Here is a 144,179-nt window from a genome sequence, read left to right as displayed (position 1 = left end):
GCTGTATATTAACTAACTGGAATTTAAATAAAAACTTTAAAGTTGTTTTAAAAATAATTTTTAAAAAGAGTATTTAGAGTATTTAAAAAACAACAAAAAATAGGGTTACCTACTGCCTAAGACTCTATCCATTTTAGCGCTGAAATTCTCACATCCTGGAAAACCCCCTCAAAACCTAAGAAACCGAGACAATAGATCACCTTATAAAATGAAGTAAGCACTGTCTCTGTCTCCAAAGATCTCATATCTAATGAGAACATTATAAATTAGTTGGGGGGAGGTGGTACACTAGTTGTTTGTTTTGTTTTGTTTTGTTTTGTTTTGTTTTGTTTTTTCACATGTGAGCATCCCAAATCTTTAACCCATAGTAGACAGTGTTAATAGGTCACAGCCTTCTTTCCTAAGCTTGGACATAGCCTCAGAATCCTTCCCAACACAGAGCTTTTCCAGACTGTAACTATTAATGAACTGAAGTTGGCAACAGAATTGAAACCCATTTGCTATCCTTGCAGTATTCCCTTATGCCAAATAATTTTTCAGGCATTTTCACTCAACAGACAAGCTTAAAAAGGAAGTTTCAATTTCCAAACAATACTCTACACTTGACTGGAAAAAACAAGCACATTAAGAGTTGCTATGCACTGTTTTGCATTTCTTCTACAAACTCCTCTCAATATTGTGCAAAGCAACCCAAAACTAGTACAGTCATTTGTTGTCAATCTTGAAATCTCAACACTTTTTGGCGATAACCTTCAAACTCCAAGATATTTCTAGATGATATATAAATACAGCAGTATTTTTTTCCAGTGAAAGGGATGCTAGAATTTAAGAGCACGTGGTTCATGAAACAAATTTACAAAATAAGTAACCCCCTCCAGCATCTGTGTACTTTTAAGAATAAAACTATATACAGACCCATAAAAACATTGTTTCTATACCTCTTCTTCCTTCTCCTCATCTTTCAGGAAAATGACTGGGCAAATAACATCTACTCCAACTTATTAAATACACTTGTACTTAATAATAAACGTGAAAGCTTGCCTTCTGACACATGTAGTGCTCCAGACTGGAATCCACCTCTGTAATATCTGTCAACATTTAACATAAGAGAGCACTAAAAAAGATTTTAGAGTCATACTGGGTTGAGCTCAAGGCCTGTCCCTGCCAATTTCTAGATAAGTGATATTACTATTTCTAGTACTTGGTTTCATCATCTAAAAAACCATTAAGCATAGTCTCTGACCCATTGGGTTACTGTACTATTCAATGATACAATGTGCATAAAGTACAACATATGGTAAATAATAGCATTCATTTATTCTATTCTGTTATTATTATTGCAGTTAATTTCTTTTTCTGTTGCTTTTCAGTAACAATTAAAATCAAAACTACATTACTTACATTACTAGGCCATCAAACAATATTTTGGAATTTTAACTCCTTTTTATTTATTTATATTATAATTAAGTTATATAATACATCTAGGACCAGTGTTTATATGCCACACAAATATAAATCATTATGTATTTTTTAAAGATTTTATATGTTTATTTGAGAGACAGTGCAGAAGCAGAAGGAGAGACAAGGACAAGCAGACCCTGCGCTGAGATCATGATCCAAGCTGAAATCAAGAGTAGGACAATTAACCGACTGAGCCATCCAGGCACCCCTAAATCATTATATTTTAATAAATATTTCTAAATGTCCATTCAACAGTCAGACCATGCATATGGCACTGAAACACTCTTGAGAGGATGCATAACAATTCCCATAACTGGACCAACTTAGAAATAAATTCAAATTTTAATAAAAAGTAATATTCTATTCCAAATATCACCAAAGTTTTATGTATCATATATATCATATACATTATATATATTATTCTCTATAAATTCCAAAGTTTTATCTAATTTCTTAGCAATACTTAAGAGGTTGGGTGATAGCATTTACTTTCTACTTTTAAAACTTTTTGTTAAACAAGCAACAAATGATTTCTTTTAAAAGAAAAAGAAAGAAACACTAAAAGATTGGAATTTTTCCCTCTTCATTCTTTACTTTTGTCCAGGACATAGAAGATTTTCCATAAATGCTGTTGCCAACTGGCTGAAAAGCAAATATCATTGTATGAAAACTGTACCACTTATGTATATTTGGTAAATGATAAAATTTCTAAGTTACTCAATTCATTAAATCACCATTCAGGAGTGTGATGGCAATACATATTATAAATATTGTAGTACCTGAACTTAGTTTTCATTGATTTTACAGAGTATTTGAATTTCATGACTAATATACATATACTTTTAAACTGAGTTTATATTCCCAATATGCTGCTTGGCCTAATTAAGAATCTTGAAATGTGAACTATAGAGAGGTTCTAAAAATAAGAGTTAGTCACAAGCCTTTATTATTAATTTAAATATGATCTCAAGTAGCACAGACATGAAGGCTACAAGGATAATGTACAAACAAACAGACAAGCTTAGTCAATCTGATCATGTAGGCATTAAAATTTCCTTCTGACTTGCCCTCCAGTTGAAAAGATCAAAGTGAAGCTTGGAATTATCATTGCATTGGTTTCAGTCATCCCAGTTTCACAGCGCCCAGTCATTCTGTGTGTGCTCTATTCAGTGCAGCTGTTGTTGTGGCTCTTGATATGTTAGACTCACTAATAAGTTATTTTCCAGTCTTTTGGCAAGAATGGAGCTATAAGAGAAATGGCTTGTCTTGATGTGTTCCAGCTGGAAGTAAATATGTTCTCCCATTGAAAAACCTGGAGGTTTCCAAATTTTGCCTGGGCACAGGATTAGGACTTGCTAAGGAATCCAGTGGTTATGTGTGATTAAGTAAATAGAGGGACATAGTGACCTAAGCCCCAGGAAGACACTAAGAATTCTTAATTTCAATCCCAGATTTCCTTGCTAACATGTTTTACAACCTTGAAAACTCCACTTAGCCTTTGGCTATGCCTCTGTAACTATAACCTTAATTACTTAATATTTATTGAATACTCATAAAGAACTGGTTTCTGTTAAGAGAACAGGGGGCAGGGGGACAACTAGCTCTGTTACTCCAGGGTTTATTTTATAAGGACCACATTAGCAGTATTTCACAACCTACCACTTTGAAAACGCATTCTGCACCAGATTAGATAATGATCACTCAATATTTAGAGAATACAGTCCCCCTACCTAAGATGGTTGAATTCTGATTTTTTTTTTTTTTTTTACTTTACAAAGGTGTAAAAGCAATACGCATTCAGCAGAAACCATACTTTGAATTTTGAATTTTGGTTTTTTTCCCAGGCTAGCAATATGCAGTATTATACTCTCTTACAATGCTGGACTATGGCAGAAAGCTGCAGCTCCTGGTAAGCCACATGATCGCAAGTATAAACAACCACTATCCAACCCTTCTGTATTCACACAACCATTCTGTTTTTCATTTTCAGTACAGTATTCAATAAATTACATTTATTATTCAATACTTTATTGATCTTCAATACTTTGTTGATATTCAGTACTTCATTGAAAGTATTCCCAAAAAAAAGAAAAAAAAAGAAAGTATTCAATACTTTCAATACTTTATTGTGTTCAATATTGTATTATAAAACAGGCTTTGTGTTAGATGATTTTGCCCAGCTGTAGGCTAAATGTTCTGAGCATGTTTAAGGTAAGTTGGGCTAAGCTATGATGTTTGGTAGGTTAAATGTATTAAAAACATTTTTTAAGTACAATATTTTCAACTTCTAATGGGTTTATCAAAATGTAACCCCATTGTAAGTCAAAGAAGATCGGTATTCATTAGCTATTTTCAACTAGATGAAAGACAGCAGGTGGAATTAGCTTACATTCTTGACCCTGTGCACAGTTCCATGCCCTTGATTTAAAACAAAGAAAAGCTTTCATTCTGATAGTAGAATCTAGGCTACGAAGATGATCCAAGGAAACAGTTGCAAAATGAGGGAGTGTGGTTTTATTTCTTTGGGCTTTGACTTAGTTGGGATTTGAAGTTCTTCTGGTTGTTTCCTTAAAGAAAAGTAAGTTTGTGCTAAAGCCAAACTTGTAATGGTCTGGAGAAGGTGCCCTTGTGTTAGAATGCACACCTCATTTCCCTAAATCCATGTCACCAACACACTTTGTCCTAATCTAACAAACTGCACAGATAACAGGAGTTACTAAAAACTATTTGGAATTGCCACCGGGAATGGTCACTAATGGTCATTTGCTATCTTCAGTGTGATGCCACGGTGCCACAGCTTATTCATGGAAGTGTATGACTGTTTGGTTTTCCCTGAAATGAAGAACTGCTTTTGACAGTAAATCATACAGACCAGGATCTTTAGAATAGTTATGCTAGAGTAGGTTTTTTTTTTTTCCTTTCTATTTTGTTTGAAATCCTGTTTTAAAATGAAGTACCAAGATTATTTATCCTAGCCTCAGAAACCTTGGAGAATGTCACACTTGAAGGAGGTGGCAGAAGTTGGAAATCACATAACCAGCTAGGAGAATCATTTTTAACCTACTTTTTTTGTTCAACATGTAAGTACAATATGCAAGAAGATATTTTTTCTCTCATTTTCTGTGCATGCTTTACATTTTTAAAAGAAATCTGCCATGTAAAGATGGAAGTGATAAAGGTAGGAAATAGTTAAAATGTCTAAAGCCATCTACCTACTTTTGCTTTCAAAATTATCAATTTAGGCCCTACTGCTATAAGATTATTTGTATAAGAGCTATCCTAAAGTTTACGTTAGTGTTATCTGTGAAAAAATATTAGTAATAACAGACCCCAAATTCAGTAAATTTATCCCATGTTATTAGAGAAGAAGTTCTACACAGATATATTTACTCTCTTGAGTCCAAACTTTTACTGAACATTATTTCGCATTTTCATGATGACTCTGTGTGAGCACTGTAAAAATAATGAATTATTGCGTTAGGTTTTAGTATAGTTGTAACCTCTTGACTATTAGATGTGCAGGCCATTTGCCCCTACACTAAATTGTCCCAGGCTGCTTCATAATGGGCGATTCTGTAGCATCAGACTTCTCTACCTTTCACTGTGAGCTATCATTTTACAATTTTTGTATTCTCACAGCCCTACCTCAAAACCACCTTCGCTTTGAAGGTAGAGATGGGGAAATAAGCAAATTTCTTATAAGTCTGGGCTACCATCTGGCTCGATTTCCATTAGAAGAAGTTTTACCAGAAAGTGTACTACATTATGAAACCACATAACAGAAAATAATTAGATGGTGTGCAAATTGTTTTCGCTGATGATGTATACCAGCTGTTATTTCCTATCTGATCTTTGTACAAATGGTTTCCCTACAGATTTAATACAATGATCTTATCTTTAACAGACGTCTTTACTTTATTCTACTTCTATAGTTTACCGGTAAGATTTTATTTATTTATTTATTTATTTTTAAGATTTTTATTTATTTATTTGACAGACAGAGATCACAAGTAGGCAGAGAAGCAGGCAGAGAGAGAGGAGGAAGCAGGCTCCGTGCTGAGCAGAGAGCCCCATGCGGGGCTTGATCCCAAGATCCTGGGATCATGACCTGAGCCAAAGGCAGAGGCTTTAACCCACTAAGCCACCCAGGTGCCCTATTACCGTAAGATTTTAATTTTTTTTAAAAAAGATTTTATTTATTTAATTGACACAGAGAAAGATCACAAGTAGGCAGCGAGGCAGGGGTGAGGGGGTGGGAGGAAGCAGGTTTCCTGCTGAGCAGAGAACCCAATGCAATGCGGGGCTCGATCCCAGGACCCTGAGATCATGACCTGAGCCAAAGGCAGAGGCTTAACCCACTGAGCCACCCAGGCACCCCACCAGTAAGATTTTAAATCCTAATCCTATACCCTCAAAATTCTGGCCACTATCCTGTGGACATCTGGTAGAGATATGGGTTGGATTTTCTATTCTAGTCCTACAGGTCTTAGATGAAATTATAATAGTTTCACTGGGTAGAAGCCTAGTTCATTTTGAACACCAGTTATAACTAGTAGCTATAGTTTCTAATGTTAAAACTGGTCCTTTGTAAACATCATTAGAGAAAAATCTCATGATTTATCTTTAAAACCCTGCCATGGCAGAAAATTCAATTCCTAGCCTCTCATTTAGTCAAATGAGCCAAGACAGGCTTCCCCTGATGAACATTACCACTACCTCAGTACACTGTATAACAGAGCAAAGGAAATTCCAAACTGCTATTCATCACCCATGTGAGAGAAATACTTTATGACCTTTAAAGTGGGCCTTTGTACATTAGTACAGCTCTCTGACAATGTTCAACACATTTACTCATGGTGGATTTGACTTCTAGCTCAATGAGATCTAAAGGAAGTTAACTAAAAACACAGAAGGGCAATTTTTATCACTTATTTCTTTGGCAGTCTAGAGAATTGCTTAGAATCCAAGTTCTATGGCCTGAAGTATTCAAACTGCCGCTGACACACATAGTAAGTTCAGAGACTGCCAGAGACTGCATAGACCTCTCAATTTCCCCCTGGGAGAATCAAATCTGTTTGTCCTACAACTGTGCAGAGATCTATTTTAATAGCAGCACTATTCTTTAAAATTAGTATCTGTTTCATGACTAATTTTACAGGATTATGGGTGACCATTAAATCAATACACTCGTTTGCAGCATGTGGTATTCACTTCACTTTCGAAAGCTAAAGTTCTTTAAAACAGTATCATTTTTCTCTTACAGAATAACTGGTCAGTTAGCATTGTTAGAATCACTCTCAAACGATTATATTTTGTAATGTGTTTTCACAGTGAGCAAAGGCAGAAGTGGAGAAATGAGCCAAAACTCTCCATCCATATAAAAGATAAAGAAACCTAATTGAAGAGGTCATGTATCCAGAAGCCAGGGGGCTTCTTCTTCAGGGGGCTTAGATCAGAGCCTACCCTTTGGCCAACTAAAGAGTGGTCTCTGTCTTCACCTGGGGTCAGTGTATGTGAGGGGTCAAACCTGAATCTGAAAAGTAGAATAATTATCCACTCAGTACCAGACTTCACATGGTGAAATGTCCCGCTAAATTATGGCTGGGTAAACTGGAACCATATCCAGGTGCCCGCAGTGCACCTTGCTTGATACCTTCCTATCCACTTGCCTCTCTCTGAAGCTCTGGGCGGACAATGGAATGGACTAGCTCGGCTCCATCTCTTCACTTACCTGTCAGTTACTCTGTCTCTAAAGAATGGAAAATGTTGCTTTCAACTCTAACACTCACTCCATACTTCCCTGTCCTTTTTCTCCCAATGTAATTTGAGCTGAAATACAAACAGAGTTGCTCACTCTTTTTTTGTCCCTGTTGCATAAAAACTGAAAGGGGGAAACAAAGGCTCACGTGAACTTTGGAGATTAATACTTCTGATCCCAGCTGTCAGATTTATTTCTTCTTTGTAGCTAAATCAGGTCATTATGCTACAAATCTTTATTCTAGATGAAACATTTAAATCTCCACAGAATTTGAGGAGTGGGGGGGGGTGTGCATAATAAGCCATACTGAGTAATTGGCTGTAGTGTTATCTGGGTATTTGTGCAGAGGCTGCTATCAAATCCTGATAAACTTTTACAGACCCCTTTCACTTTCCAAAGTCCCTGGGAATCCCAGCAACCAACCACATTGTCCCGGCATTCAGACTTTTGTGCTCAAGTATAAACTCTCTTCAATCTAAGACGTCATGTTTCTACAGAGCTACTTTAGGCAATCAAAGAAATTAAAAGATCTTTTGGGTTGCTTTGTAATAATAATAGTAATAAAAAGAAGTTTCTATAACTCAAGCCTTTGTCCTTGACGAGTTCTGAATTATTTCTTCAGAATTTAAAAAAAAAAAAAAAAAAAAGCAGACATAATGGAAGGCTTAGAGATTCCATTCAGCTGCTTTAAAATCAAAACCAAAGAACAGCAGTGGCAGCAGAAGTCTGAAAAGGCATTAAGTCATCAAAGTTGCCATTCAACGGAACAGCTTTGAAACAGATGTCTCTCCCATCATCTTTATCCAAAGAACCAGGGAGGGGACACCCAATGTACTAATAAGGATAATAAGGTAACCAGCCTTAAGTCAGTGTCCCTTTCATACAGGTATTCTTTAGGCAAATTTGTTACATGGTCTCAAAGCACCCATTATAGTTTTTGCGTTATGTAGCGATCTCTTATTTTCTCAATATTTTAAAGGGTAAAAGGATGATGGTGAGCACTGAGCCCTAAGTCAGGATACTTACATTGCATTTTAAAAAAATGGGAAAGTAAAAACTTATCTGTAGTCCTGCTTAGGCTGAGTAGAATCCACTTCAGTTCAGGAGCCCCAAGCACAGATCAGGATTTCTACAGAGACTTTCCTGCTCCCATCTCAGGAGACAGTGTTCCCTGTGATTCTATATGGACAGCACCCTGAAGCTATGCAATGCAAAGGCCCTGGATTTAGGGCCTTTTGAATATGTCCATTTGCCACATTTTTACTCATGTTTCCTTCCCAAATTCTAGAGAGGTTTTATTTTCAATTGTTTCAAGAACAGTACACTCCTCTGAAGGAGGAAAGGTGGAGCCTGTCAAGGAGCAGAGGGAAATGTTCTTGGGTCAAAGTACTTATGTCAAAAGTCCTATGAAATCTGTTGGGATCCTGCCATAAATGTTTGAAATCCTGACTGAGAGAAAGGCTAGAAACTAGGGCTGCCCCTGCTCATAACCTCAAGGCCCCATCTGACAAAATTATCTTTGACCTGGTCTTGCCATAATGTCTGAAATTGCTCCCTCCGAAGACCTCTTTCCTGTTAAGTGCATCTCTTCCAGAAGGTCCCTATTTAAATGCTAATGTTTTACTCACCCAATATCAGTCATTACTTCATCACATTAGCCTCAATCACCCGGGGAAAATGGAACTCAGTCAGGTAAACACTAATGAAAGACAAGGTGAAAGGGATGTTCCAGAACATATGTGGGGAGCAAAGATGTGAGTGGTGGTAGTTAAACAGAGTATACTGGGGTCATCAGCTAGAGTGACAGGCAATAAAACAATACTCCCTTTCAGATGTGGGGTAAATAATAAGTTTCCAAAACAGGATGCTAAAAGAAGATTAGGGATACTTTAAACAAGATTTATCTCCTTCATAGTTTTATCTAAATTTGGTCCTAGTTGAGTGTAAGTAAATCCAATAAACAAGACAGAAAATACTACATAATCTTACCTAAAGAGACAGTCAAACTGTCCATATGTCCCAGAAGAAACAACTCAACTGGGAACTGTAACACACATTGGCCCTTGCCATTTTAAGATGATCCACTGCAAACTAGGCCAACTCTGTTTGACAGAATGACAGCTATTCCCACAGTGGCATTGTGATGTTATTTGAAAATCAGATTATTTATTTTTTAAAGGCAACATCCATTGTTAGGCTTGTTTTTCTTTCAGTTAATCTAAATGGGAACATCCTTATCTACAAGGACACAGATACCTTTTTGTGGAGCTTCCTGCAATATACAAATGTGTTGCATGGTAATGATCTTTCTGGTTAAATTAAGATGTTCTGTACTACAAAAGCCTCTATGTACAAACAGCATGGGTTGGATGTAGGAAAGAACTATTTATCGGGTGCCTAAAAGTATGAGACAAATAGCACAAGATGGCATAATATTTGTGCAAGCCTATTTTGTGAAACATATTTGAAATCCAACTTGTTTTATTAATTTTTTTAAATGATGCTTATTCTTAACATGCTCAAATGTCTCCCAGAGGGAAAAGTGGTCTACAAAAAAGCTTTTGATCTTCATTTATTTTCAAGCATCTGCAAATTAAAAGGCCTGTTGGGGAGATATTTCACTCATTTGTTCGCTGAGAGGCACTTTTGTTTTCAAAGGGAAGAAAGTGTTCATTTAAATTTGGAGGAATCTCCTTAAGTTTAGGAAATCGCAATGTCTCCATGTAAGTAAGAATATGTGACTTCCCAGGTATTTTTCAGGGGCTCTCTACTGGAAGAGAAATTTCAGAATACTCTATTAATGGGACAGGAATATATGTCCTTCTAAGTATATTTGTATTGGGGCACCTGGATGGCTCAGTGGTTTAAGTCTCTGCCTTTGGCTCAGGTCATGATCTCAGGGTCCTGGAATCAAGCCCCACATCGGGCTCTCTGCTCAGCAGGGAGCCTGCTCCCCGCCCACCCCACCCTGCCCACCTCTGCCTACTTGTAATTTCTCTCTCTGTCAAATAAATAAATAAAATCTTTAAATTTAAAAAAAAAAGTATATCTGTATTAAAGAAAACATCCTTACACTTACAGCATTACCTTCTGAAGGTGAGGGAATTCGTTCCCAGGCAGAAAGATGACCTGGTGAGATAAAATTGTATAGTGTTGGTGAAGACAAAGGCTGTTGGTCAGTCTGACATGGACTTGACTTCTAGTTCTAACACTTCATTAAGTTGGCGCTGGAGAAGTCATGTAATCCCTCAAAGCCTCAGCTACATTATCTGCAAAATGGACAAAATAATAGTCCCTCCTTCATAAGACTATTGTTAAACATTAAAATAAGATAATGCCTACAAATAATAATAAGCAGAATGTACAGTGTCTGGCATGAAACAAGTATCCAATAAATAACAACAATCTGTCACATCATTACTCATTCTTGAAACTTTAATCTTAGGCCATGTCTATAACAAGTTCATGTTTGTGTAGTGAAGAAGGTTTAAGGTAGAGAATCATTTACTTAGCAAAAACACCAGCATTCTCAGATGATAGAGTATACTTTTATAGGTAAGTTCTTGTAGCCAAACATAAAATATTTTAGTTGGTCAATGCCCTAAACTCTGGAAAAGAGTTGGGAATATGTACCCTTCCACATCAGATCTAGAAAAGAGTCATCAAGTCTTTTTACTAATAGTTGCTCTAGAGCCTCTGAACTACCTGTGAAATGAAGTCATTTTGTCACCAAGAGTGACAGAGACAATTTTAAAAGGTTACTGACATGTGTGCCTAGCACACTGGGAACATCTCAACAAATATGGAAATCACTGATTCAGTCATTCCTCTTCCTACCAGAAGAGACATAATTTCAACACAGTTTGTTGAGAATCAACAAAGATATGATACAAAAAATCTTCAGTGTTCTTATTAGTCATTCACAAAGTAACTCAATGAACAATGCCAAACATACAGAAATCCACTAGTGTGTCTTGTTCAGATCTTAAGGATTTTCAGGCATACCAAAATCATAAAGAAAGATCATAAATTCCATCCTCTATAATTGTACATATAAAAAAACAGGTTGCTGAGACGTTAAGTACTCCACCCAAGGTCAGAAGGTTCACTGTGGGAAAAGAAATATGAGAAGGTATGGCTCGTGATAGTCCATCCTGGCCTCTTTTCACGACTCCTTTATGGCTTAGAAGGAAGATAAGAAGTTTGCGTATCTCCTAACTCCAAAGTACATGAGTCAAAGGGAAGATTTTTGCAGGGAATTACAAATCGGACCACTCAAGTGAAACCAGTTATTTTATCTAATGTTTATTAAAACAAATCAGGGGTGTTTAGGTGGCTCAGTTGGTTAAACATCTGTCTTCAGCTCAGGTCATGATCCTAGGGTCCTGGGATAGAGCCCCACATTGGGCTCACTGCTTAGTGGGGAGTTTGCTTCTCCCTCTTCTTTTGTCCCTCCCTCCTACTTGTGTTCTCTCTCTCTCAAATTAAAAAAAAAAAAAAATCAAGTCATGCTACCCTATTAACTTTGCTTAGAATTCTCAATATACTATGAGCTAATAATAGCATAAAGACTAGGAAACTATTTAAGCAATGAGTCAAGCCAGACTATGCAGCATCAGTGACTACTGCATGACAGTGATTAATAAAGGTAGGGGCACCTGAGTTGAATTCCTCTGATGCACTCAATCTAGGCATGAACTGGAACACTACAATGTTAATAGTCCTGTTGAAGATGTAAAAGTTTTCCCTTAATAAATTGATAGGTCAAGAATGAGTTTGATTTTAAACTATAAAGCTCTTATAACTTTTTGTTTAAAAAATGATTTATTTAAGGTTTTCTACAGTTAGCCTTGCTCCTCCCTCAACCACTTTTGTGAAGTCTACACACACACTCCCATTTCCCCATTCCACCTCATTTCTGCCAGGAATTGTATACTGCACTAATCACAGTAACCATTCTGCAGCAAGGATGGTTGTTTGTTTGTTTACAATTCTGATTTATAGTACAGACGGGAGAAGTCAAAAGCCTCTCTGGGTAAAGTGAAGAACTACTCAGCTACTTCTCAGAGCTGGAAAGATGTGTCTGTAAAAAGCTAAAAAGAATTGAAACATCAAGCGAGAATTTCCCTATTCTCATTCAGTCTGAAACCAATATAGCATTGGAAAACTTGCTTCATTCTTCCTTACCCCCATACCTGCAAAGCTCACATAGCACCCTATAATTCAAACAGAGAATGAGATGGCCTGGGGGCATTGTGTGAAGGAGTTAGGAGCCAGGCAAGGCAGACTGAATTCAAGCTTCCCTGGTACAGATGACAACCGTTAGCTTCCACTATTTCTGACTTCTCTATGCTTGCTATCTAATTATGTCACATCTTGAAAATGCAGCAAGAGAAAATTCCATTTCAGCTCTAATAATAGAAATGGGTAGTATTTACCACTTTAACAGATTGTGCTGTGTTGTGAACGAAGGCTGACTCTTCAGTCACATTATATAGATGAAGTTGCTTTGGCAATAGTGGAGCATATGGGAATTAGAAAACTAAGTAGACTATGGGAGTGATGTGATTTTAAGAAAGTAATTTAATCTAAATCATAGTGTTAAATGGAAATCTTATCCATAAAAAAATGTATGTTAGAAAAGCAGCTAAATGTCTAAGTAGGGGGAAAAAGGCAATTTAAAAATGTTATTTTAAAGTATATTAGTGGCACTGAATCCTATTCTACTGAAAAATCAGATCATTCTTCCAAACAAAAGTTTAGACTATAAACTTAGTAATAGCAATATGCAACATAAGTAGAAAATAGAAGGAAAGGCTAAGATGTCCTTGAGCCACAGATGAAAACAAAATGACTGAACAAACCATCTATATAAATCATAACCAATATCTGAGAGAACAAGGAACTTTTTTTTTTTTTTAAGAACAAGGAACTCTTGATGAAGATTCAAATCATGATGTCTGAAGAAAACCAGTGCATATTCACTATATGGGGTTTCTCCTTATTTTAATTCCCCAGTCCTGCATTTTCAGATTTCCACCAGGTTCAGCTATGACCATTACTGGAAAACCCCATCACTGTTCTATTAGGAAGCTACATGTGGATTCGCACCTGGAGAAAATGAGGAATACTTTCAGCATGTTAAAAACTATCCACTTGCCCCTGGGTTACAAGTAAAGACAGGCAAACAAAATAACAAAATAACAAAATCAACTAGAGCAAAGTATAACAGTCTTTGCTGAGGGGAGTGGGAGTGGGAATGAGACTAAGTGTCTTAAGGTACAGCCAATTTGCACCAAATAAACTTCTTGTGATACCAATAGACCTTAAGAACTGAGAGACTATTCCCTGAGAGGAAAAGAAATACATTAAGTTCTGTGTTAATTAATACCCTACAAACTATGGAAAGAACCAAGATGCCCTTCAACGGACGAATGGATAAGGAAGATGTGGTCCATATACACTATGGAGTATTATGCCTCCATCAGAAAGGATGAATACCCAACTTTTGTAGCAACATGGACGGGACTGGAAGAGATTATGCTGAGTGAAATAAGTCAAGCAGAGACAGTCAATTATCATATGGTTTCACTTATTTGTGGAGCATAAGGGGTGTTACAGAGGAGAAGGGAGTTGGGGTAAATTGGAAGGGGAGGTGAATCACGAAATACTATGGACTCTGAAAAACAATCTGAGGGGTTTGAAGTGGCGGGGGGGTGGGAAGTTGGGGTACCAGGTGGTGGGTATTATAGAGGGCACGGATTGCATGGAGCACTGGGTGTGGTGAAAAAAATAATGAATACTGTTTTTCTGAAAATAAATAAATTGAAAAAATTAAAATATATATATATTATATATTTAAAAAATTAATACCCTACAAACTATTATGGTGCCATTATATACCCTAACAGCTGGGTGGGGGCTAGCTAGGTCGCCCTTGCTTTCCCTGGATCTCTGGGGTATAACACAGGCAATACCTTATATACAGTACTTCATTTTATCAAACTTTGGAGATAGTGTGCTTTTTACAAATTGAAGGTTTGTGGCAAACCTGTAAGAGTATTTTCTCACTTTGTGTATAAATGTCACATTTTGGTAATGCTTACAATATTTCAAACTTTTTCCCTATTATATTTGTAACAGTAATCTGTGGTTAGTGATCTTCAGTGTTAGTGGGTAAAATGCTGTCAAACAGCATCACGTGCTACAGAGAAGTGATTCATGAAATAAGAGTGAGTCAGTGTGGCAAACTTTACTGTTGTCTTATCTTAGGAAATTGCCACAGCCACCTCAACCTTCAGCAACCACTACCCTAACTAGCTAGACCTTCCACCAGCAAAAAGACAGTGGCTGACTCACTGGAAATTCAGATGATGGTTGTTAGCATTTTTTAGCAACCAAGTGTCTTTTAATTAAAGTATGTACATATCTTAGACATTATACAAGTTCATACTATAACTTCATATTATAATAGACTATGATATAGTGTAAATATAACTTTTATGTGCACCGGGAAGTCAACAAATTCACTTGACATGTTTCACTGCCATATTCACTTCAATGCAGTGCTCTGGAACCAAACTCATATATCTCCAAGTTTCATCTGTACAGTGGAGCAATAAAACTGTGCATCATATGAAATCTCGGGAGTATTGCCCCCAGGATACCCAGAGGCATTTCAGGAGAAAATGTATAAATGTCTAAATCAAAATTTATGACTGTATACATAATTTTTTAAATTATATCATCTTAAACAATTTTTATAGTAGCAGAGCTCATACACAATGTTACATTAGTTTTGGGTGTACAATATAGTGATTTAACAACTCTATGCTGTGCTACGCTCACAAGTACCATCTGTTACCATACAACGCTATCATAACCATTGACTATATCCCCTATGCTATACCTTTCATCCTCATGACTTATTCATTCCATACCTGGAAGCCCGTATCTCCCACCCATTTCACCTATTTTGCCCATCCCACCAACTACCACCTCCTACCCCCTGACAACCACCAGCTTGTTCCTGTATTTATGGGTCTGTTTTGGATTTTTGATTATCTATTTGTTCATTCGTTTTGTTAGTTTCCACATATAAGTAAAATCTTATGGTATTTGTCTTTTTCTGACTTATTTCATTTAGCATAATACCCTCTCGGTCCATCCACATTGTTATAAATGGCAAATGGCAAGAGCTCATTCTTTTTAGTGGCTGAGTAATATTCCAGTGTGTGGTTGTGTGTATGTGTGTATGGATATATATATATAAACATACATACATATTCTTTATTCATCCATCTATTGATAGATGTTTAAGTTGCTTCTAATGTTGGCCATTGCAAATAAGGCTGTAATAAACATATGGAGGCTTATATCTTTTTAAATTAGTGTCTTCATTTTCTTTGTGCAAATCTCAGTGGTAGAATTATTGTATCATATGTTTTTTCTATTTTTAATTTTTTAAGGAACCTCTGTACTCTTTTCCACTGTGGCTGTACCAATATATATTTCTCCCCGAAGTGCACAAGGATTCTTTTTCTCCAAAGCCTTGCCAACACTTGTTACTTCTTGTCTTTTCAATGGTAGTTATTACAAAAGATATAAGGTGATATCTCCTTGTGGTCTTAATCTGCATTTCCCTGATAATTAGTGATTTTCAGCATTTTTTTTCTATGCCTGTTGGCCATCTGTATGTCTTCTTTGAAGAAAATGTTTATCAGATAACCTGCCTATTTTTAATCAGATTATTTGCTTTGGTGTCAAGTTGTATAAGTTCTTTATAGATTTGAATATTAACTCCTTGTCATATATATCATTTATAAATATCTTCTCCCATTTGGTAGGTTGCCTTTTCATTTTGTTGATGGTTTCCTTCACTGTGCAAAAGCTTTCTATTTTGGTGTAGTTCTGATAGTTTATTTTTGAGACATAGCTAGAAAAATGTTGCTAAGACCAATGTCCAAAAATCACCTGCCTATGTTTTCTTCTATGAGTTTTGTGGTTTCAGGTCTCACATGTAGATCTTTAATCCATTTCGAGTTTATTTTTGTGCATGGTGTAAGAAAGCAGTCCAGTGTCATCCTTGTGCATGTTGTTGTCTGGTTTTCCCTGCACCGTTTATTAAAGAGACTCTCTTTTCCCTGTTGTATACTCTTGCCTCCTTTGTTATAGATTAATTGACCATATAGCATGGGTTTATTTCTAGGCTCTTTATTCTGTTTCATTGATCTACATGAGCATTTTTGTGCCAATAACATAGTTTTGTTTACTATAGTTCTGCAATAAATCTTGAAATCTGTGATTGTGAAATTCCAGCTTTGTTCTTCTTTCTCAAGTTTGCTTTGGCTATTCACATTCCTTTATTGTTCCATACAAATTTTAGGATTGTTTGTTCCAGTTCTGTAAAAAACAAAAACAAACAAACAAACAAAAAACCTATTGTATTTTGACAGAGATTGCATTGTAGCTTTAGATTGCTTTGAGTAGTATAAGGGTTTTTTTATTATTTTTTATTTAAATTCAACTTTGTTAATGTATAGTATATTATTAGTTTCAGGGGTCGAATTTAGTGATTCATTAGTTGCGTGTAATACCAAGTACTTATTATATCAAGTGTCCTCCCTAATGCCCATCACTCAGTTACCCCACCCCCACCCACCTCCCTTTCATCCACCCTCAATTTGTTCTCTATAGTTAAGAGTCTTTTATGGTTTGCCTCCCTTTCTGTTTTCATCTTCTTTTTTCTTTCCCTTCCCCTATGTTCATCTGTTTTGTTTCCTAAACTCCACATATGAGTGAAATCATATGGTATTTGTCTTTCTCTGACTGACTTATTTTGCTTGGCGACATCCCCTCTAATTCCATCCATGTCGTTACAAACGGCAAGATTTCATTCTTTTTGTTGCCTGAGTAACAAAACTAAACCTTCCAATCCATGAGCATGATATATCTTTCCATTTGTGTCATCTTTAGTTTCTTTCATCAAAGTTTTATGGTTTTAAGAGTACAGGTCTTTTGTCTCCTTGGTTAAATTCATTCCTAGGTTTTAATTTTTTTTTCAGTGTAATTATAAATGGAATTGTTTTTCTTAATTTCTCTTTCTGCTACTTCATTATTACTGTATAGAAACACAACAGATTTCTGTATACTAATTTTGCATCTTGCAACTTTACTGAATTTATTTGTTACTTCTAATAGTTTTTTTGGCGGAGTCTTTAGCTTTTCTATACACAGTATGAGATCACCTGCAAATAACAACAGTTTTACTTCCTCCTTCCTAATTTAAATACACCTTACACATTTTTCTTTCCTGACAGTGCTATAGCTAGGATTTCCAGTACTATGTTGAATAAAAGTGGTATGAGTGGATATCCTTATCTCGTTAAAGCTCTCAGTTTTTCACCATTGAGTATGATGTTAGCTGTGGGTTTGTTATTGATGGTCTTTCTTATGTAGAAAGAGAACACAGAAGAGAAGAGAACATAGGCAGCAACATCTGTGACCTGAGCCACAGCAACTTACTGCTAGACACATCTCCAAAGGCAAGAGAAACAAAGGCAAAATTTAACTATTGGGACTTCATCAAGGTAAAAACTTTTGCACAGCAAAGGAAACAGCTGACAAAAGCCAAAAGACAACTGACAGAATGGGAGAAGGTATTTGCAAAAGTCTTATCAGAAAAAGGGCTAGTATCCAAAATCTATAAAGAACTTACTAAACCCAACACCCAAAGAACAAATAATCCAATCAAGACCTGGGCAGAAGACATATACAGACATTTCTCAAAAAAAGACATAGAAATGGCTAACAGACACATTTAAAAAAATGCTCAACTTCATTCATCATCAGGGAAATATAAATCAAAACAACAATGAAATGTCACTTCACATCTACCAGAATGGATAAAATGAACAAGTCAGGAAACAACAGATGCTGGCAAGGATGCAGAGAAAGGGGGGGAACCCTCTTATACTGTTGGTGGGAATGCAAGCTAGTACAGCCACTCTGAAAAACAGTATGGACGTTCCTCAAAAAGTTCAAAATAGAACTACCCAGTGATCCAGCAATTGCACTCCTATGTATTTATCCAAAGGATACAAAAATACTGTTTCAAAGGGGCACATGCACCCCAATGTTTATAGCAGCATTATTAGTAATAGCCAAATTATGAAATTATGGAAAGAACCCATATGTTCATCAACTGATGAGTGGATAAGGAAGATGTGGTATATATTGTATATATAGGAAGGGAAAATAAAGTAAGATAAAAACTGAGAGGGAGACAAACCATAAAAGACTCTTAATTATAGAGAACAAACTGAGGGTGGATTGGGGGGAGAAGGGTAGGGAGATGCGTTAAAAGGGTGATGGGCATTAAGGAGGGCACTCATTGTGATGAGCACTAGGTGTTACATGTAAGTGATTCATCATACATGTAACCTAAAACCAATACTACTCTATATGTTAACTAACTTGAATCTAAATAAAATCTTAGAAGAAATATGTATATGTATATGTATATGTATAAAGTCTATTTTGTTTCACAAAACTGTACAGTGTTGCTACCTTGGCTTTTTTTTTTTTTCCTCCTCTGTTTGCATAGAATATCTTTTTCCATCTCTTCAGTTTCTGTCGTCACATGTCTTGAGGTCTAAAGTGAATCTCTTGTAGGCAGCATATAGATGGATCTTTTGTCTATCCATTCCATCACCCTATTTCTTAGACTGGAGCATTTAGATCATTTGCATTTAAAGTAATTATTGATAGGTATATTCTTATTGCTATTTTGTTAATTTTTTTCCAATTCTTTTCATAGGTATCTGTTCTTTTCTTTCCCTGTTCTCTTTCCTTGTGATTGATGAGTTTTAGTGCTTTACTTGGCTTTTTTCTCTTTATTTATTGTGTATCTGTTATAGGTTTTCAGTTTGCAATTACCATGAAGCTTATATGTAACAACTTAATCATATAGCAGTCTATGATAAGTTAATGGTTACTCAAGTTCAAACACATTCTAAAAGAATTTCATTTTTACTCCCCCTTTCATGTTTATATTGTCATATTTTACATCTTTTTATATTGTGAGTTCCCTTAACTAATTTTTTAGATATAATCAATTTTATTACCTTTGTCCTTTAACCTTCATACTAGCACTATAAGCAATTGTACTACCACCTTTATTGTATGTTTGATTTTACTTGTGAAATATTTTATTTTATAAATTTTCTTGCTTTAATTATGGCCTTTTCTTTTCCACTTAATGAAATCCCTGTACCATTAGTGGTGGCAAACTCCTTTAACTTTTGTTTGTCTGAGAAATGCTTTCTCTCTCCTTTAATTCTGAATGATAACCTTGCTAGATATATTATTCATGGTTGCAGGTTTTTTTCCCTTTCAGCCCCTTGAATATATCATGTCATCCCCTCTGACCTGTAAGGATGCTGCTGAAAAATCAGCTGATAGCCTCATGGGATTTCCTCGCCCATAATTAGTTATTTCTTTCTTGCTGCTTTAAAAATTCTCCCTTTTTAATCTTTGACATTTTAATTACTATGAGTAGGCCTCCTTGGCTTCATCCTGTTTGGAACTCTCTGTTCTTCCCAAGCCTGGATGTCTGTTTTCTTTAGCAGGTTAGGAAAGTTTTCAGCTACTATCTCCTTAAATAAGTTTTCTGCTCCTTTCTCTCTCTTTTCCTTTCCAGGCCCTTATAATATCAATGTTTATTTGCTTGATATTGTCCAAGAGATCCCTTAAACTATCCTCATTATTTTCTACCCTTTTTTCTTTTTGCTGTTCAACTTGGGTGCTTTTCATTACAGTATCTTCCAGATAGCTTCCAGATTGATCTGTTGTTCTGCATCGTCTAATCTACTGTTGATTCACTCTAGTATATTTTTCATTTCAGTTATTGTATCCTTCAACGCTGGTTGATTCTTTTTACATTTTCTATCTCTTCGTTGAAGTTCTCACTGAGTTCATCCATTCTGCTCTTCAGTCCAGTCAGCATCTTTATCACCATCACTTTAAACTCTTTATCAGGTAGAATGGTTATCTCTGTTTCATTTAGTTCTTTTTCCAAGGTTTTGTCTTATTCTTTTGTTTGGAACATATTCCTCTGTCTCATTTTTCTTGACCTTCTGGGTTTTTTTGTTTGTTTTTTGTTTTTTGTTTTTTCTGTGAATCGGGTAGATCAGCTATTTCTCTTAAACTTGAAGGAATGATCTCATGTATGGACATCCCTTGTCTAGACTGTGTGCCTGTTACTTGGCTGACTGGCCGGAGCTGTGGCTGGCATTGGCAGGGGATTCCAGAGCACTCCATGTTGGAGCTTCCCTGCTGAGATGGCCAGAACTAAAGTGGGCATGGACCAGGGTGGTCTAGGGCTCTCTACACAGAAGGCACCCACCCTAGCAAGACAGCTGAAGCTGAAGTGGGTGAAAGTCAGGATATCTCAGGGTGCTCCACACAGGGGCACTCTGGCAGGCAGCTAGAGTCAAGGCAAGTGGGCACAAGGGTAATGGAAAGCTCCATGCAGGGATGCCTGTTGAGTCATTTGGAGCCACAGTGGTATAGGCCTGGAGTGCTCCAGGGTGCTTTGCACCTGCGTCACCTTGACATGTTGGCTAGACCTGTAGTGGGTGCTCATCAGGAGTGTTCCAGTGTATTCTGAACTGAAGCCACCTTGATGGGATGGCTTGTGCTGGTGTGGGCTAAGGTCTTGGAGCTCAGTGAGGCAATAGGATAACTAGTGTTCCCAGAACTGCTCCCATCCACACTATTAAGGTGGAAGGGGAACATAAACCAACACACTCACCATCCCCACCAATCTGGAGAGAGTTTGAGCAGTTCCCCTGCCATTCGGCAGAGTTCTAAGGCTGAAGCCTTCACATTCATTCTAGTTGCTCTCTTAAACTGTGCAGTTTGTTTTTGTTTTTGTTTTTGTTTTTGTTTTTGTTTTACTGTGCCCCAAGGATGACAAGTCTTCTCACAGTCCCACAGTAACATCCCTTCCCATTGCAGTGTGCAACATTTGATGTAGGGGTTCCCTTTTTTACCCTGTTTCTGTCTCTCTTCCCATTCTCTATGTGGCCTCCCTCTCTTCCATTGTGCAGAAGCTGTTCAGTCATCCCTCAGTTCCTTTTCAGGAGGAATTGTTCCATAGATACGGATTTGGTATATCAGTAGAAGAGATGAGTTCAGGGTCTTCCCACATGGCCATCTTGGATACTCTCCTCTCCTGCATATTTTCAATGCACCATTCTTGGAATTTAAAATGTCAAATTGTCTAGATATCACATACTTCCAAATATGTCTTCAATAGACAAAGACTATGCTATTTATAACCGAAGAACACCATGAAAAATCTCACTTTCCTAAGTATAAAGTGTAGAAGCTAGGATGAGAGAATTTCCCTTGATTTATAAGCTTTAATAAGGCACTCCAAACCAAGAATTTAGAAGTACATCATTTTTTTTTTATTCTTTTAGGGGATAAAAAAGAAAAATATTTAAAGAACATGGAATTTTGCCCTATTGTGAATATCAGATCTTTTCTAGGAACAAACAATTTTCCAGGAGTAGAAGATATTTCAAAGGCTTTAGTTGAATGTCTAAAAGGAATAGGGAAGAAGTAAAACTCTGTAACGAAAAAGAGATGTGGTTAAAAAAAAAAAAAAAAAGAAAGGTGCAGAGAAATTAAACTCTCTGTCTCGTCATTTTGCCCATAATTTTGGTTTGATGTAGCAGCCATGAGAATTCATGATGCAGACATCCTATTAGTGAAATTGATCCAGGACCTCAGCTGCCATTCTATGAAATCCTTCTGAGCCTTTACCCCATGGCTGTACCTCCCACATGTGCAGCAGGGCTACTCAGGCAGATGAGTTCCTGGTTCCTGGGAGGTATAAGACTCTGATCAACCAACTTGGGCTCAAGGCCTTGATGAACCTTCCTCACACTGCACAGCAGGCTAGGATGTTTCTGCCAACATTTTCGCTCTCTTTCACTCAAAGTCGTTTGCCTTGTGATCTAATGATTCTCTTGGCCTTTTCCAAACCCCTCTCTTATTTTCTTTCATAGCTATCTCCCCTAATAAAATTCTTGGATATTAAATTCCATCTTGCTCTCTGCCAGAAAAAAAGGGCACAATGACCTAAAAGGCTGAAAGGATTTCTATGCTTCCTACAAGTCCTATTTTACCTCATATACATATCTTCCAGAGGGTCTCTCCATTTTTCTCCCGAAAAACTGCATGGACTTTTAAAAATTTATCTTGGTGAATTTCACCACTTTGTGAACTACTCATACCTACTTGGAAGACAATTTTTGAGAACACTTTGAAAAAATGTTTTAACCAAAATGAGACAGTTCATGCAGAGAGATAGTTTATGTAGTCAAATAAATACTCATCAAATGTTGGAAGCCAGATCTTGCTTTATGTTTCCTTATTTTTAATATTTTAAAGCATATAAACCAAGTGAAACTCTCTCTTTCATCCTAGCTTCCACACTTTACCCTTAGGAAAATGAGGTTTTTCATGGTGTTCTGTAGGTTATAAATAGCATAGTCCTTGTCTACTTAAGGCATATTTGGCAGTATGTGATATCTAGACAATTTGGCATTTAAATTTCAACTATGGTGCATTTAAAATATGCAAGATGACATAAGCTATAAGCTGGGCTTCTAAACTCTGGCTTTTTTATGACTGATATTTAAAATAATGTATCAAGAGGTTAATACCCCATTGAAATTTTCTCTGTCTCTTTTACACACAATTGGTTTGACTGTTATGACTGTCAAAATAAATTAGAAAAGAATTGAGCCAATGGTGCCTTTAGACACAGCTTTAAATATCTCTACAATAGATGAAAAATGAAAAGGTTAAACTAGAAAACTTCTAAGGTTTCTTCCAGCTTTAATAACATAGGATTCTATAATTCTGTGGCTTAATGCAGTCAGGTATCCTTAGAGTTCTCCCTCCCTGACCATAAGTTCCTTTTACATTATGTTCCTTTAAATATGTTTCGAGAATTTCCTTCTCTAAACATTTTCAGCAACCATGACAATTCCAAGTCTAATATGTGGGCATTGCTGGGCCACTTCTGTGACTAGCATCAATCAGATGATCAAGAACCGTAACACCATCTCTGAGAAGGCACAGATCTCTCCTGCCTTTATTCTCCTTTTTGTTGTTGCTTTAGGGGAATAATGATGGAAAAATTACTCTAAAAACATTTCAGCATACTCTAAAAGCCATCTAACACAGCCTTCCTTAAGGATCATACTTTCTACAACCAAAAGTTCCTTGAAGAAAGTGTCTTCTGAAGGGTTCTAAACCATTGAACAGAGCCAATTAGCCATGCTTAGCCATCGAAATCCCTCAAAGCCATAAATGTACAACTAAATTCAAACTTGAGCTTGAATGATAAGAGAGTAAAGAACCATGGTTTGGGCAGGAGAAGCCAATTCCCTCTCTTTTCTAACCAAAAATAAAGGAGAAACAATTAGATATTTGCTGTTATTACTCAAAGAAACTATCCATAATATCATTACTCTTCTTATCCAATGTGCCTGCATTTCATATTTTAGTATCATTTAAATTAAACCTATCTATTTATATGCATAGGTACAGGAACACATGCATATGCATATATATAAGCTTTGACACATCTACTAACTGTTGTTCTTCCTGTCCTGTATTTAAGTCACATAACCAAAAAATAAAAGTTTAGAAAACTCTTACCATGAGAATTTTATAAACCTAGTCCTTACATATGAAATGTGGTTTCTACATTGTAAATACCTATAAATACAGAAAAATATTTTTTCTTCTTTTCAAAGTTTTCAAGTTCTGTTCAAGTTTATTGTTTTTTCAACTCTATACACATAGTTGTTTTATAAAAGTTGAATTAAACCACTGCTTACTATTCTCTAAATAAAAATTTCAACTTAAAAATTAATTCAATTATATTTGATAGTAAGATGTTAAAAACCCAAATGTTCTATAATATGTAAAAATTTTTGCATTTTTCCAATATACAGAGCAGTAAGAGATTTTAGTTTTGTCTAGTCCCAGAAATTCAGCTAGATAGGTATCAAACTATTCTGAATACCTGCAAACTCAACTAAGATCTAGGAAAAGAGCTGCAATTCTACAAATAGAAAAGCAACTACTTTCTGCAAGGTAGGAGGTACAGAGAAATGAATCCAAGGTGATATGTGGGAAAATAAACCAAGAGGGTGAGGGAGCCTCCCTAAGCTGGTTACCTGAAAGTGATACAGCAGCAGAGAACAAAATCATAACTTTTAGAGGCCTATTCTGGTGAGGGTTGTCCCTACCTGAAAGCCAGTCAGGTGGTGAGGTGGGGTGGAATCCTAGGTGGGGACAGTGAGGCCTTAGGATCCCTGAGGTCACAGAAAGAACAAGGGTGCCTGAGTGTGACAGAGTTCCCAGGCATCAGATCCAGGAAGCTGCTTACAATTCAGGGAGCCCAGAAGTGGGCTTTCAGCTACCTGTTGCCATAAACAGTAAACTGAAGCCTTGTTTAGCAACTGCTGCCTAAAGCAAGTGCCCAGCAAGCTGCAGGACCATGGGGAGACTTCCCCTTTCCTCCCCCTGGAGGAGCAGTATGGGTGTGCATTGCAGGAGTCTGGAGACTTGAAGCTGAGAGGCATGTCTGAGAAAGAAAAGCTCAGTCACAGGCTGGGTGAGCACAGTGTGGAGGAAGACCAGGGAGACTGGTGATTGACTGCTATTCCCTGAGGAGAGGGGGATGGGGGGATATGAGCTTTAGACTCCAGGGCTGGGACTGGGAGGATGCCATTTTCATTCTTATCCTCTAAAGCCTTCAGATGGGGCACCTGGGTGGCTCAGTGGGTTAAGCCTCTGCCTTCAGCTCAGGCCATGATCTCAGTGTCCTGGGATTGAGCCCCCCATTGGGCTCTTTGCCTGGCAGGGATCCTCCTTCCCCTTCCCCTGCCTCTCTGCCTACTTGTGATCTCTATCTCTCTGTCAAATAAATAAATAGAATTTTTTAAAAAATCATAAAAAATAAAGACTTCAGGAAATAAAAGCCACTTAAAGCAATCCAGCCTCCAATCTCTCAGTTTAGTCTGGTGCCTCTTAAGGGCAGTGCAGTTCCATCCAGGACAAAGACACCTGTGAATTGGTGTAATAGGCCCGTCCCCCAGAAGAGCAACAAGAACATCCAGCGAAGACGAAGTTTACTGATCACACAGAACTACAGAACTCCAGCACTACAGGAAAATAGCATATAGAATTCATGGGTTTTTTTCTCATAATTCTCTAGTCTTTCAATTTTAATTTTTTTCTCTTTCCTTTTCAACCAGTTTATTTTCTCAACTTTTTAAGTCTTTTTTAATTTTCATTTTTGCAGTTATATTCTATCCTTTCATTATAGTTAATTTTATATGTAGATATTTTAGATAGAGATATTTTATTATATTTATTTTTATTTTTATTTCTACATATATATATTTGGGGTTTTCTGGTTTTGGGTCTCTTCTGATTTGTTTAATGTATATTTCTCTGGGGTCATTGTTTCCATTTTAGTATTTTGTTCTCTCATTCATCTCTTCTTCTCTGGACAGAATGATAAGATGGAAAAATTATATATATATATATACTATATATATAAAGTTTTTCTTTCTTTACAATTTTTGAATGCAGTTTCTTCTAACAAACAGACAAAAATACACCCAGAATGTAGTGTATTGCTCTGTTCACTTCACCTGTCTGATCACATTCTCTATTTTTTTAGTCTTTTTTAATTTTCATTTTTACAGTTACATCCTATCCTTTCATCATATTTAATTTTATTTTTGTATACATAGAAGCTTTTCCTTCTTTACAATTTTAGGATATAGTTTCTTCTAACAGACCAAAATATAGCCAGGATATAGCATATTGCTCTGTTCTGTTCACCTATTTATACTTTTTTTTTTTGGTCTTTTAATTTTTATTTTGAAATTTACATTCTATCCTTTCATTGTATTTAATTTTATTTTAGTACATATATAAGTTTTTCTACCTTTACAATTTTGAGATCTAGTTTTCTAACAAATGGACCAAAATGCACATGGGATCCACTATATTGGTGTTCTGTTCACCTGTCTGATTATATTCTCTCTTTTTTAATTCTCTCTTTTTTTGTTCTGTTTTTAGTCTTTTCTGATTTGCTCAGTATATATTTCTCTGGGGTCTTTGTTGCTATTTTAGTATTTTTTTCTTTCATTCATCTATTCTTCTCTGGACAGAATGACAAGATGGAAAAACGAATCTCAAAAAGAGAACAAGAGGCAGTACTGAGAGCCAGGGACCTAATCAGTAAGGGCATATGGAAGAGGTCAGAACTAGAGCTCAGAAAAATGATTATAAACATACTATCTGGGCTTGAAAAGAACATAGAAGACACTAGAGAATCCCTTTCTCGAGAAATAAAAGAATAAAAGAACTAAAATCTAATCAGGTCAAAATCAGAAAAGCTATTAATGAGATGCAATAAAAAATAGAGTCTCAAACTGCTAGGAGAAATGAGGCAGAAGAGTATCTGTGATACAGAAGACAAAATGCTGGAGAATAAAGAAGCTGAGAAAAATAGAAATAAACAACTACTGAATCACAAGGGGAGAATTAGAGAGATAACTAATACCATAAACCAAAACAATATTAGAATAACTGGGATCCCAAAAGAAGAGGAAAGAGACAGAACAAGGGTGGGAGGCAAAAAGGCATATTGGAGCATATTATAGCTGAGAACTTCCAAAATCTGGGGAAGGAAACAGCCATTCAAGTCCAGGAGACACAGAGAACACCCCTCAAAATCAATAAAAATTGGTCAACCCCTTGATATATAATAGTGAAGCCTACAAATCTCAGAGACCCAGAGAAAATTCTGAAAGCAGTTCAAGACAAGAGTTGTGTAACAAACAAGGGTAGAAACATTGGACTGGCAGAAGACCTATCCACAGAGACCTGGTTAGCCAGAAAGGACTAGCATGATATATTCAGGGTGCTACATGAGAAAAATATGCAGCAAAGAATACTTTATCCAGCAAGGCTGTCATTCAAAATAGGAGAGAGAAAAAGCTGCCAGGACAAACAGAAACTATAAGAATATGTGATCACTAAACCAGCCCTGCAAGAAATACTAAAGGGGATCCTTTAAGTGAAGAGAGAGCCCAGAAATACATAGACCTGAAAGGAACAGAGAGAGTATACAGAAACAGTCACAGCAAAGGAAACAGTCAACAAAACCAAAAGACAACTGACAGTATGGGAGAAGATATTCACAAATGACATATCAGATAAAGGGCTAGTATCCAAAATCTATAAAGTAATTATTAAATTCAACACCCAAAGAACAACTAATCCAATCAAGACCTTGACAGAAGACATGAATAGACATTTCTCCAAAGAAGACATCTAAATGGCCAGCACAAAAAAATTGCTCAACATCACTTGGCGTCATGAAATACAAATCAAAAACCACAATGAGATATCACCTCACACCAGTCAAACAGCTAAAATGAACAAATCAGGAAATGACAGCTGTTGGCGAGAATACAGAAAAGGGGAACACTCTTACACTGTTGGTGGGAATACAAGCTGATGCAGCCATTCTGGAAAACAGTGTGGAGGTTCCTCAGATAGTTGAAAATAGAGCTACCCTATGGCCCAGCACTACTGAGTATTTACCCCAAAGATACAAATGGATCTGAAGGGGTACTTACACCCCAATGTTTATAGCAACAATGTCCACAGTAGCAAACTATGGAAGGAGTGACGATGTCCATTGACAGATGAATGGATAAGAAGATGTGGTACCTAGATCTAGATCTGGATCTAGATACATACAATGGAATACTACTCAGCCATCAAAAAAACCTGAAATCTTGCTATTTGCAACAATGTGGATGGAATAGAGGATATTCGGCTAAGTGAAATAAGTCAATCAGAGAAAGACAATTATCATATGATCTCACTCATATGTGGAATTTAAGAAACAAAACAGAAGATCATAGAGGAAGTAAGGGAAAAATACAAGATAAAGGAGGAAGATGAGGAAGATATATAGGGGGTCAAAATTAGGAATAGGTAAATACCTTAACATTTGTACTATTTCCTTCGTTTAAATAAGTATGTTAGTTTTAACTATGAAGTATTTCAAATATACAGAAAAGTACAGATAATAATACAGTTGACCCTTGAAATTTGGTTAAGAGTACCAACCCCTGCACAAAAATCCATGTATAGATTTTGACTCCTGCAAAACCTAACTACTTTAACCTACTCTTGACCAGAAGCCTTACTGATAACATAAATAGTTGATTTTTACATATTTTACATGTTATATATTTTATATACTGTATTCTTACAATAAAGTAAGCTAGAGAAAAGAAAATGTTACTAAGAAAATCATAAGGAAGAGAAAATACACACAGTGCTATATTTATTGGGAAAAAAAAAAAACGGGATGCCTGGGTGGTTCCGTTCGTTAAGTGATTGCCTTCAGCTCAGGTAGTGATCCCAGGGTCCTGGGATGAAGATCCCTATGGGGCTCCCAGCTCAATGACTAGTCTGCTCTCCCTCTCTTTCCTGCTCCAGCCCTTTCTCATTATCTCTGTCTCTGTCTCTCCAATAAATAAAATCTTAAAAAGAAAAAAATCTTCATAAAGGTGGACCCACACAGTTTAAAACTGTGCTGTTCAAAGGTATAACAAAACATCAAGTACCCTTCCCCTCAATTTAATAAATGTTGATATTTGGCAATATTTGAACTTTTATATTTTTTTTAAATTTATTTGACAGAGAGAGAGAGCACAAGTATAAGCAGGGGGAGTAACAGAAGGAAAGGAAGAAGCAGGCTCCCCACCAAGGAGAGACCCTGATGCAGGGTCAATCCTAGGACCCCAGGATCATGACCTGAGCCAAGGCAGACCCTTAACCAACTGAGCTACACAGGCACCCCAATATTTAGCAATATTTGCCTCAGACATGTATAAAATAATGTAGTAGATACAAATAAAGATACAAATAAGGTGTTAGAGATACCATTCCTCACCTCACTAGGAGAATCACAGATGCTGACATGTACCCTCCCAGTCCATTTTCTTTAATTTTCAGTGTTCTATTAAACTGTTTTATTCATTTCTTTATTCTTGAACAATTACGTTGTTTCCAATTTCTGCTAATACAAGGCTGCACGGACAGTTTTGAGTACGCCTTTCCATTTGAGAGTTCAACCACAATATGTAACCTAAAAGTAGAATCACTATCTTGTAGGTATACACACTTTTTTTAAACTATGTTAGTCACGTGTATACACACTTTCAAGTCCATAGACCTTATTAAAGTACTCTTCAAAGTAGATACACCAGACATGGTCGCTGCAATGCTTTGAGCTCCATAGAGTCAGCATCGGGGCAAGCGAGACTCAGACAGGCATGGGGCAACTCTGTGCTTCACGGAGGAAAATAATTAAACATGGGCAGAGAAAATCTGAAGAAGCCAAGAGGTAAAATGTCCTCATGTGCATCCTTTGTGCAAACTTGCTGAGAACACAAAGAAGCACCCAGAGGCTTCAGTCAACTTCTCAGAATTTTCTAAGAAGTGCTCAGAAAGGTGGAAGACCATGTCTGCTAAGAAAAATGAAAATTGGAAGACATGGCAAGGTGGACAAGAAAAGAAAGAGGAAAAGAAAACTTATATCCCCGCTAAGGGGGAAACAAACAGATGTTCAGGGATCCCAGTGCACTGGAGGCCTCCTCTGGCCTCTTCCTTGTTTTGTGCTGAGCTTCACCCAAAAATCAGAGAACATCCTGGCCTATCCGTTGGTGACATTGCAAAGAAATTGGGAGAGTGAAGTAACACTGCTGTATATGGCAAACAGCCTTATGAAAAGAAGGCTGCCAAGCTAAAGAAAAAAATATGTATAGGATATTGTTGCATATCCAGCTAAAGGAAAGTCTGATGTGGCAAAAAAGGGAGTTGTCAAGGCTGAAAAAAGCAAGAAAAAGAAGAGGAGGAAGACAAGGAAGATGAAGATGAAGAAGATGATGATGAATTAGTTGGTTCTAGCAGTTTTCTTCTTCTCTATAAAGCTTTTAAACTTGTTACACAGCTCACTCCTTTTAAAGAAAAAAAATCGAAATGTAAAAACAACATAAAACAAAAACAAAGCAGCTGTACCAATGTATCCTAAGACCAGCAGTTTTTGAAAGTTCTTATGTTCTGATATTAGTAAAATATCATATGACCAGTTTTTAAGGTTTAGTAATCTACTTTCATGAAATGTTGTCCCATTTCCTTTTAACTTTAATACATGTTTTGCTTCCCAATTCTTTATTGGTGGCTTGGATTGAAAATATTTTCACTGAGTAAGGGGCTTATCTATTTTATTTTATGGCTTTTTTGTACAGATCTTCTTTATTTTAAATAGCTAAAGTTATCAACATTTTTAAGCTTTGTGCTTCTTGAGTCTTGTGGAAGAGCTCTTTTCCGAACTTCCAACATCATAGTTATTCTTGTTACTTTTTTTTCACACGTTTCAATTTGTCCTTGTTTTTAATATATTTAGGATTTATTTTGTGTATGGTGGGAGGTAAGCTTACAAATTTATTTTTCCCATGTGCTTCATCAATTGTCCCATATGCTTCATCAGTTGTCTCACCATATCTATTATTTTATCTTTCACCATTGACTTGAAAGCCACTTCTTCCATGTGTTAATTTTTCATATACATACATGGCTATTTCTAGGCTCCCTATTCTGTTTACACTGATATATTTGTATATCCTTCTGCCAGTACAACATGTTTTAATTACTGTATCATTTATAACAACTCTTAATAAATGATAGAGTTAGTTCATTCTCTTTAATCTTCTTCCAATGTTTTCTTTTAGGTTTTTTTTTTTTTTGTCCCTTTAATTCATCCATAGAAATGTTTGAAACAGCTTTGCAAGTTCTGAGAAAATTTAAGATTTAGGTTGAACTAGGTTTTGTTTTGCTAGACTATTTTGGGGAGAAGCAAAATTTTAAAATATTGAGACTTCCTGACCAAAAAAATGGTATTATTCTCCATTTATTTAGATCTTCATATATATTCTTCAAGTATGTTTTTTAAATTTTTCTACAAAGTCATTTTATGTTAAATTTAATTTCACATATTTTATAGTTTTGTGGCTAAAAGAATACAGTGTTTTATTATTTATTTATTTATTTATTTATTTGACTTTCGGTAGGCTCCATGCCCAGCATAGAGTCCAGTGCAGAACTTGAACTTCAGTCCTCTGATCAACACCTGAGTTGAAATCAAGAGTCGGATGCTTAACTGACTAAAACACCCAGGAACCCCATAGGATGTTTTAAAATTACATTTCTAAACCAGTTTTCTCTGATGTATTCAAATGCTATTAATTCTTATATACAGATTTGTAGACAATATCCTTGATGGACTCTCTGATTACTTCTAATTTGTAAGTAGACTCTCTTAAATTTCATATGTATATAATCATACCATCTGTGACAATGGCACTTTGGTTTCTTATTTTTCCTTTCCCCATATCTCTTATTTATCTTCCATGTCATATTAAGCTTGTGAGGACCTCCTCAGCTGGTCTCTATTCAAATATTGTCTCTTCTCTTCTCCCATTCTTTCTATTTTCTTTCTGGAAATATATAAAATCTCTATATTTATAGATGACATACTTCTAGATCTATAGAAATATATGTAGATGACATAGAAAAAAAGAAAAATAATTCCTATTAGATGTATGTTGGATCATATAATTCAGTTGCAGCTATTCTATTGTACTTTCTTTTTAATATTTCATTTCCTATCTCTATGTTAACCTAGACAATGCCACAGGGCTACCTTTAAAGTCTTTGATTAACTCTTAATAAGAACCAAACCAGATATTTGATCCAACCATTCAAGTCTTAATTAATTATTACATTTTTATAATTTTGAAACATATTTTTTAATCTGCATGTCATATTCTTTTTTCATAGAGCCCTACTATTTCTTTATGGTTTTTATTACTTCTTTTAATACTTTGTTCATTTAAATCACTTTCAGATTATTTATTTATCTCATATTCTTGGGATGCTTATTTTATCCTTATTTTTCTCTGTTAATTTATCATTCAGGGTCTACTCTGGAAACAGAAACCATATCAGTAATTTGAATGGAGACAATTTTATATAAATAATTATTAATTAGTAAAGGCAGCTAACAACAAAACAGGATAAAAGAAGATTGTAAAGAATACACAAATAGCAAAAATAGAGAAGAGCTATTACCTCTAGAGTTGAGGGAGGTACTTAAGGTAGAAGCAAGTTTGGGAAAGGACCTCAACTATTCTTACCTCACCCCATCAAAGCTGAGATTTATACCTCGGCCTTGGAGAGGGTGTAATTAGAGCCTGCTGGGTAGTAGGGATTTCTGGGATAACATTGGTCAGAGCTCTTTCCCAGGAAGCTGCCACTGAGATGCCAGGAACATTTGCTGAGATACCATAGGCCAGAGCTGTTCCAATGAAAACTGCCTGCTAGGGTATGGGCAAATCTAAGATGGTATGTAGAAAACTGTACTTCAAGGTGCCAGAGAAACTCGGTGGAGGGTAAACTCTATTGAGTCTTCCACATAACATTGATAGCTGGGCCTTAGGAGATGAAAAAAAAAGAGTTCAAAACTGGGAAGAAAAGCCTCATCCCCTCCACTATGCCTTGCAGGACCCCTCCAGCACCCTCTTGAATCACCTGGCAAAGGGTCCAGTTCCATTATTAAAAAATCAAGACAGGAGGTAGACTTGGATCTGAGAACCACTAAGTTCACAACTGGTTATCTTGGTCAAGTTCATTAACTCTCAGTTTAATATAAACCCCAAAATAGTTCCATGAAATCAGTAGTATCCCCATTGTATATGAAAGAAAACTGAGGTTTACAGAAGTGATGTACTTGTCTACAGTCATCTATCTAGTAAGGTAGTCAAAATAAGACTTCACTCTGATAACGTGATTCCAGAACCCTCTCTTAACCCACTGCACTCTGCCTTCAAATTCACCTGAGTCATGCCAATTAGGAAACTGTTAACAGGTGTCCTGGCCTGGGCTGAAAAGGCAGCCATAAGAATGAGTAGGAGACCTTTCAGAATAAGATCTGACATTTCATAGACCAACTAAATATAATAGTTACTCCAGGATTCCAGCGTAACCTCAACTTCCAATGTTCTACCCTGTGATCCATAAGGGCATTTGCATTTTACAAACATAAGTTCAGAAAACAAGGGCTTTGTAAATCTAAGGTATACATAAAAGTCAAAAAATAAATCCTAAGAGTAGCATAAAACAAACTCTAGTATTCATCTAATATGATTTTATATAAGATTTATAGCTAATAGTTAGGTTTATATGTAACAATTACACAAATACACACACACACACACACACACACACGTATATACCCTCCAGCACAATATTCTTAGGTCTCAGTTTGTTTTTACATATGCTATAAATATTCTTAAATTGACTGAAAAAGAGAACATGTGCACAATTTTATATAAATGTGAACTCCTGTTCAAGTTGTTGTTTGCTTAGCTTTTCTCAGCCTTCTTTGGCTTTTAGTGTCAAAAGATCAATATACAATAATAAAAGCATTTGAGAGGATGTCTAATTGGAGTTTATTTATCCTCTAGATATCCTCTCAATCACTTTTAATATTGTATATTGATCTTTTGATAGTAAAAGAAAAAACGAACTCAAGACCATCCCCTTTTCCAAAGTATCCACATACTAATCCCTAGAATTTGTGAATAAATTATGTTACATGGCAAGGGGGAATTAAGGTTCCAGATAGAATTAAGATTAGTAATCATCTATCTTGAGATGGGGAGATTATTCTGGATTATTCAAGTGAGCTCATTGTATTACCTCTAAAAAGGAACACAGCCTTGCATACAGCTTGATTTTAGCCTGTGACTCATTTTAAATTTCTGACCTCCATATCTGTAAATAATAAATTTGTGTTATTATAACTACTAACTTTGTTGTCATCCTTTACAGCACCTATAGAAAACTAATACATCCTTTCCCATCATCTGAATCACTGAAATTTTAGATTTAAAATCCTGAAATCCCTTTTCAAATAATAATCACAGGGATGAATTAATTGATCTTATTTATTGGGTCACACATCCAGAGTCTGTTCACATTGTAAGGTCTCCTCTTTGAATTTTCTCTTGTTTGTATGCAAATTAGTCCCCATGTCTAAGCCCTGCAGGTTCACATTCAGAATTGCTATTTTAAGATAATAATGTCATATTCACTCATTCAATTATTCAGTCAATAAGCATTTATACCTCTAGCTGGATCTCAGACACTAATACATTACTCATGCCCAATAGATGTTTCAACTTAGTATGTCCAAAATCAAATTCCTGATTTTCCTACCCAATCTATAATTTCCACCATCTTCTTCACTTCAGTAAATGCAAAATCCATTCTTCTACTTGCTCAAGCCAAAATGCTTGGAGTCATCCTTGACTCCTCTCTTTCCCTCACACTGCCCAACCAATCTATCAGCATATCCTGCCGGCCGTACATTCAAAATGTGCTCACTACTCACCACCTTCATGATCACCATCCATTCAAGCTACTATTCTCTCTTGCCTTAGAGCTTCTAACCATCCCTTCAGTCTATTCTCCAATAGCAGCCAGACCCATCACACTGAAAACATAAGTCTGACCCCTTCACTCCTCTGCTCAACAATTCCCATCTCTCCTATCTCACTTGGAGTAACAGAAGCCCTGCTACCTCCTCTGCTGTCCACTATCATGTCTATGATGCTTTACAGTACTCACTCAGCTCTAGGAATACAAGTCTTCCTGGAACAAGTCACACTGCTGCTTCAGGGACACTGTTTGCTGCTCCCTCCCCATGCCTCATTCCCCCAGTGAGGCCTTTCTTGCCCACTTTTTAAAAAAAGCATCCCATTCTCCTCTCAACCCTTGTCCTACTTGATACGTAACTTAACCTATTTCATTTTTCTCCATAGTACCCATCACTATCTGACAAATTATATATTTACTTGATTTGTTGATTGTCCAATTCCCCTCAACCCCACTAAAATATAAGCTCCATGAAATCAGAAAATATTTTTTCACTGCTTTACCCTCAGCACCTAGAATTGTACCTAGCACATAATAGGCACATACACAAATATTTTTGAATAAATAAATGAATCAATCAACCAATATTGAGCTTCTGCTATATAAATAACTGTTTCAGGCCCTAAGGATATGAAGATGACTGAAACACAATATTTGAAATTGAGGAATTCAGTCTAGAGCAGCACTGTTCAACAGAACTTTCTGTGATGATACAATGTTCAATATGGCAGCCACTAGCAAATGTGTCTACTGAGCACTCGAAATGTGGTTACTGTGACTGAGGAAATGAATTTTTATTGTATTTTATTTTAATTACTTTAAATTTAAACTGTCACATGTGGCTAGTGGCTACCATATTTGACAATACAGATGTAGAAGAGATAGAGAATTTACTTATAATACTGGTAAGAACGCAGTGGAACTAGTGTCACAGTAGAGACATGTAATAAAATGCTGTCTGAACCCAGAGAAGAGAGCCACTAATTCTGCCTGAGTTTAATTTCCTCCAATAGACACTCTAAGAGCACTTGCTGTTTTTCTCTCACACCATTTTGCATTGTTGTAATTACTATTTATTTACAGTGATTTACTTGATTTCAATCTTCCTTATTAAGGTATAAGAGCTAGGGCTGTGACTCTCTTTAGCTACTGACAGAATTCTTTGCACACAGTAGGTAAACAATAAACATTGGTTTGACTGACTGACAAGTGAGATAGTTATGGGAGCCTCCTTGAGGAGGTGACATTTGAGTTGGATCCTAAAGGATGAGTAGGGGTTTGCTAGGCTAGTACCAAGATAAGGTAGAAGGGTTGGTAGACAGAGAAAACAACAGGTACAAAGGCCAATAAGCATGGGAATTTCAGCACTTTCATTAGTGCCATAGGGAGTTCAATGTGGTTGTAATACATATTTAGATAGATGTACTCACTTCTTACTGCTTGACAGTTCAAGTTAACAATTTTGTGAGTAAGAAAATCCTAAATCCAGTATGAAATTAAGAGTTGGACAATTGTTTAGAGAACTGTTATAAAGTAGACTTAGAGGGGCGCCTGGGTGGCTCGGTTGATTGGGCAACTGCTTTTGGCTCAGGTCATGATCCCGGAGTCCCTAAATAGAGTCCCACATTGGGCTCCCTGCTTGGTGGGGAGTCTGCTTCTCCCTCTGACCCTTCACACTCTCGTGCTCGCTCTCTCTCTCATTCTCTCACTCTCTCTCTCAAATACATAAAATCTTTAAAAAAAAAATAATAACAAAGTAGACTTAGACTTTTTCAAATCTTTAGCCCATAATAGTCCTATAAGAAGTATAGACTAAAATTTTTCTTTTTCATGGTTTAGAATATTATGATATTTCAGTTTATAGGGGCCTTAGAGATTATTTAACAGAAGACTTCTTTGGTCAGATGAGGAAATTAAGACTCAGAACACAGTAAATTAATACAGAGGTGGGACCATAATCCAGATGTTTTAGCTTCCATTCTGGAGTCATTACCAACACATGGCAAATACACAACCACTTTTCATCCCCTCACTCTGACACAAAGCAAGATACTGGTCCCACAATATGTCCATTAATAACATCTGATCAACTTTTAAAACATACAAGGAAAAGACTCCGTCATAAGTTCTCTATGAGAACTATCAAGGCTGCCCAATAGAAACAACCATTTTAAGTCTCAATAAATAGTAACAAACTTCAAAAGAGTTATTTTACTAGTGAAGTGTGAAATGAGTTACTATTTTTGCAAGCACAACAGGGTGAAAGTTCTGTGTAATATGTTAAAATGAAAATTGTACTACAAGTCTGGTATCCCATCCTGATTTAACCATTCTCTAACTGGGTTACCTACAGCAAATGGTTTAACTTCTCTGAGCCCCCATTTCTTAATTTCTCAAATGTGGGTGTTTGATTTCCAAGGTCCTGTCCAACTTTATGGTTTTCATGTGATTTTGCTGAGTTGGAAGAAAGAAAAAAGCAGCAGAACAAATTCTCACTTGGACGAGGTTTACTATGCTGTTTCTCTGCAGTCAAACCAACAATCTTTTTTTTTTTTTAATTTTTTATTTTTTATAAACATATATTTTTATCCCCAGGGGTACAGGTCTGTGAATCACCAGGTTTACACACTTCACAGCACTCACCAAAGCACATACCCTCCCCAATGTCCATAATCCCACCCCCTTCTCCCAAACCCCCTCCCCCCCGGCAACCCTCAGTTTGTTTTGTGAGATTAAGAGTCACTTATGGTTTGTCTCCCTCCCAATCCCATCTTGTTTCATTTATTCTTCTTCTACCCACTTAAGCCTCCATGTTGCATCACCACTTCCTCATATCAGGGAGATCATATGATAGTTGTCTTTCTCTGCTTGACTTATTTCGCTAAGCATGATACGCTCTAGTTCCATCCATGTTGTTGCAAATGGCAAGATTTCATTTCTTTTGATGGCTGCATAGTATTCCATTGTGTATATATACCACATCTTCTTGATCCATTCATCAAACCAACAATCTTAACAAAATATGACATCGTTGATATCTTTGTCGATCTCTATATCTATCAGACTATGTATGTCACATGCCCCAAAACAAGCACCAGTATTACATCCTTTTCAGTATTCTGCACTTGATGTGTGATCCAGAAATTTTGTTGACTTTGATGTCTCAGCATCTTACCCATTTGGTACCAGTATTCCAAGGTTCAAGATTCATTCTGAGCATTTCCCAGGGGTCTTACTTTGCAAGCTATGTGTCTTCATTACCAAGCTACTACCAATTTTTTACATTAAAAATATATTGACTTCCCCACATACAGGTTGAATAGAGGATATGTTTATCTGTCTTTGTGTTATCTTCCTTTACAATCTCTGAAGGTCCTGGAAAACAACAAGGCCTAATTCATAACAAACAAGAAAAAAATAGAAATAGTTTATTGCTATGGAGGCAGTTTTGCCTTATTACATGATATGCATATATGTGGGTCACCTTCGTTTCCACCACTGAAATATAAAACTTATGTATTTTTCACTAAGTTCCACCTTTCATGAACAAATGCAGGAAAAAATTCTCCTTTGACTATTTCTTTTAACACATATGATGTTGATCCCTACTTTCTTGAGCTCTCTTAGATACATACCTAAGAATTCACAATTTGTCTCTTAGAATATGAGAATAATCTGCAAGCACAATTAAGAACAGATGGTTAAAAACTTTAAGGTAGTATTTGCATAAAAAGATCATCTTACTCTGACACTGTAGAGTTTTATATTACTTTTAAGTGTTTTCCCTGAAAAGAGTACCTCCTTCCTTAACCAAAAGATAACAAAAAATTTGGCATATTTTTTTACTGAAAAGGAAACCATTCCTAGCAAAGGCACTATGGGAAAGAAAATAACACATAAAGGAATATGATACACTGTAAATAAAGATGTCATTTCTGCTCAAATGTACGAGAAACTTACACTAAATCTAATAGACTTTAGCCACTTCATTTTGTCAGTACCCAGAACAAACGTGAAGTAATTCAAAAGCCTCTGTACCAATATCATGTGCTTATTTAAATAAATAAATAAATAGATAGATAGATACAAACACTCCAAAGCGAGTTCATTGACTTACTCTCTTCTATAAATCATGGTAAATCAAGTTTGCTAGCTTAGTTGTCTTATGTTCCACTGCACTTCTGTCCTGTTCTGATTTACAGATAGAATGTTGGCATTAGCAAGTTTGTGAACAAGGTGATGGAAACAGTTAGGGAGAAAACTAATTAAAGCAGACATAAACTCTAAAGGAGGAGTCAAAGTTCAACCAGAAAAATCTAAAAATCTGGTCATTACAGAACTGACTGATAAAAAACAAATTCAAAAAATACAAATGGCCCATTCAGTAGAGCAGCCTGGATGATCCTGTTTTGTTTCACATAGAAATGGACCAACCAGACCACAGTTGATTGGACTATTGCTGATCATGTGAGATAAATGCAACCAAAAGTCAGCTAGCAGGGAGCTTCAAGATGACCAGGTATGAAAAGATTTGCCAGAAACAAAGAAAGGTCCAATAAGATTCTTAACATAAACAAAGTTCTAAACAGATTTTATTTCCAATAATTTGATTTGAATAAATGAAGAAAATTGGGCTATTAGCTATAAGAAATAAAGCTTTAAAGTGTTCTAAGATCAATGAACAGCTAAAAGCAAACTAGGGTCATAAAGAAATCAAAGATATTAGGAAGCACAAACCAAGAGTGAGCAAAAGCTGGACGTTGATAAAATGGGTGAAACAGTGAAGCAGTCATTTATTAGATGAGACAAAATGAGACATAAATTAAATAAGAGAAGATAAATGGAGAATCTAGAATCCCTAGAACTACGTTGGATCTTCCACTGATCCTGTGCTATTTTCATATTCTTGCATTTCTGTGACACTCTTTCTCTTATTTATTCTTCATAAAGTCCCTAATCACTTAAAATAGCCTGGAAATCAGAAATGCCTAATATGACCTTTGCCCATAAACTCTAGGGGTTTTATTTTCTCACTGATCTGTTAAAAAAATTCTTTACATATCAAATCTATAAATCTAAAATATGTGTTTATCATTTGGCTTTTAACAAAATAGTAGACAGCAGCCAGTTTTTGAGCAGCTACCATGCTCCATGCACTGTAAAAATCACTTTACAGGAATTATCTCGAGTCCTCAAAATAACCATATGATGAAAAAAGCTTAACACTAGGAGTTTGACAAACTTGTTTAAAGTCATTGAGCTAATAGAAGGAAAGAGTTGGAATAAAATTAGGTAAGCATCACCATTCTTTATTATAATAATTATTATTTTTATTATTATTAATTTTTATAAAATACACATAACATAAAATTTACCATCTTAACCATTTTTAAGGGTACAATTTGGTGACATTAAGTATAGTCATACTGTTGTGCAACCATCAGCACCATCTACCTCCAGAACTCTTTCATCTTACAAAACTGAAACTTTGTCTTTTAAACAGTAATTCCCCCATTTCCCACATTCCCACACACACCCTGGCAACCATTCTATTTTCTGTCCCTATGAATTTGACTACTCTGGCTATCTCATATTATATACAGAATTATGCTTTCAGAACTGGTTTATTTCACCTACATACATAGTGTCCTCAGTGTTCATCCATATTATAGCATGTGTCAGAATTTCCTTCCATTTTAAGGATAAATCATATTCCAAAATATATACCATACTTTATCCATTCATCTGTCAATGGATACTTGGGTTGCTTCTTAACCCTTGGATATTGTGAGTAATGCTACTATGTATACATATATCTCTATAAATCCTTGCTTTCGATTCTTTTGGATATATGCCAGAACAATTGCAGGATCATATGGTAATTCTATTTTTAACTTGGGGCTGGGTGGGGGGGGCGATTGCCATACTGTTTTGCATAGCAGCTGCAACATCCACAAAGGCTCTAATTTCTTCATACATTCACCAACGTTTGTTATATTCTGTTCTATTATTTTTATAGTAACCATCTATTCTTCTTTTCATTTCTGTGTTTGGAGTATGTTTAAAATTCAGAAGTTTTAAAATTTTTATGTAGATAAATTATCAATCTTAAGGTTTAAATATCTTGCTTCAAAACTTTTCCCCATTTCAAGATTATATAAATACTAATTTCTACTACATTTTCTGTGACTTCCTTAATCCATCTGGGATTAATCATGTGAAGTAGAAGCTAAACAATTATTCTTTGGTCTTAATGATTAGATAATTGTCCCAACGTCATTTTTAATAATCTATTTTCTCAACTGGTTTGAAATTCTATATTTATTATGCATTAATTAATTATATGTAAAAATAAATTTCTAAACTACTTATTTGTTTCAATACCATAAAAACATTGTTGACTATTATAGCTTTATGATGCATTAAAGTACCTGGTAGCACCAGTCTCATTTCATTACTCTTGTTTATCTAAAATATTCTAGGCTATGCTCACATGAGAGGTTTATACAGGTGTAAAACAGTACCACCTAACTTAATTTCATATCAAAGATATCACCACATTAGAGAATAATACAATATAATTAATGTGCACAATGATGACTCCAAAAATTATCACAAAAACGAAGTGTGCTTAACAGCATTGCCAGAAATAAAGCTAAAAAGAATATGATGAATTTTAGTGAGGTTTATGTAAAATAATAGCATTATAAAATAAAATTTCAGATCTTCCATATCTAAGAAACAGAGAGAATACTAATATTATACATGTGCAATTAAAAAAATAATCCTGAAGCACAGGGATGCATAGGTGGATATTAAGCCAAACTGCAGTTAGCACTTAGGGGTCATTAGTGCATCTTTTCCCAAGACATGAGATCTTTGAATCCTCCAAGGACTGTTGTACTTCCTTTCTCATCAAATCATGTAGAGTCATTATTTTCGTCCAGCTATGGCTTCTCTCCACTCTCATTCATATGATCGCTAAATAGTTCTTCCAGGTTGATAGCTATGATGCCCTTCCTGATCTCAAAGAACATGCCCCTCACCCATTTATAGCCTCTCTTTCCTGAATCACTTCCTTAAGATGACTAACCTCTCACAGACTTTGCATTATAATATCCAACAGGACATTCTTCCCTTGACCCTTTGCCACAGGTCTAGCATTATCATTTATACATCATTTGTCAAACATACTGAGTCAAAAAATGTTTTCCAAAATACAGATGGCATTAATAGAGGCCACAGAGGAAACTACACAAATTGTAGACACATTTATCTCAAGAAAGCATGGTAGAAGGCTCATTAACCAAGAAGATTTGCAGTATAAGGCACTAACATCTATTTGCGATGTATTCAGCAAAGAATCCAACACAGCAGGTTTCATTGACACAGAAGCTAAAGAAGCACCTTGAGCACAGAAATATATATTTTAACAGCATGTTGTGGCCCGGAAAGGGCAAGACTGAAAGCAGGGTGATGGCAACACTTCAAAAAGTAATGGAAACCTGAATCAAGTCAATGGCAGCAGGAATGTAGAGAAAGGCATGATGACTGGCTGAATATGAAGAGTAAGGCAGCAGTTTTCATCAATAACTCCTAAGATTATCCTTCAGTTTCTTCCACATATTAGTTTAGTAAATCTTTATTAAATGAATGAGTGAGTGGTTTGTTTAGAATCATATTCAGTGCTATTCAAAGGGGGTGTGTCTACAGATAAGATGTCAAATTATAGTTTGTTGCTGGTCCATAACAAGATAGGGAGTTCACGCCAGAAGGTAAGATAATTAGGTCATAAATTATAGTCTTTAATTCAGCAGATATTTTTATTGTTTCTATGAAGGATACAGTACATTGATTCACATTCTGTCATAACCTCTTAATTTCATTAGGAACTAGCACTTTAAAAAGTATTATGATTCTAGATCCTAAATAACAGGCAACTAAATGTGAATCATCTGGGAATCCAGAGGTGGTAATACCTTCTGATGATGTCTGTGGGATCAGTGCTAAACAAAGAAGCTCTTAATGCCACGGAGGGGTCTAGAACAGACCTGGAGATTACTGTGATTTTTCTGAGGAATGATTATTTGACTGATATGTGGGCATACTTGCAAAAGAGTTCTTGCCTTGAGCTCAGGGAAATGGCTATGCCAATATGTCTGTGACCTATGACTGGATTAATAACTATATTAATTGCCAAAAAAAGGTAAATTGGACCACATAATCTAATGATTATTTAAAATATCTCACTTCCTGAGCTGCAAGTATCAAAAAATTATATATAAAAAATTGGTTTGGTCATCTGCAGAACTTTTCTTGGTGGTTTGTGAATAGGAAATGGACTTCAGAAATTCATCATTCAATGAGTATGCTTCCAGCAGCATGTATAAAAAGTCCTAAACCAAACTGGCTCCCCCAAAGAGGGAACTTTCTTGCTCACATAAACGAAAGTCTGGAGGTGGGCTAGCCTTGGGCCTTGACTTAATACAATGACTCTAGCCACATACCCCTGCATTGCTCTAGGTTCTTCTCTCCTCCATGGGGACTTTACCCTAATATTGGCAGAAAAGTAATTACAACCATTCTGACCTTACACCCTTATTCTTTCCATGGTTCCCTCTGAAATGAGGGCAAGTCTTTTCCAGAAGTGTCCCTCCCTCAAATCTCCTTTCATGTCCCATTTGCCCAAATTGGAGTATGCACAAATTCTTGGACCAATCCCTCTAGCTGAGGGAATGACACGCATATTTAAGTCTGGCATCTAAAACAGACACTAGCTTGGGAGTAAGGCTTTACTGTGATTTTCTTAGACTAATTAGGGCTCATCCTTCTAGTTGAGGTCAGTGCCCCAAACCTCCTGCTTGCTGTGAAATGGATGACTCAACCCCTACATCCAATACAAGGTCCAACACAAACCTCATTAAGGAATAGAAAAACTACAGTGTAAACTAATAAAGACAAACAGTAATTTAGAATGTTATAACATGAAGAATGTCACAAGGGATGTTTTTGATAATAGATATTTCCAAAAGAAAAATAGTGCCTAAAAAGAACTGGGAGACTGTCAGTGTGTCTGAGTCTAAGTGACCAAAGAAAATTATGTTGTGATTCTAGAAGATGGATTCCAGTAATTTAGGCAGGAAATAACCGTAGGGCAAAGAAGGATTAACTCCAAGTTATATTAGCCTGAGGAGACTTCCCTTGGGCAAAACCTAATCTCTTTGCTGTAAATTCTATGCTCACCAAGCAACCTTCTGAATTATTATTTGTCCTTCTGAGTGGTTGACCCCCACAGAAACGGAGTACCTGCTGAAGAAATGCTCCTGATTTTAAAATGTTTTATTTCCCATGGTAAGTGGGCACTGTGGCTTATAAATCATTCTCTTTTGTATTTTGTTAGAGAGTTCTATCCTGCAAAGCTTGATCATACCATCAAAATAATAAAAGTGAGATCTCAGAAAGGAAAAGCTGAGGCTTAGACCCAGGACTATAATGTCTCCATCAAGGTATAATTCTGACAAGGCCTGGCCTGAATCTGCCACTAACATCTCCCTTACGTGGGAACTATAAAATATCTGAGCAGCGCAACATAAAATCCACCAAGCAGTCCACTGTTCTTTAATTGAACAGAGGGCTCTGAGAGAAGGACTTAAGTGTAGGGGTTATGAGTCAAGTCTTTAGAATAAATAAGATTTGGGGATACATTTTGGCTCCTCCTACCAACTGTGTGAACTTGAGCAAGTCATTTAACCTCCAAGACCCAGTAGCCCCAGTTATGAAGTGGTGAATATTTCAAAGTTGTTATAATGATTAAAGGAGATAAAGTTCACAGAGGGCCTAATGCAAAATTAATAGGTTTTTCTGTTGCTGCTTTCTTAGTATTGTGGCCCTTGTGTCAATATTATGTCCTCTGGGTTTGACTAAAAGGTATATGTTAACCTTGCTCAATACAGTGCTCTACAGTAAGAGTTCAGAGAATGTGGTGGAGTGAGTCAACTGGAGAAAATGGGAGACAAGTGTAATCTGAGACACCAATGTAATTTGTAACATCACATCTTGATCCAGATTAAATCAGTGTGAAGCCCCAGCATGGGTAAAGTCTGATTGTTGTCTGCTTCCTAATCAACTGGTATTAAAGTATCTATCTTATTTAGTTCTGAATTGTTTTTAAAAAGAAATTAGAAAACACCACAGAACATTAATTTACAAAAAGAAAAGGTCTGGAGCCTGTGTTATATGAGGAATAAAGAAATTGAGTATATTTAATCTTGAAATAAGAAACCAGGAGAGAAAAAGTGAGAAATGTCAGCCTTCCTCAAATATTTAAAGGATTGTCATGTAGAACAGGGAATAGAGAAAGTCTGTGTACTTTTTACTTGTCTGTCTTCCCCGTTAGACTAACAAATTTGAGAGAAGAGAATGCATTTCATCCATCACTGTATTCCCAGAAATTGGCTTGGTTCTGGCAACACAAGTACTCAAGAAGTACTTGTTGATTGAATAAAAGATGGATGGAGGGATGATGAGATGCATGGGTGATGGGATGGAGAGAGGGGCAGATGGAAAGGTATTGTTTAAAACATTATGTTGATGTCAGAATGAACATCAGAGATGAGAAAGCCAAAGTTCTAAAATAGTAAAAGGTTTTCTTAAGGTCACTCAGCGAATTTCTGTGAATGGTGACTACACCACAGCACCCTTGATATCTAGTTCTGTATTCTTCCTACTACTACTTTTTCTGTCAACTTCCTTTCATTCAAATCTGGTAGAACTGAAAGTATCATGATGAAAATATAATCCTAATGTAGGACTCTCTTGTAGGCTGAGTTACATACCCCCAAATTCATATGTGTATACCCTAACCCCCACTACCTCAGAATGCAACTGCATTTTGAGATAGGACTTTAAAGAGGTAATTAATGTAAAAGGAGGTCACAGGGCTGGTTTCAATCCAATATGACTTATGTCCTCATATGAGAAAATTACGAGACAGATACATACAGAGGTAAGGCCATGTGGAGACAAGAGGGAGTGGGTAAAAGGTGTGAAGGTGTTCAAAGATACAAACTTCCACTTATAAGATAAAATAAGTTCTGGAGATATAATGTATGTCCAGCATGGTGACCACAGTTAATAAATTGTATATTTGTAAACTGTTAAGAGAATAATTTTTAAAGTCCTCATTATAAGAAAAAAACTGTAACCTTGTGAAGTGATGGAGGTTGACTAAACTTATTGTGGTGATCATTTATCAATATACACAGGTATCTAATCACTATGTTATATAGAGATTAAACTATATGTGATATATATAGTGATAAAACTAATACAATGAGTCATGTCAATCATATCTCAATAAAACCAGAAGAAAAAGAAATAATTTTGTCACATACATATCTGTAATTATCTCTTCCTGCATGTCACCATCTTTCTAAATGCATACACATAAGAAGCAATCACCAAGCAGTCATGATAAATCTCTTAAAAATAAATAAATAGGGGCGCCTGGGTGGCTCAGTGGGTTAAGCCTCTGCCTTTAGCTCAGGTCATGATCTCAGGGTCCTAGGATCGAGCCCCACATCGGGCTCTCTGCTCAGCAGGGGGCCTGCTTCCTCTTCTCTCTCTGCCTGCCTCTCTGCCTACTTGTAATTTCTGTCTGTTGGGTAAATAAATAAAATCTTTTAATAAATAAATAAATAGATGGTTGATGATTCTACTCCATTCTAGAGCCATCTGACTCTAAGGATGATATATTTTTTTAAATGTGTACAAGCTTTTTTAGGCCTTCAGTAAAGTTACTGCAATTTTTGGCCTCCTAATAAAAATTGAAATTCGAATTACAAGACAAAAATGAGAACTCTATAAATTCATCTTCAGCATCTATACCAATTTGATTCATAGATTTTTTTAAAAATGAGAGAGGTCCACAGAAGAAACAACCATGCTGACACATTTATCTTGGATTTCTAGACTCCAGAACTGTGAAGAAATAAGTTATGGCAACCATAGAAAACTCAGAGCCCTTTCCTCATATAATGCATGTTCAATCTATTTAATTCAGCAGTTTTGTATTATAGCACTAAAGAAGTTTCTTTGATTTGCATATAGAGGCCTCTAGCGACTGCTGCCATGGACATTATAGACACTTTGGTATGTCCTCATTACAACACTGCATCTCCGTCACTTCAGTCTCAAAATAATCCCTATAACATTAAGATACTTAGGACATAGAGGCTTAGACTGATTCAGTGACCTATTCATAGACACTAAACTAGTATGTAGTATAATAGCCAAACTATGGAAAGAGCCCAGATGTCCATCGACAGATAAATGGATAAAGAAGATGTGGTATATATATATATACAATGGAATATTAGCCATCAAAAAGAATGAAATGTTGCAATTTGCAACAACATGGATGGAACTAGAGGATATTATGCTAAGCAAAATAAGTCAGAGAAAGACAAATATCATGTGATTTCATATGCAGAATTTAAGAAACAAAACAGAGGATCTTAGAGGAAGAGAAGGAAAAATAAAACAAGATAAAAACAGAGGGGAAGGCAAACATAAGAAACTCTTAACTATAGGCAACAAACTGAGGATTGCTGGAGGGAAGGGGGGATGGGGTAATAGGGTGATGGACATTAAGGAGGGCACTTGATGTAATGAGCACTGGGTGTTATATGCAACTGATGAATCACTAAATTCTACCCCTGAAACTAATAATATATTATATATTACCTAAATTGCATTAAAATAAAAAATAAGAAACTATTATGTGTAAAGGCACAGAATTCAAAGGCACGTCTTCTGAACCCCTCATTCTAAGAATAGTGGCAAATGTTTATCAAACGCATGCTATGTTCCAACTTTATGTTATGTACTTTACATCCATTATCTTATTTACTCCCTATAACAAACACATGGGCTAAGTGCTACCATCAGTCTGTGTTTTGTAGATATGGGAACAGAGAATTCTACAGGCTAAGTAAGTTTCCTATGATCATATATATATAACTGGTAAGATCATGCTTTGACCCCAAGCCACCTCTCTTCAGAGCTTGCATATTTAACCACTGTACCTTACCACCTCTAATTCATAACAGTCTTCTCTTCCTGGACCTCCTTCACATGTCAGCCTGGCATAATGCTTGCTTTCTCCAGCAAATGCTCCAGCTGTTGCTAAAATATCCATCCTCCATGCCCCCCACTTTGCAGAGCAGGTGCACGGAGCCCACCTCTGGAGTAAGGAACTCTCTGCCTTCTAAATGCAGTGGGTGACCTGGGGCTTGACATTTGATGTCATGACTGACAGTCTCCAATTAAACCATTTTAGAGCAGGAGGGGTTTGATGCTACTGTATTTTTTCAGTCTGAGCATTTGGTGGCTTTCCTCCTTGATTTGGGATCACAGCCAATGTAAAAACTGAAATCCTTTCTGACAACGTTTGCTGAATTGCCACAGTGTATTAGTCCAGATCCCCGTGGACTGCCTTTCTCTTTGTGCCAGCCTGTCACTGTAGAAGCAGCAAGGAGAGTGACCTAGTGCTTTTAGTCTAGACATACAGTCATCGGAGGCCCTCAGGTCTCTGGGCAAATTTACAAGCTTTTGAGACAAGGGCTTGTCTGATAACAAAACCAACACCTGATAAATGACACCCTAAAGATAGAGATCTCTGCAAAGCAATGTAGAACTGACAGTCTTCTTAGCATGTCATACTATTTCACCCCATTTGCTTTTGTTTGGTTTGATGATGTCAACCTTGTATCCAGAGCCCTCTTTCCAAATGATGTAGATTGTCCTCTTTGGTTCCAGAAGTGCCCTCACAGGCCCTCCCTCCAAACAGATAAAAGGTGTGCTCCCTCCATTCTTCCACTGCCTTTTGGAGTTACAGCTGATCTATCAGCAATCCCTGGAAGGTTGGTAGGAAAATCCTGCAGCTCTCGCCACCAAGACCCACCATACTCAGAGCAAACATGCCTAGGAAGAGGCCTGCAAAAGGAAATGACAGACAAATATGGATCTTTGTTTATGAGATCTCTATGTCCAGATTTCCATTCAGGGCTGAAGAGGGCTGCTACAAACAGGAAAGGGACAGAGTAGGGCATGAACACTAAGCTTAGTAAATGGCTTTAATAAATACCTCCCAAAATAAGCAAGCTGAAGCTAAGTTAAGGTCAAGAATACTTTTCTCTGTTTCTCTGTCTCTGTCTCGGCATCTCTCACATGTGCATGCACGTGTGCGCGCGCACGCGCACACACACACACGCCCCTGAAACTACCCATTTTATTTATGGAGTTCCTAGAATGCCGGATGATGTGGCAAGGTGTGAATTCCTTATAAAATGCAAACAGCCTGGGCAAGAAACCGTTGCAGACCATTCCAACCAGTCACTCTGGCTGCACTGCAAGCCCGGGCTCGAGAACTAAAAATCTATCTCAGATAATTGACATTTATTTGATTGAAACAGCAGGGTGCCCTCCATCACCATGGGAGGAGACCATATGGAAGAACAGTGCGAGTGGAGATAATGTTTGTCTACTGAGTGTGCCAATGTGTTTAGAGATTATTCACAGGGCTCTGGGGATTCCAGTATGATAATGTTTCAGCCAAATTAGAATCAGATTAATTGCTCTAATCTAATGGAAAGACAATGTTTATCAAATTATTGCTCTTTTCACCACATGATATTGCAGTGTCATTATTCTTTGGATTTAAGAAAGGAAATGAAAAGACTCTTGTAACACATCTGTTCAAGAGTTATATGATAGTGCTTCTCCCACTACACACAGGACTGAAATGCAGTTGGCAATTCTGTGAAGTAACCAATAAATTAAAGTAAAAGATCTGTAGTGGATAAATCTGCTGGAGTCCTATGATATCAGTTCATATTTTCATAAGACAATCTAAAGTCAATTAGCTTTTTCCAGATTTGAGAGATTTTGTTCTTCATATTATGTAGGGAGTGTTTTCCTCTATAAATGGGGAAGTACTTTTTTGAAAAACCCTAAGTGGTACTTACAACAAAATTCTAACACTCCTTTCCAAAATACCAAAATCAGTCCAATTTCTCAACACCCATAGAGGAAATGGGGCTCTATGGATGTGGAGGAGGGGGTGCAATCATCTGTGGCCTTAAGTCACAAAGCACCATCAGCTCCTCAGCACTAAAGGGCTTGTCCATTTTATAGCTCCACTCTGGCCCATCATTTGCATCCCTGGGAATTCTCAGAGGCTACAAACATCAACTAAGAGTCACTTTAGAGAGGTACAGAGAGTCACACATGAACCAAGGGCTTCAAAGAAAGGTACTGGTGATCAGCTGGTGCTTCCCAACACCTACTAGGCTGCACGCCCAGCTCCAACAGGGAATTTGGGAGGAGTTACAGAAGGATTTTTCTGCCATCCACATCTCCGTAGGGGACTCTGTTGGTCCCTGCAGAGCAGAGAGGAAGGATCAAGTGGCACGATTTGTATGTTCACTCTTCTGTGTACACTGATTATTTCAAAATAATAGCAGCACAAAGCCCTCAAGTGTTCAGGAAGGCTGTGGGGAGGTAACTGTCAGGATTCTGCTGGGCCACATGCCAGGTCAAACCCATTGCCTTTTCTTTTAGAGCTAGTGTCTTTTGCAGAAGGATCTTAGCAAGTGGGACCAGATAAAACAAAAGATGGAAATTATGTTCTTTATCATTAATTCTACATTATATGATACTTCTAATAAGATACTTCTAATATGATACTTCTAATAAGATATTTCTAATAAGTTAAGAGATCTTAACTTCACCTCCCTTTTGTGGTTGGCTCATCATACTTAATGATTACAAAACATTGTATCATTAAGTTTGAGGTCCTTTTAGTTATCTATCTCCCTCCCCAAAATAGTTTGTTATATTCTCCAATTCAAAATGACATAGTCACAAAATGATATAATCACAAGGGCTGAACAAAGATTCAGGTCCAGATTTTAATTTACACCATGGTTAACTTCTCAGTTGTACCTTAAAGACATTCCTAGAACTTGAAAAAATTGTTTTAAAAAGCATGATTAGACTATCGTTACTGAGTTGGTCTCAACAATATCTCAAATGTCATTGTAGACCACATTTGCGGGGTGTCGAGACAAGGTTAGGCATATGTGAATAGAGTCAATTGCTCTCTGATCTGTCCAAGCTCAAATTTGCTGTGATTTTCATGTTCCTGCCTCAACAATGGGCTCCCCTGGGTTAAAAAAGAGTTATTCTTGAGAAATAAATGAAGAATATCGTAGTTGTATTGATGCCTATGAAAACAGTGTATGTTTTCCAAGACAAAGCACAGAGCTGTAGATCTTCATTAATTACAATGCACTGGAACAAAAGCAAATGCAACCACTATAATTAACAATGCAATGCCTATAACCCCTGTCTAAATGCTTTCATTTCACTATAATTTAACAGTAAGAGCCTGAGAAATTATTTTAATCCTTATTTTTGCAATTCATTTTGAAAAGGTTGTGAGACTCAGTCTGAGGCATATTCATACATTCATTTACATTTTTATTTTAAATGGCTTCATTATCAAACTTCTTTAAACCCTACCCTATCATTTAGAACTGAATTCCAAAACTTTATTATAAACCAAGTATTTGAACTAACATCTGTGGGATTCATACAAATATTGTAATATGATGGGTATATATTTTACCTCTTTCTGTGGGAAAAAGAAATTCATTCTTAACTGAATCAAAGGAATTACTTCAGCAATATATTCAAGTAGTTATCAACTTGGGTAACTTATAACAAACATGGAAGAACAAGCTGCCAATACATAAATATTTACCTAATGTTTATACTGTATACATATTCAATACAAATAAGATGTCACCCTGGCCCACCAGTTAGAAAGGTAAAATAAATAGTAATGAAAAATTTTAGAAAACACTTACATGCTGATTTAAGTAGTTCTGTCACCATAATAGCAACTCAAGAGAGAGAAGTCAGTGTTAGAAAAAGTGAAAAGCTACCTTTAGAGAGAAAGTAGCACTGACATTACCTTAATAGCTAAATATGATTTCAATAGGTGGAGAGAAGAGTAAAAATAATAACAAAAGCAAAACACAATGAAGAGCAAGAGTAAAAGGACCACTTGCTGATAGAGGAAATACTTAAGAATAATCAAGAATAACATTGAAAAAATAGTGAGAGAGAATAGCCCATAGGAAATGTCAAAAACATGGAAATGGACCTAACTTGGTAGAGTAGTCAATGTTGAAAGCAATGAGGGAAAGTAATAAGTATGGGAACTTGGTAGCTAGATTATTTGGAAAAATGAAACCCTGGAATTAAAGAGGTAAAATAAGGAGCTGACAAGATTAGGACTTCAGCAATGGACTTCTAGGGAAGATGGTGAAATAGGAGGATCCTAAATGCAACTTATCCCATGGAAATACCTAGATAACACATGCATCAGCATTCATAACGCAGAAAACAACCTGAAGACAGAACAGACTCTCCACAGCTAAATGTAGAGAAGAGGCCATGTCAAAGAGGGTAGGAAGGGCAAAGACACAGTTGGGAAACAGGTCAAACTGCAGGAAAGTCCACAGGAGGCAGGGGTACTACGGGCACAGAGAAGAGAGAGGAACAGATGCCACACCAGGCACCCCAGGCACAGAGGACCCAGACTGAGATAAACTGGCTTTGAAAACCAGAGGGGTTTAACTTCACAAGTCCCTCACAACTAGTGGGGCTTAACAATTGGAACTTTAAGAATCAGTGGGGTCCAATCTGAGAGTCAGCAGGGCAGAGCCCCTACCCTTAAAGAGAAAACATAACAAACAGCCTCACTCAGATACTTCATAGGCGTAGTTTGAAAACACCTCGTATATATGTATGGCAGGGAGATTTATTTACTAATCTCTGAGCATGCGTTGAAAGGAAGGGATCTTTGGAAGACTTCTCTAAGAACAAAGAGCTGGTAGCACCATTTCCCTCCCCAGCCTCCCAGTCTAGATATATGGATATGTGTGGGAACCAGTGCAGTACAAACATTCTTCACCTAGTTTGCTAACAGCACCCTCCCACCCCCAAATTTTCCTGCACAGCTGCTCTCTCCAACCTGCACTCTGCAAGAGTTCTCCAGAGTTGCTCCAGGTCTCCTCCTACAGCAGACCAGCACAAACCTTGCTAACACTCCACCACATGTTCTCCTTCCAACCCAGCCTAGGCAGGAGTCCATCCAAAGCAGCACCACAAGTATGGCAGTATGCAAACAGCCCCAACAGGGGCCAGCACCACTCTGAAGTGACTCCTGTCCCAGGGAGAGGGGAACATAACACACACACCAGTTCAACTCTGGCCCCAGCAGTGGGCTGGGGGCAGATATCTGGTGTGACTACAGATTTTGTTCACCAATGAAAGTTTCTCAGGGGACAACACAGGGAGTGCACCCTGTAGTTCTGAACAATTGCAGTTCTAGCAAATGCCAGGTCTAACCCAACTCAAGGAGGCCCCAAACTGACCCATAAACAACACAGGAATCAAAACCTGCACATGACAGGCAAAGAGAGCCAATGCAGACAACTGGACTAAAGGCAAATGCTGCTCAGCCACAACAGTAGGGCACACACAAGAGATACCCCTAAAGCACCTGCCAAACACCCCTGAAGCACCAGGTTCTGGTGAACAAGGGACTCTGAAATGCAGGGCATTACAGGACCTCTTCTTCATAAGACTACACTTTCAAGGGCATGAGACATAGATGACTTTCCTAACACATGGATACAGACACAGAGAATTAGAAAAAAGGGAGGAAACAGAGGAATATATTCCAAATGAATACACAGGACAGAGAGACAAATCAAGAAACAAACTCTTAATTATAGAGAAAAAAACTGATGTTTAACAGAGGGGAGGGGTGAGGGGATGGGTTAAATAGATGATGGAAATTAAGGAGTACTCTTGTCATAATGAGCACAGAGTTATGTATGGAAGTATTGAATCACTATATTGTACACAGGAACTTAATATAACACTCTATGTTAACTAACTGGAATGAAGGAATGAATGAATGGAAGGGAGGGAGGGAGGAAGAAGGAAAGAGAGAGAGATGGAAGGGGAGAGAGAGAAAGAAAAGAAAAGAAGGAAAAGGAAGGAGGAAGGAGGGAGAAAAGAAAGAAAGAAAGAAAGAAAGAAAGAAAGAAAGAAAGAAAGAAAGATGGATGAACAAAATCACAGTAAGATAGCTAAATGAAATAGAGATAAGTATTATCTTTAATAGAGACTTTAAGTAATGGTCATAAAGATACTCATTGGATTTGAGAAAACTCAAGTAGAGGGTTTCAGTGAAACCCTCAATAAAGAGATAGAAAATACAAAAAAGAACCAATCAGGGATGAAGAACTCAATAACTGAATTAAAAATACACTGGAGGGAATAAATAGACTAGAAGAAGCAGAAGGACAGATCAGTGACTAGAGGACAGAGTAATAAAAAGCAATCAAGCTGAACAGGAGAAAAAAAAATGATAAAAAATAAGACTAGATTAAGAGAACTCAGCAACACCATCAAGCATACCAACATGCACATTATAGGGATCCCAGAAGAGAGAGAAAAGGGGGCAGATCCTTTACTTGAAGAAATAATAGCTGAAAAATATCTGAACCTGGGGAATGAAACAGAAATCTAAATTCAGGAGCACAGATCCCCCAACAAAATCAACCCAAGTAGGTCCACACCAGGATACATAGTAATTAAAGTGGCAAAAGAGGGGTGCCTGGGTGGCTCAGTGGATTATAGCCTCTGCCTTCAGCTCAGGTCATGATCCAGGGCCCTGGGATTGAGGCCCGCATCGGGCTCCCTGCTCAGCAGGAAGCCTTCTCTCTCTGCCTGTCTCTCTGCCTACTTGTGATCTCTCTCTCTGTCAAATAAATAAATGAAATCTTAAAAAAAAAAAATTTAAATGGCAAAAAGTAGAGATAAAGAGAGAATTTTTAAAGCAGCAAGAGGAAAGAAAACAGTTACATACATGGGAAACATTCTAAGGTTATCAGCTGATTTTGCCAACCAGAAGTGAGTATTATAATATATTCAAAGTGCTGAAAGAAAAAAAAAAACCTCCAGCCAAGAATACTTTATCCAGTAAGGCTATCATCCAGAATAGAAGGAGAGATAGAGTTTCCCAGACAAAAGTTAAAGGAATTCATGACCACTAACTCAGCCTTATAAGAAATGTCAAAGAGAATTCTTTTAGTGGAAAGTAAAGACCATAAGCAGAAGTAAGAAAAGTAGAAACAACAAAAGCAATAACATTAAGCCTGCCTATAAAAAAGCAGTCAAGGATTCACAAAATGAAAGAAAATCAGAAAACAGTGAGAGTAGAAAGAAAGAAACAGAGAACTAAAAAACAACCATAAAACAAGTAACAAAATGGCAGTAAGAATATACCTTTCAATAATTATTTGAATGTAAGTGAACTAAATGCTACAATCAAAAGATGTGGTGACAGAAAGGTTTGGAAAAAAAAAAAAAGACACATCTATAACCTGCCAACAGCAGATTCATTTTAGATCTAAAGACATAGGTAAATTGAAAGTGAAGGGATGGAAAAGCATTACCATGCAAATGGAAGTGAAAAGAAAGAGTAGATATATTGAACAAAAGAGACTTTAAAACAAAGATTGTAACAAGAGACAGTGGACACTACATAATCTTAAGGGGAACAATCCAACAAGAAGATATAACAATTATAAAAATTATAAATATTCATGCACGCAACATAGGAGCACCCAAATACATAAAACAGTTAATAACAAACATAAAGGAGGTAACCAGTAGTAATACAATATGAGTAAGACTTTAATACCATTTGCATCAATGGACAGATCACCTAAAATCCACAAGGAAAGAGTGGCTTTCTTTGAATGACACATTGGACCAGATGGATCAAACAGATTCATTCAGAACTTTCCATCTTAAAACAGCAGAATATACATTCTTTTCAAGTGCACATGCAACATTGTCCAGAATAGATGACATGTTAGGCCAACAAAAAGAGTCTCAGCAAATTCAAAAAGATTGACGTTGTAAGATGCATCTTTTCTAACCACAACACTATGAAACAAGAAATAAGCCATAGGAAAAAATCTGAAAAGAACATGAATACATTGAGGTTAAACAACATGCTACTGAACAATGAATGGGTCAACCAAGAAACCAAAGAAGAAATCATGGAGACAAAAGAAGAAAACATGGAGACAAATAACAATGGAAACACAACTGTCCAAAATATTTGGGGTGCAGCAAAAGTAGTTCTAAAAGAGAATTTTATAGCAATACTAGCCTACCTCAAGAAACAAAAAAGTTTCAAACAACTTAATCTTACACCTATAGGGGTTAGAAAAGAACAAGCAAAGCCTAAATCCAGTAGAAGGAAGGAAATAATAAAGATTAGGTCAGGATTTTAAAAAAAAAAAATTGAAACTAACAGAATAATAGACCAGTTCCTTGAAAAAAATCAACAAAATTGATAAACTTTTAACCAGACTCATCAAAAGAAACAGAGAGGACTCAGATTTAAAATATCAGAAATGAAAGAGGAGAATAATTAACCAACACCACAGAAACACAAATAAATATAAAAGACTGTTATGAAAAATCATATGTCAACAACTGAACAACCTAGAAGAAATGGAAAAATTCTTAGAAACATATAACCTCCCGAATCAAGAAGAAATAAAATATTTGAATAGATTACGAACAACGAATGGGATCAGTAATCAAAAAACTTCTAACAAAAAGTCCAGGACAAAATGGCTTCACAGGTATATTTTACCTAACATTTAAGAATAGTTAATATCTATTCTTCTCAAACTATTTCAAAACATAGAAAGGGAAGTATATCTTCCAAATTCATTCTGTGAGGCCAGCACTACTCTGATACCAACACCAAATAAAGCAACAACAAAAAAATAAAAAACAGAGAGAGAGAGGGAACTAACTATAGGCCAATATCTCTGATGAACATAGATAAAAAAAACCTCAACAAACTATTAACAAACCAAATCCAACAACACATTTTTAAAGAAATCATTCACCATGATTAAGTGGGATTTTTCCCCAAGATGCAAGGGTGACAGTATACACAAATCAATCAACATGATACACCACATCAATAAGAGAAAGAATAAAAACCATATGATCATTTTGATAGATACCAAAAAAAAAATTTTTAACAAAGTACAATACCCATTTATTATAAAAACTCTCAATTACATTGGTTTAGAAGGAACCTACCTCAACATAGTAAAGGCCATTTATGAAAAATCCATAGCTAACATCATGTTCAATGGGGAAAAACTGAAAACTTTTCCCATAAGATCAGAAGGATGCCCACTTTCATCACTTTTAATAGGCATAAGCCTGGAAGTCCTAGCGATAGCAATCAGACAACAAAAAAGAATAAATGAGCATAAAAATCCATAAGGAGGAAGTAAAACATTAACTATTTGCAGATGTCATGATACTTTATATAGAAAACCTGAAAGACTCCACCACAAAACTGCTAGAAGTGGTAAATAAATTAAGTAAAGTCACAGGATATGAAATCATCCACAGAAATCTGTTGCATTTCTATACACTAAGAATGAAGCAGCAGAAAGAGAAATTAAGAAATCAATCCCAGGGGCACCTGGGTGGCTCAGTGGATTAAAGCCTCTGCCTTCGGCTCAGGTCATGGTCACAGGGTCCTGGGATCGAGCCCTGCATCAGGCTTTCTGCTCAGCAGGGAGCCTGCTTTCCCTTCTCTCTCTCTAACTGCCTCTCTGACTACTTGTGATCTCTGTCTGTCAAATAAATAAACAAAATATTAAAAAAAAAAAAAAAGAAATCAATCCCATTTATAACTGCACCAGAAATAAACCTAACCAAAAAAAGTACAGACCTGTACTCCAACAACTATAAAACACTGATGAAAGAAATTGAAGATGACACAAAGAAATGGAAGAACATTCCATGCTCATGAATTGGAAGAACAAATATTGTTAAAATGTCTATACTACCCAAAACAATCTAAAGATGCAATGCAACTCCTCTCAAAATACCAATAGCATCTTTCACAGAACTAGAACAAACAATCCTAAAATGTGTATGGAACCACAAAAGACCCTGAATAGGCAAAGCAATCTTGGAAAAGAAAAATAAAACTGGGGTTATCACAATTCCAGACTTCAAGTTATATTTTAAAGCTGTAGTAATCAAAACAGTATGGTACTAGCACAAAAACAAACACGCAGATAAATAGGAAAAAATAGAGAGCCTGAAATAAACCCACACTTACATGGTGAGTTAATCTTGAACAAAGGAGGAAAATATATATAATGGATATCCATTATATATATTTTGGGGTTTGAGTCCAATATAATGGAAAATAGTTTCTTCAAAAATGGTGCTAGAGAAACAGAACACTACATGCAAGAGAATGAGACTGGACCACTTTCTTACACCATACACAAACAAAAAAAACTTAAAATGAATTAAGAACCTAAATGTAGTGATCCAAAGGGGCACGTACACCACAATGTTTATAGCACAATGTCCACAATAGCCAAACTATGGAAAGAGCCTAGATGTCCATCAACAGATGAATGGATAAAGAAGATGTGATACACACACACACACACACACACACACACACACACACTCAGTGTAATACTTTATAGCCATTAAAAATTAAATCTTGCCATTTGCAATGACATGGTTGGAACTAGAGGGTATTATTCTAAGCAAAATAAGTCAACCAGAGAAAGATAATTATCTTACGATCTCACTTTTATGAGGAATTTGAGAAACAAGACAGAGGATCATAGGGGAAGGGAGAGAAAAATGAAACAAGATGAAACCAGAGAGGGAGACAAACTATAAGAGACTCAATATCAGGAAACAAACTAAGGGTTGCTGGAGGGGTGGGGGTGGAAGGGATGGGGTGGCTGGGTGATGGACATTCGGGAGGGTATGTGCTATGGTGAGAAAAATATATATATTATTTTTTTTAAAGAGGAATCTAAATGTGAGACCTGAAACCATAAAAATCCTAGAAGGGAGCATAAGCACGAATTTCTCTGACATTGGCCATAGCAACATTTTTCTAGATATAACTCCTGAGGCATGGGAAACAAAAGCAAAAATAGATTACTGTACTGCATCAAAATTAAAAGCTTCTGAACAGCAAGGGACACCTGGCTGGCTCAGTCAGTAGAGTATGAGACTCTTGGTCTTGGGTCTTGAGTTAGAGCCCCACATTGGGGATAGAGATTACATTAAAAAATAAATAAACAAAATCTTAAAAAAAAAAAAGGTTCTGCACAACAAAGGAAACAATCAATAAAAGTAAAAGACAGCCTACTGAATGAGAGAAGATATTTGCAAATGATATGTCTGATAAGGGGTTAATATCCAAAATACATAAAGAACATGTACAACTCAAAACCCAAAAAAAGCAAATAATACAATAAAGATGGGCAGACATTTTTCCAAAGACATCCAAATGACTGACAGATACATGAAAAGATGCTCAACATCACTCATCTATAGGAAAGTGCAAGTAAACCCAAAGTAAGATATCATCTGACACCTGTCAGAATGGTTAAAATAAAAAACCACAAGAAATAAGTGTTGGTAAAGATGCAGAGAAACAGAAACCCTTGTGTACTGTTGGTGGAGAGGCGGGAAATAGGTGAAGGGGATTAAGACTATACTTGGCATGAGGAGCACTGAGTAATGTACACAATTGTTGAATCACTATATTATATATATGAAACTAATATATTAGAATTTTTAAATTTAGGACTTCAGGGAGGATAGCAGTATTGGACTTCCATACAAGTGAAGTAGAAAATCACAAAAGCTACTGATTTTCAAAGATCCCTATTCATTATGGATGATGTCTAAGATTTAGAGCCTTCATTGTTTTAATGCAAAGCTTATTTACACTTTAAAGAAACTTGAGTTGCAATAATCAGACTGGGCAATGTGATAAACTATTATCAGATATTCTTACCTCAGGGAGAATAAGTTTAAAGGTTTTTGTATTTTTGTTTTTTGAGAGGACAAAAAATAGACTGGTAGCACTTTCAATCTGAGGTAATAGGAAAGAGACACCAGTGGGAATTTTCAGAGTCCAGAACTCTATGATCAAGGGTCCCAAAAACAAACTTCACAAGCATCAGTTTTAACCAGGTACTGGGTGGGGAAAATGGACATACAGAAAACATAAAAAACATTTTGAAATAAAAGGACAAAATTAATGTAGATTTCAAGAAGGAGATTGGGAATGTGGAACATTCCTTTGAACATAACTTCAAAGTTATTTGAAGACCAATATTAGTGGGACCCCGTATAGAAATAAAGTAGTTAGGAAGAGCTAAGATGGTGGAAATATAGGACCCTAGGCCTAGTCCCTCAAAGACAGCTAGATCAATACCAAATCATTCTGAATACTCAAGAAATCAATCTGAGGACTGACAGAACAAACTGCACAATGAGGGAGAGAAAGGGCCACATCATGGAAGGTAAGAGGTACAGAGACATGACTGGGAGACACAGAGCACAGGTGCCATTGAAGGGAGAGAAATCTGATCCCAGAGATGTGAGAGAGAGAGGGAGGGAGAGAGATGCACACAAGAGATCTCACAAAGAAAACACTTCCCCAGAGCCATTGCCTGAGAAGGGCTTATTTTTCTGAGATTCTACAACCAGAGGGCTCAAAGACTGGAGTTTCATAGGTCTGCAACATGGCGGGTGTGGAGGCTGGTGGGCACTGTAGTGCTCCTGTGGAGAAGGAAAGCAGATAGCCCAGGGGACAGAAGGTGTGATTTGAGGATCCCCTGGGGTACACTGGGAGAGAGAGTTCACCCTTCTTGGAGTGCATCTGAGTGATGGCACTGCTTCTCCAGAGACAAAGCAGCAAGAAGGCATCATTTCTCTCCACTGCCACTCAGCTTAAACTCACTTCAGTAAGCAGCAGAGTGCCAAAAGTGACAGCATAAACCACTTAAACCAAGCACCACTCACCCTGTGCTCTGCAGGTGCTCCAAGTATGCCTGAGTAGCAGTGCAGTGGGCCCCTCCCCCAAAAGACCAGCACAAATCCTCCATATGCACCAAGTCTACTGATCATAGAGTGCTGCAAAGTTATAGCACTAGTGGAGGTTGCATCAGGTCCTTTAACAAGTAAATCAGAGAACATCATCTTAAAATTTGCCGCACTCTGGACAAGGTTGAAACATTCCCAACTGCAAGCAAGGAGAAACTCTGCAGAGGACTACCTCAAAAAAAGAGCAGAGCAGTCAAAACACTGCAGCAGAGTGTACACAGCATACACCAGAGACACTTCCTAAAGCACCAGGCCCTATAAAGTCATTACTCTCAGGAGCAGAAAACATAACAGGCTTTCCTAACACACAGAAGACAGAGACCTAGAAAAATGCCAAGACAGAGGAATTCATCCCAAAAGGAAGAACAAGAAAAGATCACAGCCAGGGTTCTAATTGAAATAGACATTAGTAATATGATTGATCCAGAATTTAAAGCAACAATAATAATGATACTAGCTGGGCTTGAGAAAAGCATGGAAGAGAACCAGGGAGTCCCTTACTGCTGAGATAAAAGGCCTTAAAACTAGTTAGGCAGAAATAAAAAATGCTATAACTGAGATGTGAAAACAACTGAGTGTAATGACCACAAGGATTACATCTGAGCATAATTCCACAAAGAAGAAGCAGAGAAATGAATAAGTGATATAGAAGATAAAATTATGTAAAATAATAAAGCTGAAAAGATGTAAAGAAAAATATTGGATCATGTCTACAAGTCTACAAATGTAGGCTTAGGGAATTCAGCAATTCCATAAAGTATAATAACATTCATATCATAGGAGTCCCAGAAGAAGAAGAGAGGGAAAAGAGGGTAGAAAGCTTATTTGAGTAAATTACAGCTGAAAACTTCCTTAATCTGGGAAAAGAAACAGATACTGAAATCCACAAGGCACAAAGAATTCCCATCAAAATCAACAAAAGCAGGCCAACACCAGGACATATTGTAGTTAAATTTGCAAAATATGTAGATAAAGAAAAATCCTAGGAGGAGTTAAAATGGCAGAGGAGTAGAGGGACTCTGAGCTTGCCTCATCCCTTGAACACAACTAGACAGTTATCAAATTATTCTGAACCCCCAAGAAGTCCATCAGAGGTCTGAAAGTACAAAAACTACAAATCTATAAGTAGAAAAGTGACCACACTTTGGAAGGTAGGAAGTGTAGTTCACTTGGGGAGACATAGATGTGGATGCAGCAATGAGGGAGGCTTCTTATGGAGGCTATTGCAAAGTATTAGAAGTGGCAGAGCACAAAATCTGAACTTTTAAATTCACTACTGTGGGGGATATGCCTGGATTAAAGGTGCTCAGATGGTGAAGAGGGGGAAGAATCCCAGGTGTGACAGGGTGGTCTCAGGATCCCCTGGGTCACAGAAAGAACAGGTGGTACCGAAGTGCTGGGCTGTTCCCAAGCATATAAGCCAGGAAGCCAGCAGAAAGCAACAGGTCTTGGTACCAGCTTTTTGCTATAAACAGTGAACTGCCCCACGTCATGTACCACTTTCCTGGGACAGACTGGAAAGCACAGCAAGACCACCTATGAAATTTGGAGCTTTGAAACAAGGTCAGGTGCCTGAGATAAAAAGACTCAGACAAGGGCAGAGTGAACACAGGGTTCAGACAGAAAGCAGGGAAACAAATAGAGTAACTAGCTAACTGCTTTTCTGTGAGTGCTCTCTGAAGAGTAGGAGCACAAAATTTCAGCTCCAAGGCTGGAAAGCAGGGCACAGCCATTTTCATCCCACCCATCAGAGCTGAAAGACTTAAGGGAGTAAAACCGCACCATCTAGCGAAAGCCAGAGCAGGGGACACCAAGACCCACTCCACTGTGTCCTGAATAAGCATTTCCACTGAAAACAACTCATCCTGAGAATCAGTGCAGCAGGCCAAAGACAAGGGCAAACAACCAGCTCACACAAACTTTATTGATCATATAGTACTGCAAAGCTTCAGCACAAAGGAAAATATGATCAAGCTTCCTTTTTTACTTTTATTTTTTATTTATTTTATTATTTTTTCATTTATTTTCTTATATTTTCCAATTCTTTCTAATATTGCATTATTTTTTATTTTTATCTTTTCATATTTTTTAATTTTTTTCTATTTTCATTTTTTATACTTAATTTAATTTTTAAAATTTTGAATCTACATTCCTTTAACAAGCAAACCAAAACACACCCAGAATGTAGTCAGTGTTTTTGATTTTTTTTTTTTTTTTTTTTAGTTTTTGGATTTTGATTTTTGGTTTTTGGTTTTGTTTTGTGTTTTTGTTTTGCTTGAGTTTTTTTGTTGTTGTTGTTGTTGCTGTTTCTTACTTTGTTCTTTAGGTTTTTTTGTTTGCGTTTTGTTTTGTTTTGTTTTCTGTTTTGTTTTTGTTGTTCTTTTTTCTCTTTTTCTTTTTTCTTTTCTGGACAAAATGACAAGACAGAGGAATTTACGCCAAAAGAAAGAACATGAGGTAGAACTCACAGCCACGAATTTAATCAATATTGATATAAATAAGATGTCTGAGCTAGAATTTAAAACATTGGTTATTAGTATACTAGCTGGGCTTGAAAAAAGCATAGAAGACTCTGGAGAGTTCCTTACTACAACATAAAAGAACAAGAATCTACTGAGGTTGAAAATAAAAATGCCACAGCCAAGATGCAAACACAAATGGAGCCCATATAAATAAGAATGGACAAATGCAGAGGAGCAAATCAGTGACAAAGAAAATAAAATTATGGAAAATAATGAAGCAAAAAAGAAGGGGAAAAGAAAAGTAATGGACCACAAGGGTAGACTTAGATAGTTCAGTGACTATAAATGATAGATGGTTTTCCATCTATCATCTATATAAGTAAAACGTAATAATGTTCATATCATAGGAGTCCCAGAAGATGAAGAGAGAAACAAAAGGGAGAAGGTTTATTCAAACAAATTACAGCTGAAAACTTCCCTAATCTGGGAAAGGACAGAGACATCAAAATCCAAGAAGTGCAGAGAAATCCCATTAAATTAAAAAAAAAAAAAAAGCTGGCCATTGTCAAGGCATGTCACAATCAAATTCACAAAACACAAAGACAGGGAAAGAATACTAAAAGCGGCAAGGAAAAAAGGCCCTTAACCTACAAAGGAAGACAGATCAGGCTGGCACCAAATCTGTCACAGAGACCTGGCAGGCCAGAAAGGAGTGGAAGGAAATATTCAATGTGTTGAATGGGAAAAATATGCAGCCAAGAATTCTTTATCCAGCAAGGCTGTCATTCAAAATAGAAGGAAAGATAAAGAGTTTCCCAGACAAAACTAAAGGAGGCCATGGCCACAAAACTAGCCCTGAAAGAAATTTTAAGGGGAACTCTTTGAGTGGAGAAGCAAAAAGACCAAAAGCAACAAAGACTATAAAAAAACAGAGAACATCACCAGAAACACCAACTCTACAGGTTACAGAATGGCACTAAATTCATATTTCTCAATAATCACTCTGAATGTAATGGGACTAAATACTCTAATCAAAAGACATAGCATATCAGAATGGATTTAAATAAAAAAAAAACAAGATCCATCTATAAGCTGCCTATAAGAGACTCATTTGAGACCTAAAGACACCTCCAGATTGAAAGTGAGAGCATGGGGCGCCTGGGTGGCTCAGTGGGTTAAGCCGCTGCCTTCGGCTCAGGTCATGATCTCAGAGTCCTGGGATCGAGTCCCGCATCGGGCTCTCTGCTCAGCAGAGAGCCTGCTTCCCTCTCTCTCTCTCTCTGCCTGCCTCTCCATCTACTTGTGATTTCTCTCTGTCAAATAAATAAATAAAATCTTTAAAAAAAAAAGAAAAGAAAGTGAGAGCATGGAAAACCATCTATCATGCTAATAGATATCAAAAGAAAACCAAAGCAGCCAAACTTACATCAGACAAACTAGATTTTAAAACAAAGATTATAACAAGAGATGAAAAGGGGCATTATATTGTAATTAAGGGTCTATCCATCAAGAAAATCTAATGATTATAAATATTTGTGTAATACATAAATCAATTAATAGCAAACAAAAAGAAACTCAATCATGATAATCCAATAATAGTACAAGACTTTAACACCCCATTTACAGCAACAGACAAATCATCAAGTAGAAAATCAACAAGGAAACAATGGCTTTGAATGATATGCTGGACCAGACAGACTTAACAGATATATTCAGAACATTTCACCATAAAGCAGCACATTACACATTCTTCTCCAGAATCGATCACATATTGGGTTGCAAATAAGGCCTCAACAAGTACAAAAAGATTGAGATCATATCATGCAAATTTTCAGACTATGACACCCTGAAACTTGATGTCAACAAGAAAAAAATTTGGAAAGACCACAAATACATGGAGGATGTTAAAGAATATTCTATTAAAGAATGAATAAGTCAACCAGGAAATTAAAGATGAATTTTTAAAATATACAGAAGCAATGCAAATGAAAAGCATGACATGAAAATGAAAATGAAAACATGACAGCCCTAAACCTTTGAAATGCAGCAAAAGCGGTCATCAGAGGGGAATATATAGCAATGTAAGCCCACCTCAAAAAGCAAGACAAATCTCAAATACACAACCTAAACTTACAGCTAAAGTAGCTAGAAAAAGAACAACAAATGAAGCCTAAAGCCAGCAAAAGAAGGGAATTAATAAAGAGTAGAGCTGAAATAAATTATATAGAAACAAAACAAATAAACAAACAAAAAAAAATAGAGCAGATCAATGAAACCAGGAGCTGTTTCTTTGAAAGAATTAATAAAATTGATTTATCAAAAAGAATGAACACAAATAAATAAAATCTTAGAGATGAAAGATCATAGTATAAATGCAAACAATTATAAGAAATACAAGCAACTATAAGAGAATATCATAAAAAAATTATATGCCAACAAATTGGAAGAAGTGGATAAATTCCTAGAAACATATTAACTACCAAAACAAAAATAGGAAAGAAACTGAAAACATGAACAGACTGATAACAAACAAAGAAATTCAATCAGTAATCAAAAGTCTCCCAGCAAACAAAAGTCCTGTACTAGCTGGCTTCCCAGAGGAATTCTACCAGACATTTAAAGAAGAGTTAATACATTTTCTTCTCAAACTCTCCCAAAAAACAGAAATGGAAGGAAACCTTCTAAACTCATTCTACAAAGAGAGCATCACCTTGATTCCAAAACCAGACAAAAACCCCACTAAAAACAAGAATTACAGGCCAACCTTCCTGATGAACATGGATGCAAAAATTTTCAAGAAAGTACTAGCAATAAGTCCAACAGTCATTTAAAAAAATCATTCACACACACACAAAAAAATTATTCACCGCTATCAAGTGTGATTTATTCCTGCATTGCAAGGGTGATCCAATATTCACAAATCAATCAACATGATACATAAGAACCATATGATCTTCTCAAAAGATGCAGAAAAAGCATTTGACAAAATACAGCATCCTTTCCTGATTTTAAAAAAAATTAACACAGTAAGAATAGATGGATATCTCAACACCATAAGGTCATATATGAAAGATTCACAGATAATATAATCCTTAATGGGGAACAACTAAGAGCTTTTCCTCTACAGTCAGAAACAAGATAGGGATGACCACTCTCACCATTGTTATTTAAAGTCACACTGGAAGTGCTAGTCTCAGCAAGCAGACAACAAAATGAAATAAAAAACATCCAAATTGGCAAGGAAGAAGCCAAACTTTCACAATTTGCAGACAACATGATACTCTGAAGAAAACCTGAAAGACATGACTAAAAATTGCTAGAACTCATTCATTAATTCAGCAAAGTGGCAGGATACAAAATCAACTTTCAGAAATCTGCAGCATTTCAATATACCAATATTGAAGCATTAGAAAGAGAAATCAAGGAATCGATCCCATTTGCAATTGTACTAAAAACAATAAGCTACCCAGGAATAAACCTAATCAAAGAGGTAAAATATCTGTACTATGAAAACTATAGAAAGCTGATGAAAGGAGTTGAAGAGGACACAAAGAAATGGAAAAACATTCCATGCTCATAGATTAGAAGAATAAATAATGTTAAAATGTCTATACTACCTGAAGCAAGCTACACATTTAATGCAATCCCCATCAAAACACCACCGGCATTTTCCACAGAGCTAGAACAAACAATCCTAAAATTTGTATGGAATCACAAAAGACCCTAAATAAAGGGAAAAGAACAAACTTGGGAAAGAAAATCAAAGCAGGAGGCATCACAATTCCAGACTTAAAGTTATATTACGAAGCTGTAGTGATCAAGATAGCATGGTACTGGCATAAAAACAGACACATAGGTCAAAGGAACAGAATAGGACCCACAGAAATGGCCCCACAACTGTATAGTCAACTAATCTTCATTGATGCAGGAGATAATATCCAATGGAAAAAAAAGAAAATCTCTTCAAAAATGGTGTGGGGAAAACTGGACAGCAACATGCAAAAAGAAATGAAATTAGAGCTCTTTCTTACACCATACACAAAAATAGACTCAAAATGGGTGAAAGACCTTAATGTGAGGCAGGAAATCATCAAAATCCCAGGGGAGAACACAGGCGGCAACCTCTTTGACCTCAGCTATAGTACCTTCTTCTTGGGTCTCTGGAGGCAAAGGAAAGAAAAGCAAAAATAAACTACTGGAACTTTATCAAAATTGAATGCTTCTGCATAGTGAATGAGACAATAAACAAAACTAAAAGGCAACCTTTGGAATGGGAAGATATTGCAAATGACATGTGGGATAAAGGGTTAGTATCCAAAATCTATAAAGAACCCATCAAACTCAACACTCAGAAAAAAAATAATCCAGTTAAGAAATTTGCAGAAGACATGAATAGACAGTCTTCCAAAAAAGATACCTAGAGGATTAACAGACACATGAAAAGATACTCAACATGACTCATCATCAGAGAAATACAAATCAAAACTACAATGAGATACCATCTCACACCTGTCAGAATGGTTAAAATTAACAGCATAGGAAACAAGTGTTGGGGAGGATGAAGAGAAAGGGGAACACTCTTACACTGTTGGTGGGAATGCAAACTTGAGCAGTCACTGGAAAAACAGTACAGAGATTCCTTGAAAAGTTAAAAAATAGAACTACCCTATGATCCATCAATTGCACTACTAGATATTTACCAAAGGACTCAAAAATGCTGATTTTAAGGAAACATGTGCCTCCATATTTATAGCAGCATTATCAACAATAACCAAATTATGGAAAGAGTCCAATTGTGCATCAACTCATTAATGGATAAATAAGATATGTGTATATAAATATACAATGAAATATTACTCAGTCATCAAAAAGGATTAAATCTAGCCATTTGTATCAATGTGGATGGAGCTAGAGTGTATTATGCTAAGCAAAAAAGTCAGTCAAGAAGGACAAATACATGATTTCATTCATATATGGAATTTAAGAAATGAAACAGATGAACATGGTGGGGGGAAGACAGGCAAGCCATAACAGACTCCTAACTATAGAGTACAAACTGACAGTTGCTGGAAGGGAGGTAGGCAAGTGGGTGGGTTAAAGACAAATGGGTATTAAAAAGGGCACTTGCTGTGATGACCACTGGGTATTGTATGTAAGTGATCACAAAATTCTACTACTGAAATTAATATTATACTGTATGTTAATTAACTAGAATTTAAACAAATACTTAAAAAATCTTTAAAAAAAAAAAAAAGAAAGAAAGAAAGCAGTTATAAGAATCCATTTTAGAGGTAAGTGAAAGCCTTCAGTTTTCCTTTCAGGTACTCTAATACTGCAGGTAGTTGACAATATGTAATTATAGCAAGGGCAAAAACAAAATGACTAATACAGACTTGGAAGTCATTCAACATAGATGTGCTAGCTGAAGTCAACAGACATGTAGGGAACAGAGAGCAGAGAACGTGACTTTGGCTTTGGCTTTGGCTTGGCTTGGCTTGATTTGGCAAAGAGGAATGGGAATGGTATTAAAGAGTAGTATAGAAACTAGCAAAGGATACAGAAAAAGGGCAGGGAAAGAAAACAGGAAAGCATATTGCTATAGACGTCAATGATAAGAGGGTTTTTTAAAAATTAGTAGTCAACATAATCAAATGTCAAAAGGACTCAAATGGAGGAAAGTTCATGGATCTGGGAAGAAAGAAATTCTTAGTAATTTTTAAGAAACTTAATGTAATGGTATAATACAAATGTAAAACAGACATCAAGTGATTAAGTGTTAAAATGTCATGGGCAGAGGAGAAGCAGAGAGAATTGGTAAGCAGTGATGTCCCAGTATACAAAGGAGGCTATAATCAGAGCTAAGAACTTGCTGACTTTGAGTTTCAAAGGCAGAATGAGAGGGTGAACAATGACGCACTTACTGTCAAAAAATGAAAATCCAGAGTTAGATCTCAGTGGTTTCATTTTGGTAAAATTGATCAGGGATCATTTTCTATGAGGACTGATCATGGATCAGTCCTCAAAGAAAATATGAGGACTGCAGAAATAAGTGAGCACTTGCCCAAACCTCATGTTTCCTGAGCTATTTGGCTGTGTTTAATCCTGGTACTATATCTCTGCTAGGTACTATATAGTCTATAGTGAAGAAGTAAAAGTGATGGCCACAAGGAGGCTGCCCAGTATACTCCCTGTGTCCTTTCCTCCAGTCTTTAGAATCTGTTCTCAGTGACACAGACAAAAGCCACCGAGCACTCCAGTGTTTGGTGCCAAACTACTTAAAGGATGACTTCATGGGAGGAAATATGCTGGTTTGGGAGAACTGTCAGGGCAGTTTTCTCCAAAACCTTGCTGGGACAGGGTCAGGTGGGGAGAAAGATCAAAATAAAAATAAATTGCCATATCACTATCCATGGAGGGATATTTAACTGTTAACTATCCTAGGCCAACATTTCCAGAAGAAGCTTCCATTAAAAGCTAGTTCAATGTGACATTAATCAAAAACCCATGAAAAGGGTTCCAAAGTCAGATGACTTTAAGAACCACTGAATTAAATAAAATTGAACTGGCTTCTTTACTGCAGGATTTCTCAGAGCCTTTAATATGTTAATGTTATGCTGTAAATCTCCAAGAAAGATTCCTCATTTCCCAGATCTCTGTGACCATAAAGTATTTTTCTTCATGGAGCATCTGGAGGGGAGAGTGAGGAATTCTGCAGTAGAGCCCATTGATAAAAACTGGTGCCTTCAGTCTCACAGCTGGTGCCCTCATCTACCCCTGAAGGATGAAAGTCAGTAGGCATAGATCCAATATAGTCAGTGGGGAGTTTTTAATCTCTTCCTGATACAGATATACAGGGTAATATCTGAGGACTGCCAAAATATATCAGACTTACTGATCACCATACACTCCTACTAATCCATGAAGGGGGTGAAGATCATCCAAGAGAAGACCCAGGGAGCATCCATAGAGCAGATATCAACTACACTAACACTCATTTAACTGTGAACATTTTGGCACCCTTCATTCTTTCAAATCCTTACATAATCAGGAGTATCCAGGATGAGAACTATTTTTTTTTTTAAGATTTTATTTATTTATTTGAAATGGAGAGAGACAGCAAGAGAAGGAGAGAGTAAGAACAAGCAAGGGGAGCAGCAGCCAGGAGAAATCAGGCTCCCTAGTGAGTGAGGAACCCAATGGGAGCTCAATCCCAGAACCCCGGGATCATGACGTGAGCCAAAGACAGCTTAGCTGCTTAAACAATTGAGCCACCCAGGCAGCCCTGGGATTGGAACTATTAACCCTATTTACTCGTATTTATTTATTTATTTACGTACCTTATTTACGTGTTTATTTATTTATTATTGTATTATGTTAAACACCACATAGGACATCATTAGTTTTTGTTGTAGTGTTCCATGATTCATTGTTTGCGTATAACACCCAGTACTCCCAAGCAACCCCTGCCCTCCTTTACCCATCACCAGGCTCACCCATCCCCCCACAATCCTCTCTTCTAAAACCCTCAGTTTGTTTCCCTGAGTCCATAGTCTTTCATGGTTTATCTCCCACTCTGATTTCTCCTCCTTCATTTTTCCATTCCTTCTTCTAATGTCCTCCATGCTATTCCTTATGTTCCAGAAATAAGTGAAACCATATAATTGACTTTCTCTGCTTGACTTATTTCACTTAGCATAATTTCCAGTCCCATGCATGTTGATGCAAAATTTGGGTATTCATCCTTTCTGATAGCTGAGTAATATTCCATTGTGTATATGGACCACATCTTCTTTAACCATTCATCTGTTGAAGGGCATCTTGGCTCTTTCCACATTTTGGCTATTGTGAACATTATGAACTGCTATGAACATTGGGGTGCATATGGCCCTTCTTTTAATTTTTTGAGGAACCTTCACACTGTTTTCAAAGGAGCTGCACCAAACTGCATTCCCACCAACAGTCTAACATTTGCTGTTTCCAGCATGTGTTGTTTCTTCCCTTGCTGATTTTTGGCATTCTAACTGGTGTAAGGTGGTATCTCAATGTGGTTTTGATTTGAATTTCCCTGATGGCTAATGATGATGAACTTTTCTCATGTGTTTGTTAGCCATTTGTATGTCTCCTTTGGAGAAATGTCTGCTCATGTCTTCTGCCCATTTTTTGACTTATCTGTTCTTTGTATGTTGAATTTGAGAAGTTCTTTATAGATCTTGGGAATCAGCCCTTTGTCTATAGTGTCATTTACAAGGATCTTCTCCCATTCTGTGAGTTGCCTCTTTGTTTTGTTGAATGTTTCCTTTGCTGTGCAGAGCTTTATATCTTGATGAAGTTCTAAAAGTTCATTTTCGCTTTTGCTTCCCTTGCCTTTGGAGATGTGTCTTAAAATAAGTTTCTGTGGCCAATGTCGAAGAGGTGAGTGCCTATGTTCTCCTCCAGGATTTTTATGATTCCTGTCTCACTGAGGTCTTTTATTCATTTAGAGTTTATCTTTCTGTATGGTGTAAGAGAATGGCCCAGTTTCATTGCTCTGTATATAGCTGTCCAACTTTCCCAGCACCATTTATAGAAGAGATGATCTTTTATCCATCAGATATTTTTTCCTACTTTGTCGAAGATTAGCTGACCATAGAGTTGAAAGTCCATATCTGGGCTCTCTGTTCTATTCCATTGGCCCATTTGTCTGTTTTTGTGCCAGTACCATGCTGTCTTAGTGACCACAGCTTTGTAATATAGCTTGATATCAGGCAACATGATGCCCCCAGCTTTTTTTTGTTTTTTGCTTTTTGTTTTTCAACATTTCCTCAGCAATTCGGGCTTTTTTCTGGTTCCATATAAATGTTGGGATTTTTTTTTAGCATTTTGAAAAATGCCATTGGTAATTTGATTGGGATGGTGTTGAAAGTATAGATTTCTCTGGGCAGCATAGACATTTTAACAATGTTTATTCTTCCGATCCATGAGCATGAAATGTTTTTCCATATTTTTGTGTCTTCTTAAATTTCTTTCATTCATGTTTTGTAATTCCTAGAGTATAGATGCTTTACCTCTTTGGTTAGGTTTATTCCAAGATAACAAGATACACCCAGGAAGACCTGAAATACCATTCCTCACACACATAGAGGGATTATAATTATTTAAAAAGCAAAAACAACAGAAGTTCATAAAAGTTAAGGTATTTTTTCAAGGTCATTAAGCTTCTAATTAGAAAAACTAGGACTCAAACCAAAGTCTTCTAATTTTGAGGACAATGTTTTTCCACTGCACAAGGAAAACAAACAGCCTGAGAACACAATACTGTTTTTAAAGTTTTTTACAAGTAAGAATAAGAATTTTGAAAGAATAAAGGATAATAATAAGAGAATATTTTGCTTTGAAAAATATTGGCAAAGAGTAGGCCTGGGCCCTGGCATCAAATGCCAGAATAACATAACCTTGGCTATTGATTGGTGTTTTCTCAAGGATAGGAAATAATCTGTTTTCTAGAAACCAATAGACTAAGACTCACAGTAACGGGAAATTTTTAAAATGCAGATAAGCTGTTACATAACATAACTGTGGTAACTTACTACAGTAGAAATGAGTGGTTACATTGAAGAACAGAAAGCAAAAAGAGGGAGAAAAACAAAAAGGAACAATGCCAAAACTGACTAGTAATTCTCAAAATTAGTATCTCATTCTCTGACTAGCAAGGCCCAAGGTATTAGATAATAAAGTACTTATCCATGAACAGTTTAAAAGCTTACACATTTATGGAAGACACAAAATTCAAAAGGATGGCTGCTTAAAAGAATCATGATCGAAGAAGTTCTGGAGAAGTTGAAAAGGGATTACTACACTTAAAAAATAAAACCCAACAGGGAAAAATGTGATATTTGCCTTGCCTTCAAAAAATCAGCAAGTTCATGATAGGAGTTATGTTACTGTTATGTTTCTGCAGTAATTCACAGACATAAGCAGAGAAGCAAAAATTTGAGTTGCTCAACATGTACATTCCCAGCGGAGGTCAAACACACACTGCCTTCTTGTTTTAGTTCTTGTAATATTTTTCTTCTAAGATTTTATTTATTTATTTGACAGAGAGATAGCAGAAACAGAGGGAGAGGAGGAAGCAGACTCCCCTCTGAGCCGCCTCAATCCCAGGACCCCACATCATGACCTGAGCCAAAGGCAGCCACTTAACTAACTGAGCCACCCAGGTGCCCCTCAGCTCTCATATTATAAGCTAGACTCCTTTTGCAGCCTAGTTAATGACATGTTTTTCACCTTTGTAAGCGTTTTGTTGGTGACTTCACTGTTTAAAGTATCCCCCAAATATAGTGCTGAAGTACTGTCTGCTGTTCCTAAGCACAAGAATATTCCTTATAGAAAAGGAATATTAGATATTAGATATTAGATAATTTTCACTCAGGCCTGATTTATCCACGAGTTCAGTGTTAATGAATCAAGTCAAAGTCATATATTGATCAGTTGATGAAATTACTGTGAAAAGAGGCTCACAGGAACCTAACCTTTTATTTCACTTAGGAGCAATGGTTTAATATTTGTTCAATGTTTATGATGACTGCATAGAACATAACTACCTCAAACAGTGAGGATTAACTTTACAGATTAAAAATAATAATAATAAAAATAATACTCCTCTTAACTGACAATTACTATATACTTAACAAGTAACATGAATTATATAGCAGGTACTCTATAAGGATTATCTTCTTTAATTTCTATAATAATACCATGAGACCGGTAGCTTATCCCTTTTAAAAATGAGAAAATAGAGATACTTACCTAAGGTCCCAGAATTCAAACTCTGATAGCCTGACTCAAAAATTTGTAATTTTAATCCCTGCACAGTATGGAGTCTCACTACTCTTCCCACCCTCAACTGGTAAGATGCTGTGCCTTTTGCCTGAATCACAAACAACTCATGCCTAAGTCCTTCCATGTTTATTATCTCATTTCCTCATCTCCTTTTTGTGAAAAAAAAAATCACATAATAATCCTATGAGTGGTTATTTTTGTATTAGACATATGTAAAACCTGGGAGCCCATATACATTGCATTGCTTTCTAAGTCCCAGATGTGCAACACCCATCAGCCCTTTAATAGCTCATTGGTGAGACGTCCAAATGATGTTGCCAAACATCCCTCCTTGCAAACCAAAAGAAATAGTGCTTACTGCTAACTCCACAACATTATCTCCTTCTACCCCTAGTTCTGCCCGCAGCCAGAAGGAAAGAGAAAAGGAATGAAACATACCATATCAGCCCGACTTCCAGGTCCCTAGACCACTCAGGTCCCTAGATCACTATGTGCTGTTGTTTCGTTGTTCTGGGAGCCCTGAGTAAGGGATATTGAATAGACAGGATTCATGAAATATAATTAGCAAGTATATTTTTTTTTCTGCTTCCTATTACATATTTAAATTTTATTCAGTGGAAGAAAGTTCTTCTGCCCCCAGATGCAACCTTGGGCAGCAACATACATTTTCAGTTCACTGTCAAATAACAAAATGTCCCCAGAGATATTAGGTCACAAGAAGAGGCTCAATTTGGCAATCAGAACATCTGGTCCTATCTTTCCCTTCTTGTGCCTGCCTTACACTTCCAAAGCCTCATCTTACTCTACTGCCATGACTACAGTAGGAGAAGGTAAGAGAAGGAAGGGAGAAACGAAGGTTTTATTTAGTAACATTGCAAGACAGCTTCATATTCTCTGCATTTATCAAGTGTTTAAAGCACTTATTTTTGAGGCACATCTGAGAGTTCCCTAGGGATTCTCAAGCACTGTGATCCTCTGTTGCCACTTCTCAGAATCAGGCTGTGCATCTGCTCTCTGGCTGGTGACTCAATTCCTTCTGCAGCTGCAAAGTTTCCATCATGACCAAAAGCTTTCTCTGTCTGCTGAAGTGCAATCACTCCTCTAATTAGCACTATTGAACAGGACTGAAGATGGTCACCACATCAACTCTCTCTCATGCATAACTCATGTCATGAGAAATTCCTGCGAATTGTTTATCTGGACAAATTCAGGGTATAGAGGCTAATCCCAATGTATCAAAAACAACTTGCTCCTCCAGTGTGAAGGCAACTGGGTAGTCCATCCATCATATTCTAGATTTACCATTCAGAAGACAGGCATTTGTCCATGGTACCTGACTAACTGCAGAGGACACATTTTAAGATCTCTAAGTAGTTCAGTTGAAGGTCAGAAGCAAGAGGCAGGCACCTTCTAACTCTCTCCGTTGGTGATAGAGGGGTAAAAACTCTCAAGTAATCCAGCACCTTTCTCTAAAGAAATCCTTTACAAAAATCCTCTGTCGACAAACATCAACCTTCTCAACTGTTTTCTATATTCAAAGTGAGTAAAGGATTGAAAAGTCATAAAGCCAGGTTTTAAGCACCTACTTTGAAATTCCAAACAGATACTCTGTCTCACAACTCATTCTGGTGTCTGATATCGATCATATCTTGGTACCTTAGTTAAGATTCCAATTTAACATTTTGTATACATATATATTTCTTTTTCCCAAGACATAAAATGTATTTTCCAACCACTCAAGAATTTGGAAGGCATAGTTCTATGTGGATGCCATGCTGTAAGTCATTTGCAGTTACACAGAGTGGTCTTTAAATTTTTAAATTTGTTTTGTCTTCTAAACTCACACAATTATAGTAACTGGAAAAATTATGAAATAAGGCAATAAACTTTTTACATAATTGTTTCCTAAAGAGATAATGAAAATTCTTCCCTCAAAAGTAAACCTGCAGGCTTAACAAGGGATGAAGTCCCTTGTGTATTGGGTACATGGTCTGCAAAATAAACTAGCACAGCAGTTTTATCCAAAATGGCTATTAAATTTCGCCTAGGTAGGTATTGTTTTGACAACTTCTATTTCTCAGGGACCGACTTCATTTTTTTTCTCTCCTTGTTTCAAGGTCAGTGGTTAGTTCTTTATCTTCATAGGCTTACATTAAAAAAATTTTTTTTCATTAAGGTTTAAAAAGGGCATAACTCCTCAAGCAACTCTTAGCCTGGAGTCATTTCTCATTTTTTTTTAATTCTTCTTCCTCTTTTTTTTAATATGGAGTCAGAGCTAATAATTCTTCCTCTTAACTCTTCAGTTTTAATAAGGTCACAAAAAGCATTTGCCCTGACTCTTGCAGAACACAACTATTCTTCTTTCCACATTGAGGTGTTTAAGTCACCTCAGTCCTCTCCTTGTACATAAAGCACATTATTCTCCAGCCTAAAGGGTGAAGCCCCTGGAATTATCAAAGAACTTCAGAGGGCATCTAGACACTAATAAGGCTGGACACAACTTCATGAGGCTTTAGAGTGGCTGCCTATTATGAAGATGTTTGGATAGTATTATTTAAATCCAGCTAAGTTATTTATTTGAATATACATACAGTAAAAACCTTAGGAGAATACATAAAGTGTCTAGACACAAAGCCACAAAATATAATCCCAAAGACAAATTGAACTTGATCATGTCACCTGCCTCCCATTTCATAGCCTGTGGTTTGCTTTTCAGCCCACAGAACAATGGTCTCTACAATAAGGTATATGAGTGCAGGGGATAAACAAGTTGAGTCATCAGGGTGTGGGAGTAAAATGTTACAACTTCAATTTTTAGGTACCTGAAATGTAAGAAAGTGGTTAAGGATTTCTAATATTTAAAATGTGCACTAATTTCAAGGATTTGACAGTGGAGTCTTCAATCATCCATTTACTTAAGCACATTATGACACACTTCAGTTTACATATTCCACACAAAATGGATTTACAGTTTATATGGAATACTTTTACTAAAGTATCACCATCACAAGATGAACCATCTTGTGGTTCATCACAAGATGAACAACTAAGCTATAGATTAAAGAAAATACTAATAAATCTAATGAATCACCACAAAATGACAAGACAAACATTTTTCCTATTCCTAGTTTGAACTCTCAGTCACCCACAGCAAGAGGCGAAAGCAATAATAAAATAATCAGAATATTATTGACATGCCTTGAATTACAAAAAAATAAGCACAAAATCTGCTCCTTCTGGGTAAATATGACAGTGTAAGAGAGAGAGAAAAAAACTTTCCAAAGGAAACCTGACTTTGGAGAGAATATTTTGGAAACAAATGTTTAAAAAATTTTCTTTTGTTATACAATTTTTGCTGGAAATGGTTTGTATCATCTTCAAAAACTGCCAACTCTAGATATTTAAACTTACAACTTCCTTAACTATGTAAAAAATTTCAGGTGAACAGTTTCAGTGGCATGAACACATTGTGAATGCATTGTATAAAATATGAAAACAAAGCATTCAAATTCATTTGCATACTGACAAGCAACTGACAACAGGGAAGGCATAAACATACCAGATGAATTAAAACAAAAACTTCTGGGGCGCCTGGGTGGCTCAGTAGGTTAAGCCGCAGCCTTCGGCTCAGGTCATGATCTCAGGTCCTGGGATCGAGTCCCACATCAGGCTCTCTGCTCGGCAGGGAGCCTGCTTCCTCCTCTCTCTCTGCCTGCCTCTCTGCCTACTTGTGATCTCTGTCTGTCAAATAAATAAATAAAATCTTTAAAAAAAAAAAAAACTTCTGCATAACTGGTAGATAGTTTTGAAAAATAATTATCATAATGTGTAAGTGAAACCAACAATGTACTTCTTTCATTTGAATCCATGTATCTTTGTGAGTTACCATTTTCAACTGTGATACCATTAAAACTGCATATTAAAGAAAACTAATCTTGAAATGATAACTTCAAACAGCGGTATCGGTGTTAAGCCAAGTTTTCAAATATCATTAAGCATATTCATTAACATCATTCTCATTAAACATAATCATTATTATAAGACAGCCAAAAGGTATTATGAATCATTAATAATGAAAATAAAAATTAGTCTAAATATTCATTTTATTTTCAGTTACCTTCTTGAAATTTCCATATTTGTACAATTTACCATGTAAATAATACAGTACTAAGAGTGTGCCAGGCAGATAATTTATGGAAAACAAATATATTTAGAACTAATGCTCAAATTATTTTACTGAGAGAAGTTGTACAAGCAAAGCAGAAACCACAGGCTTGGGAGCTAAAGTTCAGGCTTCCTGGTCTGACACAGGACCATTCTGGCTGCCTCCTTTCCTGTCAATTTCCCCCCACTGTCCTCATGATCACCAGAACCACGTTTTGGTCAGTCTGACTACCTATCTCCTAAACACATCAAGCTCTCTGTTTTGTCCTCTTTTGTCCATTACAGAATTCTAACTTTTCCTGGAGGATTTAGACCAGATGTCACCTCTCCTGCAGAAATCTCCACTCCCCTAAGCATATGTCAGCAAAGAGATCTGGTATGTGAGGAGACATATTAAAGGGGGCATGGTGACCTTGACTCTCAGTTCTGTCACTTGAAATCTAGATATGAGGAAGTTACTGAACCTTATTGATCTTCAGTTTCTTCTTCCGTGAAATAGAGATTCTACATAGCCTTGTACCAAGGGTTGCCAGACATTTTCTATAGTAGGCCAAATAGAAGATACCTTTGGCTTTGCAGACAAAAGAGTCTGACTTGTGACTACTCAGTTCTGCCCTCATACCACAAAAGTTGGTATAGACAATACATAAACAAATTGGTATGGCTGCTTTCTAATAAAACATTATTGACAAAAATGATTGATAGACCAGATTTGGTTCATGGACTATGGTTTGCTAATCTCTGCTTATAGAACTGTGGCAAAGATAAAAAGTAACAAAGAATGTAAGTAAAGCACCTGGCATATGGTGGGTACTTAGTTGATTTTGTTCTAGGCCTGGGGAAACATCAGTATACAAAAACAAACGTAATCCCTGCAGTCATGTAGTGAGGGGGAGATGGATATTAAATAATCACACAAATTATATAAATAAACCCACTTCACTCCCAACTCCCACCAAACCTCACTTGCTCAGACTTAATCACTGCCATCAAAAGTCTCCTCTGTTGCCTCCTTTTATTTGTCATCATTCTATGAAGAAAATATAGATGGTGGTACAAGAGTGTACAGCACGCCCTATGGAAATGACACTACAACTTCAGCAATGAGCTAACCACGTGAAGGAAGAGAGAGAGAAATGTATTCCAGGCAGAAACCAAGATGTGCAAAGGCCCTCAAGAGGAAAAGAGTTTGGTCCACTTTTCAAAATAAGAGGAAAGCAGAGTTGTGGGGAGAGAGTTTGCAGATCAAGTTGGACAGATAGGTAGACAGAGAGGGATCAAGGGAACTTACAGGACATGTAAAGATTTGGGGATTTAATTCTAGGTCCCAAAAGGAAGCCTTAACTATTCAATGATCATATTTGTATATCCAGCATATAGAAGTCAGTGATTATTGTTATTATATGATTATTAATAATGTAGAAAAAATATTATTAGGAACAATTAATGACTAAAAACACCTTTGAAAATAATCCTTCCTTCAAAGTCTCCCCCAAAACCCCTTTTGCTTGTGCCCTCTCTTTCCTTCTGAACTACATGATTCAGGCCACTAAGAAAGTTGTTTCAGTCCCAAGTGAAATGTGTGGCTCAAGGTGGAGCACATTCTCTCTACTCCTGAGGATGCAGTATGGAAGCAGTCAGGAACAGTAGGCATCACTCAGCGACTCATAGATGCTAGAGCACCAGGAGCCTGACTGTGGCCCCAATGCCATGGGCAGCACTGGTGGTGGCATTTTGCACCAGATATCTTCACGAGTAAGCAGAAAAACTCAAGTGAGGCCCAGCACAAGGAACATAGGATGCTTCATGTGAGCTCAAAGGAGGCACCTTCCCTCCCTTCTTTCCAAATCAGGTATTTACAGAAAAAATTGTCTGGGTCTTTGAGGCAGGGAACAAGGAGTCTCATGGAAGCAGGTGAAATGCAAGCCACGAAACTGTGGTTCATAGGACCAGTTATACTTCGATTCTGTTAGTGGAAAAAAACAAACATTGGGGTTAAGGCATAGAAGAAGAGGATGAAGAAAGAAAAGGAAATGGAAAAGATGAGAAAGAAAGGAAAAGGGACCAACAGACACAAAGAGGAGGAGTACTCTTGGTCTTCTCTGCATGAGTGTTACAAAGAGGGAAGAATAATAATGGGGATCAGGAAGTGGCATGGGATACCAAAAACCAAAACTGAAAATGGGGATAGAAACAGAAACTGAAAGGTGCAGATAAAGATGGACAGACAGAGACCAAGAGAGACAAAATAAGTTCAATATATTTCTGAAGTGCTTTTTGCAAAATAAATTTCTTTTGTCACATCTTGTTATTTGTGAACATGAGCAAACTGTTGCCTGTTATCACTGATCTTTACAATTCTGATTATAAATTTAACTAGTATTCCCCAGACTGTCTTAACTCTGCACTAGTGGAAATAGCCACAACAGGTCCCTGCGTGGAAGGAGAGGGGAGAGAATCTGCCAAAGGGGAAATTACCATCCTGCTGCAGAACAGTGATGTCTCACAGGCTTCTTGCCTGTGGTTCTAAAAAATAACAATCATACCATACATAATTAAATTTTTAAAACTCTCTCTCATTTGCAACAGAGCAATGGCTTTCCTCCACTTGCCATCCTGCAAACTTAAGGCAGAGTTGCATTAAGTTACACACCAAACATCACTCAGACTACTAAGGCACAGAGGTGGGAGGTAGATGCTCTTGGCCTGGCCAAGCCACAGACTCATTCTCACTCACCTTATCTCCTCAGTAACAAGGTAGAAGGTCTGGTGCCTTGCAGGACATAAGCCTGGAAACCTTTATTCTTCTGAACCCTCATTTCAGAACAACTTATTTGATTCTGGTTTCAGGCAATGAGATCAGCAGATGGTTTCTCCAACACAAAGCTAAGATGCTGGCAACACTTTCAAGCACTATTTTTAGGTTCTTCTCTGCCAACCACCCTTCCCCACCTACACACACACATAAGAGCAAGAGGAATTTGAGGCAGAGAATACAGCCTAAACAAAAAACTTCAACGGAGAAGCTAACACAGAGATCCTAAATCACTAAGCACACCTCCTTCTCGGGCTCAGTAATACTTAAAATATCCAATACTGAGCCTCCAGGCCATTGTTCTCCTCAACCCTCAGAGAATGAAACAGTTCCACTATGCAGTGAGAAAGATGCAGTTACAGCATTAAATGTCCTAAATATGGAGTCATCCCATAATTATCCAAATTATGAATTGAGACAGATTATCCATTCCCAGCAAGCGTTGGATACCAGAGATATCACAAGGCATTTTCCTGGTCCTCTTAACCTAGTTTCCCAGGCAGGAAAACATAACACTGGTGTCTAAAGGTGGAGGTGAAAACTACAGGACAGAACATATAGAAGATTCTTAAGATACAAAACAAGGGAGGGGTGTGTATATGGAGGGAGTGGGGGTAAACACAGCACTTTATATGTTTATTAACTTAAATACAGCATCGGGAGACTTCCCCCAACTTCCTGAAGGAAAAAAAAAATGTCTAGATGGATCATTGTTTCCTTGACCCTGTCATAAGTAGAAAGCAGATTAAAAGAATAAGTGAGTCACAGATGTCCTCCCTCTCCTCACTGGGAGGGCCGCAAGATTTACATATTAGCTCATTTACTCCTCACTAACAACTGCTTGAGGTAAGCACTCTCAATAGCCCAGTGGTACAGAATGGGAAACATGGACTTCGAGAAACTAAGCAACTTACCCAACTCATTTATCTAGTAAGTGGTAAGTAGCAGACCAAAATGCAAATGTTTCCAACTTCAGAATCAAGTTTCTTAACTTCTGTCTAAACTGCAACACAGAAGTGATTCTGCAATGAGGGAACAGCAATTAAGGTGTACTAGTATCACTGAACCTTGATGAGTATGAGACCTGGTGTGTTTCTTGATTACAATGACACCGTTAAACTCTGCCATAACAGAGAATTGCTTTTTATTTCTAACTCTCCAAAATACTTTTTATTTCTAACTCTTTTTATTTCTAATAGGACAAAACTCTCCTGTTTTCCTCTACTCACCTCATCACTTCTAACACCAAATGTGGGGTTTTCCACACCAAGCAATTCTGACACTAACTTCCTAGAATTAGTACAGACCCTACAAGTTAAGAGTTCGGTCTCAGGAAATTGCCTCCTCTTGCCACTTCAAATACCAACTGCAAGTCCAGGTTTCAGATGTGCTTCGAACTGATCAGCTACAAACAGGAGTTTCCCACACCCCCTCCTCAGATTTGATAATTTGCTAGAACAACTCACAGAACTCAGGAAAGCACTTTACTTACTATTACCTATTTATTATAAGATACAACTCAGGAACAGCCAAATGGAAGGGATGCATAGATCAGGGTCTTAGGGGGCTGGGGGGTGCACAAAGATTCTATGCTCTTTCTGAATGCACCACCCTACCAGCACTCCCACATGTTCCCCAACCTGGAAGCTCTCCAAAGCCCTTCAGTTAGAATATTTATGGAAGCTTTATTACATAGGCGTATTTAATTAAATCATTGGCCATTAGTGTTTATTCAAACTCCTGCCCCAGACACCAAGGAGTGGGGCTGAAACTTCCAACCTTTTAAAAGATTAGGTTGGTTCCCCTTGGCAACCAGCCTCCAACCTTAGGTTATCCAGGAGCCCCTCTGCAAATAGTCATCTCATTAGCATACAAAAAGACACTTGTCACTTCAGAGATTCCAAAGGTTTTGGGAACTATAGGCCAGGAAATAGGGGCACAAGCCAAATACATACTTCTTATTACGTCACAGTTCATTTCTTTGTTTTACAGAAAATCCATGGTGCTAAGATAAGTTAATGAATATTAATTTTTTTTTTTAAATCAAGTCCTTGGGCACCTTGGTGGTTCAGTTGGTTAAGTGGTTAAGTGTCTTCCTTCAGCTCAGGTCATGATCCTAGGGTCTTGGAATCAAGTCCACCATCGCTGGGAGCTTGTTTTTCCTGTTCTTTGCTTATGCTCTCTGTCACTATCTCTGTCTCTTTCAATTAAATAAATAAAATCTTTTAAAAAATGTAAAACAAAATAAAAATCAAGGCCTTGACTTAAAAGAGCCTCATGTTAATACACAATGGGTTTAAGCTGGGAGCTGTGCTCATGATTAAGATTCTCTTAAAAGAAATCAAACTTGAACACAGAAGTTGCTCTTGCTAAAAGTCACATTGCTAACAGTTTTATGAGTCTTCTGAAAATGATCAAGTTGACTTAGAAGATAAAGATTTGCCAGAGAGATGTTCTTGGCAATGCACAGTTCCTTGTTGAAATGAGATACAACAGGAAACACGAAAATGCAAAGTTCATGGGAATATAATTTATTTAACGGATAAAACCATCTTATTTGGTTAAAAGAATGTGTTCCCAGCTAGTAGCTCCCTGTTATATGCTATTACAGAGCAAACTGTTAGAGTTACCAGACAAACCTCCTAGAAAAGAATAAGTACACTCTTCCAGAATCACTGACATAACCTTAGCTTTAACAGTCCAGGTATATGGCTTCTATTCACAATTACAGACTCTCAGAGACACCCATGTACTCCACATCTATGTCTCTGGGAGAAAAAACCTCTTATTAAATTGATTTGCCCTTTGTCACTGTCACAGATATGTTTTCCCTGTTTTGACAGGTAGTTGTAATTCTATTAGCAGCCCATCGACTTCCCTGTGAAATCGATCTGTGTTGGGCTGGCTGGATCTTCTTAAACTGGCTGATTTATTGCTTCTGCATGTTTTTAGAAAAAGAAAGCACGTGCATGCTCACAAGTAAGCTAAAGAGTCAAGGAGCAAGAGAGGAAGGAGAGAAAAACAGTCTTCGGTCACCACAGAGTATAAACTATCTAAACAATATTTGAAAACAAATCATTTTTAGCCTCACTGTTGGCTGCCTCTGTGACAGGTGAGCTGTGACCTTTTGTCAGCAGCCTAGCTGAGATGTCTGTGATGCCAGCCATATAAATGACTGTCAACGTCCCTTACTAATTTATTTTGCTGTCTCATGTATAAACCAGAAGAAATTGCTCACTTTGCGTGTCCTCAATGTCGATCTATCATGTTTACCTAATTTTGATCTTGTACATCACATCTCACAGTAAGCAGAAAACAAGTAGCTGCCTCCAGGTACCCCTATCTCTGCCTGAAATCTTGCCATTGAAAGGAAAGCACTCAAGCCAATTTGCAGGAGATCACAGTTTGCCAGAGGTCAGAGACAGAAATCACCACAGCATTTTGTTTAAAGAACCACATCAGAAAAGAAAGAAAGGAAGAAAGAGAAGGGAAAGGAAGGAAGAGGAAGGTGCAGGAAAGGAAGGGAAGAGAAGGGAAGGGAAAAGAAACTTAACGCACACCCTTGTCTTAAAGGTCCATCCCAAGATTTATAAAGAAATCAAGCAATGCTAAATTAAAATGGAATTTGTAAAGACTAGGCAACCTGAAAATAAGTTGATTTTCCTGGTATTAAAGAAAAAAATTATTGCACAGTTACATTTCATTTCAAACTGAAAATTATTCTAAATATTCTAGTGTTAACTTCATGAACCTAAGTATGAATAACATCTCATGAGTACCATTTGTAATTTCATCCTTGAGCAATATAGTGAACAGGCTAATTCTAAGCAGAATTAGTACTAGAAAATAAAGTAGGAAAATTGCACTTCTGCACCCTTTCTTCTCCATTTATATATCCCATATACATTTAGGGGCTTTCAACCAAGACACTCCGTTCACTCTCACCTTCCAGGATAACAATGGATCTTTCTCCATCTTCTTTACCCAAACCTTTTCAGATGGTAAGCCAGCAAAGTGATAAAGTAATGTTTATATATATGATAAACTAACAAGATTTAGTATATTAACTCTGCCGGATTTTGCATTTTTCCTGGAAATTTTTACAATCACAATAATCAAAAATAGAGACTGATGATGAGAACCCTCAGCACCATTGAAGACAGATCAGTGGATGGGGATACTTGTCAGCAGGGGTACCTTTCAAAAACCTTCAAATGACACACTTAAAATGTGCTGTTTCTAAAATGCAAAATATAACTCTTCTGTTCTACAGATCCCTGTAGACACTGACAGTCCTGTGCTGTGCTATGTTATCATCTTAGTTAAGCTGAGACACCCTGAAACTTCCAGATTAAGTTGGCCCAAACAGGAATTTGTATAGGACTGGAAGACAGAAATGAAGCAGCAAACTTTACTCTTGAAAGATGGTTACAGTTAGACATTGTAGCAAAGAGATGCAGAGCAGCCTGATGGGCCCCAGCTTATCCACACTTTTCTCTGCTCTGTACCCAGCTCTTCTTGGCAAGATGGCCCTGCTGGCCAACAGTGGCCCCAGGCTCAGCTATAGACCCTCAGAGGTGGTAACTACACAAAGCAACAGATTCCCAAAGACCTTTCCATGGTCTGACCTCGGCAGCTTGATGTACTATGCTTCTCAGATAATTCAACACAGATTTCCTTGCAAGCTCTAACTGATCCATCTTGGCCAGTGCTTCAGGCATAATGGTTAATAATTCCTTCTCAGATCCTCAACTCCCCTTCAGGGCTGTACCTACCCAGTTCCTCCCACATTTGTGACAGGTCGAAGCCCTATAAAAAATCTCCTATTCACCTCATACTACAGTGCCCCTGCTTCCTAACTAAACCTGACTGATACAGTCCCCCACAGAGGATCTTTATAAAGGCATATCCTATACATGTGAGGCTGTACACATATGCATGATTCACAGCCATAAGGTACTATCTGTTACCAAGTACCATAACCAAACTTAAACCTATATTATATCTGAATCTCTGACTTGTGTTGTGTGAAATGAAATTCATAATTTGTCTTTAAAATTGTTTATCATTTTTAAAGCTGAGCTTTATTTCCAATATGTGATCTCTATGCATCAGCTAAATTAAGGAGGTCACAGACTCAAGGTTCAAAAACAAATTACCAATATAGTGATCATCAACAACCGTCTTGAAACTCCAAGCTAAATAGATGGTATTATACCATTTATCCTCTTAAGTGGGGTTCCAGGTCATGAATATTTGCAGTTTCTGATCAATATTAGTCCTAAATCAGAGGTTGAAATACTTAGATCAAGACACAGAGTACGCAGGATAAATACAAATCCCAGAATGTGTCCTATCTAAAATTTTGTATAAGCTGGGAGGAGGGGAAGGCCAGTTTATTTTGTTTCATTGTGGCAAGAACATTTAACATGACATTTATCCTCTCCCCAGATTTTTAAGTGTGCAATTCAGTATTGTTATCTATAGGTACAATGTTGTACAGAAGATCTCTAGAACTTATTTATCTTAAATAACTAAGAAGCACAGGCCACTAAGGTCTTATGGCATCCCCAAGAAATCAGTGTTTAGCTTATGGCCTCCAAGTGTCTTTTTCTTTAAGATTTTATTCATTTATTTGGCAGAGAGAAAGAGAACAAGCACAAGGCTGAAGAGCAGTAGGCAGAGGGAGAAGCAGGCCCCCCCACTGAGCAAAGGACTTGATCCCAGGCCCCCCGGGATCAGGACATGAGTTGAAGGCACATGTTTAACTGACTGAGCCACTCAGGCATTCCTCCAAGTGTCTTGATAACAGAGTTGACTTGGGTTGGAGTCATATATAACATAGCAGTTATTCACAATAACTATTAAAATTCACAATAGCTATTAAAATTTAAAATGACATGCATAGATACTGGTTTCTATTTATTTATTTTAAACTTGGATATGCTTGTCATGAAGAAGGGGCTTGAGTAAAGGGTAGGAAGGAGACCAGTGCAGTATGAACAATGGGAGATTCACAAAGATAAGTAGAAAAGACAAGACCAATTCAATATGAACAATGGGAGATTCACAAAGAAAAGTAGAAAAGTATTCATGCACTGAATAGTAAAAGATGGAATGGAGGTACATAGAGATAATAAGAAGGGCCTAGAGTTTAGGAAAAGTAAGAGAGGAATTTACAAGCAAACATGTATGCACATGCGTATTATAAAGTATGAGGGCCAAGGGAATTGGGAGGAAAACTTTGGAAGGGATAGACTTGTCAGCCTATAAATGTTGCCTTTGGATCTGATGCTCACAACTGGAAAAATCAAATTTGGTTAGGGCCAGGCTCACATACTCAATGGAAAGTTGATCTATGAAACTGACAGGTGTGCTAAGACCACTCTTAAAGGGACCTGCTTCTGTCACTTAACATGCATGATAGCAAAGTGGGACTTCAGAAGGGAGAAACAAACTTCTTCCATGAATTTTACTCCCATTTACTGTATCGATTGGGGGCGGGGGGATGAAAGAACTGCATCAGTAAATACCATAATCAGAGAATTCTAGCTACAACTTTTTTCCTCATAGTGAACTGACTTTTAAAATCCTATCTCTAAAACCATTGAGGCTGGAAACATAACTATAATATGCAAAGATTTTCTTCTTTGCCATTAATATCAAGTGCTGGAAGAGTGCTCAAAATTGCACACGTCACACAGACAAGCACAATACCTGTCTCTGAAAGAAGTTTTCAGAACATCACAAAATAGCACAAATAAAAGAAGAAAAACTTCTCTGAAGTTACTTAGGTGTCAGATTACAGCTGTAGAATCAAAATTATATCACAATATTCTTGTCTGATTTTTAATTTGCTTCAAGCCAAATAAACATGAATAATGAGAAAGAAATCTCAACCTAGGAGCTGATAACATCATAAACTATATAAAGGACACTTGGTTGGTTTCTGTCATAAAATTCCATCATAAAAATCACACCTGCATGAAAAAAGTTTTTGCCAGTTTCTGTCTTTTCCCCTCAAAATAGCCATCTCTGCCAAAGGACATTCAGTTCAATGCCTGGAACTATCAGTTATTAGGGCTTGTCAGCAGTCAGAAATCATTCAGATATACTTCCTGCACCCATCTGAAGCTATAAATAAAAATTGTACACTAGCACATACTGAACAAAAGGATTTGGGCTTAAATGACAGCAGTCAGGATTTAAGTTAGATAGAAATAAATATTTTGTGATAAAGGAAGTTCAGATATTGGAAAGGGACATATTGAGAGAGACTAGAGCCCCCTCACCTCTCTAAAATGATTTGAAAACAAGATGTATTTTTCACCAGGACCCCACAAACCAAGAACTCAGGTATATAACAACAACAGAAAAAGATTGTATCTATTCATTGCTCTATAGATTATCAAATCCTACAATTCTATGATTAAATCAGAGAAGCAACATGGAGAAGCTTAGTCCTCATTCTCATTCTTTTATAAAACATGAATCCTTCCATGTCTTTATCACCATTTTCCCATTAATCAAAAATCACCCATGAATGGGGTTATTAACAAGCTTGATAACAGAAATCCAAGAATAATTGGAAGATATCTGGACTTTGGTTCAAGAGACCTGAGTTCAAGTTTCAACACCACTCTACTAGCTGTGTGATCTTGTTTAATATATATATATATGTACATATATACATATATATATATGTGTGTATTTTTATATATAAAATATATAATATATATTCACATATAATTAATATATATTAATTATATATTCTTTATATTATTTATTATATTATATTATAAAATATAATATATAACTATATATGATATAAAATTATATTATAATATAATATATAATATAGACTATATATTCATATATAATTAATAATATAAATATAAATAATACAATATAATTATATTGTTTTATTTATTTTATTTATTTATATTATTTATTTATTATTATATAATATATTATATTATAATATAATATATAATATAGACTATATATTCATATATAATTAATATATAATTAATAATATAAATATAAACAATATAATTATATAATGTATATAATTATGATTTTATAATTTTATAATTTTTATAATTATATATTATTTATATAATTGTATTTTATAATTATATTATTTATATTTATATATATATTATTGTATATAATATATTATATATTATAAATAATTATATTATTTGTATTATTTATATTTATATTTATATTATTAATTATATAATTATATATGAATATATAGTCTATATTATATATTATATTATAATTCTATATTGTATATTACATATTATTATGTATATCATTATATATTAATATATTATATAATATATATGTATATATAAATATACTATAATTAATATATTAATTTATATATATATATAAATTAACTGCTCTGATCCTCAGATTATTCATGAATAAAGTACAGGTCATGATCCCAGGTTTACCTTACCTACATCACAGGTTTGCCATAAGGATCATAAGCAATAGTGTCTATGAGCTGCTTTGTAAACTATAAAACATAAATCATGTAATGGTGTCACTATCACTATATAACAAGTAGCTGTACAATCACATCCAAATCACAGAAAAGCACATTGTGCTCAGTTAATAAGAACTGATAATGCAGTTCATAATAATGCAAATTCAGTGAATAGTAAGCAAACACCAGCAGGATAGGGGCAGGGAACAAAAACCAACTAAAATGTTTACCCAAGTTGTTATTGAACAGATGGAAACCACAATATCTCTGCCATACTTCATATTCTTTGAGCCTCCTGTGTTTAGGGGACAGATTTGTCCCTTTTAGCTTTTCAATCCTTGATACAGTTTTCCACCACCTTTGTTACACTGAGAGTCACTGTGTTAAAGCTACTGACATCTAGCTCTCAGGAGTCTATACATTTGTTCAACTTTAGGGAGTATAGAATACAAAACGATTCTCTGTCTTAGGCCCATGAGGGTTTACATCTAATTTATGAATGTAGGTTGGTCTACCTTTGCTCTGTGGTGTATTCTTAATCTAGAAGGCTTTAAACTTTTTCAAGGCTTTAAACTTTTTCAAGGCAGTGGAAAGGGCAAAATAAACTTTCTGAAAATGAGGAGATAACAAAAAAACAAGATATACCAGAGAAACTTATATAGAAATTCATATAGAATGACATACTATTTCTGTAATGTGTTTGTCATAATAATTAAAATTATTTCAAGGTACCTTGAAAAATATAAAAATACTAAATAACAATTATAAAACCTTACAGGTAAGTGTTTGATGACAGATATGGAAAAAAGGTGAGGTGTGACAGATAAATTCTCTTTTCTTTTGAAATACAATGTAATAGAAATACATTGTGAAGTTCAAAGAGGCATTCAAATTTCAAGACTCTGCTAAATATTACCTATAGGTATACCCAGGTACTTTATGGCCATTTTGTAATTTATGGTTTTCTTCACAAAATTTATAGAACCTGTTTTAAATTTTGTTAAGACAATATATAACTTGAAATTGCACTAAATGTCACCAGTAGCCAAAAGTGGCATCCTTAAAAACCAAGATGCTTTTGTGATGCATAGATGATTCACTACTCAAATGCACAATTTCTATTGATAATAACTGAATCTATTTAGCCCAAATTAGCAACCTCATATAAATATACTAGAAATAATTCAAGAGCTAATTTTCTATTTAAGATACTATTTAGGGGGACGCCTGGGTGGCTCAGTTGGTTAAGCAGCTGCCTTCGGCTCAGGTCATGATCCCAGCGTCCTGGGATCGAGTCCCACATCGGGCTCCTTGCTCAGCAGGGAGCCTGCTTCTGCCTCTGCCTGCCATTCTGTCTGCCTATGCTTGCTCTCTCCTCCTCTCTCCCTCTGATAAATGAATAAAATCTTTAAAAAAAAAAAAAAAGAGAGAGACTATTTAGGCTCTTCAATTACCCATGTCCATTCTGGTGTAAGATTTTTAATCATTTTAGAGATTATCCCTCCAACAGAGTTCTAGCTTTGTTATTTTGTCTTGCTATTTCAAACGTTGAGGTTATAGTCTTTTCCTTGTTTTGAAAAATGTGTGTGCTCCTGAAAGCTAATAAACCAATGTGTATTTACAGTGTGTTAGGTTTCATACTCTGTTAGGCAGTAACAGACACAGAAGACGGTATCTACACAAGAATCAGCCAAAAATCAACCCAATGAATAATTGAGTGCTAAGTTGGGCCATAGAATACAAAAATGTTCTTCCAAATCAGAGGAAAAAAGAACTTTAGGAATGGAACTGTTCAGTATAATCTTCCTGGAGGAGAGGATTTAAGCTAATCTTTGGAATATAATTTAGGATTCAGGGAAAAGTTACTGGATTTTCAAGTTGGGAAAAGTCTCTGAAGAAATCAGTCCCAAGTCCAGAATGACTGGAAATAAAGGATGATGTTAAAATGAAGGATAAATCTGGCTAGGCAGAAAAGTCATTTTACAGAATCTTGATAACCCGACAAAGAAGCGAGGCTTGATGCAATAAGCCAAAGACAGCCATTAGGCTACTTCATGAATAAGGATGTAACATGAAAGATTAGTGTTTAATGGAAGCTTCAGGTAACAGTTATATGCAAAGAACTGAATGGAGACACCAAAAGCTGGGACACAAGTTTGGAGGTACTTATATATACCTAGATGGTAGTTTCAGAATCAGGAATAAAAGGTATAGGACATAATACCTGCAAGAGAAATCACTGAGTATTTTTTCAGATGTGGAAACTAGGGGTTAGGCAGATTGTATGACTTGTACAAGTCAATCATCCCCCCCCTCCAAGTTAGCAACAGTCAGGACTAAAACCTAGATTTCTGAACACCTAGAACATGGGAGAGATTTTGAAGAAAAAAATTGCAGTTCTTGATCATAGGCAAGTTTGGCAATAACAATAAAGATGGAAAGCATAACACTAACCACTGTGGTTTAGATTCTAAAGGTAAATGGTATGGTTTAGCAGTGCTATACAATTAACCATGAGGGAAATAAGAAAATTAAATGGGGCAAAGCTAAGGAATTAGAATTTTATTACGTTGAATTTTAGATGATGGTAGAACATCTAGGTGAACTCGTCTTACAACAATTGAAAATAAGGAACTGTTCAGGGATGACAGCACATTTCTACAGCTTCTGCCCAGACCTCTCTCCAGACTTCTAGTATCATCATATATCCAACCACTCATCTGACACTGGCACCTGCAGTTTATATTAGCCCAAACTGAATTCATTGTCTTAATTCTCTCTCTTGGTTAGTGCCATTATCCATGCTGTTCATTCACTGGAAAAATATTTATTGTCACTCATGTCAGTAACCTGAGATTCATCTTCATCTCCTTCTCTTACCTCACTAACTTCAGCCAATCAGTAATCAACTCCTCAGTGATGTTTCCTCCTTCCTATTTATTCATCTTTACTACTGCCATCTTGGTTTAGACTCTTGTCAACTCATGCCTGGTTTATGGTAATAGTCTCCTAACTGGTTCCATTGCCTGCTTTGGATCCCATTTTAGCCTTACTCCATATAATTACTAGAATGGTCTTCTAAAAAGCAAGTCAGACCATTAGGTTACTTCTTTACTTATAATTCCTTGATTACTATTCTCATAATCTATATGGAGTTTAAGGCCTCAAAATCTTATCCTTGTTTCCTTCTTAGGAGTTTCAAACATGGAAATATATGGAATTGTCTGATTAATCTATATGGTTTACATCTCAGTAGCTTTGACTGGGTAACTCTCGCTTCTTGGATTTCCCTTCTCTCCACATCTCCCCTACCCATACTTTCCACCCCTCCTAGCTATTGAACAATTCTCCTATTGAACAATTCAGTTTTGAGTTCAAAACTGAGCTCAAAAATGACCTCAAGATAAACTTTACTGATATTCCTTTATTCAAGTAGAACTGACGAGCTTCTCCTTTATATCTCCTTTGTACATAACCCATATTAATTTATTGCAAGTATAGTTGAATGTCTATATCTTCACCTAGACTGGAAGGTCTTTGAAAACAGAAATCATATCCTATTCATCAGCTGTATCTCCTAAAAGAGAGCCTTGTTAACAATATTTACTTTACAAAGGTCTGCATTTATGCATTACATAGACATCTGAGATAAAGGCACACATTTGAATGAGTCTGGAAGTGCAAAATTCCCAAACCAGATTGCTTCAGAAAGCTAGATAACAGTTAAGGTCTAGCAACAGCTAAAGAGGCGATAAAAAAAGACAAGAGAAGGAATGATAAGTACTTTTCAAAAAGCCAAGGAAGAAAATAGTTTTAAGGAAAAAATGGGAAGAAATCATTCAAAGGGAATTAAAAATATTAAGATATATTTATAAGGTTATATTTATTATATTTATTAAAAAGATTTATGATTAATATAACAGTGAAAAACAAAACAATCCAAATTTCAAAAAAAAGCACCTCCTGACATACTGATTTGATAAAACATATGATGCCAAAGGGTTAAATATGAAAATGCTCATGTACAACAATGCTAAAAGTAGCAGCTAATGCTGCACAACCCATTGATTATGAGCATATAAAGATCAATGAGCTTAAATTAAAATACTGCAGATGAATTTTTTAAGATTTATTTATTATTTCAGAGAGAGAGAGCATGTGCATGCAAGCGCCAGTGTGGGAAGGGGCAGAAGTAGAGAATCTTCAAGCAGACTTCCTGCAGAGCCCAATATGGGGCTGATCCCACAACCCATGAGCTTAGGAACTGAGCTGAAACCAAGAGCTGGATGCTCAACCGACTGAGCCATCCAGGCATGTCAACATTGCAGATGAATTAATATAGTTACTGCACTAAGACAAAGGAATTAAATAGATGTTTTCTGAAATATTTGTTTCATTTAAAAGTTTAATTTTATTAAATAATGGTGTTCTCAATATTGAACTGAATTAAAAAGGTCAGTTATTTATAAATAAAGTCATGTCTTAACCTGGGCTTGATAGTTCCTATTCATATAGTCCATATGAATAGAGTTCTAGCTAGAGTTCTAGCTTTGTTATTTTGTCTTGCTATTTATTTATTATAAATAAAGTCATGTCTTAACCTGGGCTTGATAGTTCCTATTCATATAGTCCATATGAATAGAGTTCTAGCTAGAGTTCTAGCTTTGTTATTTTGTCTTGCTATTTCAAACGTTGAGGTTATAGTCTTTTCCTTGTTTTGAAAAACAAGGAAATATGGAGTATTATGCCTCCATTAGAAAGGATGAATACCCAACTTTTGTAGCAACATGGACAGGACTGGAAGAGATTATGCTGAATGAAATAAGTCAAGCAGAGACAGTCAATTATCATATGGTTTCACTTATTTGTGGAGCATAACAAATAACATGGAGGACAAGGGGAGATGGAGGTAGAAGGGAATTGAAGGAAATTGGAAGGGGAGGTGAACCGTGAGAGACTATGGACTCTGAAAAACAACCTGAGGGTTTTGAAGGGGTGGGGGGGGGTGGGAGGTTGGGGGAACCAGGTGGTGGGTATTAGGGAGGGCACGAATTGCATGGAGCACTGGGTGTGGTGCAAAAACAATGAATACTGTTGTGCTGAAAAGAAATAATTTTTTTTTTTAAGTATATAATACTGGATGCCTGGGTGGCTCAGTGGGTTAAAGCTTCTGCCTTCAGCTCAGGTCATGATACCAAGGCCCTGGGATCGAGACCTGCATCAGACTCTCTGCTGAGCAGGGAGCCTGCTTCCTCCTCTCTCTCTGTTTGCTTCTCTGCCTACTTGTGATCTGTCTGTCAAATAAACAAACAAATTCTTAAAAAAAAAAAAAAGTATATAGTACTGAGTCCTTTTATAAAAAAACAATGTATAACAAAAATTATCAAATCATGATGTCTTTGCTTTATAAGTTCAAATTGTTATGGCTTGTTTTTTTAAAACAAGACATACTTGCACTAACGAATATAAAATTATTTTGTGTTTGTGATGGCCTTCGCTCTAAAACATGAATACCTGAGGTTTGACTTTACCAGTTCTGTTTTCTAAATTAAAGCTTCCAAAAGTTCTTTATAAGTCAATTACATGCTAAGTCAAACAATAATATATATAAAAGACCTAATTATTAGGAGTAAAAGTGTTCAGGACACCAAGTCCCTTTATTCCTAACCACCTACATAGGGCCATCATTACCTCCTTGGGATATCATAAGAAAAGGTTGGGTGTAGATAACAGGTTGAAATAGGAGAGCCAAATTAAAATGCCCCAGGCAGGCTAGGTAAATTAATGAATCGAATCAAACATAAGAGCACATACCCATCCATAAGAGAATAGTAGCTACTCAATTCTGTGACAGGTTGCTCTAAAGAAATGCCAGTTCAGTGTTGCCACAGCTTCACATTAAGCAAGAGAAGGAGGAAATCCAGATTTATCTGTAAAATCCCCAATATAAATGTCTCTTGTGTGAATGATTATATTAGAGAATAATTGGGCCCATAGTCCTAGCTAGGCCCAATTATTGCAGGTCATATTGAAGGTCATAGCTTGAAAGTTTTATTTCACTTTTTCAGTGTTTTTTAAAATGTTGAGTTTCTGCTCCATTTCAGGCACTCAGGTAGGCAAATGATTAGGAGTTATTAAGGATACAGGCCTATGGTCACTATGCTGAAGAAAAGTTTACAGAGGAAAGCAGGGAGGCCCGGTCAGAAAACCAAAAGGAGATCTAGTGTGCTTTGGAATAGAAGCTAAGAAATCGCAGAATTCCAGTGAAATAAGGACTGAACAACGTTAGAATTGAAAAATCAGAAGTTATGGGTGATGTTAGAGAGAAACATTTTGATATGTGCTAGGAACACAGATGGAAGAACATAGAATGGAGAAATAAATGGAACAGGAGGAATTAAAGGCAGCAAATATGAAACAGACTTTTGAGAAGTTAAAAAAAAAAAAGGAGAAAAGATCTATTGTATAATAGCTATAGCATACCATGTAGGAAGAGTTTAAGAATCCTTACGGATGGTAACACTTAAGCAGATTTGTAATCTAAGGGGTAATCCCCATTACAGGGCAAGAGGTTTAAATACTGTGGATATTTGGGTGCCTGGGTGGCTCAGTGGGTTAAGCCGCTGCCTTCGGCTCAGGTCATGATCTCAGGGTCCTGGGATCGAGCCCCGCATCTGGCTCTCTGCTCAGCAAGGAGCCTGCTTCCCTCTCTCTCTCTGCCTGCCTCTCTATCTACTTGTGATCTCTCTCTGTCAAATAAATAAAATCTTTAAAAAAAAAAAAAAATACTGTGGATATTTAAGATTCAGGAGAGAGAATGGAAGACAGAGAGAGAGGAAGTTTCTAGGGGATGCAAAAGGGACTGTACTGGGGTGCAGCTGAAAAGAATTGGCCTTAAGCAGTATGACAGAATTCTTATCTTAAGAGAACAGGAGAAAGAAATAGGAATTGGGTAAAGATGAAAACAAGTATTGGGGATACATTGTAGGGGTGGTGGGAACAATAAAATGGGTGAATTTTTCTCAAAATAAGTATCTTCCCTAGAGAGTTGTGTCAGACCACATATAAACCTCACAGACTTCTCTTTATCTGAAGGCCCATGCATCCTAGTCCATAATCCCTTTCCCCAAGCCCAAACATTGAGGTTGGCATCATAGAGCTTATCATTTGAACAGAAGGAAAGGAAAGAAAAAAAGAATAAACTTTTGTTTCTTCTGAACCTGAGATATAATTAACATAAAATTGTAAAATCCTTAAAATGTACATCCTGGTGGATTGATACATGTATGCACTGAGAGACAAGTCTCCCATCAGGTTAATAAATGCATTTATTCATTAAATTGGGGAGTTGCAAACATTTAAGTTCTACTCTCTAAGTCAATTTCAATCATATATGACAGCATTATTGACTATAATTACAATGTTTTACATTAGATCCTCAGAACTTACTCATCTTATAGCTAAAAGTTTGTAGTACCCTTTTGCCAGCCCCTCCCTATTTAATTGATCCTTCAGCCCCTGGCAAACATTTTTCTATTTCCTGTGTCTATGAGTATTATTTTCATTTTTTATATGTGAAATCTAAAAAAAAAAAAATGAAAATCATACTCATTGATCTGAGATACACTTTACTGAGGAGACTTTCTTTTTGTCATTGTATGTACTTAGAGTTCTTATCAAAAATTAGTTGACCATGTATGTGTAGGTTTAAGTCTGGGCTCCCTATTCTGTTCTATTGATCTATGTGTCTGTTTTTTATGCTAAAACCATCCTGTTTTCATTACTATAGCTTTGAAATATAGTTTGAATCCCCTATTAAATTATTCAATATAGTTATATTCTTGAGCTCTGTGATTTCTGTTTGGTACTTTCTTATATTTTCAATCTCTGTTGAAATTCTCACTTTGTTTATGCATTGTTTTCTTGACCTCAGTGAACAGCTCTACGCCTATTATTTTCAACTCATTATCAGGGACATCACTTGTCCCTATTTCATTAAGGTCTGGAGTTTTATCTCATTCTTTTGCTTGGAACATATTCCTCCATTTCTTCATTTTTCTCCACTCTTTGTGTTGGATTTGATGCACTATATAAAACTTCCACCTTTCTGTCTTGATGGAGTGCTCTGTAAAATCAGGAAACTTATCTTTCAGCCCAACCCTAGCTCTTGGTTTTCTCAAACCTCTGTGATTGTCCAGATTGCCTTCTTTGTTCTTAATGGCTCCCAGTAGTTGAGGCTATGCCTAAACCTGTCCATGTACCAAAGGGGAGGATGTCAGTCAGCACCTAGATGCAGGTGGATGGAAAGCCAGACACTTGGGCAGCAGCTTTTAAAGTACGCAAGTAGAATGAAAAGAAAGATGGAGGTGGGTATTTCTGTCTCTTCCCTGTGTACTGAGTCCAAGGTGGATAGCCAGTTAAGAACTGTTTCTTTCGGGCGCCTGGGTGGCTCAGTGGGTTAAGCCGCTGCCTTCGGCTCAGGTCATGATCTCAGAGTCCTGGGATCGAGTCCCGCATCGGGCTCTCTGCTCAGCGGAGAGCCTGCTTCCCTCTCTTTCTCTCTGCCTGCCTCTCCATCTACTTGTGATTTCTCTCTGTCAAATAAATAAATAAAATCTTTAAAAAAAAAAAAAAAAAAAAGAACTGTTTCTTTCATTGCTACAGATCTGTGGGGCCTGAGAACATAAGCCCCATTGGCTATCACAGCCAGATGATCAAGGGATACATCCTCTGGGTGGCAGCAACAAAAGCCAGGGCATCAGACATGTGTATAAGCTCCTTCCAGGGAGAGACCAGCAACCTGGAGTACACCGGAGGGAAAACACAGATACGACACCTACCAGCCTCCCAGGTCTCAGGTAAAGATCACAATCAGCCCCTAAAAGTGTGTCAAATTAAAATCCTGACCCTCATACAGAGCTTTTAAAGTAAATAAATAGGCTTCTTTCAGAGGAAGATTGCCAGATGATGTCTTTGTCTGCTCCCTCTGTGCTGAGCCCTGAGGGGAATAGCCACACTAAGTCCTTGTGAGCCCATTAAGAACTGTTTTTTAGCTCATGATAGTCTTATAGGTCTCATGGAAGAAAGGCTTTGGCTTTCAGAACTAGATGTTTAAGGGCCCCATCTCCCAGGTGCAAGACTTAAAAATTGGGATGCTAAGTATTCAGTCCAAACCCTCTGCACCTCAGGGAGAAGCTGGGAGTGGAGTACCTTCCAGATTATATGTCACTTTGCTGGATGTGGGGTTTATGGTATGATTTCATCTCAGCCTTTCCTATCGATTTTAATGTGTATATTTTTTCATTTGCCAATATGTAGTATTCACTCTGCTAATTTCTGAATTTCTTTCAGAGGGAATTTCTCCATTTGTACCTATAGATTCAGTGTGTCTGTGGGAAGAGGTGATTTCAGGAGCCTCCTAAATTGGCACCTTGAACCAGAGCTCACAGAGGACATTTTAATACATCTAGAAACTCCTAGAGAATCAATGATAAAACTATCTCAATAAATTAAAAATTAATCAATATAAGAATATACAGAACTAATGTGTAAAAACCAGCAATCTTCGACAATTGAAAATGTGAAATGACATCAGGTCATAGGAGTTCAGCTAGATAGTTATCAAACCATTCCAAACATGTACAAACTCAACAGGAGATCAAAGAGAAGAAGAGCAGCAATTCTAGAAACAGAAAATTGACCACGTTGTGAAAGGTAAGATGTGTGGAGAAGTGAATCTGAAGCAATGGGAAGATAGACCACAGGGGGAGGTGCCAGCTCCCAGCAAGCGGTGGAGCAGTTAAGCACAAAATCAGAACTTTTAGAAGTCTGTTCCATGGAGGGACATGGCTCCAGAGGCTAAGTGGGGGTGGAGTCCTCGAGGTGACAGTGTGGTCTCAAGTACCATGGGGTCACAGAAAAATCGGGGGTATCTGAGTGTAGCAGAGCTACCACGTATTGGAGCGAGGAAGCTGGCTACAGAGACAGAGCCAAAGAGTGAGCTCTCAGATCAGGGTAACCTTAAACCCATGATCTGCAACACAGTAGGGCAACTACTCTTTGAGGAGGGACCCAACAAGTGGTAGATCCAGGGCGACTCACCTTCTTCCTCCGGAGGAATAGCATGGCAGGAATCTGCTGGGTTTGGAGATTCCAAATGGGGTTGTGCACCAGAGACAGAAATGCTTAGACACAGGCTGAGTAAGCTTGGAGAGACCAAGGAGACAAGAGTGATTGACCGCTTTTCCCTGAGGGCACACTGAAAAGTGGGACATGAGCTCTCAGCTGGAGACTGGGAGGCCACCATTTTCATTCCTGTCCTCTAGAGCTCTATGGAAAACATTCAGGGAACAAAAACTCCCAAGAGCGAACCTGAGCAGATTTCTTAGCCTGGCCCCTGTCAAGGGTGATGCAATTCTGCCATGGACAAAGGCATTTGAGAATCACTACAATAGGCCCCTCCCCCAGAAAATCAGCAAGAACATACAGCCAAGACCAAGCTCACAAATCAAGGAGAACAGTGGAACTCCAGAGCTAAGGGAAAGCAGTGCATGAAGTTCATGACTTTCTCCCCATGATCTTTTAGTCTTGCAAAGTTAAATTAAATATTTTTAATTTTTTCTTATTCCAATATTTTAACTTTTCCTCTATCCTCTTTTAATGTTTTTAACTAGTTTATCTTAATAATACTTTTCTTTAAAAAAAAAAGGTTTTTTAAAATCTTCATTATTATAGTTATATTTTACTTTCATTGTATTTAACCTTTTTTGTATATAGGGTTTTTTTTTCCTAAAAAATTTTTGGGATACAATCTCTTCTAATAGATCAAAATATACCCTAAATCTAGCACAGGGCTGTGTTCTAGTCTCCAGCCTGTGCCCATTCTCTCTCTCTCTCTTTTTTTTTCTTCTTTCTTTTTCTAGCCAACTTATCTTATCAATTACTTTTTTTAGAATTTCTTTTAATTTTCAACTTTACAGTCATATTCCATCCTTTCATTATGTTTACCCTTATTTTTATGTATGTATATGTATATATATATATATATATGTTTTTCTTTCTTTAAAATTTTGGGAGGTAGTTTCTTCTAAGAGACCAAAATATACCCAAAATCAAGTGAGTGCCTCTATTCTATTCACCAGTGTGTGTGTGTGTGTGTGTGTGTGTATATATACACTTTTTTTTTTTAATTTCTCTCTATCTTCTTTCTTCTCCCCTCACTTTGGGTCTCTTCTGATTTGGTTAGTGTACATTTTTCTGGGGACATCTGCCACTCTTTTAGTATTTTATTCTCTCGTTTATATATTCTTACCTGGATAAAATGACAAGGAGGAAAAACTCACCACAAAAAAAAAAAAAAAAGGACACTGTACCAAGGGCTAGGGACCTAATCAATACGGACATTGGTACTATGTCAGATCTAGAGTTCAGAATGACAATTCTCAAGGTGCCAGCTGGGCTCGAAAAAGGCATGGAAGATATTAGAGAAACCCTGTCTGGAGAAATAAAATCCCTTTCTGGAGAAATAAAAGAACTAAAATCTAACCAAGATGAAATCAAAAACATATTAATGAGGTGCAATCAAGAATGGGGGCTCTTACTACTAGGATAAATGAGGCAGAAGAGAGAATTAGTGATATAGAAGACCAAATGACAGAGAATAAAGAAGCTGAGCAAAAGAAAGACAAACAACTACTGGACCACAAGGGGATAATTTGAGAGATAAGTGATACTATAAGATGAAACAATATTAAAATAATTGGGACCCCAGAAGAAGAAGAAAGGGGGGGCAGAAGGTATATTGGAGCAAATTATAATCGAGAATTTCCCTACTATGGCAAAGGGAACAAGCATCAAAATCCAGGAGGTACAGAGAACCCCCTCAAAATCAATAAAAATAGGTCCACACCCCATCATTTAATAATAATACTTACAAGTCTTAGTAACAAAGAGAAAATCCTGAAAGCAGCTTGGGACAAGAAGTCTGTAACATACAATGATAGAAATATTAGATTGTCAGCAGACTTATCCACAGAGACCTGGCAGGCTGAAAGAACTGGCATGATATATTCAGAGCACTAAATGAGAAAAATATGCAGCCAAGAACTCTATATCCACCTAGGCTCTCATTAAAAATAGAAGGAGACATAAAAATCTTCCAAGACACACAAAAACTAAAAGAATTTGCAAACACACACCAAACCAGTCCTACAGGAAATATTGAAAGGGGTCCTCTAAGCAAAGAGAGAGCCTAAAAGTAGACCAGAAAGGAACAGAGACAAAATACAATAACAGTCCCTTTACAGGCAATACAATGGCATTATATTCATGTCTTTCAATAGTTACCCTGAATGTAAATGGGCTAAATGTCCCAATCAAAAGACACAGAATGGATTAAAAAAAAAAAAAAAGAAACCCATCAATATGCTAGCTACAAGAGACCCAAAGAGACATCCAGATTTAAAGTGAGGGGGTAGAAAATAATTCACCATGCTAATGGACATCAAAGAAAGCTGGGATGGCAATACTTGTATCAGATAAATTAGTTTTTAAGCCAAAGACTACAAGAAGAGATGGTGAAGGACACAATATCATACTCAAAGGGTCTTTCCAAAAAGAAGATTTAGCAACTTTAAATATCAATGCCCCTAACATAGGAACAGCCAACTATATAAACCAATTAATAACAAAATCAAAGAAAGACATTGACAATAATGGACTTACACCCCCACTCACTAAAATGGACAGATCATCCAAGCAAAAGATCAGCAAGGAAATAAAGGCCTTAAATGACACATTGGACCAGAAGGACATCACAGATATATTTAGAACACTCCATCCCAAAGCAACAGAATACACATTCTTCTCTAGTGCACATGGAACATTCTCCAGAATAGATCACATTCTGGATCACAAATCAGGTCTCAACCAGTACTAAAAGATTGGGATCATTCCCTGCATATTTTCAGACCACAATGCTCTGAAGCTAGAACTCAATCACAAGAGGAAACTTTGAAAGAACTCAAATACCTGGAGGCTAAAGAGCATCCTACCAAAGAATGAATGGGTCAACCAGTAAATTAAAGAAAAATTGAAAAAATTCATGGAAACAAATGATAATGAAAACACAACTGCTCAAAATATGTGCGACACAGCATAGGTGGTCCTGAGAGGAAAATACATAGCAATACAAGCCTTTCTCAAGAAACAAGAAAGGGGGAGTTCCTGGGTGGCTCAGTGGGTTAAAGCCCCTGCCTTTGGCTCAGGTCATGATCCCAGGGTCCTGGGATTGAGCCCCAAATCGGGCTCTCTGCTCAGCAGGGAGCCTGCTTCCCTTCCTCTCTCCTGTCTGCCTCTCTGCCTACCTCTGTTTTCTGTCTGTCAAATAAATAAATAAACTCTTTAAAAAAGAAAGAAATAAAAGGTCTCAAATACACAACCTAACCCTACACCTAAAGGAGCTGGAGAAAAAACAAGAAAGAAACCCTAAATCCAGCAGGAGAAGAGAAATCATAAAGATCAGAGCAGAAATCAATGAAATAGAAACCAAAAGAACAGTAGAACAAATCAACAGAACTAGGAGCTGGTTCTTTGAAAGAATTAATAAGAATGATAAGCCCCTGGCCAGACTTATCAAAAAGAAAAGAGAAAGGACCCAAATAAATAAAATCATGAATGAAAGAGGAGAGATCACAACACCAAAGAAATACAACAATTATAAGAACATATTATGAGCAACTATACGCCAGCTAATTTGACAATCTGGAAGAAATGGATGCATTCCTAGAGACATACAAACTATCACAACTGAACCAGGAAGAAATAGAAAACCTGAACAGACCCATAACCAGTAAGGAGATTGAAACAGTCATCAAAAATATCCAAACAAACAAAAGCCCAGGCCCAGACGGTTTCCCAGGGGAATTCTACCAAATATTTAAAGAAGAGCTAATTCCTATTCTCCTGAAACTGTTCCAAAAAATAGAAATGGAAGGAAAACTTCCAAACTCATTTTATGAGGCCAACATCACCTTGTTCCCAAAACCAGACAAGGATCCCATTAAAAAAGAGAATTACAGATCAATATCCTTGATGAACACAGATGCGAAAATTCTCACCAAAATACTAGCCAATAGGATCCAACAGTACATTAAAAGGATTATTCACCACAACCAAGTGGGATTTATTCCAGGGCTGCAAGGTTGGTTCAACATCCACAAATCCATCAATGTGATACAATACATTAATAAAAGAAAGAACAAGAACCACATGATACTCTCAATAGATGCTGAAAAAGCATTTGACAAAGTACAGTATACTTTCTTGATTAAAACTCTTCAAAGTGTAGGGATAGAGGTTACATACCTCAATTCATCAAAGCTTTATGAAAAACCGACAGCAAGTATCATTCTCAATGGGGATAAACTGAGAGCTTTTCCGCAAAGATCAGGAACATAGCGGGGATGTCCATCATCACCACTGCTATTCAACATAGTACTAGAAACCCTAGCCTCAGCAATCGGACAACAAAAAGAAATTAAAGCCATCCGAACCAGCAAAGAAGTCAAACTCATTCTTTGCAGATGATATGATACTCTATGTGGGAAACCCAAAAGACTCCATTCCAAAACTGCTAGAACTCATATAGGAATTCAGTGAAGTGTCAGGATATAAAATCAATGCGCAGAAATCAGTTGCATTTCTATACACCAACAACAAGACAAAAGAAAGAGAAATTAAGTAGTTGGTCCCATTTACAATTGCACCCAAAACCATAAGATACCTAGGAAAAAAGCTAACCAAAGAGGAAAGAATATGTACTTAGAAAACTATAAAGCACTCTTGAAGGAAATTGAGGAAGACACAAAGAAATGGAAAAAGTTCCATGCTCATGGATTGGAAGAAAAAATATTGTAAAAATGTCATTGTTACCTAAAGCAATTTACACATTTAATGCAATCCCTATCAAAATACTATCTTTTTTTTTTCTCAAAGAAATGGAACAAATAATCCTAAAAGTTATATGGAACCAGAAAAGACCCTGAATAGCCAGAGGAACATTGAAAAAGAAAGCCAAAGTTGGTGGTATCTCAATTCCAGACTTCGAACTCTATTATAAAGCTGTAATCAAGACGGTATGGTACTGGCACAAAAAAAAAAAAAGACACATAGATCAATGGAACAGAATAGAGAGCCCAGAAATAGACCCTCAACTCTATGGTCAACTAATCTTCAACAAAGCAGGAAAGAATGTCCAATGCAAAAAAGACAGTCTCTTCAACAAATGGTATTGGGAAAATTGGACAGCCACCTATAGAAGAATGAAACTGGACCATTTTCTTACACCACTCACAAAATAGTCTCAAAATGGATGAAAGACCTCAATGTGAGATAGGAATCCATCAAAACCCTTGAGGCAAACACAAGCAGCAACCTCTTCTACCTCAGCCACAACAACTTCTTCCTAGAAATATTGCCAAAGGCAAGGGAAGCAAGAGTAAAAGTGAACTATTGGGACCTCATCAAGATCAAAATCTTTTGCACAGCAAAAGAAACAGTCAACAAAACTAAAAGACAACTGACAAGATGGGAGAAGATATTTGCAAATGACATATCTGATAAAGGGCTAGTATCCAAAATCTATAAAGAACTTATCAAACTCAACACCCAAAGAACAAATAATCCAATCAAGAAATGGGCAGAGGACATGAACAGACATTTCTGCAAAGAAGACATCCAGATGGCCTACAGACATATGAAAAAGTGCTCCACATCACTTGGCATCAGGGAAATACAAATCAAAACCATAATGAGATACCACTTCACACCAGTCAGAATGGCTAAAATTAACAAGTCAGGAAACAACAGATGTTGGGGAGGATGCAGAGAAAAGGGAACCCTCCTATACTGTTCATGGGAATGCAAGTTGGTGTAGCCATTCTGGAAAACAGCATGGAGGTTCCTCAAAAAGTTGAAAATAGAGCTACCCTACAACCTACCCTACAACCCAGCCATCACACTACTGGGTATTTACCCTAAAGAAATAAATGTAGAGATCCGAAGAGGCACATGCACCCAAATGTTTATAGCAGCAATGTCCACAATAGCCAAACTATGGAAAGAACCTAGATGCCCATCAACAGATGAATGGATAAAGAAGATGTGAGATATTTTATACATACACACACACACACACACACACACGTATGTGTGTGTGTGTATATATATATAATCCTAAAAGTTATACAGATATAGATATATAGATATATATACACACACATATATATCTATATATGTATAATGGAATATTATGCAGTCATCAAAAGAAATGAAATGAAAATGAAATCTAGGGGCACCTGGGTGGCTCAGTGGGTTAAAGCCTCTGCCTTCAGCTCAGGTCATGATCTCCTGGAATCATGGGGTCCTGGGATCAAGCCCCACATCGGGCTCTCTGCTCAGCAGGAAGCCTGCTTCCTCCTCTCCCTCTCTGTCTGCCTCTCTGCCTACTTGTGATCTCCGTCAAATAAATAAATAAAGTCTTTTTTAAAAAAATGAAATGAAATCTTGCCATTTGCAATGACATGGATGGAACTAGAGGGTATTATCCTGAACAAAATAAGTCAATCAGAGAAAGACAATTAATATATGATCTCTCTGATATGAGGAATTTGAGAGGCAGAGTTGGGGGTTTGGGGGCTAGGGAGGGAAAAATGAAACAAGATGGGATCAGGAGAGAGACAAACCATAAGAGACTCTTAATATTACAAAACAAACTGAGGGTTGCTGGTGGGGGGAGCAGTGTGGAAAGGGTGGTTGGGTTATGGACATTGGGGAGGGTATGTGATATGATGAGTGCTGTGAAGTGTGTAAGCCTGACAATGCAGCTGTACCTCTGGGGCAAATAATATATTATATGTCAATAAAAACAATTAATTAAAAAATTTTAATAAACAACAAAAAATAAATATATAAATAAAAACCAGCAACCTTCAAATGAACAAATAATAAATAGAAGATATGCTGGAAGAGAAAACCCCATTTACAACAGCAACAAAAAAGATAAAATACTTAGGAAAAAAAACTTAACAAAAAAATGTTCAAAATAAATATGTGAGTAAAACTATAAAACTATATGAATAAACTACAAAACAGTCCTAAATGTAAAGATACTCTTTGTTCTCAGTTAGAACATTTCAACATCATCACAATGACAGTTCTCCCCTAAAGTTAATTTACAAATTTAATACCAACCCAATAAAAATACCTACAAGTTCCTTTCTAGAGCTAAATAAGATAATCCTAGAGTTTATATGGGGGGGAAAAAGGCAACTTATAGAATGGGAGAAGATACTTGCAAATGATATATCTGATAAAAGGTTAGTACTCAAAATATATAAAGAACTTTTAAAATTAACCACTCCAAAAATTAATAATCCAATTAAAAAATGGGCAGAAGGCATGAATAGCTATTTCTTCAAAGAAGACATCCAGATGGCTAACAGACACATGAAAAAATACGCAACATCACTGATCAGCAGGGAACTGCAAATCAAACTATACTAAGATATCACCTCACACCTGTCAGAATGTTTAAAATCACAAGAAACAATAGGTGTTAGCAAAGATGTGGAGAAAAAAGAACCCTCTTGCACTGTTGGTGGGAATGCAAACTGACACAGCCACTCTAGAAAACAGTATGGTGGTTCCTCAAAAATTTAAAAATAGAATTACCCTATGATCCAGCAATCGCACTATTATGTATTTACCCAAAGAATACAAAATACTAATTCAAAGGGATATAAGAACCCCAATGTTTATAGTAGCAATACCTACAATAGCTAAATTATGGAAACAGATCCAGTGTCCACTGGCTGATGAATAAAAGAAGATGATAAATAAGATGTGGTTTATATAGACAATGGAATATTACTCAGCCATAAAAGGAATGGAATCTTTCCATTTGTAATGACATAGATGGAGCTAGAGAGTATTATACTAAGTGAAATAAGTCAGTCTTAGACAAATATATAATTTCACTTATATGGAATCTAAGAAACAAATGAGCAAAAGGGGAAAAAAGAGAAATAGAGAGGCAAACCTCTCCTAAGAAACAGACTCTTACCTGTAGAGAACAAACTGATGATTACCAAAAAAGAGGTGGGTTGGGGAATAGGTTAAATAGAGATGAGGATTAAGTGTGCGCTTATCGTGATAAGCACCAGGTGATGAATGGAAGTTTTGAGTCACTCTATTGTACACCTGAAACTAATACTCCACTGTATATGAACTAACTGGAATTTAAATAATTTTTTTTCAAATTTATTTATTTATTTATTAGCAAGAGCACAAGTAAGGTGAAGGGAGGAGGAAGAGGGAAAGAGAGAATCTCCAACAGACTTCCCGCTGAGCATGGAGCCCCATGAAGGGCTTGATCTCAAGACTCTGAGATCATGACCTGGGGCAAAATGAAGAGTTGGATGCTTAACTGATTGAGCCACCCAGATGCCCTTAAATAAAAACTTTAAAAAAAAAAAAAAAGACACATGAAAGTATACTCGGAAAACATAGAAAAAGAAAAGCTAGGAGAGGGTACTATTCCTAACAGATTAAAACATACCAAAGAATAGTATACTACTAGTGCATGAATAGAATGACTAGAATAAAAAGTTTACAAACAAGACCACCTATATATGGAAATTTAGTATATGATAAAGGCAGTACTCAAATTACTGAGATGATGATAAATGTTTTAATAAACAGTATTGGGACAACTAATAGCCGTTGGAAAAAGACAAAATTAAATCATTCCTAACACATACATTAAAAGAAATGAAACAACACAAGCACTGGACGAAAACACAGGTAGATTCCTTTACAATCTGGCTATAGGAAAAGACATTAATAAATACTCAAAATCTAGATACAGTAAAAGAAAATTTGAAAAATTTTACTACGTAAGAATAAAAAAACCCACTTTCTTGACTTAAGATATCATAAGACAAACACAAAAGACAAATGACAGAATGGGAGAAAAATCTGAAACAAATATCACAGATAAAAGGCTAATATCTCTGACATAAAAAGAAATGAGGGAAAAAATGACTAAAAATCCTCTAGAAAAGTAGACATGACATGAGCAGTCAATTCACGAAAAAAAAATTTTTAATAACTCTAAACATGAAAAGATGTTCAACTTCACTCATAATAGATAAATTAAAATAACACTGAAGTACCATTTTTTTACCCATCAAACTGGCAAAATAGGAAAGCTTGGCAATATACTGTGTTCATGAAGTTATGGAGAAAAGCACTTTCATGCAAAACCACTGGGATGCAAAATGATACAACCCTTATGGAAGGAAATGTAACAATATATAACAAAACTGCAAACACGTACATCTTTCCATCCAATGATCTCATTTCTAAAATTTTTACCAAGAAGTTACAGTTCTAACAATATGAGATTATCTGTTTCTACATCATTTGCAATTAAAAAATCTAAAAGCCCAAACAAGAGATTGAATGAATTAACTGTGGTATAAACACACAATGAAGTATCATGTAACAGTAAAAAAAAAAAATTGAAAAGAATATCTCTGAACTGATATGCAGTGATTTTCATACCAAAGCAAAATGCATATATAATACACTACCTTTGGCTAAGAAAGAAGAAAAAGTAGGAAATACACAGGAACATGCTTGTTTTGGAAAAGCCATACTTATACAGAGGTGGAGGGAATGGAATGAAAGGGCTAGATGAGGGACTGAAGATACCTAGGTATATCTTTTTGGATTCTTTTGAAAGGATGTTAGTGTTTCATATATTCAAAAAATAAAATTAAATCAACAAATATGAGGAAAACTATAAAATTAATGCAGAAATAGGGGATCCAAACTGTATTTTAAATAAATAATATAAGCATGCCCTGTGAGAAATCGAGAACTAACCAAAATTACTTTTGAACACTGGCTAGAGAATAAAAGATTTGCAAACAAATCTGGATCTTATCTCAGTGGGTCTGTTTTTGTGTAGTAAAAGGATATGAATTCTTAAGATGATGTGCATTGAAGGATTAAACAAATGATTAAATATGTTGATGTGGCTAGAGCCAGATTTCTCTTGCAGAAGAGACATCCAAATATGGAAGACAGAAAGGCAAATGAAGAATTTTGTCCTGCTCAGCGGGGAGCCTGCTTCTCCCTATGTCTCTCCCCCTGCTTGTGCTCTCGCTCTCTCTCTGTCAAATAAACAGATAAAATCTTAAAAACAAACAAACAAACAAACAAAAAAACTTTGTGAATTTGGATTGAAATTAGAGTTATATCAGTATGCACCCATGATTTCCAAGACACAAAAACACACGTACAAGTTATACGCATTAAATGGGTCTCAGAGCAATGAACATATTTAACATCTCATCTTGGTTTCTAAATGCCATTCCCTACTAATAGGACAAGAGTTCCTTGCAGAAATGCTGATTCCAGGTCTGTGCCAGGAAAAGTTTAAGATCAGCCTTAAATATCCTTTTATAGAAGAAAGTTAAAAAGCACTCAAAAAAATGACAGAAGCATATCAAAAAAACACAAAGCCAGATTAAAGATGTATTCTGGGGCAATTTGAGCATGAAAATAAAACAAAAAGAATTATAATCCAATGACTAAAATAGGAATCCATGAGTTCATACTGATACTAGAAGACAATGATGATGATAGATGGAAGGTAGATACATACATACATAAACTTTTCTCGTGTATCTTTAATATTTTTCGGGCACCTGGGTGGCTCAGTGGGTTAAGCCTCTGCCTTCAGCTCAGGTCAGGATCTTAGAGTCCTGGAATCGAGCCCTGCATTGGGTTCTCTACTCGGCAGGGAGCCTGCTTCCTCTTCTCTCTCTGCCTGCCTCTCTGCCTACTTGCGATCTCTCTCTCTGTCAAATAAATAAATAAAAGTCTTTAAAAATATTTTTTTCAATATTAATTTCATTGATTACTACCAATAATAAATTTTAGGTTCTTCTATTTCTCCTTCAAAATGTCTGCCCATGTTGTTTCTTTTCATTTCGATTGGAGTTTCAGTATCTTTTGTAAGACTATAAGCTGTCCCTCTCTCTTTCATGTATACATTATGATGGCAAAACTTTATCATATTTATTGCAACTATTTTTTAACTCGTCATTTTTAATAACAAACCTTTTAAACTAAAAACTTCTGACACTATATGCACATTAAGAAAAATACTTACTGCATTGTATTACTTCCAACATATTCCCTAACTTTTCCTCACAAAAATAAAATAAAATGTCACCCAAAATCCCTACAAGGCACCAGTAATGCCAAAATGGAAGAGGAAAGGAAAGAGACAGAAAAGAGGAGGCCCAACTGTGAGGGTTAATGAGAGAGAAGTCATATTCCCTCCATTGTGCCTTAAACCATTCAGTTGCAATTGGGAAGGACATCAGAAGACAAAAACGTTCTTCTTCCACAGAGAAATTAATTACTTTCTTAGATTCTAAACCCTTCCAATGAAAAATTTCCTGTTGCCCAGAAGCACCTTTCTAATTAATGATCTTTAGTTTCTCAGGTAAGCTCATGCTGCACAAATCCCTTCTCAGCTTATAAGAGAAGAGGCATTTAAGGAGTGAACTGCGAGCTGAAAGAACAGGAGAGTTACACAGAGGAAATGAACTGACAGCTGGGGTCCATGCGTCCCACTCTTATGCTTGGAGCCGATGAGGGGCTACAAGGATCTTTGTCCCCTGGCTCGGTAGAAAGGAGTGTGTGCTGACTCAAAGCTCTGGCACATTCTTGAAAAATCACTGCACAGTTAACTTCTAAATTACTGAGGACAATTGTAGAGATCAATAGAAAACACCAACCTCTAAAGACATTTCCTACAGCATAATTTGAAGAAGTAGAATACGTGAAGCAGTGAGCCACAGAAAATCAGGTCTTAGCACTAATTAGAAATTTTTCTAAGCTTTCTCTCTCACAAAAATCTGTTCATCAGATAAAGGACCAATTTGAAACACGGTTGGTTTACAAATTATCATTTGGGCTGAAAATAAAATGAACACCCCGATATTTGAACCAACATTTTAAATAAAATTGTGAGACTGATTAATTACTTGCTGCTAATAAAATTGTAATGGAAATTGATTATTCACTAGTAGTTAAAAGCTGTTTTCCACATATCAGAATGAAGGCAACCTATGGAGCAAAAAAAATAAATAAAACACCCACTAGAGTATGTCGTTTACTCACAAAGGGGAGAAAAAAGCCTAATATCGTGTCCCCAGAAACAACTTATTCCCTTAAACTTTGATTTTATAGCATTTACTTGCAACAACTTAATAAATGCTTACCTCATGGTTAGCTATTAATCTCAGCTAGGAAAGCCATCTTTTTCTTTTATAGCATGATCCTGCCTGACCTAGAGTCACAGAGATACCACAAAGCACTATAGTATGTATATCTCTGTGTGTGAGTGTGTGTATATCTGTGTGGGTTTTTTTTTTTTTTTCCTCCCAAGTAAATCGTTTAGAGGTCATTTCTCTTCTTCTTAAAATAGAAATTCCTGCTTACCTTCTACTTAAATCCACCCGTCTCGTTTGATCTCTGTAGGTGTGGTTCAACTGTTTACATTGATGTGTTGTCTGAATTACTGTATCCTGAGAATACATACCTGCCAAAAGCTACTCTTTTAAATAGAAGAAAATTAACTCTCCTTGAGCAGATCAATTGGAGCATGTTTTCTCTTCAAAGGGATACAATCCTATAGAAAGGAGGCCAGGGTTGTTAGTCAATGCATCATCTTTTTTTAAATGAAAGTCACAATTTCTTTCCTGACTGGTTTGATCAATCACTGGCAATAGTTCTATTATCCTCTTCCCATGTGCAGATTCAAAATGTAGTATAATTTGGATCTACTATCTTTCATTTCACTCTTTTTATATACCCAGGTCACATCTTAAACATAATTCCTTCATTTCTCTTAAATATTCCCTTCTCATATATTGCAAAGCGTAAATTTGGGTCCATTGTTTGTCCTTTTTTTCTAGTTATGAATTCACTCTATCTTCTCAATTCACATGAGACCAATTAAGTATTATTGAGGATACAGTTTGCTAAATTTTTAATACTTGTTTTAGTAAAATATGTAAATACAAAAACAGAAAACAAATGAACAAATAGGAATTGTAAACATATGTTAGGACCAACTAAATATCAGCAAGAGTACATAGTTATATTCTAAAGTCATATAAAGATTTTCCTGCTAAACAGTAGGCAGACTAGAATATTAAGATATGATATTAAGATATCATAATTTATCACATAATTTAATGTTTGCTATAAGAAAAATTAGGAAAATATAGATATGCTTAATGAAAATTAGATAATCTCTCACAATTCCACTGCCTGAGATAACCACTGTTAACATTGGTATACATGTTTTCTGGTTTCCCCACTCTTATGTATGTTTTTTTTTCTAACAGTAGTGAGCTTCATACTATATAACCTGCTTTATAATGTGATTTCTATGTCAATAAATACACACCTGAAATATTCTTTATGACTGAATTTTATTAATACCTTAATTTGGTTAGCCAAACCTTAAGGTCCTTAGATTCTGTATCTAGATCCATTTTTTCATTATAAGTTTTACTAATTGCTTTATAACAGTTAATGCATAATGAGCAGGCTCCACTTAATGCCTACTATTATATAAAAAATCAGTAAAAATATTTCGCTCTTAGAGGAAGCCATGTATCATAAAGTGAAATCCAGCTAAATAAATTTTTTATTGAACTACATCATTTGGTTCCTTGGGCTCATCTGCTATCAATTAGGGTGATAAGCAGGCACTCAAAAGCTAGCTTTTCAATTATGTTTTCTACCTTTCAACTGAAATGTTCCTGTCATTGCATATCGTGTAGTAATTCTGAAAAGGCTTCATCTTAGCAACCAAGTGATAACTTTAAAATCAAGAATCTGAACCAATTAATTCCTAACATTAATTACTTCTTTTAAAACAAAAGGCACTTTAAAGTAAGTGACTGCAAATATACTTTTTAATCCCACTAACAGTCCTTATCTCTTTTTCCCCCAGCTCACAATTCTGTTGACAACTCATGCTCAGACTCAAATCATCATTCAAATCATAATTAAAGCATAATTCTGAGCTCTCTTTGTACATGCTAATTCCACAACCACCAGATGTAAAAGCCACACAGAAATTCCTATAGAGTATTATTAGCTTGCAAGGAGCAGAATTAAGATGCATAAAAGTATCTTCTATAGCAAGTAAATATTTTGGTTTTAATTACATTATTACCTTGTTTTATGCAACTAATTACTATGATTTATTGTATAATTAACTCTCAGAAAAAAAGTATTACCAGAGCAGTTCTGCAGCCTTAAACTGAAGATAGTATATACTAATGATTTTGCCTATACCTTCAGTTCTCTTAAAAATAAAATGTAAAAATTTTTTTAATAGGTTGGATAAATCTCTTTTCTATTCTCCACTCATATATTAAGTTATTATATACTACTGGTATTTGTTGATATATTTCTCTATAAATCATAGGGCACTTTTTTAAAAAAGCATATTTTCAAGCCAGGGACGATGTATTAATCTCTTTATTCCCCAGCACCTAGCCCAGAACTTGAAATTCAGCAGGTGCTCAATTAGCTTTATTAAATAAATTAATAAATTAATCATTTAAAGTATTCCTTTAACTTAATGTCATAAAAGCTTTATTCTTAAATATTAGCTGGTATCTATTTCAGCTTTACAGATTAAAAGCTGCAGCAGTTAAGGCAAAGACTGAACATTAGAAATAATAACAGTTTGCTATAGATTGAAAACAAATGAACTCATTCTGAGACTCCGCAGTCATTCATTCATAAGCCTCTTGTGCTGCCTGCCCTCTTGCAGTTTATGAACTCAGCCAAGCCTTTCTACTCAAGTAGAGCCTTTTGTTCACTCTGGGGCCATCCATTGTTCTCTCTGTAATTTGTACCAAATTTTAAAGGTTATAAATACTTGCAGTGAAGCATAGCTCTGAGCTACATTTGTTCACACTTAGGTGTTTTGTTGTTGTTGTAGTTGTTTTCTTTTAACTACAAAACCACGGACTGGCATTCACTTACTTCATAATAACCTAATTGGACATAACTTTGAACTCAGGATGTTCTTCAAATATCCTCCTTGGTCACATAATAGTGAACCTTGCCAAATTCAACTAGGCCAACCTCATCCTCCTAGGAATAGTAGCTAGCAATAAAAAGTGAAGAGTTATTTCTTGCTTGAAACTATATATACCTGAATTCTTTTCAGATTAAAAAACATGTGGTAAATTATGTTGCAAATGACAATGAATGAACACAAGCACAGTTAAATACATAAATTTTCTCTGCCTACTACTTCTAGGTCTATTTCCTTCTTTTTGCTATGCTTTTTGTTTAATATTTCTTAGACTAACGTGCCCTCTAATGGTTAAAATAAAAATACAATCAGAACCATAAAAGAAGCACCAACACATTAAATCCAAGGAATAATTCTATTTAAAAGACAGTTCTTTGACTCAAACCTATGTCTTCAGGATTAAAATGGAGCACAAATGACTAGCATTTTATCCGTTCTGTACAATAGACAATGCAAACGAGATACAGCAAACAGAACTTTGTCAAATAGATTTAAATGTTAGTTCCCATAAAAAGGCATCAAGTGTTTTTAATAATGTCTATAATTAAATCTTGCATGCGCTGAAGTTGAAATATGGATTGGGATTATGCCGATTCTAATATTATACTTTAAGCATTTAATTTAAGGAAGATAATACTCCAAAACAGATTATTTGGGTCCTTCCTTCATTTTTATTTCTCTAACCTAAAATGAAAGGCTGTCTCAATCTCCAAAAAATATATGTACACAAAAAGATTTAAATAGCTGTGCTATTTGTTCAAAATTTACCCTCAGTATTTGTGCTCTCTTATTTGTGGTTCAGCTATAGTGTCAGAGAGTAATGGAGATTCAGTAATTACCCAGTTAATGCGACCAATGGCAATAGTCCATTGAGCTAAGGGAAAAATTCAGGAAGAAATTTGCTTGAATGATTTAGCTTGGTTTACTAAGTTCAGGAAAATTATTGTAGTTTTACAATACAATGTACTTCTAAAAAGGTTTTGGTTAAGACATAAAAACATATATACAGAAAATCTATTTAAATGTATCTTAAAGAGTAGAATTGAAATCAAAGGCAAAAACAAAGAATATGATGCTTAAAGATGTTCTGCCTTGCTTAGCTATATATTGTTAGTACTTGAAATAATTTGTTTCTTATCAAGACGTGATAGTATGTCAAGAACAAGGAATTTTCAAGCTTCCTTCCAATTGTTGATGCATTAAAAAAGAAGAAGAAGAAGAAGAAGAAGAAGAAGAAGAAGAAGAAGAAGAAGAAGAAGAAGAAGGCGGCCTTTTCTCTATCTCAGAAAATAAAAACATTATTTTTCCTATTGTATACACGGGGTAACTGTCATTGAGGTGAACTGACCTACCAAATATTGCACAAAGACAGTGGCAAAAGCAAGATTAGAATTTAGAATTGTTTATGCAGTTTGCTGATTTTAGCTGGTGCTTTGTGTGCATCAGAGGAATGTGTTTCTCTGTTAGAGAAAAAAAATTACATTTTCCTGAATTAGGATTTCTGTCTTTATCTTTCAACATTAATTTTATAGAGTACATTCTGTATTCTATTCACATGATACTATTTTTTTGTATTTTAAGTGAACAGTTAAAATACAAAATACTGGAAAACTACTGAAAGGGCTGCAGACGAAGGGACCCTGTTTCTGTTTGTGCTCCCAAGTGAACTTAAGCAAGACCTGAAAAATTCTGTTCCTCAGTGGCTCCCACTATGAAGGAGATTGAATTAGATAACCTCTGACTTCTCTTCTAATTTAAAACTAGAGGACTTTTTAAAATAGTGCACATGAAAAATATATACAGGCATTTTATAAATATAACCTAAAATTCAGGATTTTAATTATTTTTTTAAGATATTATGATTTTTCTTTCTGATTTTTATCATTATATTTGACCATTTTGCAAAAATACTCAATAATATTCAAACAGATTAGGATAGGAGAAAATATATGGTGAATGCCCTTTTAAACTACAACCACTGAGACTTAATATAAGTGATTCCATAATAATCTGCCTTTATTTATGTTGCTTTTGGTTTCATTGCTTATTATTTGTTTTGCTTTGTTTTGGGTTCTTACGTTCTGAAGACAGGAATTATTTTCTCCTCATGGTATCATCATACAAAAAAAGGATACTCAGTAATATTAACCAATACAATCAAAATTAAGTTTAGCAGTTTAATGAATAAAACAACTGAGACTAGGTGAGTAAATAGTCAATAAAAGAGGTGAATGAGGGGTGCCTGGGTGGCTCAGTGGGTTAAGCCGCTGCCTTCAGCTCAGGTCATGATCTCAGGGTCCTGGGATAGAGTCCCTCCCTCCCTCTCTCTCTCTCTCTCTCTGCCTGCCTCTCCATCTACTTGTGATCTCTCTCTGTCAAATAAATAAATAAAATATTTTTTTAAAAAAAAAGAGGTGAATGAATGTATTCTCATATTCTTAAAGGAAAACTTAGAAATAATATGTCAAAGGCTGTAAAAGTATATGTAATAAATGTATATTTGCACCAAAATCAATACAATAAATGATTAGAATCAGAGACATCTTGGTTAATAAAGATGAAAGTAACTGTCTAAAACATCAGTACAGGGGCCCCTGGGTGGCTCAGTGGGTTAAGCCTCTGCCTTCAGCTCAGGTCATGATCTCAGGGTCCTGGGATCAAGCCCCACATCGCATTGGGCTCTCTGCTCAGCAGGGGGCTGCTTCCCCCTCTCTCTGTCTGCCTGCCTCTCTGCCTACTTGTGATCTCTCGCTCTGTCAAATAAATAAATAAAATCTTTCTTTAAAAAGTGCAAATTCTTAAAAAATAAAATAAAATAAAAAATAAAACATCAGTACAACATGGAGTGCCTGGGTGGCTCAGTCTGTTAAGTGTCTGACTCTTGATTTCAGTTCAGGTCATGATCCCGGGATTGTGAGATCAAGTTCCACACAGAGCCCCAAGACCTGTTTCATGCTTTCCCTCTCTCTCTCTAATAAATAAAATCTTTAACAAATTTTTTTAAATTAAAAAAAAAAGGATCAACACAACCCACACTAGAACTGGCATATATTGCTCCCAATCCTTGAATCTCATAATTCCCTACTATAAAGAAAGTGGGAGGGGCACCTGGGTGGCTCAATTGATTAAGCAACTGCCTTTGGCTCAGATCATGATCCTGGAGTCCCAGGATCCAGTCCCACATGGGGCTCCCTGCTCTGCAGGGACTCTGCTTCTCCCGCTGACTTTTCTCCTCTCATGCTCTCTCTCTCTCTCTCATTCTCTCTCTCTCTCAAGTAAATAAATAAAATATTTTAAAAAAATAAAAATAAAGAAAGTGGGAAATCAAGGAATAATGGATCCAGTGGTTTCTCTGTGATTTCTCACACAAAGTCAGCATTGTGGAATCTCCGTGTGGTTTCCAGCAATTTAGTGGTAGCAGGGATTGGAAGCTGTGCCAAGGAACCTCAGTGCATTGACTGAAAACCACCCTTGGTCCCTGTTTTCACCAGCTTTCTTTCATTCTTTTATTTCCTGGAAGGAAGAGCAAGTCATTCCCATCTATCAACAAAAACTGAACCCAGATTTGTACATATAGCTCATGTGTAGACCAAAGAATAGTCAGGAGTCTCCATTCCCTGCCTTTATTCCTCATTTAAATCAGATGTTCCTTTTGCCTCTGCTTGCCCTGGGCCCACCATGTGGTTATCATTCCTGCTTCCTTGAAGCATGTGTAAGATCCACACCTTAGGAAGAACACCAAGAGTCATCCACAACTGATTTGCAATATAATTTGCAATATAATTTGCAATTATATAATTATATAATATAATTTCTGATTTGCAATATCAGGTATTTTTATTGGTCTCTAAGCATCCACTTCACAACCTCCTTCCCTGGATTTCCAATTTTTTATGGCCCCTAGGACTGCAAACCTCTGAGATCTGTTTAGCCCCTCAAAACTACTGCTATTCAAGACCTGCCTCCACAACCATCAGGGCTGGATGCATAAAGAGGCAAAATAAGGAGATGGTTAAGAAATAAACTTTGGAGCCAAAATACCTGGCTTTGCATCCCACCTCTTCTAGTACTAGCTTTGTGGCTTTGGACAAATAATTTAACCCCTCTAGACCTCAGTTGCCTCATCTATGAAATATGGACAAGAGTAGCTACCTCACAGAGTCATCATGAGGCTTAATCATGTTTTTGCAAGTAAAATACTGATAATATTGCTTGGTACATAATAAGTGATAGAAATGTTGGCTATGATTAGAATAGCCAATTTAACTTTTTTCCTTGGTCATAATGGCAGAACGATAAAAAATTAAATTAATTTTAATGATTCAACCTTAGCTTGGCAATCTTAGCTCTTACTTTTTTATAATAAATGTGCTCATAAATCCTAGTTACCCAGTTTATACCTGTTGTCTTGGGGTAACTGTTAACAGCAACCTCTTTTATCTTCAGTGTCCAGATTTGGAAAATAAAGTATATAACCACACTAATCATAATACAGAATGCTGAGCAGTTCTGTAGAATTAGGAGAATGAATTAGATGGCTTCTGAAGTTAAGTAAAACATGAAGGCTTTCATTAAAATATATAGGTTATAAATGAAAAGAAATATTTGAATGTTTTATAAACAAATTCTAAAATATTAGGAAGTGTTATTTGCTTTGGTTAAGATGACATACTTTGATGGCTTTTGTTTCTTTTTGAATAGAAAGAGTTTGAACTTACATGTGGAGAGCTACTTTCATTTCACTTATTCAAAATGATGAGAACCTCTCTGGAACTATGCCCTTGTTTCCCCTTTAATTTTTCCTCTCCTCTTCCCTACTTAGTTTTACTGCCTCTTCTCCCACTAGATATGAGGTGGAATGGGGAGGGGGCAAGAAGAAAGAGAGCTTTACCTCTCTTCTTAAACTCAACCATTAAATCAGAGTTCTCAAAGAAGCTGGCCAGTCTCCAATCCAAGCTTGGTGAGCAATCACTCCTAAAAAAATATTAACTGAACTTCCTTAAATATAGGGAAGAAAAAACCAGATTCGTAAGCATCGGCTGTCACTGCATGATATCTACAGAATGACAATATCGAAGCTAAGAAGTAATAACATCTTCATTTAGTTCATTACTAACATTTTAAAATACCAAAAGCCAGAAATACCTTCTGGAGGATGACAGGACTTTCTAAAGATTAGGTTAAAATACAACATATGGGAATTGCTTTTATTTCTTTTCTTTTTTTCATCATACAGAGTAGCTTTTCCAACTTGAAAATTATACTATTTATGTCCATCTTTAATTGCATTGTTTTGTTATAAGGCATTGATTGACAAAAAAAAGATAGACCAAATAGATATTACTTATAAAGGATATATTGTAATCAATACTACTTACTTAAAAAGTTGATTGATCATATAAACATAGCTCACAATTATGAAAAATAGAGATTTTTATATACCTCAGTAGACATGCAAAATTTAATCTTAAATATGAATCACACTATAATTGCTTGATTGTTGCAATGAGCTGAAAGAAAAAAAAAACACAAGGATCCTGCAGAGAACAAGAAATTGTGAAAGCAATCATAGAGGGAAATAATTGTTACATTTATGATTCTTTCAATTATGGATTATGGAAACGACTGCACGGCAACCTCTTCAGTTTCAAGACAGCATGGTGTTTTATATAATAAGGCTCTGAATAAAGTAACTATTATCAATAGTGTTTGCAACTTAATTGGCTACCTTTGAAGCTAAAGAGGTCTTTTTGCTTTATACCTTTGATTCCCAGCTATATTTTAAAACATTGGCATTCTGTCCAGCTGTTTAACTTCCATTTATGTTGGAGGATAGTGCATATACATTTTACTAGAGCTGAGAAACATTTTCACTAGGGAGGAATAAGCAGAGAATCTGTTAAGCATCCATAAATTTATGTGTTTATCCAACAACATGCCTGCATTACACCTCTACCCTATTATAATTACATTTAATTTTAAAAGGAACATCACCTTAAGGCACAAGTAGAATTTATTAAGTTCTCAAATAAAGCCACCCTCTAATGCCTAGTGCATTTACCAGAATAGTATTAAGAAGGATGCATTCCCTGTTTAAAGATTTTGTCTAGAAGAGGCCTTGCCTTAAATAGGCTTTGGCCTGATACAGGCTGATGTTCTCAAAGGTATCTGTACCAAGAGAAATGCCAGTTAATGAGGATGGCAGTTTGAGAAATGACTGTCACTGCCCTGGTTTAATCAATGGAGATGGAGGAGGAGGAGGAGGAGGAGGAGTCTTGGTGTAGCCAAAAAAGTGAAGGCTTGTTAATGTAATACTGTAAATCAAGAAGAAAAGAAGGTAAAAATGTATACCTCACTATTAAAAGTAGAAATCAAGAATTACATGATCTAAAAATCTTGGAGGGTTAAATTTGGGAAAGAGAAACATTCATCTCAGGCTAATTTCAATAATCTGTCTCATTTGATTTTCCTATAGTGAGGTCTCAGCTATTATATGACAACATCCTCTTTGACTTATGCCATAGAAAATAAATGTTTATTTAATGTCTGTTATGTGTCTTTTGGTCAGTATTACCAAGGCAGAAAGTGTTAGAGAGTGTATTATTAAAGATAACAATATTTAAGGAGCAATACACTGATTCACAAAGTGAACTTTCTACATCATGGTATTTTGTCAAATAACTCAGTATTTTGACTCATTCCTCTAAAACTATTTTCTGTTTTTCCTGCATGATCTGTACACATATAGAAACATTTGGACGGGCGCCCGGGTGGCTCAGTGAGCTGGGCCTCTGCCTTCAGCTCAGGTCATGATCTCAGAGTCCTGAGATCAAGCCCCGCATTGGGCTCTCTCTTCAGCGGGGAGCCTGCTTCCCCCTCTTTATCTGCCTGCCTCTCTGCATACTTGTGATCTCTGTCAAATAAATAAATAAAAACTTTAAAAAAAAATTTGGAAGGCAGTAAATTCAGTTCTGGGCCGTAAGCTCCCAGCCCTGTTTCCCACTTCATCAGTCCCTATAGGAAAGGAGTCCTTCTGTCCCTCACCCAGTTCCTCCTGCACTTGGACCTATACGCCGCTGGCCCTGAACAAAGGTATTTTATAATTTCAGACATTTAAAGGTTCCCAAAATACCTCCCCAAGAAATCCAATACTGATAAATTCCTACTTTTGTGGCTTTTCCTATACCTCAAAGGGCTGATTCCAGAAATCCCTTCTTAAAATACAAATATGTTACCAGAAAACATAATACTTTATCATCCTCTATGATAGCAACACCAACTTGTAATTTCATAAGCTCTTTGTTAGAAAAGGCACTGAAAAAATGACATAAATATTCATTCATTCAAACATTTGTTGTCAATCTACCACAGCTAGACTCAATGTAATTCCCAGCTGGGATCTCAAGATAAATAAAACAGTATCCATACCATCAGGGAGTTTACTGTCTGGTGGAGAAGATGGAGATAGATACACACACGCACACACACACATATATATATAATTTCATTGCATATATTAGATGAGTCTTAATAAAGAATCATTTTTTGACAAAAAACAGAAACTCAATTGGATAAGTTAAATAAAGAATATATTCACTTAAATAGCTAAGAGCTTCTAAAAGGCAACTACAGTCTCAAGAGGGACTCTAATAAGAACTGAGAAACCAATGAGAAACCAAGATAGGTCTCTACTTATTCTCTTTCTTAGCACATCTCTCATATACGCTCCCATTTTCCTACCTTTTCCCATAGATCAACTTTCTTGGCTTGTATATATGACCACATCAGCCTTTGACCTACCCATCCAACATCCATAGCCAACTAATTCACTTTCTTTATTAATTCTTGGAAAGAAAAATCTGACTTAATCCTAGTCTTAGGACAGATTCTCCTAAAAAGGAAGTGTAGGAATAAGGAGGAAATAATTGCCACCTTTAATTCAATAAGGTAATTTCAAAGTGCACCTTGAAGGAAGGGCAGGCATCTTTCACAGAATCAAAGGGAAAAATGCAATCCAAGCAGGCACACTGTCATGTTCTAAGGTATGAATGGAGAAGAGCAGCCTTTTTAAAAATGCATGTATGAAGATCCACAGTCAAGTGGCCACTGATGATGTTCAGAAGATAGGCAGGGATCATAAGACAATGTACTTTCTACGCTCTGCTAAGGAGTATGATTTTTTATCTGAGAGCTGATGCAAGTGGGGTGTCAAAATTTTTAACCAGAGGAGAGAGAAAGGCAGACCTGTGTTTTAAGAAAAAATAAATACATAAATCAAAACAAAAACTCCAACAGGAGGTGAAGGATGGGATACAAGAAGACCAGACTGAATGTACCAGTCAAGAAGCTATTGCAGTAATTTAGACAAGAAATGATGCCATCTCAAAATAAGACTGTGGAAAAGAGGGTGTGGAAGACAGAAAGGATTCAAAAATATTATGAAAGCTGAATCTAAAATGAAATGGAGTCAGTTCAGAAAAGCAAAGAATGATAGGCTTTGACCCAGAGAAGAGAATGAAAGTCTAAACCAAATCCAAGGCCTGTGCTATGTGGTGTAACAGACATAGGAAAAAGAACACACTGGAAGAAAGGATGGGCACAGAAGACACACTTTGCATTCTTTCTGGTCTCTCCTTGGGGGTAGCCTTTCCTATGGTCTCTGAATATTTTAACCTAAATAAATAAATGCAAACTCCAAATCTTCAGGATGTAAGCTCAGGGAGCAACAAAATAATTGGTAATCAAACCTTAATCAGAAGCATACTCTAGTTATCCTGTCATTTTATTGCAATGTCTGTAAATTCAACCTATCACATAAAAGGACAAAAATTCATTCCTGGTGAAGCTGTAACTCACTGGTGCTGGGCCTTGTTTCATTATGTATTTAATTAGAAGTTTTCACGGTGTTGTTTTCCTTTCAGTTCCAAGAATAAAAAGTGAAAAATGAGAAATGCGAACTTTTCAGATGATCCTATGACTTTGAAGCCACATATCGGAATATATGATCTCTTGCTTTTGCATTTAGAAGCCCTGGGGAGGAACATTATCAGATTGATTATGAATGCGTATATTTTCATAAGAATATGCAATCTTAGCCAGCTCAGCACAGGACACTGAAGTGAGTAAGTATCAAATTAAAGATTATTCTTTTTTGTGTGGAATTCACTCCAGCAAGAAATTGAACAAGGGGATTTAAAATCCAAAAACAGTAGGACCACCTCCTGAGACATTATTAATTATTAGTGGGCCCCAGTCTTCCAGTTTCTTATCTCCCTATACACCCAATGCTCCCATTGCTTTAAATTATTATCATTATTTGTTAAATGCCTTCAACGTGCTTAGTACCCTGGCAGGCACAGAAAAAAGGTACCATATCTTCCCAGGGGCTTTCTACCTAAATTGCACAGATATAATTTAAGTTTGAAAATGGGTTGTAGTTGTCAGTTACAGTCCTTTCCAAAAGCTTAGAAGCAATAGAACAAAACTAAAAGTGTGTAAGTTCCTATCCATTGCTTTTTCCTCCTTGGGCCTTCTTTATATTCCACAATAGATTTGTGGAATATATTCCACAATAGATTTGTGGAATATATTCCACAATAGATTTGTGGAATATATTCCACAATATTTCTGGGTGGACTACTCACCCAGAAAAAAAATATTGTAGAAACGTACCAGAGGTCAGTAATGGGAGGTCAAATAACAACACGTAGAAATAAACTTGTGTGTCTGACTTATCACCCTGCTCCCTGCTGTCCTAGACTGAGAGTAGGGGGTCGGGAGAGGGAAGCTGCCGGGGAGCCTGTATTCTGAAGCAGTGGCAACTGAGGAAAGGTGAGTGGAGACCAGAGACCCAGAACTGACTTTTTCTTCCCTATCCTCGACTTTCCCCACCCAGTCCAACCTGTGACATGGCCAGCAGTGCCCATACCTGCTTCAAATCTTCACCATCCTCTCAGAAGCCTTGTCCTTCCCTTACAGCTTCTCCAACTTCTTTGACAAAAGCAAAAGTGAAATCTGAAACCTAGCCTCTGATTTAGATCCTTCTATACACATTTTTTGACTCCGTAAAAATTAGTTGTTTAAAAGAAAGGAAAAATGGGGATACTCTCGCACCTTTATCTGCCCCCCTGCTTTCCCATTATTACTAATAAAAACAATCCTTTTTAAAAATAAAAAATGCTGCATTTGCTTCAAGGTCAGATGGGTGATAGGGCAAAAGCAGTGAATTGGGGCTCTATGCCACCACAGAATGAAGAAAAATGCACACAAAAACCATAGGAAACAGATGTGGAAAAGGAAAACGTGCAGACCAACCCTTAAGCCAATGAAGAAAATAACAGGAGGATTGGTGGGTGGGAGGAGGTATTGGGAAATATTGTCAGGCTCTAGAGAATTACTGGGGGGTTACTTAAAAGTTTCCCACCCTATATCCCCACTGCTACTGCAGTCACCACCAAATTGATAACATCCCCCAAGCCCCACCCCAGCCTCCACTAGTAGCTTTGGGATCTACCACCAACAGTTTGGCATTAGGGAATTCCCTGCTTCCACCATCCAGCAGAGAAGAAAGAGGAGCTCTTCTTGATTGCACACAACCACGAGGTACACACAGAAGTTCAATGACTGAAAACCATCTCCTGATACATCATTATGCACAGTGAATTATCTAAATTCAAAAATATATGTTTTTCCTTTAAAATACATATTCCTTGAAGGCAAAGCTCTTATAAAGTGACCAGTGCATATGTATACATTTCCAATGTATACATGCATATGTACACGTGTCCACTGCATCATTGCCTACCAGTTTTACCCTCTGCTTTAATTTCCAGAGCCAGTGCCTCAGTCACTGCAACCCAGTAAAACACCACCAATTATGCCCATTTATACAACTAACAATGTGCAATTCTGCCACCTCCTCTGGCCTTCTCTTTTTTGTTACCTAGCTGTATTCATTCTCCTACCTTCTCTCCTGCATGAAGGTGTTACACAAACATTCATTATTGATGTAAGAATTATTCACTGAATGCCTACTATGTACAAGACATCATGCTGAGTACAAAGCATTGGTGTACCAGGAGTTTTAGCATTCCATTCATGTCTGCTCTAGCCCACCAATTTCTAAAATGTCAACCAGGTCTTAGTCCACTGATGCAATATGAACCTAAGTTCTTATTCCTCATACTCCTGGCATTTGTCTAGAGATTGTTGAATGCATGCATAGTTCTTTTCTTACTGATCCTTGGTAGTCTTATTATGTAGACCACAAAAACCCTAGCTCATTTTTTGAGAATGAACCTCAGTTGTTCAATCATTTAAATAAATGAAATTGCCTTCAATAGATAGTTCTGTGTTTTACTGAGATTATATAAAAGTCACTTTTTAAATAGTTATGTTCAGAGGTAATTCTGAGGAGATAAAAGAAGCAAAAGGAGATGAAAATTATAATAAAAGTAAAATAAAATTAAAATAACTAAAATCCTGAAAGTAAGAGGCATAACTGTGCCATGTTTACTTGAAAACACCAATTTTCAGGGCAGAAAAAAACCGAAGCAGAGGTGAGTTTTCACTTGATAAAAAGATTTACAGTATCACTTTCCAATATGAATAAAGTACAATTCAATTAGTAAAAAGAGAATATACGTGCTATTTTCTAGTATATATTGATATAGCAAATCCGCAGTATTTGTACACTTTACTCAGCATAAGTCTGATAATTGATCATTGATGCCCACCTCCTCAATTTCTGGCTCCTACTTCATTTTCAAAACCTTGCCAAATATCTACAAAAGTAAGAATAACCAGGTGAGAGGCATATTCTGAGAACAGGTTAAATGATTTAGGATTGGATCAGTCCTCTGCTTCTTCTCAGCTACCCAGACAAAGGCTAATATATGATTGTCAGATCTGGAATCCATAAATGTCATAAGCACAAAGCTGGATAATCCACATCCGTGCACAGGGCTTGGGGGAAGGTGTGGGAAACAGAGGATCGAGAGGCAGAGAGATTACATTTAAAGACAAAATTTTATAATCATAGTTTCTAAATGTTGGTTAAAGGAACATTTTAATCTTATTATACTGTATTCTTCTTACTTTCTATACTGCCTGAATTCTTTCTATTCAAATTTCTGCTTAAATGTTATTCTTCCTTGCCAGTAAATTCCCTTTTTTCTCCATCTTTTCTATAGATCTTTTATGTTCCTTCAGATGGTCTTATCCTTGCTTCTTTTCCCCTTTTCATTAGTCTATGTAATCTATTCTTCTCTCAACTACTTTATTTCTCTTTTTTTTTTCTCATCTTAAATCTGGCTTGCATACAGTCAGATCTATAGATAACAGTATTAGCGAATACAGGATGTTACGAATAAGAATAAGAACAAAAGCATCATTCTAGTTTTAATTTCTTTTGTAAATCAGCTTTGTGTTTTTCCTCAAGGCTTCTACCTTATTTTCTTTTTATTGTTATAAGCATCTTTATTCAGTTAAATGTATAAATGTGAATCACTGTTTCCAACAAGAACCCAAACCCCAAGCTAGAAACCCAGAGAATTCAGGGTCTGTAAAAATTTGCCAGTGCCTCCACTTTTTGATGAGAACAGATTTGGGTCTGGATGAAGTCACCGATGTGTCTCTGAAGAAACAAATGTCAGCGCGACCTATTAAAGTCAACCCAGAGCTAGGTAGCAACAATGAGCTGGGGATTAGCATTGACAGCTCCCTTAATGTGATTCTTTTGGACAGGGATTAATTTAATGTGTTGCTGTCAAATGAAACAAAAAACGAGATGGATTTACTAATGACTCTATTCTATACCACACACTTTTCCACCCCTGATCTATGTCAGAATGAATCTGACAGCAAAAGAAAATAATTTTTAAGATGAAAAGGAAGAAGACATTGGCTTCTTGACAAACTTTCAAGAAGGGAATTTTTACTGGGCTCCCAAGAGGGAGGATGAGCATAGGGTAGGGGGCCGAGTGAAGGAACACAATGGGAACAGCTGACCACCACTCCAACAAAGAAGCAGAGCACAAGGCTGGGGGCCTGGTGTTGGCCCCATGCTTTGGCACAAACTTGCAAGATGCCCTTAACTTCTCCAGGCCTCTTTTACCTCCTGTGTGACAGTAAAGGTTGTATGCGGTAGGAGGCTTCTCAATCTCATTTTACCTCTAAACTGCTAAACTCTGAGAGGGGCCCCAAACCAACTGGGAGCATTAGCCTTGCAAAGACAAGCCTGCACTGAGGCTATGACAGAGAGGGGGCGAATCAAAGAGCGAAGGTTGATGTTTTAGCAAAACGGTTTGCCAAGTCAAATGCTAAAGCCTCCTTAAAATAATTTGGATTCTTCTTTGTTCTCCCTAACAAAGAAACTTTAATTCGCAGTTCTCTGCGAAGACAATGCAGACAAGCCATTTTCAGGTGAAAGGTGTCTCGTCAATTAATAATCATTGAATAATCATTAAGAATTGGCAGGAAATATTCATCAAATTTTGATGCTCCTAATATGAAACCGCGTTGACCTACAATCCAAACTGGGCATCACTCTTCCTTGTGATTGTTTTGCTTTTACTTCCTATGAGGTAAACACTTCTCCACTCCCTTATTTGTACATCCTCCGGTAAGTTACCATGAGGCTCCGAAATAACCTCGGCTTCCCTGTGTCTGCGTCGGGTCTCATTGACAGGCACTCTCCACCACCCAGTGTGCGCACAGGCGCTGGGAAACACTGTCCTCAGAGCCCTGCCTGAAGCGCGTGGTTAACTCAGCACCCACCCGGAACAGGGTCCATCCCCAGCCCGCCCGTCGGTGGGTTCAGGTGGGGGTAGAGGTACAGGCCACGAGAGGGAAAGGAGAGGCACCTCGGCATGGCTTAATTGGGGGACCCAAGTGCGGAGCAGGAAGAACCTGGATGTGACGGGGCGCAGAGGGATGAGATACCTCTCCCCTTGCAGGACCCCAGTGCCGCTCGCCCTCACTTCTCTGCCCAGACTCCGACTGGGGTTATCTCCGGCTAGAGATAACCCGTGCTGCGCCCCCGAAAAGCGCCCTTGGTTGGGGAGGTTATGACTGTTCCCTGCCTGGCCGCCTGCGCGGCGCTCTCCTGGAGCAGGGACTCCAGCCCCGCGGGTCCTTCGCTTTGCTTGCCCTGTGCGCTCTTTTCCTTGGGGCCGCTGGCACGATCCAGCCAGACCCCGATGGGGTGAGAATCCTGCCTCCGGTACTTAGCTCGGTGACACTGAGCAGTTATCTAACCTCTTAAGGTCAGTGATTCCCACGGGTTAAACGGGACCGAAGACTCGGTCTCCGCGGCTCCCTGTGGGATGAAATGAGAGGACGACGCCCGCCTCGAACTCCTAGTGCCCTGCCCCCTCTTCCTCTTCTATGATCTCTTCCTCTTCTATGATCTCTTTCTCTCTTTCCTGGCTTTTGCTGTTATTTTTGATCCTGTGTTTTCCCTTGATTTTATCTCCCCAATCTCTCCCAGAATCCTTTTACTTCGTTTTCATTTCTCCTTTTCCTTCCATACTCATTATTGCGGCCAACAATTCATCAAAGATTTGTGTCCACTTCCTAGACTTCAGGATTCCCAAGGCAAATCCCTATCATCTCTACTGGCCCGCTCCCCGGGCCACCCCAAATAATCAGGCAGTCAAGGAAGAGCTCTGCTTACTATGTAAATGCGGTCTCAAGATATACTGCCCTAGCCCCACTTCCAACCAGTAATTTTCTGCTATGCAGGACCCCTGAGACCACCGCTGCCCTAAAGGCAAGGGCCGCTGAGTTATCTTTGTCATTGTGTCCCTCTGCCAGGCCCAGAAATTTATGCAAGGGTTTAAGAACGACACAAGCTTCCAGCGAGCAGAAGCAGGAAGCTGAAACTGGAACCCAGTCTTGAACTGACTTGCCTTGATTTCTTACTAAAGAGAAAATCAAACTTATATATAATGTTCTATATTCATATGGGAACTTTTTTTTCAAATCTTCGATTAAGCTGAAAGATAAAGTGTAAAAAGAAATAGCACAAGATTTACTCAAGTGTTTTGTTGTCTTTTTCTAAGCCATGTTCTGTAATTTTTACCTATAGAACTGAAGTTTAAGATCAAGTTCTTTATTGAGATTGGTTAGAACAAGAAGAATATTGCATTGCTTAAAAAGGAGGAGTTACATTTGTGTTCATTTATTGAAACACTTTAAAGATGTGTGATAATGCTATTTTTTGTAATAATGAAAACTGCTGCTACATACACTATCATAGTACATATAGTATAAAAAGTATAAATAAAATACCAAAAACTATAACCAAAGTTTGTATATGAACTTTTTAAAAAGAAGCAAAAAGCTAAGGGGAAAAATTCTTCTAAAGAAGACTAGAGAATTTTTAGTTGCTTGCCATTTACCTCAAACTTAAGTTTCCCTTAAAATTATTTCTCATTTTTATTAGAATCTAATTGTAGATCACCTGTAAAATGTTGGGGGAAGGAAGACAAGTGGAGAAATACCAATTCTGTGCTTAGATTTTTGAAAGAGTAAAAGAACCACAGTACCACCTTGTGGGGAACTGAGATTTTTTCCATCTGTATTATAGTTGTTTTATGCCCCTTCACTATATAGTCACAAACACACACAAATTTAAATAAAAATAAAATCTTTTAAAACACAGAACAAAAACTTGAGTCTATGTGAATAAATTATGATAATATGCCTTCTCTATTATTTTAAACACACTAGCATGTTTATGTCAAAATAACTTTCAAGTTTTATTAACAAACTAGCATAACAATATGCTAGTTTGTTCTTTCAGTAAAGAAATCTTGCTTCTAATACTAATCCCAGAAATCAAATGTTAGGCATGATACACTAAATATAAAATTATGTACATATCCCAAAAGAAGAGTAAGTCTTTCAAAATTGGTTTAAATTTTATTAAATAGTATTTATGCCTTTTAAATTTCTTTGTTCTGTTGCTTAGACTTGAAAGAGGGATATTCTTACACAAATACAAAACAATGTTTTACTTTTTTAAAGCTGTTTGTTTCATTACATTTAAGATTGGTAGAGAAGCCAGACGTGTATAGAGCTTATATTTGTTAGTTTAACAACTGTTTTAGTCATATAGTTCATATAAAAAGGGCATAGATGATAAAGACTGCATTTTAAGATTGTTAAGACTCCAAAGCCAAGAAATGCGAAATAAAAACTGTCTCTTCTATTGTACATCTGAAATTATCTTACATGACATGGATGTTTCCTGCTTCTAAATGTGTTTTCTGCAAGGCAAGAGAGAATTCTGGGGTTACCTGTAGGCATTCTTTATTCTCTGTGCTTTAGAATCACAGAGCTAGGATATCCCTCTGACCTTCAGGAAGGACTAAATCAAAAGCATCCCAGGAAGAGAACAGTGTATTTCAAACTGTGTTCGGCAAGCCGTAGGTTCTGTCAAAAGATTAGAAGGGGAGGGGAACACCAGCAGAGGTCCCTCACCACCAGGTTCCACCAACGGACTATGATTTCATCATTTTCACTCTGATTTTCATCATTTAAACAACAGGCTCTATGGCTTTAAAAGTGTTAGAAAATCACTAATCTAACATAGCTTATTTTGTAAAAGATTAGTGAAGAATTGCTACAAGATATGTCCTGATGCTTTCTGTACATTTATTAACAAATGCATTTTAGGAGCAGCCCACCGTGTTTCCATATAAAACATTCCTTTTCTTTAAAAAAAAAAAATATATATATATATAGTTCATTACAAAATGAACTAAAATTTAAAAGTTTGGCTGTATTTTTTAAAAACTCAGTTAAAACATAAGTATATTAAATAAAAAATTTCTGTATTACCACCTCAATCTGCTCACTTCCAAAGAATAACACAATTAACAATCTGGTTTGTACCCCCCCCCAGACACTTTATCTCTGTAAGCACAGATATAAATGTGTGTGGGTACGTACACACAGATACATACACACAGAGTATTTGTTTCAAAAAAAACACGATTTTATCATCTGTGGTTTTGCCCTAAATAAAACAATAAAGAATATCTTTCTGTGTCACTGCCTCCAGAACCACCTCATTTCTTGTATTGACTCCATCTTATAACTGACTCCATATAAACTTAACTTCATTTCAAATGTTAAATATTTGGATTTTGGGGGACGCCTGGGTGGCTCAGTTGGTTAAGCCGCTGTCTTAGGCTCAGGTCATGATCCCAGGGTCCTGGGATCGAGTCCCATATCAGGCTCCTTGCTCAGTGGGGAGCCTGCTTCTCTCTCTGCCTCTGCCTGCTGTTCTGCCTGCTTGTGTTCTCCTGCGCACTCTCTCTCTCTCTCTCTCTCTGACAAATAAATAAAATCTTTTTTTAAAAAATTGGATTTTTGTTTGTATATTATGTATCTGACCTTGCTCTTCCTTGATCCAAAATGCATGTCTTACATTCCACCTGGCCAACGCCTACACATGTAAGTTTCAGTTTTTTTATGTTATGGTTAGAGTAACCACTCTACCAGCCTCTAAGAAGAAACACTTTCAGAATTTTGAAACATAGTTTCTTAATACAACATACTTTCTTCTCTACGTGAACATTTTAAACACAGTAACACAGGATTTTTTTTAAAGCATAATAATTTCTTTACATGGAAATAATAAACCTACATCCTTTTTGGATTTTCCTACCTCAAGAATTGGATTTATGCTTTTTGGAGAGCGATCTGCTTGCACCTATCAATAAAGTGTGGATGTTGGTTCTCATGAAAGAGTGGGAGAAGGAAAGGAAGGGAGGGGAGGATGAAGAGACAACAACCCAGAGAGATTATAGGATTTTGGGATAAATCTGCTCTGGATAAATAATCATATAGTATATTTGTCATTATTAATTTTGATAAATAGTAATAAGGATATTACATTATGGTAAACTATTTAAAGAAATTAGGTTTTCTTCTCAAAGAGTTGCAAAATGTTACAAAACCTCTCATTCTTCTTTACCTTTTAAACCCAATCTTTGGTGATATATTTCTAAAGCATCCCACATATGTTCTTTCCTTTTTAAAAAATATATCTCAACATACAGATAAGCCCCTTTTAAGTCTAACGAATCTTTGATTGAAATTTATATGTCATTGCTTTCATCTCATTTAATGATTATAGTCTTCGTCCTAAATTTATTATTAACATACTTGGGCCTTTGTTTCTTACCAGCCCATTCATTTTTCTATTCTTAATTCATTTTTCAAATAAAGATAAAATATAATTGGATATTCAACTGTTAAATAAATACTGCTACTTGAATAAAACCAAGGAGACAGGTGAAGCTAAAGTTTTGGTTGATTTCTAAATCAGCACTAATAAGATAGTGTATAAGAGCCCAAATTCAATATGCTCTGTAGTTCAGGAGTGTCAATGTTTAAATGTCTTAAGTCTTCACTTTAATACATGAAAAGGAATGTATGAAAGCTAAAGGCCAACATAAAACATAAAGTGTTTTCCATGGTATTAGAGGAGTAACAACTAGAAAAAAGGTGTGCCCTTATCAGAGGTTTTGTTTTCAAGGATATCGTTTGTACTATTAGCAGCAGCCACCAAGCTATGAACCTACAGAAAATTCAGACAGGTCTGAGTATACATATCTCGAAGACAATTGAGATTGGGTTGCCAGAGGCCTATTTCTTTTTTTTTTTTTTCCTTTAATTTTTATTTATTTTTTTAAATTTCTTTTCAGTGTTCCAGAATTCATTGTTTATGTACCACACTCAGTGTTCCATGCAATACGTGCCCTCCACAAAACCCAACACCAGGCTCACCCAACCTCCCACCCCCGCCCCTCCAAAACCCTCAGATTGTTTTTCAGAGTCCATAGTCTCTCATGGTCTGTGTCCCCTTCCAATTTCCCCCAACTCCCTTCTTCTCTCCATCTCCCCATGTCCTCCGTGTTATTTCTTATGCTCCACAAATAAGTGAAACCATATGATAATTGAATCTCTCTGCTTGACATTTCACTCAGCATAATCTCCTCCAGTCCCATCCATGTCGATACAAAAGTTGGGTATTCATCCTTTCTGATGGAGGCATAATACTCCATAGTGTATATGGACCACATCTTCCTTATCCACTCATCCATTGAAGGACATCTTGTTTCTTTCCAGTTTGGCAACTATGGCTTTTGCTGCTATGAACATTGGGGTACAGAAGGCCCTTCTTTTCACTACCTCTGTATCTTTGGGATAAATACCCAGTAGTGAAAATGCAGGGTCATAGGGAAGCTCTATTTTTAATTTCTTGAGGAATCTCCACACTGTTTTCCAAAGTAGCTATACCAACTTGCATTCCCACCAACAGTGTAAGAGGGTTCCCCTTTCTCCACATCCTTTCCAACACACGTTGTTTACTGTCTTGTTAATTTTGGCCATTCTAACTGGTGTAATGTGGTATCTCAATGTGGTTTTGATTTGAATCTCCCTGATAGCTAGTGATGATAAACATTTTTTCATGTGTCTGTTAGCTATTTGTATGTCTTCATTGGAGAAGTGTCTGTTCATGTCTTCTGCCCATGTTTTGACAGGATTATCTGGTTTGTGTGTGTTGAGTTTGAGGAGTTCTTTATAGATCCTGGATAGCAGCCCTTTGTCTGTATTGTCATTTGCAAATATCTTCTCCCATTCTGTGGGTTGCCTTTTTGTTATGTTAACTGTTTCCTTTGCTGTGCAGAAGCTTTTGATCTTGATGAATTCCCAAAAATTCATTTTCAATTTTGTTTCCTTTGCCTTTGGAGACATATCTTGAAAGAAGGGGCTGTGGCCAATGTCAAAGAGGTTACTGCCTATGTTCTCCTCTATGGTTCTGATGGATTCCTCCCTCATGTTGAGGTCTTTTATCCATTTCGAGTTTATCTTTGTGTATGGTGTAAGAGAATGGTCCACTTTCATACTTCTACATATAGATGTCCAATTTTCCCAGCACCATTTATTGAAGAGACTGTCTTTTTTCCACTGTATATTTTTCCCTGCTTTGTCGAAGATTATTTGGCCATAAAGTGAGGGTCCATATCTGGGCTCTCTACTCTGTTCCACTGGTCTATGTATCTGTTTTTATGCCAGTCCCATGCTGTCTTGGTGATCACAGCTTTGTAGCAAAGCTTGAAATCAAGCAATGTGATGCCCCCAGTTTTGTTTTTCTTTTTCAATGTTTCCTTAGCAATTTGGGGTCTCTTCTGATTCCATACAAATTTTAGGATTGTTTGCTCCAGCCCTGTGAAAAATGCCTGTGGAATTTTGATCAGAATGGCATTAAAAGTATAGATTTCTCTATTCAGTATAGACATTTTAACAATGTTTTTCTTCTGATCCATGAGCATGGAATAGTCTTCCACCTTTTTGTGTCTTCAATTCCTTTCTTGAGTGTTCTGTAGTTCCTCAAGTACAGATCCTTTACCTCTTTGGTTAGGTTTATTCCCAGGTATCTTTTATCCATGGTTCTTGGTGCTATAGTAAATGGAACCGATTCTCTAATTCCCTTTCTGTATTTTCATTGTTAGTGTATAAGAAAGCCGCTGATTTCTGTAATTGATTTTGTATTCTGCCACATTACTGAATTGCTGTATGAGTTCTAGTAGTTTGGGGTGGAGTCTTTTGGGTTTTCCATATAAAGTATCTTGTCATCTGCGAAGAGAGAGAGCTTGACTTCTTCATTGCCAATTTGAATACCTTTTATTTCTCTTTGTTGTCTGATTGCTGTTGCTAGGACTTCAAAAGTTGAACAAGAGTGGTGAGAGTGGGAATCCTTGTGCTCCTGACCTCAAACAGAAGCTGTGAGGTTTTTCCCATTGACGATGGTATTTGCTGTGGGTTTTTCATAGATAGATTTATGAAGCTGAGGAATGTTCCTTCTATTCCTATACTTTGAAGTGTTTTAATCAGGAACGGATGCTGGATTTTGTCAAATGCTTTTTCTGCATCAATTGAGGGGACCATGTGGTTCTTTTCTCTTCTCTTATTGATTTCTTCTATCACATTGATTGATTTGCGAATGTTGAACCACCCTTGCAACCCAGGGATGAATCTGTTTCTAAAATAGACCAAGGATGATCCTGGGAAATACATCTTTAGGTTATCAGAAACTTCAGGAGTACCAATTTACCCAAATGAAGGTAATAAGCTAGTGTTAACACAGAGGGATGATTTTGGTCATGTTAGCATTATATATGACATGTATGGACACTTCCTAAAAGCACTGGTAAGAATTTAAGAAGAGACCAGAATGACCTTGGAGTGGCCTGGGGCAAGGACTAAGGGGAGGAAGGGGGGAGTAGATAACCACAGAAATACTGTTTGCTTTCTGTTACAGTGAACTTGTAAAACTTTATCCTATCTATATTCTGTATCTGGGGCATCCTGAGAAAACGTGAGTTAGATAATACAACACTAGGCTCCAACAGACACTGTGCCAAGTTCTTTCTTTCAAAGCTTGATTGATTTTTAATTTTAGAAACAGAATTTTTATTTGAATCATGAGAAGAACAAATAACTACTAAAGAAAAATTATTTAAGGGCTCATTAATGACCATAATGTCTCCAAACTATGATAGGGAAACAAACAAACAAAACCCCAAAAAACAGAACAGACCTGGCCTTTGAGACCTTTGGGGCAGAAATCAGCTGGTAAAGGGTATAAGGGAATATACACAGATGATGGCAATGTTTTATACCTTCATAGGGTTTGGATTCTATAGAGGTATTCACTTGTCAAAACCCAGCAAATGGAATACTAAAGATTTGTACATTTATTGTATGTAAAACTTACCTCAATAGGAAAAAAAAATGTAAAAAATACTGAACTCTTGTTAATGATATGAATGTTAAAGCACTTAAAGAAAAATGTACCAATGTCTTCTATTACTTTCATCAGTGAATATATCAAAGGTTAAGATATATCAATAGGAGGATAAAGGGTTAACGATATGGACAGGTAATAAAACAAGGAAAGTAAAAATGTTAATGTAGGACTCTAGGTGGTAAATATTTAGGTTTCACAATAAAAATACTTTTCAGTTTGCAGTACATTTGAAAACTTTCATAATGAAACATTGGAGAAAAAAAATTAATGTCTCGGATCTAAGAAGATTTGAAGTCTAAAAGGGATCCGAGTGGGTGGATAGGATCTGTTTATAACCCAACTAAAATAAATAACCAGTACGGGATGGGAATAGGAAAGAGCAATATGTCAGCTCATCTCATTTTTACTGCCTCCAATTCCCCCAGCATTCCCCAGTACCTCGGATTATTTTGATTCTCCCACCTTTGCCTGGTTATCTAGCCATTCTGTGTGTCAGGCAGTCAGTATAAAAATAATTACAGCTGTCCTCCATACCACCTCCAACTCACACCAACATCACACTCCAGACAAACAAGTTTAAACGCTGATGCACTTGCCTATATTCCCAGTCTCATCACTGGCTTCTATGTTGTGGCCTAAAGCTCTTTAGCCCACAGTCAGGTTTGGGATTCAGTGCTTCCATAATGACCAGTGGGTTTCTGGGATTATCCTGCCCCTTTCAGTTCCAGTTCTGAAAAACTCTAGTTGGAAGGGTGGAGTTTCTGTTTTGGTTCCATTTATCTCAAACTGGTCACTCTCCCAGTTTGGTGCCTGCAGCCCAGACTATCACATAAACAGATAATGCCTGCTGTACCAGAATGACCTCTAGGATAAGCAGCTTAAAGAAGAGGGCTACCAAGGGTCCTTGACTTGGAAAGCATGTGGCTCAAAGAAGGGTTAAGACAGTAAACGATAAATCTAAAGAGGCTGAGGTCAAGCCCCATTACGCAACAAATATATTTAAGTCCCTACAATGTGTTGGGTACTACACCAGGCACTGAGTAATTCAGTGGTGAACAAAATATAGTCTCTGACCTCACAGAGAGGCAGAAGTAGTAAATAAACACTGAAAAACAAATATATATATAAATATATACATACTAAATTTATTACAAATACTATGAAAAAAGAGATCAAATATTAAGGAGACCCACTTTAGACTGGGTGGGGAGGGAATGTCTCTCTCTGAAAAAGTGTCATTTAAGCTGTGATCGTGTGAAGTGTCAGGGGAAGAGACAAGATTGAGAGAAGATGTGAATGTTTGTGAGACAGATCAATGTTCAAGGAAGCAAAGAAAGCTTATTTGCCTGGAGCAGCATGAGTAAGGGAATATAAGTTCTTGTAAAAGGTTTTAGACAAACTGAACATGGTCCAGATCCATGCAGTACTGGTAAGCATGTTACGGCCTCTCGATTTTATTTAAGTACAGTGGGTTTTAGGCAGAGGAATTAAGTCTTCCTGAGTGCTACCTGCCCCAAAAATGGCTCCAGTTCTTGGTACTAAGGCTTCTGAAATAACACAAGGATGTCAGCTTTGAAAGTTCAAGAGATTTTTATCTGTATTGCTCATTGCTCTATTTCCATCAAGAACTTGGTTTACATTTGTTTGTATCTTAGAGATACATTGTATCTATAAGGTCTTCTTTATGATTGCAGATTTAGGTCATACTCAGTTTCAATGGCTTTACTCTCTTCTTTAAGCATCTAACTATAGTTGCAACATTATAGACTCTTCTTATTGCTTTAAAGAAGAAAGAAATTAACTCTCTAGCATATATCCCAAGAGCCAAAGGATTTTTAAAATATAAGTCCATGTGTTTGATATTTTGATGATAAATCTTGTTGGGGGAAGGAAAACAATGGCTATATAGTGTATACAGTGTTACAAACCCTACAGTTTCAAGTGAGAAAAAAATTAAATTGTGAAGGGGTGGTGGGGACTATTTGGTGGAACAGTTGAAACTTAATGGTTCATGAAAGTAACAGTTCAGGGGGTGGAACTCCAGGCACCTCTGAACACAGATGTTTAGGCATTGTCATTAGGATCCTGTCTCTTTCCATCCATTCTGCAATTCCCTTACAGGTTTTGTTCTCAAGCAAGGTCTCCCCAAATGGTCATAGGAACAGTTAGTAGTAGCTCTGGGTATACAAAACTACCAGTCTAGCAACCCTAGCAGAAAGAGAATGACTCCAGCCAAAGTCTATTGGCTCTGATTAGACTGACCTAGTTCACATATCTACTCCTGAACCAGTCACTGTGACCAAAAAAGAGAGATACTGTTCTTTGTGGCCACACCTAGATGGTTTTCCCACCACTAAAAGTAGGGGTGGGGGGTGGAGCAGTCAACCTAACCTGAAAACCAAGTACAGAGAGGGGTCACTATTCAAAGGAAAACCAAGATGCTAACGCCAGAAGAAAGGGAAGTGAGTATTAGGTGGACAAGTAAAAAGCCAACTACAGAGTGTTAAGAATCATTTTTATGTCAAGAAAAAAAATTAAAGGCAGGGGTTCCTGGGTGGCTCAGTCAGTTAAGCATCTGCCTTCAGCTCAGGTCATGATCCCAGGGTCCCAGGATCAAATCCCACATTGGGCTCCCTGCTCAGCAGGCAGCCTGCTTCTCCCTCTGCCCTTCACCCTGCTTGTGCTCATTCTCACTTGCTCGCTCTCTCTCTCAAATAAATAAAATATTTAAAAAAAATTTTTAAAGGCAGAGAATGACTAACAATTTCTTTTGGGACTATACATACAAACGAGTACAAACCTTTAAATAACAGACTCTGTGTGTATAAACTTCCTATTTCCTCAAGGTTCAGCTGAGTGAAAATTTCAGGTGAACACTCCAATCAATGCATGCACTTGAAAAAAAAAACACAGCTTTTTACTTATAAATGTTTACCTTGACATGACAGGAAAGCAATAACCATTTACAAGAACTTTATGCATTTCTAAGGAAGTTTTAACAATATTTTTTAAATTAAGCTGAAATGTGAAAAGCTAAATGTGGCATGTCATATAGCAATCAAACTGCTATATGCTATTCTGCATATTATTAACAATTATTAGTGTTTTGGACCACTTATTTACTTAATAAAAATATATTCAGTTGTAAGTATTTTTATACTTAATCAAAAACTTTAAAAAAAATCTTAAGTATAAATATGGCTGAACCAAGCGTGATAAGACTGAAGAATGCTAATTGCAGTGAGACATTCCTAGAATAATAAAGACCTTGAAACAGAGTCTATGGTAATGAGGTCATTCTTGAAAGAGAATTCTTGAAAGAGAAGAATATCTGAAACTGAAGAGGGGAAAAAAAAAAAAAAGAACTGATTAAGTAGAACTACCAGATATGCAAAATCAGTAAGCTGCAATCAATATGGAAAAGCATAATCAAGAAAATGTATTACAACTTTGACTTTTGCAATGCAAGTACTAGGTAAAAGTATTAAACACATTGAGTGAAACCAATAATTTATTAACAACTATTAAGATTTTTAAGAATAGTATGTAAACAACAAAATAAGCAGCTCAACTTTAAGTTTCCATAAAAAGGTGGAGAGTTAAGACTAATCAATAATCTCATTAACTGTTGTGAATCTGAAGCCTGGAATAGTACCTGACACATAGTGGATGTTCAATACATTTTGTTCAATTAAAAAAATGACATATGTAATCATTCCAGTTACTTCCATTAATTAAAGTGAACAATTTGGTGGATCATTTGGTGAATCCAATATAGCATTTACTAGAATGTGAATTTACAATTGAATATACCCAGTAAGGTTCTGTCAGTCATATGTTGGGGTATATAAGTTCTCAGTCCTGAAAAAGTGTAAAAAAAAAAAATCGTACCTACTATTTGAATTTTATAGACCTGCCTGGCTACAACCAAGACTCTATCATTATTGTTTAGAGAATACCAAGTTCTTAGGTAGGTATCCCCTAAAGGCAAATCCTGAGACAAGGATTTAACGTACCTTGTTTATTTGAAATAGTGACCTTGACAAGGACATGAGAAGATAATGCAGAAAAGGAAAAGCAGCTGATACACGGTGCATAAGCCAACAACCTCAGTGGACACATAGGGAAGCTCTAGAATTATGCCAGTTAAGGGGTGAAGAGCCTCGTATTTATACCTCTATACCACGGTGACTGGGTTAAGGGTGATCAACTAAGGAATATTACTTTTCATGCATTTTCAGAGCATCCAAGCACATCAACAAAGTGAGTTTTGGTAACCCAAAGTTAGCCCCCACAATAAAGATGTAATAGCTGGTCCTTAAAAAATCAAGTTGGCATGCTTGGAAATACTAAAAGAATCTGAGGGTATGAATATGGCTCTCATAGCGTCTGCTCCAACAGGCGAGAAACGGCAACTGGTATGTGTAGTGGAAGAGGCTCTAGAGAAAAAGAGGATATGAAGCTAAAATTCTTCATAGCATCATGCTAACTAGCTTTTAAGGGCACTATAGTAGAGCAGCTATTACTGTCTATACTCAGTAACTCACTGCTGCTTGATGGAGGAGTGAATAAATGATTTAGGACTGTGCTACCCAAGAACAGAGAAAACCAGAACACTACAGACAGCCATGGCAGCTCACTGGCAGTGAGCCTCTAAATTTTATTTTTTAATGTTTACTTTTGACAACCTAGCTGGGGCACGGCTTTGAGGTAGGGCTTTTTCTTCTAAAAGATAGTTATATACCGTTTTAGCCATAAAATATCAAAAATAAAAGTAATAGATTAAACCCCAACACTTTCTCCTAATATAAACACAATTAGTCAATTAAAAACCTAAAGTAAAAAAGTATCTTGAAAGAAGTGTAGTAATTTAACTTCTTATTCTCTACATATCCTAAATCTCCCACATTCTTTCTCAAAATCTAATCACATTTCGAGACTACATTTTTTGTAAAGATTTCATTTATTTATTTCATTTATTTGAGAGAGCACACAAGTAGGCAGAGTGGCAGGCAAAGGGAGAGGGAGAAGCAAGCTCTCCGCTGAATAGGGTGCCTGACACGGAGCTTGATCCCAGGACACTGCAATCATGACCAGAGCCAAAGGCAGCCTCTTAACAGACTGAGCCACCCAGGAAGCCCTCAAGACTATATTTTTTAACCCAGATTTCACATCTTATTACAGTCCTACAGCTAAATCTTGCTGCTTTCAGAAATCTTTTGTATGTCAGTTCAATATGCTTCAAATGGAGGTGAATTCTGATGATATGTTTTGTTTTGTTTTGTTTTTTGGTAAATTAAGCTAGAGACACAGGAAATAACGTATTCTTTGTTTAGAGGTTTACTAAAGTTGATAATGAGTCCTTTAGAAAAAGCAGAAATCAATTCTGAGCAAGAAAGTTATGGTAAGCTATATTATATGAAATTGAAACCAAAGATGACTCCATTTTTGTTAGTTTAATAAATACCAAATGTCAATTCAAATATATGTTATCATTTCTCTTTTAACGAAGATAGCTAATATTGATTAATAAACTTTTGAATTGTGTGGATATATGAGGAGGTGTAAAACTTACTCTCATTTAGATTGATCAAGCGTTGTTTCATTTGATTCCAGAATGAAATTTCTCTTTAGGCCGTGAATCTAGTTTGATCAGGATAATGCATACTAACCTAAGCAAGTGCCATTTATCAAGGAAACACAAGTATTTACTAAGAAAGTTAAAAAAAAAAAGTAGAGATTTAAAACCCTAATATAAACTGAATGATAATATTTTTCATCATCCCCAAATTACCAATTCCTACTTAATGGCCATGCAGTAAAACAGTATTATATTTGATATACTCATTACAGTATGACCATATTCCTAAACATCCCTAAGATTCATTCTTAATGATTAATTGAACCTGTACTCTTTAAAATGTTTCACTCCACTTAAATTTCATCTTTAATTTCTTCTCCCTGATACCAAAGAATCTCACCACGACATCTGTAAATGATCAGATGAGAATGGAAATCCTATTAGAAAACTCATAGTGATGCAATCCTAAAGTATAGTTATCTCATCAAATAAATGGAAAAGGTTTCATATTTTTCCAGGGCAGGCCCATAGTCAAAAAATATCCTGCAAATAAAGTTACAATTAATCTATTTTTCTTAAGGGACCCCAATATACCCCAAAGCAATTTGATCATCTGAGAGTTCAATATGCAAAACCTAGAACTGGATGGTTAGCAGCTACAAGTAGTAGTAGAATCTAAGTCAATAGCTCAAGAGAAGCTAGGACTAGTAATCTGGCCCTGAACTTTCAGGAAAATAGATTTTGGTGGTTTTACAAAGAACCTCAAGTGTCCATCAAAATGAAACATCTTCCTACAGTTACAGTGCTGGTTACTGTCTTTACAAAAGTGACCAGAGGATGTTGGTAAAATGATTTCATAGGAAACTGTGGTGAGTTCATCACAACTGTACCATACTCTTTAATACACCAACTCTTTCAAGCCTCTTTTCTTAATGTATTCTATTATTAGAACTAGGTTCCCTTTCTCCAGCCTCTCACTCAGAAGCACCATACTATAGCATTGGCTTTTTAGTTCTTATGGTTACTAGTGGTTTTGCCAAGCAGGAATCTAAAGCCTAATCATCTTTGAGCAAACCAATAAAATTGAGTTATTGAATTTATAAAACCAAAGATTACAGCCAAGATCAATGTGTCCTCACCAAGGTGAATTGTTCCGTAGATGCTACTGGAAACAGTCTTCAACTGCAGCCAAAAGAAATGTATTACAAATCAAGACACTAACATCACTAACATCAATTTTTTCTTTTAAATAATAGAAAAATAGGCCCAAGATTACTGTTGTATAATTTTTAACTCTTCAAAATGAATTATTAAAATATATGCTGCTACCTATATGTGACCTTAACAATTCTCTACTCTGACCAGGCTGTGAAATAGAAGCTTAAGGCTGGCTTAGTCACATTTTAGACCTACCTGATCAGATTCCCCAGGAGTAATACTCACTGATAGAACTCTAGGCTGTGGCTAACGTTTGTTATCACATCATGTTCCTTTATGTAGTATTTCATACATATTAACATTTCTGAACACCATATATTCTCCAGGCACTGTACTACATACTTTCACATATTGTTTCATATACATTAAGATTTAAAGATGGATTGGCATTTTAATATTTAACTTTGATATGATTCATATTCATAACAACACAAATGAAATATTGTAATATTAATAGGAATATAGCATAACTTACAGGGTAATTCATTTAACTCAATAGTGACAGTGTGGTCAGTCAGGCTTCAAATAATAAAAAATTATTGGATT

The 144,179-nt window shown here is 36.5% G+C and overlaps 1 pseudogene; it reads left to right on the top strand.

Annotated features, from left to right (window-relative positions):
- Positions 1–29,722: 29,722 nt before the first annotated feature.
- LOC101675969 lies at positions 29,723–129,268 on the top strand (annotated as a pseudogene).
- Positions 129,269–144,179: the final 14,911 nt, after the last annotated feature.

The sequence above is a fragment of the Mustela putorius genome, unplaced genomic scaffold (genome assembly GCF_011764305.1).
Source record: "Mustela putorius furo isolate JIRA1106 unplaced genomic scaffold, ASM1176430v1.1 tig00000759_pilon_pilon_pilon, whole genome shotgun sequence".
NCBI lineage: Eukaryota > Metazoa > Chordata > Mammalia > Carnivora > Mustelidae > Mustela > Mustela putorius.
The sequence above is the reverse complement of the archived record's forward strand: the minus strand, read 5'-3'. Positions and strand labels throughout refer to the sequence as shown.